The sequence below is a fragment of the Pseudophryne corroboree genome, chromosome 1, assembly GCF_028390025.1.
Source record: "Pseudophryne corroboree isolate aPseCor3 chromosome 1, aPseCor3.hap2, whole genome shotgun sequence".
NCBI lineage: Eukaryota > Metazoa > Chordata > Amphibia > Anura > Myobatrachidae > Pseudophryne > Pseudophryne corroboree.
In genome coordinates, this window is record NC_086444.1 from 621,420,602 (window position 1) to 621,564,780 (window position 144,179).

Genomic DNA, 144,179 nt, shown 5'->3' on the forward strand with positions numbered 1-144,179 from the left:
GCTCATATTCCAGTATTTCATAAGACCCTTTCTCTGTCTACTTTACTATATTTCTCTTCTACTTTCCCTGTTCCATTATTTCTCTTACTATTAGGCATATTTAGGATAATTTGCATTTTAGCTGCGGCTGTGATGAATCTGACTGTATTCACATTGCAATATTACCAAATATCGTAGGAATGTATACATTTTTGGGTGCTGGGCCAGAGCTTATCCAGTGATGTGTCTGCCTCAGGCTTTCGCAAACGTGAAAGGCTTCAGTTGGGGAGATGAATATGCAGCTTGTATCAGATAGGACACTGGTTGCATGTATAAAAAAAAATAGTTTATAACAGAAAATAAATAAAAAATAGCTTACCTGCTCCCAGAGATTGGTGACCAATGGTTTGCTTCAGTAATCTGATCATCTGACGGGGGGGTCAAAGGGGACACCTGTACTGAGCCCCAAGGATATGCTGCTTAGTATGCAAGCCGTGTGCAAGCAGTCATGTCCAAATAGTGCAGCTAGCTGGCCTCAGAGTGGCAGGAAGCTTTCACACAAAGTGACTCCGCTGGCCAGGATTACCGTGCCTTGCGCCGGCCTCTTCTGAGGGGTTGTGAGGGCCGTATGGTACCTGCTGTGCGGTGTTCGGGTCTGGGGAGTTCAGCACAAGTGAGTCTCTCCCCGGGGTAAGAGTGGATTGGTGAGGGGATACAGGGGGATAGAATGGGGGTGCAGGGAATGCAGCATGGAGTCATTGGAGAGAGACAGACTGTGGGGCGTGTGTAAGGAAGAGAGGGAGATAAATATTTATATATATGTGTATATATATATATATATATATATATATATATATATATAGAAATAAAGACTACAGCGCTTAGGTGCGGCTTTGTGTGTATTTATATGTATTTTTATGTCATTACGTGTATTAAATAATTTTATCTTTTATATATACACTGCCCAGGCTATATATTGAATGCATACTTGGGAATATGCTGTTTCCCTAATTGAGCCTAATGATTCCTAGCCAGTGATATATTTCGATATTTGTTTCCAAAAAAAACAGTACACACTATGTTTGCTTTTCTCTTTTTTTCAACATGTATTAAGCGTCAAAGAAGCATCGCCTGAATTTAGCTTCTCTGGTTTTCAGTTAAGTTTTTTCCAACTGGTTTTAATATACCCTTTCTTGATACCTTCATTTTTATTCACCTTGTTATACAATTTACACTCTTGGGCGCTTATTTTCACCAATTCCTATATATATATATATATATATATATATATATATATATATATATATATACACTGCTCAAAAAAATAAAGGGAACACTAAAATAACACATCCTAGATCTGAATGAATGAAATATTCTTATTAAATACTTTGTTCTTTACATAGTTGAATGTGCTGACAACAAAATCACACAAAAATTATCAATGGAAATCAAATTTATTAACCCATGGAGGTCTGGATTTGGAGTCACACTCAAAATGAAAGTGGAAAAACACACTACAGGCTGATCCAACTTTGATGTAATGTCCTTAAAACAAGTCAAAATGAGGCTCAGTAGTGTGTGTGGCCTCCACGTGCCTGTATGACCTCCCTACAACGCCTGGGCATGCTCCTGATGAGGTGGTGGATGGTATCCCGAGGGATCTCCTCCCAGACGTGGACTAAAGCATCCGCCAACTCCTGGACAGTCTGTGGTGCAACGTGGCATTGGTGGATGGAGCGAGACATGATGTCCCAGATGTGCTCAATTGGATTCAGGTCTGGGGAACGGGCGGGCCAGTCCATAGCATCAATGCCTTCGTCTTGCAGGAACTGCTGACACACTCCAGCCACGATGTCTAGCATTGTCTTGCATTAGGAGGAACCCAGGGCCAACAGCACCAGCATATGGTCTCACAAGGGGTCTGAGGATCTCATCTCGGTACCTAATGGTAGTCAGGCTACCTCTGGCGAGCACGTGGAGGAGGGCTGTCCGGCCCCCCAAAGAAATGCCACTCCACACCATTACTGACCCACTGCCAAACCGGTCATGCTGGAGGATGTTGCAGGCAGCAGAACGTTCTCCTTGGCGTCTCCAGACTCTGTCACGTCTGTCACATGTGCTCAGTGAGAACCTGCTTTCATCTGTGAAGAGCACAGGGCGCCAGTGGTGAATTTGCCAATCTTGGTGTTCTCTGGCAAATGCCAAACGTCCTGCACGGTGTTGGGCTGTACGCACAACCCCCACCTGTGGACGTCGGGCCCTCATACCACCCTCATGGAGTCTGTTTCTGATCGTTTGAGTAGGCACATGCACATTTGTGGCTTGCTGGAGGTCATTTTGCAGGGCTCTGGCAGTGTTCCTCCTTGCACAAAGGCGGAGGTAGCGGTCCTGCTGCTGGGTTGTTGCCCTCCTATGGCCTCCTCCACGTCTCCTGATGTACTGGCTTGTCTCCTGGTAGCGCCTCCATGCTCTGGACACTACGCTGACAGACACCGCAAACCTTCTTGCCACAGCTCGCATTGATGTGCCATCCTGGATGAGCTGCACTACCTGAGCCACTTGTGTGGGTTGTAGACTCCGTCTCATGCTACCACTAGAGTGAAAGCACCGCCTGCTTTCAAAAGTGACCAAAACATCAGCCAGAAAGCATAGGAGCTGAGAAGTGGTCTGTGGTCACCACCTGCAGAACAACTCCTTTATTGGGGGTGTCTTGCTAATTGCCTATAATTTCTACCTGTTGTCTATTCCATTTGCACGACAGCATGTGAAATTGATTGTCAATCAGTGTTGCTTCCTAAGTGGACAGTTTGATTTCACAGAAGTGTGATTAACTTGGAGTTACATTGTGTTGTTTAAGTGTTCCCTTTATTTTTTTGAGCAGTGTGTATATATATATATATATATATATATATATATATACACACACACACATTTATTTAGTAACAGTATCGTATATAGTGCAGCAAATTTCATTGCACTTTTATATATACAGATATTTATATATTTTCAGATTCTGTGGGGGCCCCAGAGATATCACTGTACTGGGCCCCAAGATTTACTTTATACTGCAGAGTAGTGTGGTTTATTTTCTACAGTGCATTGCATACACTAGCAGTATTTACTGTATATAGTTATCAAGGGGCCCAGTCCATGCACTCTCTAATGGTTAGGCACACCAATGTGGTGGATGACCACACCCCCTCTGCAGACTGGCCACACCCCTAAACATGGGCCCCTACCACTGCATTCCCCCGGTGAGCCCTTCATGCCCCAGTCCAACACTGGTGTGAGGAATGGGTGATTTTCTGGACGGATTTCCATGCAGCTCACTCATAACTTACTGTCAATGACATCGCCTTTGCCGTGCCTGTGTTGTCAGCACAACAGAGCAGAATAATGGGGGAGGGATCTCTTGCTCTGCTGGGCACAGCAGACAGCTCGCATCTGCTGAATCAAGGGGAAACTTTATAATGGCATCTGAAGATGGCATTAATTTTCTGAGGTTCCCACTGGTATTATCTTACAATTTGCATATTGTATATCTGAAACTGATCGCATTTACCATTACAAGTATGAGAAATGTTATCTGCATTAGAAAACTATGCAAATTTCAGAGCATGGAGGAATTGGTTTTCCAAGGGAAATCACATTTAATCGGGAAGAGCATGTAAAAACAAAACCCTTAAAATGGACACATGCAATTTCAATTATGGGGTGGGATGTAATACTCGCATCTTCTCGCACTTTAAGAAGGTGCGAGTTGGCGGCGCAACTCGCAAATGTAATGCATTGTGAGTTTTTAGCAAATAACTCTACCTGCATGGGAGGTCTGGCAAAAATACAGACCTGAAACATAGAGGTTAAATTTGCACCTTGTATTCGCACCTTGTATTGTATTGTGAGTTGACAGAAGGATCAGTGAGATCTGTGCATGCTTCTGTCTGTGAAAGTAAAGAAAGTTGTGGGTGACCTCTTTAAAGACCTCTTGTGGGTGACCTCAATTAACCCTGCGGTCTACCGAAGACTGTAGAGTTCCCACCATATACTATACTGGGTATTACAATATTCCATTATAGCCTATGCACTCCGCCTGATTGACAGGCCGGGAACGCATAGCCAATCAGGAGAGCGCTATGCCGTGGAGCTCCCTGACTGGCGGGTCCCCTAGTGACAGGAGTCAGGAGAGGTCCCGGCATTTGGGGAAAGGGGCTCCATGTGTAAACAGGCAATATCTGTATGCAGAAAATAAGATTTTACTCACCGGTAAATCTATTTCTCGTAGTCCGTAGTGGATGCTGGGACTCCGTAAGGACCATGGGGATTAGCAGCTCCGCAGGAGACTGGGCACAACTAAAGAAAGCTTTAGGACTACCTGGTGTGCACTGGCTCCTCCCACCAAGACCCTCCTCCAGACCTCAGTTAGGATACTGTGCCCGGAAGAGCTGACACAATAAGGAAGGATTTTGAATCCCGGGTAAGACTCATACCAGCCACACCAATCACACCGTATAACTCGTGATACTATACCCAGTTAACAGTATGAAATATAACTGAGCCTATCAACAGATGGCTCATAACAATAACCCTTTAGTTAGGCAATAACTATAAACAAGTATTGCAGACAATCCGCACTTGGGATGGGCGCCCAGCATCCACTACGGACTACGAGAAATAGATTTACCGGTGAGTAAAATCTTATTTTCTCTGACGTCCTAAGTGGATGCTGGGACTCCGTAAGGACCATGGGGATTATACCAAAGCTCCCAAACGGGCGGGAGAGGTCCTCCTCAGCCAGGGTATCAAACTTGTAGACTCTTACAAAAATGTTTTAACCCGACCAAGTAACAGCAAAGTTGTAAAGCCGAGACCCCTCGGGCAGCCGCCCAAGAAGAGCCCACTTTTCTCGTGGAATGGGCTTTTACAGAATTAGGGTGCGGCAGTCCAGTCGCAGAATGTGCAAGTTGAATCGTGCTACAGATCCAGCGAGCAATCATCTGCTTAGAAGCAGGAGCACCCAGCTTGTTGGGTGCATACAGGATAAATAGCGAGTCAGTTTTCCTGACTCCAGCTGTCCTAGAAACATATACTTTTCAGGGCCCTGACTACATCCAGTAACTTTGAATCCTCCAAGTCCCAAGTAGCCGCAGGAACCACAATAGGTTGGTTCACATTAAAAAATTATACCACCTTAGGAAGGAATTGGGAACGAGTCCTCAATTCCGCCTTATCCATATAAAATACAGATAAGGGCTTTTGTATGACAAAGCCGCCAATTCTGATACACGCCTGGCCGACGCCAAGGCCCACAGAATGACCACTTTCCACGTGAGGTATTATAGCTCCACGGATTTAAGTGGCTCAACCCAATGTGACTTCAGGAAATCCAACACCACATTGAGATCCCACGGTGCCACTGGAGGCACAAACGGGGGCTGACTATGCAGCACTCCCTTAACAAAAGTCTGAACTTCAGGCAGTGAAGCCAGTTCAATTTTGGAAGAAAATCGATAGAGCCGAAATCTGGACCTTAATGGAACCCAATTTTAGGCCCATAGTCACCTCTGACTGTAGGAAGTGCAGAAATCGACCTAGCTGAAATTTCTCCTTTGGGGCCTTCCTGGCCTCACAGTACGCAACATATTTCCGCCATATGCGGTGATAATGGTTTGCGTTCACTTCTTTCCTAGCTTCAAATAGCGTAAGGATAACTTCCTCCGGAATTCCCTTTTCCTTCAGGATCCGGCATTCAACCGCCATGCCGTCAACGCAGCCGCGGTACGTCTTGGAACAGACAGGCCCCCTGCTGCAGCAGGTCCTGTCTGAGCGGCAGAGGCCATGGGTCCTCTGAGATCATTTCTTGGAGTTCTGGTTACCAAGCTCTTCTTGGCCAACCCGGAACAATGAGTATAGTTCTTATTCCTCTCCTTCTTATTATTCTCATTACCCTGGGTAAGAGAGGCAGAGAAGGGAACACATACCCCGACTGGTACACCCACGGTGTTACCAGAGCGTCCACAGCTATCGCCTGAGGGTCCTTGACCTGGCGCAATATCTTTGTAACTTTTAGTTGAGGCGGGACGCCATCATGTCCACCTGTGGCCTTTCCCAACGGTGTACAATCATTTGGAAGACTTCTGGACGAAGTCCCCACTCTCCTGGGTGGAGGTTTCTTAGTTGTCCACTCCGGGAATGAACACTGCTGACAGTGCTAAAACATGATTTTCCGCCCAGCAGAGAATCCTTGTGGCTTCTGCCATCGCCATCCTGCTTCTTGTGCCGCCCTGTCGGTTTACATGAGCGACCGCCGTGATGTTGTCTGACTGGATCAGCACCGGCCGGTGTTGAAGCAGGGGCTAGCCTGACTTAGGGCATTGTAAATGGCCCTCAGTTCCAGAATATTTATGTGTAGGGAAGTCTCCTGACTTTTCCATAGCCTTGGAAGTTCCTTCCCTGTGTGACTGCCCCCCAGCCTCGAAGGCTGGCATCCGTGGTCACCAGGACCCAGTCCTGTATGCCGAATCTGCGGCCCCCTAGAAGATGAGCACTCTGCAGCCACCACAACAGCGACACCCTGACCCTTGGAGACAGGGTTATCCGCCGATGCATCTGAAGATGCGACCCGGACCACTTGTCCAACAGATCCCACTGGAAAATCCTTGCATGGAACCTGGCGAATGGAATTTCTTCGTAAGAAGCTACCATCTTTCCCAGGGCTCGCGTGCATTGATGCACCGACACCTGTATACGTATTAGGAGGTCTCTGTCTAGAGACAACAACTCCTTGGACTTCTCCTCCGGGAGAAACCCTTTTTATCCTGTTCTGTGTCCAGAACCATACCCAGGAACAGTAGACGCGTCGTAGGAACCAGCTGCGACTTTGGAATATTCAGAATCCAGCCGTGCTGTTGTAGCACTTCCCGTGATAGTGCTACTCCGACGAACAACTGCTCCCTGGACCTCGCCTTTATAAGGAGATCGTCCAAGTACGGGATAATTATTTCGGCCATTACCTTGGTAAATACCTCGGTGCCGGGGACAGACCAACGGCAACGTCAGGAATTGGTAATGACAATCCTGTACCACAATATTGAGGTACTCCTGGTGAAGAGGGTAAATAGGGACATGCAGGTAATCATCCTTGATGTCCAGTGATACCATGAAATTCTCCAGGCTTGCAATAATCGCCCTGAGCGATTCCATTTTGAACTTGAACCTTCGTATATAAGTGTTCAAGGATTTCAATTTTAGAATGGGTCTCACCGAACCGTCTGGTTTCGGTACCACAACATTTTGGAATAGTAACCCCGGCCTTGTTGAAGGAGGGGTACCTTGCTTTCACCTGCTGGAAGTACAGCTTGTGAATTGCCGCCAGTACTACCTTTCTCCGAGGGCAGCCGGCAAGGCTGATGTGAGGTAACGGCGAGGGGGAGTCGCCTCGAACTCCAGCCTGTATCCCTGTGATACTATTTGCAGAACCTAGAGATCCACCTGTGGGCAAGCCCACTGGTCCCTGAAGTTCCCGAGACGCGCCCCTACCGCACCTGTCTCCACCTGTGGAGCCCCAGCGTCATGCGGTGGACTCAGAGGAAGCGGGGGAAGATTTTTGATCCTGGGAACTGGCTGCTGGTGCAGCTTTTTTCCTTCTTCCCTTGTCTTTGTGCAGAAAGGAAGCTTGCTTTTCTGAAGCCGAAAGGACTGTACCTGAAAATACGGTGCTTTCTTAGGCTGTGAGGAAACCTGAGGTAAAAAAATTTCTTCCCAGCTGTTGCTGTGGATACGAGGTCCCAGAGACCATCCCCAAACAATTCCTCACCCTTATAAGGCAGAATCTCCATGTGCCTTTTACAGGCAGCATCACCTGTCCACTGCCGGGTTTCTAATACCCTCCTGGCAGAATGGACATTGCATTAATTCTGGATGCCAGCCGGCAAATATCCCTCTGTGCATCCTTTATATATAAGACAACGTCTTAAATATGCTCAATGTTAGCAAAATATTATCCCTGTCTTAGCGTATTAATATTATCTGACAGGGTATCAGACCACGCTGCAGCAGCCCTATTTATGCTGAGGCAATTGCAGGTCTCAGTATATAACCTGAGTGTGTAAATACAGACTTCAGGATCGCCTCCTGCTTTTTATCAGCAGGTTCCTTCAAGGTGGCCGTATCCTAAGACGGCAGTGCCACCTTTTGACAAACGTGTGAGCGCCTTATCCACCCTAAGGGATATCTCCCAACATGACCTATCCTCTGGCGGGAAAGGGTGCGCCATCAGTAACTTTTTAGAAATTACCAGTTTCTTATCGGGGGAAACCACGCTTCTTTACACACTTCATTCATTCATCTGATGGGGGAACAAAACACTGGCTGCTTTTTCTCTCCAAAAATAAAACCCCTTTTATGTGGTACTTGGGTTCATGTCAGAAAATGCGTAACACATTTTTCATTGCCGAGATCATGTAACGGATGTTCCTAGTGGATTGTGTATATGTCTCAACCTCGTCGCCACTGGAGTCAGACTCCGTGTCGACATCTGTGTCTGCCATCTGAGGTAACGGGCGTTTTTTGAGCCCCTGATGGCCTTTGAGACGCCTGGGCAGGCGCGGGCTGAGAAGCCGGCTGTCCCACAGCTGTTACGTCATCCAGCCTTTTATGTAAGGAGTTGACACTGTCGGTTAATACCTTCCACCTATCCATCCACTCTGGTGTCGGCCCCACAGGGGGCGACATCCCATTTATCGGCCTCTGCTCCGCCTCCACGTAACCTTCCTCATCCAACATGTCGACACAGCCGTACCGACACACCGCACACACACAGGGAATGCTCTGACTGAGGACAGGACCCCACAAAGTCCTTTGGGGAGACAGAGAGAGAGTATGCCAGCACACACCAGAGCGCTATATAATGCAGGGATTAACACTATAACTGAGTGATTTTTCCCCAAATAGCTGCTTGTATACATATATTGCGCCTAAATTTAGTGGCCCCCCCCCCTCTCTTTTTAACCCTTTGAGCCTGAAAACTACAGGGGAGAGCCTGGGGAGCTGTCTTCCAGCTGCACTGTGAAGAGAAAATGGCGCCAGTGTGCTGAGGGAGAAGCCCCGCCCCCTTTTTCAACTGACTTTCTCCCGCTTTTTCTGGAATACTGGCAGGGGTAATTTTACATCTATATAACCTCTAGGACTATATATGATGTAGATTTGCCAGCCAAGGTGTCATATATTGCCCTCAGGGCGCCCCCCCCAGCGCCCTGCACCCATCAGTGACCGGAGTGTGAGGTGTACATGAGGAGCAATGGCGCACAGCTGCAGTGCTGTGCGCTACCTTGGTGAAGACCGAAGTCTTCTGCCGCCGATTTTCCGGACTCTTCATGCTTCTGGCTCTGCAAGGGGGACGGCGGTGCGGCTCCGGGAACGAACAACAAGGTCGGGTCCTGCGGTCGATCCCTCTGGAGCTAATGGTGTCCAGTAGCCTAAGAAGCCCAAACTACCACCTGTTAGGTAGGTTCGCTTCTTCTCCCCTTAGTCCCTCGCTGCAGTGAGTCTGTTGCCAGCAGATCTCACTGAAAATAAAAAACCTAAATATACTTTCTTTCTAGGAGCTCAGGAGAGCCCCTAGTGTGCATCCAGCTCAGCCGGGCACAAGAATCTAACTGAGGTCTGGAGGAGGGTCTTGGTGGGAGGAGCCAGTGCACACCAGGTAGTCCTAAAGCTTTCTTTAGTTGTGCCCAGTCTCTTGCGGAGCCGCTAATCCCCATGGTCCTTACGGAGTCCCAGCATCCACTTAGGACGTCAGAGAAATGGTCTTCCATTCATCATCTCTGCATTGCCCCCATGCACTTTGTCTTGTGAAATGCTACCTTTATGGTCCCTGCTTCCTGAGAGTTTGGTGTTTCCTGCATTATCCTTTCCTTGAATTTTCTGACCCCAGCTTTCATCTATTCCTTCTGCGCTTTCTCTTTTGTGCCCTTGTCCCCATGTCTAATATTTAATTGCAAGGTTCTATTTGATCTTAATTTAGAGAAACTGTGCAAACCAGGTGCAAAACTGATGTAATAAAACTAGAAGGATTAAAAGAATTCCTAATCTGTCTGTCCCTCTCACCTACCCTTGCTTTATTGTGTCATTACCGTCTCATTTACTCATCCTACATCTTTCAGTTGCCGAGATCCATGTTTTGTGCCCTTTGAAATGAAGGCTGGGCGCAGGTGTTGTTATATCTGTACTGTTTGCTGTGTGAGACTGCTTTGCCTGTGTAATCACCTTTTCTCTATATTCCCACATCCGACTGAAGGGGAAAGGAGATGCTAATGTACAGGTGTACCCTTCATCTTGTTGTCACGGTTACCTCCTTAGGGGGGTTGTGAGCCTTTAATAAAAGAGAGGCACTCTTATGTTTCTGTATCTTCATTTGGCATCAGCAATTTTCCAAACCATAAATAAACAATATGATATGTTGCTGTCTCATCTATGACGCTAACAATCTGTTTCATATTGCTGGTATGTACATTTTCGTACAAACAAAGCTGTCAACTAGTAGCAAAACACACAGGCTGTGCAGTGGAAACTTTTACAAACATTAGGGTGCTACTGTACGTATTGAAAGTTAAGAAGCCCAAGAGCAGAGAGATGACGTTTTACAGCTATTTTGTATGTGCAGAGCCTGGGATGGTAGAGCATCCAACAGGGGGCTTTGGGAGGATGGGGGATTCTTATAGCTGGTAAAGAGAGCAGGAGTTTAATGCTAGCTATATCAGGGGTGGGGGTGGCTGGTTCTGTAAATGCAGGGGGGTGCAGGGTGCAAAACTGAAGTGTAAGCTCATTTTTTCCCATGAGCACTCTCTGGGAGTTGGGAGGTTTGATCAGTTTCGAAAATATCCGGGGGTAAGGGCACACTTGCCTACTCTCCCGGAAAGGCCGGGAGACCGCCCAAAAAAGTGTGGCACTCCCGGGTAAGTGGGCAAGCTTCCCGCATCCCGATCCCCCAGCCACACACACCCTCCCCCCACTCCCCCCAACGTCACCGCCACCTGCTCCCTGCCGATATCCAGTTACAGGAGAAGGGTATTGACGCAATTTGTGTTAAATCACAACAGCCATAAAATAGAACAAAATCAACAGAGTTAGCACTTTATCCCCTTTTTGGTATTTCTCTAGCAATATTGGTCCAGCTGGAAAGTATAATTGCCCGTGGCTCTTAATGGAATACTACAACAGTAACTAATGGTCAATATATTGATTGAAGTGAAAGTCATCAATGTGTAAAATTAGTTTTTTTATTTAAGTAAACAAGTTAGAAAAAAACAAAACCTAAACTTCCAGTTTATTTTTGTTTTGTAAACACAAATAAAACAGCTTTCCTTTCTTACAGGATACTTGTAATATTGACTATTTGATCTGCACATGTGTGTCTCAAACAGGACTTTTGCAAGTTAAAGTAATTCTAGTAATGGAAATGAGGGCCTAATTCAGAATGGATCGCAAAAGCAAAATCTTTCTCTAATGGACAAAACCATGGGGGTCATTCAGAGTTGATCGCAGCAGCAAATTTGTTAGCAGTTGGGCAAAACCATTGGGGTCATTCCGAGTTGATCGCTTGCTAGCTAGTTTAGGCAGCCGTGCAAACGCTATGCCACCGCCCACTGGGGAGTGTATTTTAGCTTAGCAGAAGTGCAAACGCATGTGCAGGCGAGCTCTGCAAAAACAGTTTGTGCAGTTTCAGAGTAGCTCTGAACTTACTCAGCGCTTGCGATCACTTCAGCCTATTCGTGTCCGGATTTGACGTTATACACCCGCCCAGCGAACGCCCAGCCACGCCTGCGTTTTTTTAAACACGGCTGCGTTTTTGCAAACACTCCCTGAAAACGGTCAGTTGACACCCAGAAACGCCCCCTTCCTGTCAATCTACTTGCAGCCGTCAGTGCGAATGAAAACTTTGCTGGAACCTGTGCACAACCACAACGGGCTTTGTACCCATACGACGCGTGTGCGCATTGTGGCACATACGCATGCACAGAAATGCAGATTTTAGCCTGATTTCTGCGCTGCGAACAACGGAAGCTAGCGATCAACTCGGAATGACCCCCTATGTGCACTGCAGGTGGGGCAAATATAACATGTGCAGAGAGAGTTAGATTTGGGTGGGTTATATTGTTTCTGTGCAGGGTAAATACTGGCTGCTTTATTTTTACACTGCAATTTATATTTCAGTTTGAACACACCCCACCCAAATCTAACTCTCTCTGCACATGTTATATCTGCCCCCCTGCCCCCTTCTGCAGTGCACATGGTTTTGCCCAATAGAGAAAGATTTTGTTTTTGCGATCCATGCTGAATTAGGTCCAGAGTCCACAACATGAAGGTAAAGAATAAAAAATGTTTACATAGGTATCTTTAGAATTAACAATCATTGGTACAGATCATCCTCAGGAAACACCTTGCACAGGTCCTGGCACCCTGACAGTCTTGGCACAGCACTTCAGTCCACAGATGAGGCTACAGTTATGAGGTGTCAGGCAGCTATATATACAGTATATACAGTATATATCTGTATGTGTGTATATATACATATATATATATAGCAAAATCTTGTAAAAATCACATAAAAGAACTATGTGCATAAGGAAAGATTCTTGGTTATATGCCTTACCCTGTAACAAGTACAGCGCTCTTCTGGTTTAATTGTGATAACACTGTGGAGATTTCCAGCTACTGTATTTATTTTGATTATACATTATTTCAATACATGGTTTTCTACTCTTGAGAATGAAATAAGGTGTATTGTAGTTGCTTATTTGTTTACTAACAAACAAACAATGTACTGAAAAAAACATCTCTGATTTCTTAATTACTTACCAACAGAGGCCCTGGTTCAGATGTGGTTGGAGCTGATATTACTGCTGTTTACATAGAGTGATAGCTCTAATATGGTAATGCAGCAGGAGGCGTCATGGCTCCTGCTGCATTACTGATCCAAGCTGCGTCTTAAGATCATCTGCGACACCATAGGCTCATGCCGCCGTAGTAACAACAAAGAGGCCATGAAATCTCCATCCTCAGGCAGAGGTCCTGCGAATGTCCCTCCTCTGCAACAGAGAAACAGGGGTTGTTGTTGCCCCCTCCCAACCCCCAAATGGCATTAGATCAATCACTGGTTTAGGCTTCGGGTGGAAGGTTAGGTCATACTTGCCTACCTGACCCTCTCCATGAGGGAGAAAATGCTCTGTTTCTGGACTTTCCTGGTAATGTATGATTGCCATCACCTGTGCTGAAACACCTTTCTTATCCATTAACTAGCTCACCACAGGTGATGGCAATCATACATTACCAGGAAAGTCCAGGAACAGAGCATTTTCTCCCTCATGGAGAGGGTCAGGTAGGCAAGTATGGGTTAGGTTTAGGCTGCGGGGGAGGGGAGGTTAGCTTAGAATTAGGTTGTCGGGAGGGAGGGTTAGGTTTCGGCACTTAGGGGGTGATTTAACACCATCTGCATCTGAGGGAAGGATGTGATAAAATCGACCCAATTCGCACTGCGATAATTGATTACATCACATGGATGTATCAATTATTGCATGCAGGGACAGAGCCTGAGATGTGACTCCGCAGCATTATAGGGTTAATTTTTGTAAAAAAAACATACCCGACGTCCTGCTGCGCAATGTGCCGCCATCGCAACTTCCCCCCCTTTGCGCCGTGGAACCCCCCACCTGTGATCATACTCACCAAACCCTGGGAACGGATGGAGTTGAAGCTCCAGCGGTTTATGATGCTAGTCAGGAAATAGAATTTCTGAACATTCCTTTCAGGCAGGAAGCATTTGTCACACTTCCCTTTTCTGTTTACAGAGCTCCCATTATGACATAACAAACTTATTGGGCTTATCAGACCTCAATGTCCAAAGCTTGCCAGTATCTGCTTTGAACGCATGCTTTTGATATAGAAATGCAATCCCCTTTTACAACGTCATGTCAAGGTCCCCAGCCACATACTTTTGACAATACACAACTCTGAGGTCAGCTTACAGGAGAAATTATGAGATTTCCCTGACATCTCCCCCTTACTTATAATAAAAATACACTGCTCAAAAAAATAAAGGGAACACTAAAATAACACATCCTAGATCTGAATGAATGAAATATTCTTATTAAATACTTTGTTCTTTACATAGTTGAATGTGCTGACAACAAAATCACACAAAAATTATCAATAGAAATCAAATTTTTTAACCCATGGAGGTCTGGATTTGGAGTCACCCTCAAAAGTAAAGTGGAAAAACACACTACAGGCTGATCCAACTTTGATGTAATGTCCTTAAAACAAGTCAAAATGAGGCTCAGTAGTGTGTGTGGCCTCCACGTGCCTGTATGACCTCCCTACAACCCACATAAGTGGCTCAGGTAGTGCAGCTCATCCAGGATGGCACATCAATGCGAGCTGTGGCAAGAAGGTTTGCTGTGTCTGTCAGCGTAGTGTCCAGAGCATGGAGGCGCTACCAGGAGACAGGCCAGTACATCAGGAGACGTGGAGGAGGCCGTAGGAGGGCAACAACCCAGCAGCAGGACCGCTACCTCCGCCTTTGTGCAAGGAGGAACAGGAGGAGCACTGCCAGAGCCCTGCAAAATGACCTCCAGCAAGCCAAAAATGTGCATGTGTCTACTCAAACGATCAGAAACAGACTCCATGAGGGTGGTATGAGGGCCCGACGTCCACAGGTGGGGGTTGTGCTTACAGCCTAACACCGTGCAGGACATTTGGCATTTGCCAGAGAACACCAAGATTGGCAAATTTCGCCACTGGCGCCCTGTGCTCTTCACAGATGAAAGCAGGTTCTCACTGAGCACGTGACAGAGTCTAGAGATGCCAAGGAGAATGTTCTGCTGCCTGCAACATCCTCCAGCATAACCGGTTTGGCAGTGGATCAGTAATGGTGTGGGGTGGCATTTCTTTGGGGGGCCGCACAGCCCTCCATGTGCTCGCCAGAGGTAGCCTGACTGCCATTAGGTACGTTCTCCAGACCTGAATCCAATTGAGCACATCTGGGACATCATGTCTCGCTCCATCCACCAACGCCACGTTGCACCACAGACTGTCCAGGAGTTGGCGGATGCTTTAGTACAGGTCTGGGAGGAGATCCTTCAGGAGACCATCCGCCACCTCATCAGGAGCATGCCCAGACATTGTAGGGAGGTCATACAGGCACGAGGAGGCCACACACACACTACTGAGCCTCATTTTGACTTGTTTTAAGGACATTACATCAAAGTTGGATCAGCCTGTAGTGTGTTTTTCCACTTTAATTTTGAGTGTGACTCCAAATCCAGACCTCCATGGGTTAATAAAGTTGATTTCCATTGATAATTTTTGTGTGATTTTGTTGTCAGCACATTCAACTATGTAAAGAACAAAGTATTTAATAAGAATATTTCATTCAATCAGATCTAGGATGTGTTATTTTAGTGTTCCCTTTATTTTTTTGAGCAGTGTATAATTAGTTCTGACTGCTGTGTTCATGAACCCAAGCCAAGTGAAGTACATGTTACCTATTTTTTCATAAGATATTGAGTTTTGTAGTTACAGATACAGCTAAAGACACCTGCAACGTCCGTAATATGTTGAAAAGTCTTTGCTGGTGGCAGCGTTGATTCACACGGCACTCACACAACTCTTGTTGTATCCAGAGAGTGGGGCGGCCGGGGTCTGTGACACTGGAATTATGGCATTTTACCTCATTTTGGAATCTGAAAATGGTGCTAAGATCTGATCCCTGTCTCGGATCTAGTTGTTTTCGGTAAGTTCGGGTGTGTTTGGTTTTTTATAAACCGAACCCGCTCATCTCTACTTTTTACTGGTATTACCAGTTTGTGCTGTTGTAATGCGAGATTTTCCACTTTCTTAGTAAACATATCTAGAGATGTTCACTCATCTGTAGTAGGGGGATTGGTTTTGATAGGCTGGAAAGAGGCCTCAATATCCAAGTGGATGCAGGAAAGGAACTCTCTCTTTGCAATCAGACTCAGTCCCTTGGTTCAATGATAGCTCAGTCAGCACATACTGTAGCATGCTATCAGCATATATACACTGCAGTTATAACTCAGAAATGACATAATACTGCAGTACAGTAAAGGCTGCCTCCCTTAATCAGTTTAATTTATACAGTCTCTACCAGGGGTAGCAAACCCTGGTCCTCGAGAGCTACCAACAGTTCATGTTTTCCAGGCCACCTGTGGACCTGTAGAATATGTCTGTTAGGAATTAATGCACCACGTGTTTGACAGTGTGACAGTAATGACTACACCTGCGGACCAGCTAGGTGGTCTTGAAAACATGAGCTGTTAGTAGTTCTCAAGGACGTGGTTTGCAACTCCTGGTCTCCACAGATCTCTGCTGCGGTTCTAGGCATTGCCATGCCGCCTCTCTGGATCTCTTGCACACAGTGTTGTCACTTTTGCTGCAGTCTTCAGCACTGTATCAGTGGACATTCAGTGGCCCTGGCACTTGGCACCACCTTGGCGTTGTTGCTTGCCCAATCTCAGCTCTCAGACCATGGACCTCACAACTCTGCTCCTCAATATCTCTTTAGCTCATGTGCAACAAACTAATCCTCTTTTTCTTACCAGATTGTGTCTCTTTTTCACACTGTGGTTCCACCTAGTGGCAGCCACCGGAAGGAAAGTGTCCATTTGTTTCAATTGGGCCAGTGGAAGCAGCCTCCCTCCCCAGCTCAAAACACACTGCTGTCTGTGTGCTGAGCTGTGGAGGGTCTAGGGAGGCTGTTGCGCTGAGCAGCAGCAGTCTGCACTTTCTACCTGTATGATGTGCTGCTGCACTGCAATACAGTGGCCACTGGTAGCAGACCAGTATGAAGTGTTACGAGATGGGGTGCTGCAAATTACATAAAAATGTTGCTACTTTTACTTTTAATATAAAGTTGAGAACAGGAGCGCTTAAGAAAAAAAAAAAAAAAATGAATGAAATAAAATAAAATGAAACTAAAAAAAGATTGCAAACACCTGTGAATAAAAGAAAATGGTTAGTTAGTAATGTTTACAGCACTTCTGTGCTGATGTGAAAGTCCTGTGCGTGAGTTCTTTTGTGGACACCGGAGCTATGATTAAGGACAGGCAAGTCCGAAACGCGTTGATGAGGAGTTACGAGTGAAAGCCTTACGTCATCCCGCCTGCGCCACACGGGTGTGGAAACGGCAGTGCAGAAGACGGCATCGAGGACGGGGGAGCAGATCACGATCCACACGTGAGAACTAAGGACGGACGTGACTACAGGTAGGCAGATTAAGGGAAAGACAGTTAGTCAGGTTTCCCCACTGCAGCCGCAGCACGGATCATAGCTCCGGTGTCCACAAAAGAACTCACGCACAGGACTTTCACATCAGCACAGAAGTGCTGTAAACATTACTAACTAACCATTTTCTTTTATTCACAGGTGTTTGCAATCTTTTTTTAGTTTCATTTTATTTTATTTCATTCATTTTTATTTTTTTATTTTTTCTTAAGCGCTCCTGTTCTCAACTTTATATTGTCATCATCAATTTAAAGGAGCAGCTCAACATTATATAGCGCGGGTCATTTATCACATTTATTGTACTTTTACTTTTAATGTCACACATGTTGTATAATGTTTTGAATGACATACATTATCTTTATCACACTGGGGGTAATTCAGAGTTGATCGCAGCAGTAAATATGTTAGCAGTTGGACAAAACCATGTGCACTGCAGGTGGGGCAGATATAACATTTGCAGAGAGAGTTAGGTTTGGGGGGTTATTTTGTTTCTGTGCATTGTAAATACAGGCTGCTTTACTTTTACACTGCAATTTAGATTTCAGTTTGAACACACCCCACCCAACTCTAACTCTCTCTGCACATGTTGTATCTACACCCCCTGAAGTGCACATGGGGGGGTCATTCTAAACCGATCGCACGCTGCAGTTTATTGCAGCGCAGCGATTGGGTCAGAATTGCGCATGCGTCGGCACTGCAATGCGCCGGCGCATGCCAGATGGGCGAAGGCCGTCGCTGAGCTACTATTGACTCACAGGCAGAGGCGGTCGTTGGGCGAGGGGGCGGAACAACGGCGTTTGGCCGCCGTTTAGTGGGCGCGGTCCGGCCAACGCATGCTTGGCCGGACCGTGCGGAGGGCGGCCACAGTGGCTGCGTGATGTCACTCGCAGCCTCTGCTGGCCAGGGAACGACAAGTAGCTCCCGGCCAGTATGCTAAAGCTGCGCTTGCCGGGAGCTACTCCTAAAGTGCAAAAGCATCGCCGCTGTGCGATGTTTTTGCATTTCTTTGGGGGGGGGGGGGGGGGGGGGATGGGCGCTGACATGCGGGGTGGGATAGCCCTGTGCTGGATGTCCCCCCGCATGTCTATTGTCATGATCGTAGCCCTGCAAAATTTTGCAGGGCTGCGATCAACTCGGAATGACCCCCATGGTTTTGCCCAACTGCTAACAAATTTGTTGCTGCGATCAACTCTAAATTAGGCCCCATGTCAATTCTAGGCAAGGCCCACCTGGTGTTTCTCATTTATTAAAGGCCCATACACACTAGACGATTTTGAGCTCAAAGTAGCTAACTTTTGGCGTTTTGAGCTACTTACAGCTCAAACTCGAGCCAAGTGTGTATGGCCGGGTGATGAGCGGTGCTCCTGTAGCATCGCAGGCCACCGCCGTCCGTCGGGCTGTTTTACCAGTCGAGTGAACCACTTTCCACAGTCTCCTACTGTGGAAAGTGGTTCACCGCCCATAAACATTGCTGGGCACAGTGAAAATGCAATGAGCTATTTTCCTGCCAGCGATTTTCACATCATCGCCCAGCATACACACTGGGTATAAACTCCCAGTGTGTATGGATCTTTAGTGATCTTCCATTTTCTTAATTTTCATACTGCCCTGTTATCTCTTTTTGTGTCACGCATGCTGTATCATGTTTGGATGACATATATATGTTATGACAAGTGAAAGAGTGTGATTCCGCACCAGTCCTACTAAATTCAAAAAAATGTTTTTTATACCAGAGTGAAGTTCATATCAAGAGTAAATCTCTTATACTGTAACACACCTGGTGGTGCACCCAGGGTCAGAGAGAAGTGCAGACAACTGAATTTTTACAGAAGACTCTTGTGTGGGTGCACTCTTATTTGTGTTAGATTTGATAGGATAAATTTAAAACGTAACTTTTAATCATTTTCATTAATATAAATATAAACCCCACTAATCCACCGTAGGATTAACTTACAAAGCACAAACGTGCAAACATACATACAAATTTGAATATAAAAATATGTTCTGGTTTATCTATTCAGTGATAGACTGGGTGGGAGATATGAACACTGTGGTTCAGCCTCGAAAACCAAAAAAAGCAAAAGCTTGTATTAATTGGGACCCAATGGGGTCATGACGGACCGGATCTCTTGTATCAGGAGTACACCCATCTACTCGTATTTTAATTAGTTAAGGTATGTATATTTAGGCCTCACTGTGACCAATTTCTTCCTCCGCGGACTGGTCTCAAGATCGTAAGGAAACTTTCATAAGAAATTAAACAGAAGTTGAAAAAGTGGTGATCCTGCTGTTGATGTTTAGTCGGGGTTGGATCAGAAATTACTACACCGAGTATACTCTGAGGGTCCCCCCTTCAGATACTGTCTATATATGTTATGGTAAGAACTTACCGTTGATAACGGTATTTCTCCTAAGTCCACAGGTTCCACAGGATAACAATGGATTATGATGGAGCGTCAGCGGATTGGCACGAAACAATTAAAAGCTTTCTGGCCTCCCAGGATGCAACCGGCCCGTCCATATATACCGCCCACTGGCTCAGGCAAATCAGTTGTATTCCAAAGCATAAGGCAGGAGCATCATGTAGAGCCCTAATCAAGTGAGAAGAACACACATGCACACCCTTCCATACATGAAGGAAGCGGTTAGTGAGTAGAAGGATCCTCAAATCAGGTGTGTCAGGGTAGGATCCCTGTGGAACCTGTGGACTTAGGAGATATACCGTTACCAACGGTAAGTTCTTACCATAACGTATATTTCTCCGGCATGGTCCACAGGTTATCCACAGGATAACAATGGGATTTCCCAAAGCAATGTAGTGGTGGGGATGCTCCTGATTTGAAAGGAGAACACTATGCCCGAATTCAGCGTCATGAGAGGCAAAAGTATCCAAGGCATAATGTCTAATGATTGTGTTCATGGAAGACCATTTGGCTGCCTTACATATCTGTTCTGCTGAAGCACCATGTTGTGCTGCCCATGAAGGACCTACATTACGAGTAGAGTGAGCAGAGACATTAGCCAGAACAGGTAGATCAGCTTGAGAATATGCTTCTGAAATCGTCATTCAAAGCCATCTTGCCAGCGTCTGTTTAGTAGCAGGCCATCCTCTCTTGTGAAATCCGTTGAGAATGAAGAGAGAATCTGTCTTTCTGATGGCACTGGTACGATCCATGTAGATCCTTAATGCCCGGACTACGTCCAGCGATGCATCTCCAGCAGAAAGTCCCGATCCCTGAGAAGCCGGGACTATAATTTCTTCATTAAGGTGGAATTTAGACACCACCTTCGGAAAATACCCAGACCTAGTTCTGAGAACTGCTTTATCTGGATAAAAAATCAGAAATGGGGAACGACATGACAGCGCTCCTAAATCTGATACTCTTCTAGCTGATGCCATAGTCAGTAGAAAGAGTACTTTTGCTGTCAACCATTTAAGATCCACCTTGTTAAGTGGTTCAAATGGGGCAACTTGAAGGGTTTTCAGGACTAAACATAAGTCCCACGGCACTGTAGGCGGAACAAAGGGAGGTTGAATGTGCAGCATTCCCTGGAAAAAAGTACGAACATCCTGTAAATTGGCAATTTTCTTTTGGAACCATACAGTCAATGCCGATACCTGCACGCTCAAGGAAGCCACCATCAAACCTTTATCCTTTCCTGCCTGAAGGAATGCTAGGACCCTGGAAACTCTAAAAGATTTCAGGTCCATATCTCCTTCACTGCACCAATGAATATACGTAGGCCTGCCATATTCGGTGTTAAATCTGAGCTTAGGAGGGTTTCCTTGCTTTGAGCATTGTTTGAATTACCTGCAGAACACATAGCAATTACCTGCAGAAAATATTGCAGAACACATAGCACGTATAAAATACACACACATGCCCACTGCGCGTGCACTTGTTCCGCCGTGCGTGCACATATCCGCAATTTGCGTATGGTCGCTCCCGCGGTCCTGCGTGTGGTATGGGTATTTACGGCGGAGTTTGTGAACGCATGGAGAGCTATCAAAACATCACATATTTAATCCAAGTAGTGCACATTGTACATATAGTCCCCCTGCACCACATCAGAAAGTATCAACAGTTTAAATGATTCCAGAACAAAGGGATTCGCCTTTACAGGATAAGAGGGGACAGACTAAGGTTATAAGGTGGTGTTTGGTATCCAGCTGTAGGGTATTTTAAGTAGTGATGAGCGGATTTGGTTTTACTCGGTTTTACTCGGTTCTCAAAACCGAATCTTATTGACTCACTGATGTCACGTGTTTTGGATAGCCAATAAGATTCTGTTTTGAGAACCGAGTAAAACCGAGTAAAACCGAATCCGCTCATCACTAATTTTAAGGGTAACATTCCGGTGTTGGTTTGCGGAAGATCGCATGTTCCTGCGGATAGTTAGGTGCAGAAGCAGAATATAGATATAAACTGTATTTACTGTATATTATGTATGCGGCGGGAATCCAGAGGAGACCACCCACAAGAACAGTTGAGAAAGACATCGCCCACCTTTTCAAATCAACCTATGACCTCTCCTGTACTGTAAAGATGCATCCCTGTGTCCAATGGACAAAGGGATTACAGTATCCATTGTATTGCTTTTGGAAGTATTGTATAAAAAGCCTGTTGCTGCCTGGCCGGACACACAAGACTCTCAACGCTATCTACCTGATAGCGGAGGACCGGACCGGGAGGCGCATGCGAATATTCTCACGTATGTACATTGACTGTAGCCATTTACTCTGTTGTATTGTATTGTCTTCACTTGTATACCAAACAGAGAAATTCTGCGCTTCTGTATTGGATTAATATCACAGTCACTTTGTATCGCTAGATGTCAGAATCTTCCAAAGAACATTCTCATGTCTATTTCATCAGGATACCTCTGGCCAGTCTGCACTTGTTCAGTGAATACTTCTTCTTTCTCCGTTATATTAAACAGGGGTAATCCCTAGAGAATTCAACAGTGGGTAATTGAGGGGAAACCCCTTGTGAAACGCGAAAGTAAGATCTGGCCTATCGACTGCAGAAGCAGGGAGGCTAATAACAGGCTGCCTGAGGAAATACCCTCCCCATCTGTTACCCTCATGCTGCTGGGTCCCCATATTTCATGGACTCAGTGAAACTGGGCAATTTTAGAATGCTGTCCCAACTACAGATTCAGTTATCAAGCATACTACATTTTCTACCTGAGTTTCTAGAGTGATTTCTGTGCCCCATCAAATATATTCCAGGGTTTCCTTCTACTAAGATGTCCCCAGGGGAGATAATTGTGTTTAAGTCAGAGATTGAGTTCCAAGCATTTCACTCCAGCGCCAGGTATTCACAAATTTCGGATCTTACCATGATCTCAGAAGCAGAACATTGGTACCGTAGGAACACCAAACTCTGCCTGTACTGCGGAGGTCCAGGACATTTCATCCAAGCATGTCCCATACGGAAGCCAAGAGGTGGTGTTGACAAGAGTCTCCGTGGCATTTTCAATCTTGGTGCATTTATTGGAGCCCTTTAATCTGACACATTGCTTATTATAGCTCATATTGGTCACCATCGCCTAATATATAAAAACGGAATATATGGTGTGTGTTTTTTCACTTTATATGTGTACAGCATTTTTACTGATATATATATATGTGTGTGTGTTTATGTGTCATCATTTGTTGTTTTGTGCTTATTAATATATGTGATTGATATTAAACGTTTTAATATTATGATTAAAGACATTTCCTCATGATTGAGGCATCCAGAGGTCTGATTACAGGATCAGGATGCCATATTAATATCTTCTTTCAGTTTTGTGCTGAGATAATGGCTGCAATCTCAATGCATAAATCCTGCAGACCCACAATACCAAGTGTATTTCTAGGTGCATGGACCTTGTAACGGCCCCCGGAAGATCAATCTGCCACTGAGCTGGCAGATAGACAGTGTTGTCCAGGGCGAAGAGGCTGTCAGTCCATGCGAGGTTCCTGGGGTCAGTGTTCCACCATCTGGCAGCAGTATAGGTCACAGGATGACAATTGCTCTACAGATCTGCAGACTAATCAAACCCCAAACTGTATTTCATTTAAATTCAGGGAATGTTTATTAAAAAATATTGCGATATTTGTAAAATCGGCTAACTACTACATCAAAGTCTTCCCATCTGGTTAGCCCTACACTGACTCTCAGGTTACATGAGAACTGTTTTCTCTGAGAGTGAGTGTTGGGCCGACTGTTTATAAGGTTGTCAGGTCAGGCTGGAATGTAGCATCCATATACTTATAACTATAACTGTAAAGACAGGTTACTTGATGGCTGGGACTTGTAGACAATTACTGTGGAGACTGGAGGCTGAGTTGCTGTGGGTCAAACACAAGAATTAAGAGAACTGGATACTTGGAAAAAACAAGAGAAGGCTCCTTTTCACTGCTGAGTTCCTGCTAACTGAGCTCCAATGCCCACACCGGCATCCTCCGGCAGTCTCACAGCAGCCCCTCACACAGAGAAGCAACCATCTGCCCGCCGCAGCACTGCCATGGCCCAGACAGGAAGACCCCGGAACCCGGCCCAGATGGTAAGACCACAGACAAAGGTCTGATAACAACTTTTTTATTTTCTTAGGTGCTCTGGTATATACTGTATGCACAAGTGAAATACATTTTCAATATTGCATCTTCACTTGTGACCAGGGCCGGCAACAAAAATTTGGGGCCCGGTACACTGATATTTCTGGGGCCCCCTCAACCCCCCATGGTCACCCACTCTTAAACCAGAGGGTGTCTTTAAAAAAAAGTGTGTGTATGTATGTATATATATATATATATATATACACACACACACACTGTGTTATATTAATATATATGACACACTATATCTATATGTATATGTATATATATATATATGGCACTTACTTTCCAACATTAACAACCAGGGTGCTTTCCTTGACAGATACAGGAATAAATGGGTTCCCTGGGGTGACTTGCATGTCAATCACTAGCAACATAAGAACCAGATGGCACTGCATGGATTTTTTTAGTGCAAATAAGGTGTATTCCAGAGCATTACATCATAGTGCAGGCACTACATCATCCTGCTGGAGAGCCGAGCATGCTGGCAGTGCACACACTTGACTTACCAGCAACACACAGCCGCCGGCGCTGCTAATCATCCAGGCTCCGAGTGTCAGTGACGTCCATGCAGCAACAAGCTGCCAGCACTCCTGCATTCCCGCTCCTGCTTTGCCGCTCGCGCTCCTCACAGCAGAGACAGGGTGGGCGGGGGGGACTCAGAGAGGAGGGACGGTCCAGATGCAGCGTCCTGTGTGACTAGTGCAACATCATTGCACTGCACAGGGACACTGGCTGAGTGACAGATGACCTGGGGGCTGGGCTGGGGGCACTGAGGGGTGACAACAGGCAGGGCCGAAACTAGGATTTTTGCCACCCGAGGCAAGGCAGTAAGCTGGCGCCCCCCCCCCCCAGGTGTAAATCTGTGTGCGTATATATATATATATATATATATATATATATATATACAAAACTGGTAAAGTCGGCACTCCCTCTAAGAAACAACTGCTCCGGTGCCTTCCTACTATCCAATATGCAAAGGTGACGTTCATCTAGAGAGGGGTACAGATCAGTGCATTTTTGCACTGATTTGAATTTTTTTGCACAATATATTGATCTTTCATTAAGACCCTGGAGTGCCGCCTGTTCTTTGCATATTGAGAGTGGATGGATCTGTACCCCTCTCTAGAAGAACGTCACCTTTGTATGTATATATATATATATATATATATATATATATATACATACACACACAGTATATACTCTATTCCTGTGCCCGGCACTCCTCGTGTATAAATACCGTTCCTTGCTGCGGTGCCTTCCCAAGTGTGTCAACCCTGTGGACATGTGTGGCGCAATGAGGCGGCACTCACCAGATTTGCAAATAATCATAAGCGTCCTTTATTGGAGTCCTACGTTTCGGGCCTCCATCTGTCGTCAGGGACAAGTATCACTACTGATTATTTGCAAGTCTGGTGAGTGCCGCCGCATTGCCACACATATATACAGTATGCATATATGTATGGGATCCCGGTGGACAGCATATTGATGCCAGGATCCTGAAGACTGACAATGCCGCCAGGCAATACCAGTTAACAGGTGCTATTTCCACTCATGGGTGTCCACGACACCCATAGAGCAGGAACAGAACCTGTGGCAAGCGCAGCAAGCCCACAAGGGGCTTTGTTGTGCTCGCCCCCTGCCGGCATTCTGGCGTCGGTATGCTGACCGTGCACTGGCCACGTAACCCCAACCCATATATATATATATAAACTCCATAAGGTCAAAGTGCTGGTAGCTGCTGTAAAGCTTCTTATCTAGACATTTAGCCGGACTTGGTTAGACATTTGGGCTACGGATAAAGTAGAAAAGAAATAATATCCCATACATTGATAGATATTTAAAATCACACACATTCATACTGTCACACATCTTCACACATACACGCATGCATACATTCACTCACATACATACAGTCACACACCTGTATACTGTATATACAGATGGAACCACGCTCATCTGAGACGGCTCCGTCGTAGGTGTGCACTCCCAGAGTGACTAGTCGATCCGTCCACCTTGTCACGCCGGGAGTCCACAGAGAGGCTCCCATTCTGAGCATCTCCGTCTGGGCGCACGCACCTGCCCGGACGGAGATGCTCTTCATTCAAGTGAACATATAGGTATATACATACATACATACATATATATATACAGTGAGTGACACACAAGCACACATGAAGATATATAGTCACACACAGTCACACACATGCACACATTCATACACACATATATAGTAGTTGCACACACATACAGTGCCCCTTCACTATAACACACTCACTATTTAGGCTGTGCTGCTGCTCTTCTCTCCCCTCCTGTCTCCGCTGGTGCTGGCTGGCCTGGCACTGAGTACAGTGCCGTGTAGCTCCGCCCCCTTTTCGGAACTCCGGCTGTCATTCATTTTCCAGCTCAGCAGTGCAATAGTGCACTGCTGCGGGGATCAAAGGCAGCAGAGGGAGGCTGGGGTAACTTATTCCCTGTGCCCCCTCTTAGGGCACAACAGGCAGCCCACGACTGTCCACATAGAAGAAACTGAAAGTAAACTACAGCTCCCGCAGCAAGGACTTCTGGGAGCTGTAGTTTATTTTAAGTTTCATCACAGTAGGCGGCAGCTAGTAGAGTCTGGACTGCCTTGTGCAGCTCCGACGGCTCTAAGGGGCCTGTGCGCATCGGGACTCGGAGGGGGTGTTAGGTGGGTCAAAGTGACCGTTGCGGCGCCCCCTCCTATCCGGCGCCCAGGTCACATGCCCCCCTAGCCCCCCCTTAGTTGCGGCCATGCAACAGGGCCAGGGGGGCGCGCTAGGGGAAAAAAAGGCAGTTACTGATTCCTTTTAAATACACAGCAGGCGGCCTGCGGCTTGTGCGATGCTGCGATTTATATAATTATTTAAATCTGACATGCTGCTGCCGCTGGACCTTGGGGCCCCTCACATCGATGGGGCCCGGGACGGGAGTCCCCTTTGACCCCCCCCTGTCGCCGGGCCTGCTTGTGACCAGAGGGATGTAACTGGGCTGTAACTTAATGTTATGGCTAGTGGACAGAATTGTGGGCTATGCAAAGTGGCTCGAATGCATCACTTGCAGCCAGTATGGGCTAGTGTAAGTGCACAGTCAGAATGTCGACAAGGGAAATGTGGACATTGTCAAAATGTCAACATTAGGCATGCAGGGACGGGTTAGGATTGGGCTGTGGGAGTTGGGGAGGTTAGGGTTAAGCACCTACAGGACTTACTCATGTTAGGTCCAACTAAACTCATATCCTAAAAAATCAGGATATAAGAAACCCCACTCCTCTGCTGAGTATACAACTGTAGAGCAAAATTCCATTTTAAAGGGGGGCACAGCCCATTTCCTAAGCTATGTCAGCAAGAAATCAGGACCATGAAATGACTGTATGAAGCCTCTGTTCATGCTGTCTGCTGAATATTATATGCCATATTAGAAACATTGAATTTGATGGCAAAGAACCACGTGGCCACCTACTCTGCCCTTTTTTTTTTTACCCTTTTGGCAACTTCAATCCCATTAGTTCCTTAGTTCTTTGTAAATATATTCTTATGCCTATCCCAAGCATGTTTAAGTTGCTCTACGATTGAAGGGAAATCGTGAGACGACTCTAATCGGATGCTGGTCATCCTGATGTATGCCCAGTATTAGCCTCCTTCTGTTTGATAAGATACATCTCTTTGTCTTTATTATTTTGAGCCCGCTTATATTTTTTGCATTAACACTAGTCGATACCTCTTTTGTAAACTCCACTGGCTACCTTGCCATGTATTTTTCCTAAACCTTTGAGTTTTGATACAAAGGATTGTTTATTTCAGTATTGCACTTTTTCATTTTTCACAACTCTCCTGCACTCAGGGGGTCATTCCGACCCGTTTGCACGCAGCGGTTTGTAGCTGCGGTGCGAACGGGTCTGGAATGCGCATGCGCGGCGGTCGCACTGCGCATGCACGACATTGCCCGGCGACAGGAGTCACCGGGTTACGTCGCGTCCTATGAAGGAAGAGCTGACCGCAAAGAAGATTGACAGAAAGAAGGCGTACCTGGGCGGATCCGGACTGTTGGAGACCGTTTTCGGGGAGTGGAGAAGAAAATGCAGGCGTGTCCAGCAGAACGGAGGGCGGATGTCTGAAGTCAAAGCCGGCCCCAGCATCGCAGAGATCGTCGCACAGGGTAAATATGTCCAGGCCTAGTCTACTTTTGCTTGAAATTTTTTTAGCTTAGCAGGGCTGCACAAGCGATCGCAGCCCTGCTAAGCTGAAATACACTCCCCCATAGGCGTGGACTAGTTGATCACAGCAGCAGCAAAAAGTTGCTGGCTACGATCAAATCGGAATGATCACCTCAGTCCAAGTTCCTCCAATACACCAAAGAATCAATAACACATCTCCCCATTTGTGCAAAGTCGGCCTTTCTAAAATCCAACACCTTTGTTTTTGTGTGGCACCCTGTCTTTGTACTAAACCATACTGCTTGATGGTCACTGGATCCTAGGTGCTCACTCACATATATGTCTGATATCCTGTTACCATTTGTGAGTAAAAGATAGGAAATTATTTACATTTGCCTCTTTTTAAATATTATTTTTTTACTGTCATTGGATGCCATCTTTTTCTTACTGAAAAATTGTACATAGTATCAGCTATGTGTCAAAGGTAATGTGAAGCACAGCATATTTATATCTCGTCCTAATTGCGCCATATTATACCTGTATTCAAATATTTAGGGCTCCCTCTGTCTGATCTATTGTACTGTCACTAACATGTTCTAATTATTTGTGTTTAGTGTGGGCAGAGATCTCACTTTCATTCAGCTCTGCATAATATACAGATAACTATATTAAAAACAGTAATATGAAACATACAGGACAAGATTTTCTATCCACATAAAAGCATACAAGTTTAGAGTCCTCTGCAGTGCTGTTTCTAGCGGCGGTTGAGCTGTGCGATCACATGGGGTTGCCCGCCGTGGCACTTTGTTGCTCCTATTCTGCTCCCCTCCTCCCTCTTCCATAGTACTCCACTCGGGGGACGGAGTTTTGCATAATGACGCGGTTGCATCGTGACATCACAACGCAAATGCATAATTTTGCAGAGCAGGATATCAGTGCCCGCCAGCGAATATACACCCTTGTCAATGAGCATTACCCATGGCAACGAGCATTACCCTTGGCAATGAGCATGGATCCCAGAGCGTGAAACCCCTGGCAATGAGCATGACACCCAGCGCATGAAACCCCTGGCAACGAGTTTGACACCCAGCGCATGAAACCCCTGGCAACGAGCAGAAATTTAATTAATTAGGAGCTTTACTGTAGGGCATAATGTATCATGGGCATTGCGGTGTATGGCATAATATGGTGCAGGGGGCATTACTGTATGGGGCTTAATATGATGACATTTTTTTTTACTGTTGGTGCAGGGACAAAAACTGGTGTGTAAGGTAGTCTTTTCCTGCGAGGCCATGCCCATTTTATTGAGAACACACCCCTCGTCGGTCACACGCATGCTATGTCTAAGGGTGGGGAACACATTTTTTTAATGGTCGCACTGGTAGCCAAATTGTCTAGAAACAGCCCTGGTCCTCTGCTCAGTGTCAAGTTCGATAACAGAGAAAGGGGCAAATTTATAAAATGCACCCAATCCCAGAAAAGAAAAAATCCTTATTGCTGCATATTGATTTTGTGGCAATATTTTGGGGAAATGTATCAGCCCGGTGAATAAAGTGATCGTATACGCAATATATGCAAACACTTTACTTCTGGGTTTCGGACCTTGCTGCACTACTGCATGTGTAAATAATGCATTTTCTGATGCTCTACCCTGGTAATTTTTATTCTTTTTTTTCCGGATGAGTGTTCATGCCCTAAGAATTTGGTGACACCTCACCCATCATCTGGGCCCATCGTTGTTCTCTTCGGCCTTACACTTCTGATGCTGACTTGCGGAAGACCAACCCCCCCACTTTATTGGCACCAGTGCCATAACAGGGTTCCACTGGACCATTTGCTGGCCACACCCTGTGACCGAATGACTCCATGATGTCACACTGAGGGGATGGGGCTGCTTGTGCTAATAACTACAGCATTGCTCAGGGTCCTCAGCTAGCCCCAGGAGGCTGTACAGGCTACAGTGCGCATAAATTGAGCATTCAAAGGACACTATGGGTTGTGCTGCAGTAGTGATACTGGCTGCAGGTTGCTGTTACAAGCATACTGCTAACCAGAAGCAAGGGTCATGCTCTGGGTGACGTCAACACTCCCATTATGTCCCCTGATTAACACAGTACTACTGAGCCTAAACATAAAGAAGGTGCCCATGTTCCCCCTTTGTGCAGAAAAAAATCATCCCATGAAAGGAGAGTTGCCCTACACCTACCCCTTTTGTTCCCATGCCGGCCAACGACCAATGCTTTGCCCCAAGCTGTGTCTCTTATGCCAGAAAAAATGGTTCCAAAGACAGCAGTAAGAAAACGATGAAAATAAAAACTGTGGAAACATCTGTGAAGGGAGAATGAGGCTCTTCGGTGAAAAGACGCTAAACGCTCTCTAAGAACACTATCTATAGAGTTTAATAAAGCCCTTCACATCTACACTCCCTTAGAATATCATCATATCACCAAACCTGCTACTCACTAAATTCCAACAATTAACCCTATAGCTGCCATTACCATAGTAGACTTTCTCCAACAGTCTAGGGCAGGGGCAGACATACTACTGCCTATAGGACAAATATGGCCTGTCTTCTGCTTAATTGCAGAGGTGGCAGATGATTCACATGGCTTTGCCACTTCTGGAACAGCCTTCTTTACAGCTTCACCTCCAGTCTGCCCTGCTCTCAAGAATAGAAGAGATGAGGGAACACCCCCCCCCCCCCCCCACACACACACACACTCTGCCCGCTCCATCACCTCTGCACTGCCAGCATTGTGCAGGGATCTGTTCCTCGTCGACGGCTCCTGTCATAGTCCTGCTTCATGTCTGCGGGCCAGGACTGTCAGTGTTCCTCAGGTGAGTGGACGTCCAGGGGTCCGGACATAGGGCCTAATTCAGACCTGATCGCAGCAGCAAATTTGTTCTCGAATTGGCAAAACCATGTGTGCTGCAGGGGGAGCAGATATTACATGTGCAGAGAGAGTTAGATTTGGGTGCACATGGTTTTGCCAATTAGCTAACAAATTTGCTGCTGCAATCAGGTGTGAATTAGGGCCCATGTTCCATACACTTTAGCATCAATGTTTTGATGCCTCTGGCGTAGGGTTAGAGAGCAATGGCCGTCCCAATGGCCAGGACCCCACTATTCAGAAGACACTCACTTTAGTCCCCTTTATGTAATCAATGCTCTTGACCTCAAGGGAAGATACTTATAAAGGCATTCATTGTCTAATAATATAGGCTTTCAATGTCTAATGATTTGATATATTGGTTAGTTTATACAGGAGAGCAATCTGAATGCAAGGGGACAGTGCGTCCTTTTTTGTAGGATTTTTCTCTAAATGATGCATTTTGTTTTGCTTTTAATATAAGACCTCTGGCAATTTACAATTCTGAAACCATCTTCCTATTTTCCCTGACACCATTGTAACCAATCGTATTCTGTAATCATTATCGTAAACTTTAGATAATTAAAGCAAATATCAATTATTTTTTCTATGCAACACCATCTTTGCTATATAGTTACTTGTTGAACAGTTTTAATACATGTCCTCCAAGGTGTCAGTAATGCTATAATTCTCAACGTTCCTGTGACAATACAGTGGTAGTGGGGTAGTTATCTTCCAAACAGAAGGATCTGTAGCAACTACAGGTGATCAGGGTCATCTTAACAGAAGTAGGCCCCTGGGCAAAGCAATGCACTGGGACCCCTACCCATCCTCCAGCAGTAGAGGTGGGGGATGCTATCAGCGGCAGCTTTGATGGCCCGCAGGCGGTAGGGGGTGTTCTATTTTCCGCTCAGCATGTAGGACCTGGAGCAGTAATTTCTGCTAATTACTCCTTTACTGCACAGATGGTGGGAGATGCGGCAGGAGGGAGAACACTAAACTGTAGAAGAGGGCATTGGGCTGAATGGAGGGGCCCCGGCTTATGACTTCCAGGGAGTTAGGGGGTGTTTAATATGCAGGGGAGGGGTAGATAGTGGAGTGGGCTTAATATTCATCATTTTCCAGTGGGAGGGCAGCTTGCTTGACTGCAGATATCTCTAGTTCCTAGAAATAGATTTCTTAGCTTGCCATGGGATAATAAACTAGAGAGTCCCACCTTTTAGGAGGTACTGGGGACTTGGGGATTAGAGTGCAGTAGCCAGAGCAATCCACCGACGAAAATATAAAACGACATACCAGGCGTGTGGAGATGGAGCAGGGACCCACTGTTGGAAGGCTGATATCTCTGTTCTGGGCCATACTTGCGGATATTGAAGGAGGCCGCCATCTCGGCAAGGCTGGGGGCAGGGTGCAGCACACTGGGGGCGTGGCCATTGGTGCTGCTGGGTAGGAGCAAATTCCCGGCATCGTGGACACACCTCTGGAACCCATTGCCGAGATTACAGGCATTGTGAGGCAAGGGGGTGGGGCCATGATGATGTAAATCACGTCATCGCCCCCCATCCTCAGCTGCGGGAGGGTGTGAGTGGAAGTGGGAGTTTGCGGGCAGGTGGCGGCGGGCCAGGAGACTTGCCCACCCTTCCACATGATTTTCGGGAGCCTCCCGGCCATTCTGGGAGAGTAGGCAAGTATGTTCTGGGCATAGTAGAGACAATCTATCAGTGTACACTGAAAGGGGAGAGTCCCAGCTTTTGGAGTATACCTTCAGAAGCAGTTTAAGTCAGACAGAACCCGAGATATCTCTCTGGGAAGAATAATTAACAGGGACCACAGCTTTGAAGTCAGATATCTTTGGTTCCCCAGGGCCCATTTTAAATAATCTGGTACCCCTGGGAAAAGGGAACCCTCAGCTATCAGCCTAGGGCCCCTATACAACTGCCCATTGAGCCTATAGCCTGAGACGGCCCTGCAGGTGATGCTGAGTCATATGCAACTCCACTTGCAGTTGAATGGTTATCATCATAACAGAGCAGCAATGCACCCTGTGCCGGCACCAGCCCCTAAACCTGCACCATCATGACATCATGCTTAGGGAGTGAGGCAGCTGGTTATGGTAACTAGATTCTGCCTGGAGCGTCTTTAGGATCCATTGGATGATCCAGTTGGCTGTGCAGTAGCATCACTGATTGCTGGCACTCTGCTAGCCACGTGTAAGTGCCGTGGGGCATCAACAGTGCCACCCCAAGGGCCCACCACCTTGTGCAACACCCCTATTTATGGCCCTGTAAATTATTATTGCCAGTGAATGGGTATAGCTTGGTGGTAACGTGGAATTTTATGTAGGCTTAACTTACTGAGGGTGCATCAACTCTTCTGTAGGTTATGTAGACTTGTGCACAGGGGCATTAGTTCATACAGGTCACCTAGAGATCAAATAGATGGTAGTGCCCCTAGGCAGCCCATCCACTTCTTTCTCAGCATCCCTCCAGTGTCTCCCCAGCCAGATTTTTTCTGTCTCTCTAGCCAGCCACTGCCTCACCAGTCTTCACTCTTCTGTCTAACCAGTCAGCACCCTTCTGTCTCCCCAGCATGATCCTGTCTCCTCTGCCAGCACCCTTCTTTCTCCCCAGCCAGCACACTTCTGTCTCCCCAAACAGCATCCTTCCATCTCTCCAGCCAACCCCTATCTCCCCAGCTAGCGCCCTTCTGTCTCCCCAGTCAGCATGCTTATATCTCCCCTTCCAGTACTCTTCTGTCTCTCCAGCCAGACCCTGTCTCCACCGCCAGCACCCTTCTGCATCTCCACCAAGCACGCTTCTGCCTCCCCTCCCAGCACCCTTCTGTTTCTTCAGTCAGCCCCTATCTCCCCAGCCAGCTCTATAGCCAGTACCCTTCTATCTCTCCAGCCAGACCCTGTCTCCCCCGCCAGCATCCATCTGTCTCCTCAGCCTGTACGCTTCTGTCTTCCCAGCCAGCACCCTTCTGTCTCTCCAGCCAGAACCTGCCTCCCCCGCCAGCATGCTTCTGTCTTCTCAGCCACCACCCTTCTGTCTCTCCAGCCAGCCCCTATCTCCCTAGCCAGCACCCTTCTGTCTCTCCAGCCAGCCCTTGTCTCCCAGCCATCACCCTTCTGTCTCTCCAGCCAACACTCTCTTACCTTGACTTCTGGATGGCTGCTCCTCATTTAGTGGTTCAGCATCGTGACGTCACTCGCCATGACACAATAAAAAAAAAAAGCTTTATTGTACCAGACAGCCGACATCAAGTGACAGCGGCTTCCTGGATCCTGAACCACAGATAAATCCAGCTATAACCATTGCCTTCATCGCTGCCCCCATGACATCTACCCCCCAGAACTACAGAGACTAGCTGTGCAGAAATATAAATATGCATGTTTTCAGACTGATCTCTTGGATGAAGGCTAAAGCTGGTGCGAGTACCCTCTGATAATAATGACACCAACAGGTAGGGGTCGCTTAGATGTAAATAACTCTGCATATAGACTCAACTAAGGTCGACAGTCATTAGGTCGACCACTGAAGGTCAGCATGCATTAGGTCGACAGAGGCAATAGGTCAACATGGCCATTAGGTAGACATGTACTAGGTCAAAAGGTCGACATGGGTTTTTGGACTTTTATTGGTGTCGTTTTCTTCGTAAAGTGACGGGGAACCCCAATTAGTGTCCCCTCGCATCAGGCAAGGTGCCTCGCTCTGCTACTGCTGTGCTCGGCACAGGTTACCATTCCCAATTGTAGTCGACGTGGATCGTAAAGTATGAAAAAGTCCAAAAATTTAATTTTTAAAAAAAACCTCATGTTGACCTTTTGACCTGTCTACCTAGTGCATGTCGACCTAATGACCATGTTGACCTATTGACCATGTCGACCTAAGGCACGTCGATATTCAGTTGTCGACCTAATGACTGTCGACCTAAGCTGTGTCAACCTAACAACCGTATCCCACGCAAACAGACACATTTTTCTCCATTCACGCAATGCTGGTATTATTATGTCTGATTTTATTTTTATTCTACATTGGCCCCCAAACCACTATCTCCATCAAGAGATGACAGATGTCGGTCCGCGTACTGTAGCACCGCTGAGGAGCAAAGCAGGAAGTAAATTACATCTCACCTGACCGCTGGAATGAGTTTCAAAGCCCCTGTTCTGACAACTCAGTAATGTTAAATCTGGGTGAGTGACGATTCCTTATTGCCGCAAATTGCGTTGAAATCTTAATTTCGGGTGCTGGCCATAAAATTAATACTTATGTCCTTATATATAGAATACAGTTGCCGATTCTCAGATTTCTAATATCTTTCTTTTTATCTTATGCTCTGGCACTGCTGTTAAAATTGTCTATATTTAGTCTTGCAATTCTGCCCATTCTCATGATGTTATGCTACAGCTATATCCTTCGTTGATGTGTGAGAAAAATATTGGTCATCCCATGGAGGCTTGTTGTGTAAAAATACATCTGTGCCACAGAAATGAGCGGCAGGAGGTGGGAGGTGAACGAGGCTGGAGGCAGATGGAGAAAGGAGGATGCATATTCAGCGTGAGCAGATATTGTTGGTCATCATCAACCCACATAGTAACTCCGGGTGTCTCCGTTCATGTTCATCCACTCATTAACTCATAAATGCCTTCATCTGCTGGTTTTTGAAATAGAAATATATTAAGTACAGAAATAGTAAAATGGAGAATATTTGCAATTGTTAAGACAGCAAAAAACAATCGGAGACAGAGATCTCTGCGTCTTATGTAGGAAGTATGAACAGGAAATAAAACGCACATAGAATAGAGTTAAACTGATGAAGGTTATATACTGTAGGAAACACTAATCTGAAACACCTACAATAAATTAAATGCAGGACAGCTCTTATTTTAGACAAGGACCACGATTAATACATTCCCTGATTGATGTGTCAGAATAAATCCCATTTAGCATTTTCACGTTTCATGTTTCACATGAACATCAGACATCTGAGTTAACCTCAGATTACTCAGTGTGCCTGGCCAAATTACGCAGCTAGGCAGCAGTGAATGTTCGTTCGAGGCAAACTACGAATGAACCAGAATAGTGTCCATCTCTGAATTTGCCCCATTGTTATCTAGGCTGAATTGATTCACGGGAGAGAGGGCTTTAAATGTCAGTGAATGATTTCACTCTTATTACATTTGAATATTCCATGATGGCTGAGGTTAGTAAAAAGGCCCAACTTTTCCAGATAAATTGCGTGATTTAAAGCTGAATTACCATCTAGTAATAGATTCTGCAAAGGTGTCCCTTCTACTGGCTGGAGTCAAAGGGGCTGCTTAAGGGTTCTCAGTTTCTTTTTTAGCCTGGACGGTGACGTAAACTAGTAATGGAAGGAGGTGAGCAGGGACATCAACTGCTTTCAAGAGATTGCCCCTTTCATTTAGGGGTAAATTTACTAAGGTGGGAGGTTTTTTTAGAACTGGTGATGTTGCTCATAGCAACCAATTAGATTCTACTTAGGATTTATGTAGCTGCTTCTAGAAGATAATAGATAGAATTTGATTGGTTGCTATGGGCAACATCAGTTCTAAAAAAAAACCTCACACCTTAGTAAATTTAACCCTTTTACCTTCACATACCAGGGTTGTAACTAAAGGTGTACGAGTAGTGCTGCCAACCAGAGCACTGGGGGTGGCATTGTCACTGACAAATGGCACCTACATTTGGCATACAGGTTGCCTGGAACAGCACCATCTGTCTATAGAGCAGCTCACTTTTCATTTTGTAGAGCTGCTCAGGGAGCATCCTTTGGAGGCTTCAGGCACTCGTTCTCTTGCTGGTCATGACAACCACACCCCGTTAATGTGACATAATGATGTCACATGTTCAGGAGTAGGATTTATTTTAAGCCTGTCAAGTACCCATTTCCTCTCTGCCACCATTTAAAATTGGTCATCTTAATAGATTTGCTGGTTTTATATTACAGCCGCAGGAAAATGGTTACTTGTACAGTAGCAGCCACTTTGGCTGTGGCTAGGGGTACAGGAACCTTAGCAAATGTTTAACATAGGTGGAACTGCAGCTTTAAAGCTGTCAGCCATTACTTTACTTCTGTGTTTGGACCCATCTAGTCAAATGTGCATGCACAGGCATTGAGCAGCACAAGTGCAAATATAGGGTGACAGGGAGGCATTCACATACCCTCCAACTGTACCTTTTTAGTAGGTACAGTACCTTTTTTTTGTGGCCTGTACCGATTTTTGGCTCTCCTAACTTCCATTGAAAGTATAGGAAAAGGCCCTTTACCCGTGGCCACGCCCGCTTTTCGCATTTGTACCGATTTTTATGTTGCAAATGTTGGAGGGTATGCATTCATAGGTTCCCTCTTGCCAAATAATTTAGAAAAAATTGTGCTCTATAGTCTATGATGGACATCGACATCTAAACAGCTCCAAAAATCAAAGCTTAACAGTAGAATTCTATGGGAACTGCTTTTGTGATCAAAAACAAGTAGACTGCCACAAATACATTAATAATGGGAACCCTTGATATTTACCTTAATAAATAGGCCCCAAAAACCTGAAAAATGGTCATATATATATATATATATATATATATATATATATAAAAGGATATATATGTGTGTGTGTGTGTGTGTGTGTATATGTATTTATATTTGTCCATGTTTACAATGATAATCTCAAGGATTTTCTGTCTCTTTATATATGTGAATATGGTTATCCCCACATGATCCCCACCCAGTTCTTGGTGTATGTGATAAGTCAAATGATAATAATAAAATTCCAATAAAAAGTTTTAAAAATAATGACACTTACTGTAGTTGGAATAAATTGTTATTGCAACTGGTCCCTGTGCGTGCCAGTTCCTTGGTGACAGTCTCTGTTCAGGGTATCTTTCTATAGGAAACCACTCCTTTTCTCTCTCTACCTCTGTCTCCACATCCCCTTCAGTTATTCTACCTGTAGGCACACCAGAAGAGTCTGTTCTCAGCTAATAACATTACCTCCTCTTCTGTCCTCAAATTCTTCTTCCTCAATGTCCTCCCTAACTCCGCTCTTTTCTTCACTCCCCACACTCAGCCATCTCTATATCTTGCTGTTTCCACCTCCAGAAATTCATCCGAATCTGGCTTTTCCTATGCCAGAGATTACCAAAACACTCATTTACACTCATTATTTCCTGGTTTAACTATTATAACCTCTTCCGCTCTGGCCTCCCTCCCTCTCAACTCTCCCCACATCAATATCTTTTCTTTTTTATTAAATTAATTTTATTAGGAAGATCACAATGAACAACAGGGACCAAGACAATTAAATTCTCAGTGACAGAGGTAATGGGGGTAATTCCAAGTTGATCGCAGCAGGAAATGTTTTAGCAGTTGGGCAAAACCATGTGCACTGCAGGGGGGCAGATATAACATGTGCAGAGAGAGTTAGATTTGGGTGGGTTATTTTGTGTCTGTGCAGGGTAAATACTGGCTGCTTTATTTTTACACTGCAAATTAGATTGCAGATTGAACACACCACACCCAAATCTAACTCTCTCTCTGCACATGTTAAGACATATCACAGAAATGAAGGAAAGAAAACTCCATCACAAACTGTGTGGTAGTCCGTAGAGAAAAAGATAAAGATACAGCGAGAAAAGAAAAGAAGAAGAGGAGACATATGATGGCCCGGGACCCCTGGAGTGGGTCCTTAGGCTGGGAATATAAATGAGTGAATATATATCGTGGCCTATTACACGGCAAAAGGAAAAGGGAGCATTTTGGGAGGCTAACCAAGGGTTCCCTATTTTGTCAAACGATTTGCAGGAGTGATTTCTAATGCTAGTCATTTACTCCATTTGATGCAGTAGATGTACCAGATGTTGGAGAAAATAGACTGCATAGATGAAGGAACAAGTTGTTTCCAGTCCACCACTAACTGGCAAGTCGTGGCAGTGACGATATGGTTCATTGATTTATTTTGATGCCTACATAATGTGGGGTGGCCTAGAGGGAGGACAATATACTAAGGGTAATATGTAAAAGAGACATTAAGTATTTTTGGATAGGACCACCATGTGTGGAGAAAAGTGGCACATCCAACCCCGCAATCTGTCTGATCTATCAAGATACATTCTACTCAATCAGGAGGGCACATAATATCATATAATAATTCATATGTATTGTCCTAGATTTTAATACAAATTGAGCTAGAGGCAACATTATCGCAGACGTTGGTCCATTCCTCATCATCTAAAGTGGTACCCAAGTCTACCTCCCACGCCTTTTCATGAGTGGCATGTATAGGAGAAGACTCCTCAACAAGCAGTGTGTACAAGAGAGAAATTAAGCCCTAAGTCGAGGAGCATCTCAGGCATAAAGCCTCGAAGGTGGAAAGAGGTCTACTAGAGAGAAGGTGTCTCACTTTAGAATGATAGAGTGGTAAAAACTGAAAAAAAAACCTTAGAAGCAAGTACTATAACTGCCTAAATTTGAGAAAACGGAGGATAAATTTGTATCCCTTGTAATATCGTTTAAGTAGAGAATGTCTCTTTCTTTCCACTGGGAAAATTAGAACCTGTACTTACCCAAAGGGAAGTCAGGGTTGTGGAGTATTGGAATAACAGGAGAAGGACTAGGGGCCAATCTAAATTTCCTATTAGTGCAATCCCAAATAGACAACAAACGGGAAACTATTCGGTTAGAGGCAACATTCCTACGGTAACAAGACCTCGGGAGCCAGAGAAGTGAGGAAACCATAGACTGACTTCCGACTGAAGAAGCCAAAGTGAAGCATACGCCTCAGACCCGCGGGGTACTCACTTGTGCACCAGCGAGTCCCCGCATCTCACCTAGGCAGTCTTTGGAACCTTCCCTCCACAGCCATCATCACCCTACACCCAGGTAATCTCACATTGGGCTGGACTGCAAGCACTCCGGCCAGTCAGCAATACGTGACCCTGCAATGCATAGCAACAGGGCACGCTGCTGGGATGCGGTCCAGATCCCGCCGAACGGAATCCCGGCGGTTGGAATTCCGACACCGGAATCCTGACTGGCACAATCCCGACATAATCTCCCTCTGTGGGTGTCCACGACACCCATAGAGGGAGAATAACCGCGTTTGCCCTCCACAGCCGACCACTACTCTTTCTTCCACCTGCAATAAGACCCGCCCACCACTGTTCAGTGACTCACGTCACACACAGCTTATCCCTTTTCCACGATTTCCACTAAGCAGTGTTAGTCTATATATGGCATAAAATCGATATGTTTATGAACTACACTTGGATAATATTTATTTGTCTCTTTTCATGATTTATATAAAGCAGTATTGTTGATTTCATATCATAATTTGTCCACCATAACTGCTGCCATACAGAACCAATCGGCCAGGGAAGATATGATCGCCACTAACATTGACACCACCACTGATAATACCAGTAAAGAGACCAAACCAAGTAAAGAGAAACCTGGGGTCACGTTTATCACCAAATATAACAGTCAATATAAAGATCTTGAATCCATCATAAGGAAACATTGGAATGCGCTGTTACAAGATCCTATTCTGCGAGAGTATATTACAGAAAAACCCAGGTTTGTCTATCGAAGAGCCCATAACATACAATCTAAGGTGGTTACTAGTATGTTGGACACAGGGAAGAAGAAGAATCCCATCAAATCCAAAGGCTTCTATCGCTGCGGGTCCTGTCAAATGTGCAGAAGCTGTAAGGGCACCAATTCCGTGACTACAAAATACACTTCCACCACCAATTCTAAAGAATTCCCTATTAATGATTTTATCACCTGCGACAGTAAGAATGTAGTTTATCTACTAGAATGCGCCTGTAAAAAACAATACGTCGGCAGGACAACACGCAAATTGAAGGAAAGAACTAGTGAACATTTGAGGAACATTAAGAAGGGACTCATCACACATGGATTATCAGCCCATTTCAAGAATGAACATCAGTGTAATTCTGCCCATTTAGTCTCCTTCTGTGGAATTCATTCCATCCGAAATAATTGGAGAAAAAATGACTCAGAAGAAAGACTGGCACGAAAAGAAATGGAAACCATTTTCAATCTGAGCACATTGGTCCCTAAAGGTCTCAATTTGGACTTCGAGACGAAATGGTTCTTGTAATCAAATTATTTCCTCCCCCATGTCCCCATCAGAAATATCATCAGTCTGTTCCACTCCCAGGGTCTTATATTTATGTTCTGCACCCTCTTTTAGATCCTATGGGGGATGGGTATCTAAGAGCTGTTTTTCCAGTCCCCCTTTTTCCTTTCCCCTCTGGGAAAACACATATATGCTTTATGTATACAATGTTTCTTAAGTGTTTTTGATTGTTCAATAGTAATTTTTATTGTTTTATTAATGTCCTTGTGCCTGGTATACACCCTTTATTATTGATCTCCCAGCATGGGGGGCCTTCCTGGTCCGTGGAACGCACCCTTAAGTGTCAACCCATTTCCGGGTGCCTGGAACGCAGACAGCTCTCTGCTCCAGAGTGCACCGTACGCAGCACATGCCGGACGCACGCCACGCCCCCCTTTTGACCTCCTCCCATCCCTCCGTCACGTCACAGTGACGAAGGCTCAGTCCCGACTTCCGGGTTTTTGGAACGCACAGCGTTTCCTATCTCGGAGTGGACGGCGGGACGTACAGGACGTCACCCCGTCTATCCGTCCCCCTCTCCCTGTCACTCTGTAGTGACGGAGGCGCAGTGTGTACGGCCCCCGTCTTCATTAAGTGCCCGTTTATAGACTTCCAGGACCTTATAAGGTCCGGACCGGACATCCGCTGGAAGTGGCTTGCGTTCCAAGGGACTGGAACGCAAGCCAGTAATTGAGGTTTTTGTATCGTTATGCTGGAATTTTCCAGCAATATGCTCTGTTAAAGTAATTTCCAAACACCTCTTGCTCTTTCACAATATATATAATTTATTTCCCAGTTCAGTGATGTTTTATAATTAACTTCCGGTCCCCGCCCCCCAGGGGAAGGACTGGGATCCCTGGTTATAAAAGGACAGTGTTTACTTTGCACACCCACCTTGAGAAAGACTGTATGTCGAAACGCGTTGGTTTTATCTGGAAGGCACCTGCTTACTTGGAGGTTAAGTCCCTGGGAGTGTGACGATCCGGACATCATCACTATCCAGGTTCTGTTTTTTTCACCTGCCTCCCAAGTCACATGTGCTTCTGCATTTATAATTGGAGATGCAATTTTAATGGTTCATTATTCTGTGTTTTTCATCTATATTGTGGGCAACCCCTTCATTATAAATATACGTGTAACATAGGGAGTACACCCCCCCCCTCCCATAAATTGTGATACGTGAACTGACCAAATGTAAAGATATGAAACAGAGGGTAAAACTGTATTTATGGCATTTCAATCTTTATAGCGTTTAATGTACTTTTTATTCCTCTGTTTTCCTGTCTCTCTGGCTTGTGTCCCTATTACCCCATGTGTGTGTTCATCCATTAGCCTATATATTCTGTACTATAATCTTACCCAGGTAAATACAGGTGGGCTGTGACCTGGCACCTAGTGCTGTCATGTATGTTATTGTAGGAGGATGCCAGTCTGGTATGAGGTTATTACAGGTTATCAGTGCTATGTCTATTGAGTCCATCCTGTGATCCTTATATGGTCACACAGGAAATACATTTGAGGACCAGGTAATGTCTCTTTGAAGCTTCTCCACCACAGGGGACAATCAGGACTTAAACCAATTTCCCTGTCATTGTTCCTTCTGTTTACTTTCCACTGTTCCATCCTGGTCCCTCACAGACAATAAGGAGCCTGACCCAGCATGTGGTCAGCAGGAGAAGGCCAGCTGTGGGAGGGAGTAGGGAAATACCTGAGGTGGGATACCCCCAATCAGGAACCTGTGTCTCCTCCCCAGGTGAGCGCTGCATGATGGGCATTTGGAAGGTTTTAAAAGAGGTTGCACCGGTCAGCTCCTCATGTTAGTCGCAGGACTCTGGCTAAGGGGTGATTCTCTGCCAGGGTACCTTGTGGAACGCATCAACAGTGCTGTGTGGAGTTATATGTACTTACTACTGCATGGACTAATCTGCTATCACTGCTGTGTGGACTCAGTGATAGTTCTGCTGTATGGACTTGTTTATCTGGAACTTCTGCACGGAATTGCTGTGGACCTAAATCCTCTACTGGGACTTACTATCTGGACTGCTACCTGTATACTGTTTCTGGGCTATATTAACTTCTGCTTCCTGTGAATTATCTACTACTGTGTGCGGTGAGAAATAAACCATCACTTTGGTTTCATCGGCTCTGTGTCTGAGTGATTAGAAGACCCCGTATCTTCACATTTGGCGGCAGCGGTGGGATCATTCAGACACCAACCAATGAGCCCAGAAAGCAGCATTGGAGTGAAAATTAACTATCCGCTAAGAAGGCAAGTCTTGCAAGGAGTATAGAAGTTGCCCAAGTCGGGACATATGTAGCAGAGATCCAGGAAGCAAGGAAGTTGGGTGTGGACCAGGAGCAACCCCGTATATTGGTGCTGAGTGATGGGGGCATGCTATTTGCAAAATCATCTGAGGTGGACTTTATTAAGGAAAGTCAGGAGAACTTCCCAGATGTGGTAGGAGAATGGTCCAAGGAAACTGGGGTGAGTTACTATACCACTTCACTGCCTGAGCAGCAGACATTACAGGAACCCTCAGACCTTGCTATACTGTTCCAGGAGCAGCCAATAGGGCTTCCTGAGACTGCAATGACTGTACGGAACACCCACACCGCAGGCCAGTCAGCAGGGCACAGTGTAAGCTATGACTCTGACCCGCTTTGTCAAGAATTGCAGGAAGTCCTTGGTCGGTGGATCCAAAAGAAAGGGCTAGAGCCAGTAAAAGCAAGGATGCTTGAGATTTTACACAGCCTTCAAGAGTGGGTGTCCAAGTGGAAGCCACCACCGCAGAGAAAGCCAGAAAGTGTGCTGAATCAGGGGCCAAGGAGACCCAGCCATCAAGGATCAGATATACCACACTTCAGACAAATCTGGAAGCGGTGCCACCGATGTGGACAAGGGGGGCATCTCTGTCGGGAGTGTCCCAGAAAGAAAGGTCAATCCGACCATTCATCACCCATGGGGGTTGTTGGCAGGAGCCACCCCCGGGAAAACAAACACTACCACCCTGATGCGCAAGAGGCGAGGAGGGTATGTGCCACTTGCAATGTTGTAGCCAGTGGAAGGGAGAGCAACAGGCAGAGGAAGGACTTCCACCCCTGCACACCAGCGACAACCAGGTACCAGCAGCCTATTTTTTCTATTTCCGGGCCTCTGAGGGTGAGTAACCAAAACCATCCTGAGGGTGGGTTAGTCCTGGTGGGGGAGGAAAAGTTTAGACTTCAGGAAGCTCAGTTGCAAGATCCAGAACTAGAAGGCATGCAGCGTTTAGCAGATATGTCAGTTGAGAGAGGGGTGGTAGAGGATTGTGCGTGGGTGGATGGATTACTGTATACAGTGTCCAGCACAAATCATAAGTACAGGCTGGTAGTCCCACCTGAATATCGGGGTCGGTTCCTAGCTCAAGCCCATGGGTCAGGTGGTACCAATCACCGGGGAAAAGGGAGAACACTAGCCCTGCTCAGGCAGCATTTCATGTGGTTAGGATTAGCAAGGGATGTAGACCGCTACATAGCCAACTGTGCAGACTGCCAGAATAAGCTAGGACAGGGATACATCAGCAACAGTCAGACACAAGTAGAAGGTAGGCAGCATAGACAGCAGGACTGGGAAGACTGCGCACTGGTACTGTCAGTAGCCCCAGTAGTGGATAGGGAGCTGCAGGATTCCCGCAAGAAGCCGATCCATAAGTGGATGCAGACCAGGAAAATGGTCAACTCCAGAGCAGAAAGGAACTGGGGGAGATGGAGGCAGAGGCAGGTAGGACCCCAGGTAACCATGGAAAAGCAGTGGGGAGGTCACTCAGGCAGTAGGGCTCAGAGTAGCTGCTGGAGAAAGAAACCAGGACTTCCCACAGAGGTTCAGGGAATTGACCGGTGCTGGAGGCTGCGAGAATATAACACAGTGCCACAAGTGAATGCTGGAGGCTGCACACAGCCCGGCAGGAAATCGGTTCAACTTGCGGGGGACTACATAATACCTACCACAGTGTCTGCAGAAAGTACTGAGGCTCAGGTTTTAAAAGGTGATCGATGGGCAGCCTTGTACACAGGTGTTCTGGGCCCAAAGACAATTGCTACCAGGGACCCCTAACTGGGAATCTGGTGGAGTACTCAAAAACTGTGAACTGCTACTCATAATTCCACTAGATCCAAATGGCTGCACTAAACTCTTCCGGTAGCATGGCCCTCAGCACTTGTGATCCAGGTGAGATACTGGCTTTTGAGGGGGGAGCGCTGGCACAGGACCAGCCTGTGCTGGTGACTCCCCTGCAGCCACCAGCTGAATTGTTTCTGATGAAGGGTCCATCCTCAGCACTGGGTATTGAGACCACGTGCTGTACGGAGATTTGCCTGCCCCCTAGTTGGGGTTTGAGGAAGGAAGGACTGGACAGAGTTGCAGAAGTGCTGGGGGCAGAACCCCAACATTGGCCTGCCTTTAGGCAGCTGTTCCTTGTGCAAGGGGGGGAGGTGGAAGGTACACCCTGCCCCGTTGTGCCAGAGGCACAGGTTTTAGTACACCCACTAGGTGTGCCGGGTGTAAAAGTTTGCAATGTTGCCGAGTGGGGATACCCAACACCTGAATTGCTAAATCCCCTGCTGGTGAAAATGAATGTGTCATATTGTAATATTGTCCTTGCTGGTTGTTTAACACTACTGCCTCTTACCACATGGGTCTGGTGTGACATCACCCTGTGGGACTCAGGGTACACACATGCATGATATTCTCTCCCCTGCACCCACCGCTCCTGGGTGGTAATGTTTCCTCAACACTTCAGAACAGGAATAAAAAAGTAGAGGAAGGAATGTAAAGATATGAAACAGAGGGTAAAACTGTATTTATGGCATTTCAATCTTTATAGCGTTTAATGTACTTTTTATTCCTCTGTTTTCCTGTCTCTCTGGCTTGTGTCCCTATTACCCCATGTGTGTGTTCATCCATTAGCCTATATATTCTGTACTATAATCTTACCCAGGTAAATACAGGTGGGCTGTGACCTGGCACCTAGTGCTGTCATGTATGTTATTGTAGGAGGATGCCAGTCTGGTATGAGGTTATTACAGGTTATCAGTGCTATGTCTATTGAGTCCATCCTGTGATCCTTATATGGTCACACAGGAAATACATTTGAGGACCAGGTAATGTCTCTTTGAAGCTTCTCCACCACAGGGGACAATCAGGACTTAAACCAATTTCCCTGTCATTGTTCCTTCTGTTTACTTTCCACTGTTCCATCCTGGTCCCTCACAGACAATAAGGAGCCTGACCCAGCATGTGGTCAGCAGGAGAAGGCCAGCTGTGGGAGGGAGTAGGGAAATACCTGAAGTGGGATACCCCCAATCAGGAACCTGCGTCTCCTCCCCAGGTGAGCGCTGCATGATGGGCATTTGGAAGGTTTTAAAAGAGGTTGCACAGGTCAGCTCCTCATGTTAGTCGCAGGACTCTGGCTAAGGGGTGATTCTCTGCCAGGGTACCTTGTGGAACGCATCAACAGTGCTGTGTGGAGTTATATGTACTTACTACTGCATGGACTAATCTGCTATCACTGCTGTGTGGACTCAGTGATAGTTCTGCTGTATGGACTTGTTTATCTGGAACTTCTGCACGGAATTGCTGTGGACCTAAATCCTCTACTGGGACTTACTATCTGGACTGCTACCTGTATACTGTTTCTGGGCTATATTAACTTCTGCTTCCTGTGAATTATCTACTACTGTGTGCGGTGAGAAATAAACCATCACTTTGGTTTCATCGGCTCTGTGTCTGAGTGATTAGAAGAACCCCGTATCTTCACACCAGTGATTACCAACGACTGCTTCCCTGTTCCTGCTTGTTTTCCGTGGTGCCACAAGAGAAAGCAGAAAGAAGGAGGCCGTTGGAATAACTTTTCCTGCTGGAAAGCGCGTATTGTCCCCATGAAGATAGAATGCCTGTAGGAGACATCATTTAAAGATACCTTTATGAGCTTCGTCCTCCATTTCTCCTATGCGAGTTCGGTACGCACCATTTTTGGACCTCCCCTCACTTTCTTGTCCACTTGTTAAAGATACCTTTATATGAGGATCCCTACTTATGTCTATGTGAGTTTGGTACATCCCCCCTGTCTGCATCATTTCCATTATACCCTTTTTATACGGGTGAGATATACCATACCATTGGTTTCTTTACTGCTTATATTTCCGGTCCGCCTGGGAGATTATCCATTACTACGAAAAAAGTACCATTAAGAGGACATCAACCAGATGAATCACTGACCGGAAAAAGAAACCTTTATGAGCTTCAATCATCCAGAATCCACGTGAGTACGGTGTGTACCAAGAAAAAAACATATACTCCTGTACCTTAGGACATCCCTTCTTGTGAATTATCCACTAAAGATACCTTTATATGAGGATTTACATACGTACCAACGTAAGTTCGGTACGCTAAATCTTCCCTTAATATTCAGAATCCATCCAGTTTCCCCCATCATCAGCATCCGTAAATTGGTTAAAAACATACTACACCATCAGTTTTTCCACCTTTGTATTTCCAAGGGAATCGTATATCTGTGTTTGAAGAACCTCCCCTCCTTGTACACCCCACCAGTGAATCCTTGATGGGAAAAGAAACCCTTATGAACATTGATTTTCCCTTGTCCACGTGAGTACGGTGTGTACCCCGTGGAATTATCCCCCGCTTTCAAGAACTCCCTTCCGTGAACTTCTCTTTTCAGGACTAGAGACTCCTTTATCATTTGGGACATTTTTTACTAACCACTTATTGTTGGGATACTCCCCATTTATGTTTATGCATTTACGTAACATTGTGATTGGATAGCGCGTTAAGGTGGTAGTACTTCTCTTTTTGTCCATTTGCTCCCTAGGAGATTGTGTGACATCTCCCACGACCTACCTTTCGCAGCAGTCCAGACAGCGCGGCAGGATTTCTTCCAATCTCAAATCTTTAAGAATCCTTAGTCACCCTAGGATCAAATCCACTGTCGCCCCATCATGTTTGCTCATAGAGATGTCAGGAAAGAGAGGTTTGATGAAATCTTCTCTGAGAGATGCACCTATACAGACGTTGTAGATGAAGATTTAGAGGAGATCATGTTTAAACTAGAAAATGCCCTGCTTAAAGAGGGCAGAATATGGTGGGAGATTCTATCTTTGGAAAGATATATTGCGGAAGACATCATCCCACAAGGTCTAAGAATAGATAAATTGCCATCTTTTACCAACAAATCCCCAACCTTTGAAAAAGAATGGCTACGTATCATCGACTCCTGCTCCATTTCTCTCATGAAGCTCATCGTAAGGGAAAGAGGGAAGGAGCTTAAGGATCTAGAAACAGAAATAGATTCTCTGAAAATTACAGTAGAACCCTTTCAGGACTCACAGGATTTTAAAGAAATAGAAAGGGAGATCATTGAGAAGGTAGCCCTCAATGAAAAAGAACTGATGCAAAAAAAAGAAGAAAAAATACACACGTGATCTGATAGATTTTAAGGAAGGGAAAGAGCATCTTATTAAAAGAAAGGAAAGGAATTTCTTCAAACCCAGAGCCCAGGGTTTGGATATTCCTTACACAAAACCTCCAGACTTAGGGAGGAGAACTTACAACCAAAGGGCGGAATATTCATGGAAAAGCCCACCCAGAAGAGAAAGATATGATTATGAAACCCACAGAGAATGAAAACTCCCTCACTGGAGGAATTCTTGGAGACAGAATATCGGGAGAAATAGGTATCCTCGGAGGGACTACTCCACCATCCGGAGGAGAGACTCACATGATAGACGAATACTCAGAACAACCGCGCCGGATAAAGAATCAAATCCTGGACCATCTAGTAGGAGGACCCCCACCCGGAAACCAAGAAGTTCAGTATCATGGAAAGAACAACATGAAAATGAGGAGGTTTTTTTAGACCAGGACAGGCCACGAAGGGGAAGAAGGTAAAAGGAAACAACGGACATCACAAACAAGGGACACGGGGACTCAATACACGTAAGGCTCACCGTAAAACTTACCAGACCAAAAAAGAAGAGAAAAACGCAATAGAATAGCTCTCCAGAAAGAGAATACCGATTTTAGGACCCCAGTGGAAGGGGAACATATGGAGTACATCAAAATCTTCAATTTGAGTCATCATACACTAACTAAAGATGAAGAGAATGTACTCAAAAAAGGATTGAAATATGCACCGTCAAGCCAGATGGACCGCTTTGGGGCATATGTGGACCTCCAGAAATTCATTAGGAAGCTCACTCTGAAAAAGTTCTTCCATGAACAACAACCAATTTCAGATTCAGAGAACATCATTCCCACCCAATTCAGACCGAAGTCAATATTCTTTCCCACGCATAAGAAAGGGTGTTTCATTGAAACCTTCGAAAAAATCGTTAAGGATGAAATTGAGAACAGACCTTTTAAAGATATACAGAAACAGAATCTTAACTATAGGGAAAGGAAAGCCCTTAAGGATTTACGTTATAATAAACTTATCGTTATAAAACCAGCCGATAAGGGTGGATCTGTGGTCATACAAAACGTAGAGGAATACAAAATAAAAATTGAGAGACAGCTTAATGATGGGAAAACATACAAGAAACTACGGGGGAATCCCACGGAGGGAATAAAAAAGAAACTTAATCTCTTATTGGAGAAATACGAACGGAAGAAGGTTATAACGGAAAATGAACGGAAATATATGGACATCACACATCCATCAATCCCAGTGATGTACACTCTCCCAAAAATCACAAAAGTGAGGAACATCCACCAGGGAGACCCATAATTGCCGGTACGGATTCTATCACCTCCAACCTCTCCTAATATATTGACCATCTGTTGCAAATCCTCGTTCAGAAAACCCCCTCCCACTTAAAGGATTCCACTTCAGTGATCCAACAAATTAGTAAGGTACCATGGAATACAGATTTTATTTTAGCCACTGCAGATGTGACCTCCCTGTATACGGTCATTGACCACAAACATGGTATTGAAGCCACATCTTTCTTCCTGAATCGAGAAAATCTCAATGAAGATCTAAAAACCTTCATCACGGATGGTATTGAATTAATACTTACGAACAATTTTTTTCAGTTTTGATGACACATTTTATTTACAACAACACGGGACTGCCATGGGTACCAGGTTTGCCCCCAGTTACGCCAACTTGTTCATGGCCCATTGGGAAGAAGAGTCCGTCTTCAGGGGCCATAACATGGGGCAAACCTGGTACTATGGGTCAGATATATTGATGACATCCTCTTTATCTGGAGAGGAGAACACAATTCGTTGGATGATTTCTGTCAACACCTCAATTCTAACAAGAAAAACATTAAACTTACCTTTGTCCACAGTCAAGAACAAATCAATTTTTTAGATCTAACCATCTTTATTCAGGATGGAAAAATGGAGACTAAGACATATGTGAAACCCACGGATTGCAATTCTTTTATACCCTTCTCCAGCAATCACCATCCCAATTGGTTGGCATCGGTCCCAAAAAGTCAGTTCTACAGAGTCAGAAAGAACTGTTCCAGGATGGAGGACTATCTCCTACAAGGATCCTCCCTTAAGAGACAATTTCTGAATAAGGGGTACAAAGAGAACAAGGTGGTAGAGCCCTTTCTACAATATGAAAACAAGAATAGGGAAGATATGATCGCCACTAACATTGACACCACCACTGATAATACCAGTAAAGAGACCAAACCAAGTAAAGAGAAACCTGGGGTCACGTTTATCACCAAATATAACAGTCAATATAAAGATCTTGAATCCATCATAAGGAAACATTGGAATGTGCTGTTACAAGATCCTATTCTGCGAGAGTATATTACAGAAAAACCCAGGTTTGTCTATCGAAGAGCCCATAACATACGATCTAAGGTGGTTACTAGTATGTTGGACACAGGGAAGAAGAAGAATCCCATCAAATCCAAAGGCTTCTATCGCTGCGGTTCCTGTCAAATGTGCAGAAGCTGTAAGGGCACCAATTCCGCGACTACAAAATACATTTCCACCACCAATTCTAAAGAATTCCCTATTAATGATTTTATCACCTGCGACAGTAAGAATGTAGTTTATCTATTAGAATGCGCCTGTAAAAAACAATACGTCGGCAGGACGACACGCAAATTGAAGGAAAGAACTAGTGAACATTTGAGGAACATTAAGAAGGGACTCATCACACATGGATTATCAGCCCATTTCAAGAACGAACATCAGTGTAATTCTGCTCATTTAGTCTCCTTCTGTGGAATTCATTCCATCCGAAATAATTGGAGAAAAAATGACTCAGAAGAAAGACTGGCACGAAAAGAAATGGAAACCATTTTCAATCTGAGCACATTGGTCCCTAAAGGTCTCAATTTGGACTTCGAGACGAAATGGTTCTTGTAATCAAATTATTTCCTCCCCTCCCCCATGTCCCCATCAGAAATACCATCAGTCTGTTCCACTCCCAGGGTCTTATATTTATGTTCTGCACCCTCTTTTAGATCCTATGTGTTAGGCGCCGCGGTCCGGACTTCCTCCCGGCCCGGCGCCTAGCAACTAGGGACGCCGAGCGCGCTGAGCCGCCGGGTCCCTAGCAACGCTAGGACGCCGTGCGCGCTGAGCCGACAGCTCCCTAGCAATGCTAGGACGCCGGGCGCGCCGAGCCGCCGGGACCCTAGCAACGGGGACGCCACGGACGGACCGCGTTCCCCATTGCTGGGTTGATTATTTAACTGTGCACACATGTTTTCTGGTCGTGCAGCAAGGCAGCTGCACGACATTCATTGTAATCAGGCTCTGGACTCTGATTGGAGGATTCCCTGCTAAATACCTTCTCAGTGCCTCACACAGACGCCGGTGATAGTTTCCTGCATGCTGCTCATGTTGGTGAACGTCTGTTCCTGGTCTGCTGTGCCCGGTCATTCCAGTCCTCTGAGTTCCTGAGTCTTGGTGTTTGTCATCTCATCCCAAGGAGTTCTCCTGGTCCTCATTTACCTGTGACAGTCTTTAGAGGATCTCGTTTGGTTTCGTGAGTGGCGGCTCTGCCGCGTGCTGCGGCTTAGGCCGCTTTATATTGTGTTCTGGTTTTGGAGCATTTGCGGAGGTATCCGCTTCCACAGTCCTCTCCGGAACTCGGCAGTGCAGTGTAGGAGAGTGGACAAGTGGAGTATTTTGGTTGTTCTTTTCCCTGGCGGTAATCCGCGCATACTTTAGTTTTAGGTTTGTTAGTAGCCCCTGGCCTTGTTGTTTAGTTAGAGGGCCCCTTGTTATCACCCTGTCTCAGTTCACTCTTTGTCTCTCATTAAGACCTGAGGGGGCATCGGAGTTGGGCAGACGTAATCCGCCCTTCAAACGCAGCTGCCATGGGCCCAAGCAACCATAGTCTCGCAAGAGTGTACTGACAGCACGGGCGAGACAACGGAGATAGGGCGCCAGGGGCTATTCGCATTCCTTTCCCCTTTCCCAGCATTACGTTCTGGTATTCAGGTCCTTTCATATAAGATCACCCCAGACCCGAGTATTAGAATCATAACACTATGGGGGATGGGTATCTAAGAGCTGTTTTTCCAGTCCCCCTTTTTCCTTTCCCCTCTGGGAAAACACATATATGCTTTATGTATACAATGTTTCTTAAGTGTTTTTGATTGTTCAATAGTAATTTTTATTGTTTTATTAATGTCCTTGTGCCTGGTATACACCCTTTATTATTGATCTCCCAGCATGGGGGGGCTTCCTGGTCCGTGGAACGCACCCTTAAGTGTCAACCCATTTCCGGGTGCCTGGAACGCAGACAGCTCTCTGCTCCAGAGTGCACCGTACGCAGTACATGCCGGACACACGCCACGCCCCCCTTTTGACCTCCTCCCATCCTCTCCGTCACGTCACAGTGACGAAGGCTCAGTCCCGACTTCCGGGTTTTTGGAACGCACAGCGTTTCCTATCTCGGCGTGGATGGCGGGACGTACAGGACGTCACCCCGTCTATCCGTCCCCCTCTCCCTGTCACTCTGTAGTGACGGAGGCGCAGTGTGTACGGCCCCCGTCTTCATTAAGTGCCCGTTTATAGACTTCCAGGACCCTATAAGGTCCGGACCGGACATCCGCCGGAAGTGGCTTGCGTTCCAAGGGACTGGAACGCAAGCCAGTAATTGAGGTTTTTGTATCGTTATGCTGGAATTTTCCAGCAATATGCTCTGTTAAAGTAATTTCCAAACACCTCTTGCTCTTTCACAATATATATCATTTATTTCCCAGTTCAGTGATGTTTTATAATTAATTTCCGGTCCCCGCCCCCCAGGGGAAGGACTGGGATCCCTGGTTATAAAAGGACAGTGTTTACTTTGCACACCCACCTTGAGAAAGACTGTATGTCGAAACGCGTTGGTTTTATCTGGAAGGCACCTGCTTACTTGGGGGTTAAGTCCCTGGGAGTGTGACGATCCGGACATCATCACTATCCAGGTTCTGTTTTTTTCACCTGCCTCCCAAGTCACATGTGCTTCTGCATTTATCATTGGAGATGCAATTTTAATGGTTCATTATTCTGTGTTTTTCATCTATATTGTGGGCAACCCCTTCATTATAAATATATGTGTAACATAGGGAGTACACACGCCCCTCCCATAAATTGTGATACGTGAACTGACCAGTGATTACCAACGACTGGTTTCCTGTTTCTGCTTGTTTTCCGTGGTGCCACGAGAGAAAGCAGAAAGAAGGAGACCGTTGGAATAACTTTTCCTGCTGGAAAGCGAGTATTGTCCCCACGAAGATAGAATACCTGTAGGAGACATCATTTAAAGATACCTTTATGAGCTTCGTCCTCCATTTCTCCTATGTGAGTTCGGTACGCACCATTTTAGGACCTCCCCTCACTTTCTTGTCCACTTGTTAAAGATACCTTTATATGATGATCCCTACTTATGTCTATGTGAGTTTGGTACGTCCCCCCTGTCTGCATCATTTCCATTATACCCTTTTTATACGAGTGAGATATACCATACCATTGGTTTCTTTACTGCTTATATTTCCGGTCCTCCTGGGAGATTATCCATTACTACGAAAAAAGTACCATTAAGAGGACATCAACCCGACGAATCACTGACCGGAAAAAGAAACCTTTATGAGCTTCAATCACCCAGAATCCACGTGAGTATGGTGTGTACCAAGACAAAAACATATACTCCTGTACCTTAGGACATCCCTTCTTGTGAATTATCCACTAAAGATACCTTTATATGAGGATTTACATACGTACCAACGTAAGTTCGGTACGCTAAATCTTCCCTTAATATTCAGAATCCATCCTGTTTCCCCCATCATCAGTATCCGTAAATTGGTTAAAAACATACTACACCATCAGTTTTTCCACCTTTGTATTTCCAAGGGAATCGTATATCCGTGTTTGAAGAACCTCTCCTCCTCGGACACCCCGCCAGTGAATCCTTGAAGGGAAAAGAAACCCTTATGAACATTGATTTTCCCTTGTCCACGTGAGTACGGTGTGAAGCCCGTGGAATTCTCCCCCGCTTTCAAGAACTCCCTTCTGTGAACTTCTCTTTTCAGGACTAGAGACTCCTTTATCATTTGGGACATTTTTTACTAACCACTCATTGTTGGGATACTCCCCATTTATGTTTATGCATTTACGTAACATTGTGATTGGATAGCGCGTTAAGGTGGTAGTACTTCTCTTTTTGTCCATTTGCCCCCTTGGAGATTGTGTGACATCTACCACGACCTACCTTTCGCAGCAGTCCAGAGGGCGCGGCAGGATTTCTTCCAATCTCAAATCTTTAATTAAGTCAGGGCTGTGGAGTATTGGAATAACAGGAGAAGGACTAGGGGCCAATCTAAATTTCCTATTAGTGCAATCCCAAATAGATAACAAACGGGAAACTATTCGGTTAGAGGCAACATTCCTACGGTAACAAGACCTCGGGAGCCAGAGAACTGAGGAAACGATAGACTGACTTCCGACTGAAGAAGCCAAGGTAAAGCATACGCCTCAGACCCGTGGGGTACTCACTTGTGCACCAGCGAGTCCCCGCATCTCACCTAGGCAGTCTTCGGAACCTTCCCTCCACAGCCATCATCACCCTACACCCAGGTGTCACAACTGAGGGCTGATGACCGTGACTGGGAGCCTCAGTTGTAGGAACTGACGGGTATTTGAATTTAGGAGGAGCTCTGGGACTCCTGGACATGCGTATTGACAGTAGCAATGAATGCCCGAGGGCGTGACCACGACAACTGGAACTGCCTTAAGTGCTTTTATTAAATAAAAAGTCAAATAACGTGCAAAAGAATAATAGAAAGTCACAAGTGATAATTAGGTGCACAACTGGTTAAGACCAGGAACCTGGAATATGGAGGAAAGTTCTGTAAACAATAAATGAAGCTAGGGTTCGCTGGAAGATGATAAACGAAACTGGGGTTTGTAGGTAAATGAGGAAAGAAGCTGGAGTGCGCTGGTAACTGAGGAATGAAGGATGGTTACTGAAAAGCCAAAGTTCAAACGCAGGAATCAGAGTAGACTGTAGAGGGTTAATCACTGGAGAGTCGGGTTACACTGCAGAGTGTAATCACCAGGGAAGTCAGGCTGAACTGCAGAATGGAATCGCAGGAGAGAGTCTGTAGTGAAGCTTGCAGGCTGGAAACACTGAAGACAATTGAAGCACTGACAATCTTTTGGGAGCTGGGACAGGATATTTATACCTGCTGCATAGCAGGGATTGGTCTGGCAATTATGACAAGGCTCCAGCATTGTCAGCACTGTGGATAGGAGGAATAATGTCATGTGACTGGAGTCTAACATGACTGCGCCCATGAACACACACAGAAGGGGAATTAAGTACTGTGAAACATGTATTAGGGTCTCCTGCTCTGTGCTGCCACGTCGTCATGGCAACCGGGAGACAAGTGCTAGCGGAGTAACCTGAGCGTAGCTGATACTCCGGTTCGGGTCTTTTGCTGTGCAGAGGTTACAGGCTCTGTGCATAGCAGGGGATCCGGTGCTGGTTTTTGTGCTCACAGTCTGTGAGGTCTGAGTGGGGCGTGGACAGCACCTGCTATATAAACCCTCTTCTCAGGTTAGGCAGATGCTGCTGAATCTTTGTTGGTTAGTCAGTTCCTGAAAGCTAGCTAGTACTGTGTAAACTTTGTATTTGTTTGTTGCTTACTGCAAATAGGCCTTGGGATTTGGTATTACACTCTGCCAATCCACACCTAGCAGTAAGACTGGAGTCAGTCATTTAACCTGCTGGGGTTCTTTTGCTACTCTGTGAACCTAGCAAGTTTGCAGCTGTATTCTCAGACTTGCCTGCCAAAATCCTTTCTCACTGTGCAAGGTGTTCAGGTGTAAGTTTAGTGGCAGTAAACTGAACCAGTGCACTGCAAATGAGGACTAGGATTGTGGAGACTCTCCTTGTGTCTATTATTCCATCTCTGACCAAGGAGTTTACTGCCACACCCATTGGTAACCCTTTAGGGTTTTGCTGTTGCCCTTAGCAACAGCATTTCGGGTTCTCTACGTATTAAATCACTACATCTCTCTTCTTTCCATCTGAGCATTCCTAATACTAGGGAGACACCCAGTTTCTTAGCCTTTGGCTTCTCTGTTCACTTTGTGTTTATTTTGTTACCCTATCACCTTCTGTGTATGTAATGTCATATTCCCCAGTCTGTCTGTGAGTTCAAGAACTCCCTTCTGTGAACTTCTCTTTTCAGGACTAGAGACTCCTTTATCATTTGGGACATTTTTTACTAACCACTCATTGTTGGGATACTCCCCATTTATGTTTATGCATTTACGTAACATTGTGATTGGATAGCGCGTTAAGGTGGTAGTACTTCTCTTTTTGTCCATTTGCCCCCTTGGAGATTGTGTGACATCTACCACGACCTACCTTTCGCAGCAGTCCAGAGGGCGCGGCAGGATTTCTTCCAATCTCAAATCTTTAATTAAGTCAGGGCTGTGGAGTATTGGAATAACAGGAGAAGGACTAGGGGCCAATCTAAATTTCCTATTAGTGCAATCCCAAATAGATAAAAAACGGGAAACTATTCGGTTAGAGGCAACATTCCTACGGTAACAAGACCTCGGGAGCCAGAGAACTGAGGAAACCATAGACTGACTTCCGACTGAAGGAGCCAAGGTAAAGCATACGCCTCAGACCCGTGGGGTACTCACTTGTGCACCAGCGAGTCCCCGCATCTCACCTAGGCAGTCTTCGGAACCTTCCCTCCACAGCCATCATCACCCTACACCCAGGTGTCACAACTGAGGGCTGATGACCGTGACTGGGAGCCTCAGTTGTAGGAACTGACGGGTATTTGAATTTAGGAGGAGCTATGGGACTCCTGGACATGCGTATTGACAGTAGCAATGAATGCCCGAGGGCGTGACCACGACAACTGGAACTGCCTTAAGTGCTTTTATTAAATAAAAAGTCAAATAACGTGCAAAAGAATAATAGAAAGTCACAAGTGATAATTAGGTGCACAACTGGTTAAGACCAGGAACCTGGAATATGGAGGAAAGTTCTGTAAACAATAAATGAAGCTAGGGTTCGCTGGAAGATGATAAACGAAACTGGGGTTTGTAGGTAAATGAGGAAAGAAGCTGGAGTGCGCTGGTAACTGAGGAATGAAGGATGGTTACTGAAAAGCCAAAGTTCAAACGCAGGAATCAGAGTAGACTGTAGAGGGTTAATCACTGGAGAGTCGGGTTACACTGCAGAGTGTAATCACCAGGGAAGTCAGGCTGAACTGCAGAATGGAATCGCAGGAGAGAGTCTGTAGTGAAGCTTGCAGGCTGGAAACACTGAAGACAATTGAAGCACTGACAATCTTTTGGGAGCTGGGACAGGATATTTATACCTGCTGCATAGCAGGGATTGGTCTGGCAATTATGACAAGGCTCCAGCATTGTCAGCACTGTGGATAGGAGGAATAATGTCATGTGACTGGAGTCTAACATGACTGCGCCCATGAACACACACAGAAGGGGAATTAAGTACTGTGAAACATGTGTTAGGGTCTCCTGCTCTGTGCTGCCACGTCGTCATGGCAACCGGGAGACAAGTGCTAGCGGAGTAACCTGAGCGTAGCTGATACTCCGGTTCGGGTCTTTTGCTGTGCAGTGGTTACAGGCTCTGTGCATGGCAGGGGATCCGGTGCTGGTTTTTGTGCTCACAGTCTGTGAGGTCTGAGTGGGGCATGGACAGCACCTGCTATATAAACCCTCTTCTCAGGTTAGGCAGATGCTGCTGAATCTTTGTTGGTTAGTCAGTTCCTGAAAGCTAGCTAGTACTGTGTAAACTTTGTATTTGTTTGTTGCTTACTGCAAATAGGCCTTGGGATTTGGTATTACACTCTGCCAATCCACACCTAGCAGTAAGACTGGAGTCAGTCATTTAACCTGCTGGGGTTCTTTTGCTACTCTGTGAACCTAGCAAGTTTGCGGCTGTATTCTCAGACTTGCCTGCCAAAATCCTTTCTCACTGTGCAAGGTGTTCAGGTGTCAGTTTAGTGGCAGTAAGCTGAACCAGTGCACTGCAAGTGAGGACTAGGATTGTGGAGACTCTCCTTGTGTCTATTATTCCATCTCTGACCAAGGAGTTTACTGCCACACCCATTGGTAACCCTTTAGGGTTTTGCTGTTGGCCTTAGCAACAGCATTTCGGGTTCTCTACGTATTAAATCACTACATCTCGCTTCTTTCCATCTGAGCATTCCTAATACTAGGGAGACACCCAGGTTCTTAGCCTTTGGGCTTCTCTGTTCACTTTGTGTTTATTTTGTTACCCTATCACCTTCTGTGTATGTAATGTCATATTCCCCAGTCTGTCTGTGAGTTCATTTGTTTTGCATCCCTCACCGTTCAGACACCAGTACATTCCTGCTGGCACTGGTGTGCATAACAACATGTAATGGCGGCGGAGGCCGCAACAGCAGAACTTCATGCGCCCAGACGTGCACAGTGGCCACAGGGACAGGAGTGACAGAGGCACATGGATGACGTGCATCCAGAAGGGAAAATGGAGTCTCAGTACCCAGATCGTGACAGTACCCCCTCCTTCAGGAGTGGCCCCAGGACACTTCTTAAGTTTACCTGGCCATCTGGAATGGAACTTCTGGATGAAGACTTGTGCCCACTTGGAAGTGGGAGATCCGTGACAGAATCCATCAAGGGATGAGCCCACGGACGATGAGGAACAGACAAGGAAACCAGTTGCCTAGTGGGTGATTGGCGGGGTACTTTGTGCTGGGCACATTTTGGGCAGGAGGCCACAAATTCAGCAATGTCCTTTTTTAGGGTCGGCCACCAGTTTGATCAGGAAACAAATTTTAAGGTCTTGCGTATACCCGCGTGTCCGGCAAAGCGCGAGGAATGTGCCCAATGCAAGAGCTTCCTTCTGAAAGCCGGCTTCACAAAACTTTTCCCTGGCGGGGGCATAGAGTCCATCCTCACTGCGGAGAACACCACTGGATCAACAATATAATGCTTGTCAGTAGACTCAGACTCATTTTCTTGCTCCCAGGAGCGGGAAAGGGCATCAGCCTTGTGATTCGGTGACCCTGGACAAAACTGTAGTTTCAAGTCTTGGCATGGAGGAGACGGAACATCTGAAGACTTGGAGGAGGATATGCAAACTGGAAGCTCTTTTTGGTGACAAGTCTCTGAGCAGGAAGGATCCCATGCCAGGATACGGGTCGACTTCCAAACAACTTGAGGATTATGCAGACGTAGCCATGGGAGGCCTAGGACCACAGGATGGGTGGCCCTGGGGATAACCTGGAAGGAAATCAACTCTGTATGCTGAGCCCCTACCTTCAGACGGATAGGTAGGGTCTTGGAGGTAATCACCGCATCAGGAATCCTACTGCCGTCCACGGCAGTTAGAGATATAGGAGACGACAGTCTCTCAGTGGGTAGAGACCACTGCTTAACGAACCTCTCTGTAATAAAGTTTCCGGCTGCTCCAGAATCCAATAAGGCAGTGAGATTCTTTGTATGCTGAGCCACCTGCAGAGAAACTGAGAGATTGCAGTTACTTGAAGATGGAGAGAAATTCGTCACTCCTAGCTGGTCTTCCCCTTGGTAGGCGAGGACTTGGGGTTGTCCCGGACGCTTGGGACAGGACTTGATAACGTGAGAAGATTCGGCACAGTACAGACAGAGACGCTCAGCGAGACGTCTACTACGCTCTGCCGGAGATAAACGGGAGCGACCTATCTGCATAGGTTCCTCCCTAGACGGAGATGGCTGACGAGGAATGGAAGCAGTAGGAATCTTGGGAAATGTGGATCTTCCTCGTTCAACTGCTCTTTCACGGAACCGTAAATCGACCTTAGTGCAGAGGGAAATAAGCTCGTTTAATGTTAAAGGCAAGTCTCTAGCAGCGAGCTCATCTTTGATACGCTCGGATAGCCCTCCCCAGAAAGCTGCGTAAAGAGCGTCATCATTCCAGGAGACTTCAGATGCCAACGTCTGAAATTGCACCAAATACTGCCCGACAGTTGGCGTCCCCTGACGCAGCCGAAGGATCTCTGAAGAAGCTGATGTCACTCGACCTGGCTCATCGAAAATTCGTCTGAACGTTGCCACGAAGTTAGCATAGGATGACAACAGGGCATCAGACCTTTCCCATATAGGTGAGGCCCAGTCTAGAGCGGCACCACTGAGTAGAGAAATTAGGTATGCCACCTTAATGCGGTCTGTAGGGAAACTGCTGGGTTGCAATTCAAAGTGGATCTCGCACTGGTTTAGGAAACCCCTGCAGGCTTTTGGGGATCCATCATATTTAGCAGGAGATGGCTTTTGGGGATCCATCATATTTAGCAGGAGTGAAGGTAAAGAGCAGGAACGGGTATGGTGGGTGGGGACACCACCGGAGAAGCTGGAGTCTGCGCACTGGACGCTCCTGAGCCACGGAGGGCCGCTTGAATTTCATCTAGCCGGGAGGAGAGGTCCTGGAGACAGCGAACAACATGGCCTTGAGCAGCCTCCTGACGTTCAAGGCGGATTGCCAGTTCTTGTATTAGCCTAATCGCTTGGGCCTGGTCTCCGGCTGGATCCATTAGGTTAGTGCTTACTGTCACAACTGAGGGCTGATGACCGTGACTGGGAGCCTCAGTTGTAGGAACTGACGGGTATTTGAATTTAGGAGGAGCTATGGGACTCCTGGACATGCGTATTGACAGTAGCAATGAATGCCCGAGGGCGTGACCACGACAACTGGAATTGCCTTAAGTGCTTTTATTAAATAAAAAGTCAAATAATGTGCAAAAGAATAATAGAAAGTCACAAGTGATAATTAGGTGCACAACTGGTTAAGACCAGGAACCTGGAATATGGAGGAAAGTTCTGTAAACAATAAATGAAGCTAGGGTTCGCTGGAAGATGATAAACGAAACTGGGGTTTGTAGGTAAATGAGGAAAGAAGCTGGAGTGCGCTGGTAACTGAGGAATGAAGGATGGTTACTGAAAAGCCAAAGTTCAAACGCAGGAATCAGAGTAGACTGTAGAGGGTTAATCACTGGAGAGTCGGGTTACACTTAGTGATGAGCGGGTTCGGTTCCTCGGAATCCGAACCCCCACGAACTTCAGCCTTTTTACACGGATCCGAGGAAGACTCGGATCTTCCCGCCTTGCTCGGCTAACCCGAGCGCGCCCGAACGTCATCATCCCGCTGTCGGATTCTCGCGAGGCTCGGATTCTATCGCGAGACTCGGATTCTATATAAGGAGCCGCGCGTCGCCGCTATTTTCACACGTGCATTGAGATTGATAGGGAGAGGACGTGGCTGGCGTCCTCTCCGTTTAGACTAGAGTACTAGAGAGAGACACAAATTTTGGGGAGCATATTATTAGGAGGAGTACTACTTGCTGCTGATAGTGTGACCAGTGACCACCAGTTTAATTAATCCGTTCTCTGCCTGATAAAAAACGATACACAGTGTGACACAGTCACATACCATATCTGTGCTCAGCCCAGTGTGCTGCATCATATGTAATACTGTATATCATTATCTGACTGTGCTGAGTGCTCACTGCTCACACAGCTTAATTGTGGGGGAGACTGGGGAGCAGTTATAGCAGGAGTACATATTTTAAGTACAGTGCACACTTTTGCTGCCAGAGTGCCACTGCCAGTGTGACTGACCAGTGACCACTGACCACCAGTATTGTGATTGTCTGCTGACCACCAGTATATTGTGATTGTCTGCCTGAAAAAGTTAAACACTCGTCGTGTGGTGTTTTTATAAACGCATTCTGCAGACAGTGTCCAGCAGGTCCGTCATTACATAATATATACCTGTCCGGCTGCAGTACTAGTGTGATATATATATATATATTTTAATTTTATCTCATTATCATCCAGTCTATATTAGCAGCAGACACAGTACGGTAGTCCACGGCTGTAGCTACCTCTGTGTCGGCAGTCGCTCGTCCATCCATAATTGTATACCACCTACCCGTGGTTTTTTTTTTTACTATCTTCTTGATACTAGTAGCTTACTTTAGGAGTCTGCAGTGCTGAGTCTGACAGACAGTGTCCAGCAGGTCCGTCATTACATAATATATACCTGTCCGGCTGCAGTACTAGTGTGATATATATATATATTTTAATTTTATCTCATTATCATCCAGTCTATATTAGCAGCAGACACAGTACGGTAGTCCACGGCTGTAGCTACCTCTGTGTCGACAGTCGCTCGTCCATCCATAATTGTATACCACCTACCCGTGTTTTTTTTTTTCTTTCTATCTTCTTGATACTAGTAGCTTACTTTAGGAGTCTGCAGTGCTGACAGACAGTGTCCAGCAGGTCCGTCATTACATAATATATACCTGTCCGGCTGCAGTACTAGTGTGATATATATATATTTTAATTTTATCTCATTATCATCCAGTCTATATTAGCAGCAGACACAGTACGGTAGTCCACGGCTGTAGCTACCTCTGTGTCGGCAGTCGCTCGTCATCCATAAGTATACTAGTATCCATTCATCTCCATTGTTTACCTGAGGTGCCTTTTAGTTGTGCCTATTAAAATATGGAGAACAAAAATGTTGAGGTTCCAAAAATAGGGAAAGATCAAGATCGACTTCCACCTCGTGCTGAAGCTGCTGCCACTAGTCATGGCCGAGACGATGAAATGCCAGCAACGTCGTCTGCCAAGGCCGATGCCCAATGTCATAGTACAGAGCATGTAAAATCCAAAACACCAAATATCAGTAAAAAAAGGACTCAAAAATCTAAAATAAAATTGTCGGAGGAGAAGCGTAAACTTGCCAATATGCCATTTACCACACGGAGTGGCAAGGAACGGCTGAGGCCCTGGCCTATGTTCATGGCTAGTGGTTCAGCTTCACATGAGGATGGAAGCACCCAGCCTCTCGCTAGAAAAATTAAAAGACTCAAGCTGGCAAAAGCACAGCAAAGAACTGTGCGTTCTTCGAAATCCCAAATCCACAAGGAGAGTCCAATTGTGTCGGTTGCGATGCCTGACCTTCCCAACACTGGACGTGAAGAGCATGCGCCTTCCACCATTTGCACGCCCCCTGCAAGTGCTGGAAGGAGCACCCGCAGTCCAGTTCCTGATAGTCAGATTGAAGATGTCAGTGTTGAAGTACACCAGGATGAGGAGGATATGGGTGTTGCTGGCGCTGGGGAGGAAATTGACAAGGAGGATTCTGATGGTGAGGTGGTTTGTTTAAGTCAGGCACCCGGGGAGACACCTGTTGTCCATGGGAGGAATATGGCCATTGACATGCCTGGTGAAAATACAAAAAAAATCAGCTCTTCGGTGTGGAAGTATTTCAACAGAAATGCGGACAACATTTGTCAAGCCATGTGTTGCCTTTGTCAAGCTGTAATAAGTAGGGGTAAGGACGTTAACCACCTCGGAACATCCTCCCTTATACGTCACCTGCAGCGCATTCATAATAAGTCAGTGACAAGTTCAAAAACTTTGGGCGACAGCGGAAGCAGTCCACTGACCAGTAAATCCCTTCCTCTTGTAACCAAGCTCACGCAAACCACCCCACCAACTCCCTCAGTGTCAATTTCCTCCTTCCCCAGGAATGCCAATAGTCCTGCAGGCCATGTCACTGGCAATTCTGACGAGTCCTCTCCTGCCTGGGATTCCTCCGATGCATCCTTGCGTGTAACGCCTACTGCTGCTGGCGCTGCTGTTGTAGCTGCTGGGAGTCGATGGTCATCCCAGAGGGGAAGTCGGAAGACCACTTGTACTACTTCCAGTAAGCAATTGACTGTCCAACAGTCCTTTGCGAGGAAGATGAAATATCACAGCAGTCATCCTGTTGCAAAGCGGATAACTGAGGCCTTGACAACTATGTTGGTGTTAGACGTGCGTCCGGTATCCGCCGTTAGTTCACAGGGAACTAGACAATTTCTTGAGGTAGTGTGCCCCCGTTACCAAATACCATCTAGGTTCCACTTCTGTAGGCAGGCGATACCGAGAATGTACACGGACGTCAGAAAAAGACTCACCAGTGTCCTAAAAAATGCAGTTGTACCCAATGTCCACTTAACCACGGACATGTGGACAAGTGGAGCAGGGCAGGGTCAGGACTATATGACTGTGACAGCCCACTGGGTAGATGTATGGACTCCCGCCGCAAGAACAGCAGCGGCGGCACCAGTAGCAGCATCTCGCAAACGCCAACTCTTTCCTAGGCAGGCTACGCTTTGTATCACCGGTTTCCAGAATACGCACACAGCTGAAAACCTCTTACGGCAACTGAGGAAGATCATCGCGGAATGGCTTACCCCAATTGGACTCTCCTGTGGATTTGTGGCATCGGACAACGCCAGCAATATTGTGTGTGCATTAAATATGGGCAAATTCCAGCACGTCCCATGTTTTGCACATACCTTGAATTTGGTGGTGCAGAATTATTTAAAAAACGATAGGGGCGTGCAAGAGATGCTGTCGGTGGCCAGAAGAATTGTGGGACACTTTCGGCGTACAGGCACCACGTACAGAAGACTGGAGCACCACCAAAAACGCCTGAACCTGCCCTGCCATCATCTGAAGCAAGAAGTGGTAACGAGGTGGAATTCAACCCTATATATGCTTCAGGGGTTGGAGGAGCAGCAAAAGGCCATTCAAGCCTATACAATTGAGCACGATATAGGAGGTGGAATGCACCTGTCTCAAGCGCAGTGGAGAATGATTTCAACGTTGTGCAAGGTTCTGCTGCCCTTTGAACTTGCCACACGTGAAGTCAGTTCAGACACTGCCAGCCTGAGTCAGGTCATTCCCCTCATCAGGCTTTTGCAGAAGAAGCTGGAGACATTGAAGGAGGAGCTAACACAGAGCGATTCCGCTAGGCATGTGGGACTTGTGGATGGAGCCCTTAATTCCCTTAACAAGGATTCACGGGTGGTCAATCTGTTGAAATCAGAGCACTACATTTTGGCCACCGTGCTCGATCCTAGATTTAAAACCTACCTTGGATCTCTCTTTCCGGCACACACAAGTCTGCTGGGGTTCAAAGACCTGCTGGTGAGAAAATTGTCAAGTCAAGCGGAACGCGACCTGTCAACATCTCCTCCTTCACATTCTCCCGCAACTGGGGGTGCGAGGAAAAGGCTCAGAATTCCGAGCCCACCCGCTGGCGGTGATGCAGGGCAGTCTGGAGCGACTGCTGATGCTGACATCTGGTCCGGACTGAAGGACCTGCCAACGATTATGGATACGGACATGTCGTCTACTGGCACTGCATATGATTCTCTCCCCATTGAAAGAATGGTGGAGGATTATATGAGTGACCGCATCCAAGTAGGCACGTCAGACAGTCCGTACTTATACTGGCAGGAAAAAGAGGCAATTTGGAGGCCCTTGCACAAACTGGCTTTATTCTACCTAAGTTGCCCTCCCACAAGTGTGTACTCCGAAAGAGTGTTTAGTGCCGCCGCTCACCTTGTCAGCAATCGGCGTACGAGGTTACTTCCAGAAAATGTGGAGAAGATGATGTTCATTAAAATGAATTATAATCAATTCCTCCGTGGAGACATTGACCAGCAGCAATTGCCTCCACAAAGTACACAGGGAGCTGAGATGGTGGATTCCAGTGGGGACGAATTGATAATCTGTGAGGAGGGGGATGTACACGGTGATATATCGGAGGATGATGATGAGGTGGACATCTTGCCTCTGTAGAGCCAGTTTGTGCAAGGAGAGATTAATTGCTTCTTTTTTGGTGGGGGTCCAAACCAACCCGTCATTTCAGTCACAGTCGTGTGGCAGACCCTGTCACTGAAATGATGGGTTGGTTAAAGTGTGCATGTCCTGTTTATACAACATAAGGGTGGGTGGGAGGGCCCAAGGACAATTCCATCTTGCACCTCTTTTTTCTTTCATTTTTCTTTGCGTCATGTGCTGTTTGGGGAGTATTTTTTTGAAGGGCCATCCTGCGTGACACTGCAATGCCACTCCTAGATGGGCCAGGTGTTTGTGTCGGCCACTAGGGTCGCTTATCTTACTCACACAGCTACCTCATTGCGCATCTTTTTTTCTTTGCGTCATATGCTGTTTGGGGAGTGTTTTTTGGAAGGGCCATCCTGCGTGACACTGCAGTGCCACTCCTAGATGGGCCAGGTGTTTGTGTCGGCCACTAGGGTCGCTTATCTTACTCACACAGCTACCTCATTGCGCCTCTTTTTTTCTTTGCGTCATGTGCTGTTTGGGGAGTGTTTTTTGGAAGGGCCATCCTGCGTGACACTGCAGTGCCACTCCTAGATGGGCCAGGTGTTTGTGTCGGCCACTAGGGTCGCTTAGCTTACTCACACAGCTACCTCATTGCGCCTCTTTTTTTCTTTGCGTCATGTGCTGTTTGGGGAGTGTTTTTTGGAAGGGCCATCCTGCGTGACACTGCAGTGCCACTCCTAGATGGGCCAGGTGTTTGTGTCGGCCACTAGGGTCGCTTAGCTTAGTCATCCAGCGACCTCGGTGCAAATTTTAGGACTAAAAATAATATTGTGAGGTGTGAGGTGTTCAGAATAGACTGAAAATGAGTGGAAATTATGGTTTTTGAGGTTAATAATACTTTGGGATCAAAATGACCCCCAAATTCTATGATTTAAGCTGTTTTTTAGTGTTTTTTTTAAAAAACACCCGAATCCAAAACACACCCGAATCCGACAAAAAAAATTCGGTGAGGTTTTGCCAAAACGCGGTCGAACCCAAAACACGGCCGCGGAACCGAACCCAAAACCAAAACACAAAACCCGAAAAATTTCAAGTGCACATCTCTAGTTACACTGCAGAGTGTAATCACCGGGGAAGTCAGGCTGAACTGCAGAATGGAATCGCAGGAGAGAGTCTGTAGTGAAGCTTGCAGGCTGGAAACACTGAAGACAATTGAAGCACTGACAATCTTTTGGGAGCTGGGACAGGATATTTATACCTGCTGCATAGCCAGGGACGGATCTAGACTTTTCTTTTAGGGGGGGGGGGGGGGGGGGGCGGTTTACTGTTTAATCTTGACTCCTCCCCTCTCTAGTCCCATCTCCTCCCATCTGCAATCCTAACTCCTCCTCTCTCAATTCCTGAAAAACTGAACTTTTTGAGTGAGACTGAGATAGTGCTTTGTGATTGTTCTATGTACATGTTACTGTGCTGTGGGGTAATTGTATTTATTAGCCCTAGTACCCACACACCTGCAAGTGAGGGGCATATGCTCTATAACCCTTGCTCTCCTGGCTCCTCTGTGCTGCTGTGGTATAGGCTGCAGGACAGCGTTCTGCCTCAGGCTCTCCCTGGAGAGCTCTCTTCAGCTCAAAAGTGGGTGTGGCTATGACTGGTTAGGGGGGCGGTCGCCCCCTTCGCCCCCCCCCCCCCCCCCCCCTAAATCCGTCCCTGTGCATAGCAGGGATTGGTCTGGCAATTATGACAAGGCTCCAGCATTGTCAGCACTGTGGATAGGAGGAATAATGTCATGTGACTGGAGTCTAACATGGCTGCGCCCATGAACACACACAGAAGTTAAGTACTGTGAAACATGTAGTAATGGCGGCGGAGGCCGCAACAGCAGAACTTCATGCGCCCAGACGCGCACAGTGGCCACAGGGACAGGAGTGACAGCAGAGGCACATGGAGGACAAGCATCCAGAAGGGAAAATTGAGTCTCAGTACCCGGATCGTGACACCAGGTAATCTCACATTGGGCTGGACTGCAAGCACTCCGGCCAGTCAGCAATACGTGACCCTGCAATGCATAGCAACAGGGCACGCTGCTGGGATGCGGTCAAGATCCCGCCGAACGGAATCCCAGCATTTGGAATATCAACACCGGAATCCCGACTGGCACAATCCCGACATATTCTCCCTCTGTGGGTGTCCACGACACCCATAGAGGGAGAATAACCGCGTTTGCGCTCCACAGCCGACCACTACTCTTTCTTCCACCTGCAATAAGACCCGCCCACCGCTGTTCAGTGACTCACGTCACACACAGCTTATCCCTTTTCAACGATTTCCACTAAGCAGTGTTAGTCTATATATGGCATAAAATCGATGTTTATGAACTACACTTGGATAATATTTATTTGTCTCTTTTCATGATTTATATAAAGCAGCGTTGTTGATTTCATATCATAATTTGTCCACCATAACTGCTGCCATACAGAACCAATCTGCCAACCACTACAGTTCTTCTGAGTCGGACTAATATTGTTACTCTTGTGTTTTTTGTGGCTGACCGCAAATGTCAATTTATCTACTGTGTCTCTAGAACTGCTTCAATCTAAATTATTGTCTATTTGACCAGATTGAAGCACACTTCATATTGTCATTGATAGTCCAGGTTCCAGACATTCTGTAACAGAATTGTATTTGATTTTTTTTGCATAGGACTGTCTATATGCTTGAATTGAGTCTTTTAAATCTAACCCCTTATTATTAGCTCTGATATTTTCGCCATATTAGAATTTTATTCAAATGTTTTACCTTATGTGAAATTTATCTCATAGGTGACCCTATATATACTATTTCTAAGTATACTTAATAAAAGTTAGGTTTTAACTAAATCCTATCATTTCGAAGATAGAGTACCCCAAACAAGGGAGTTTATTTTCTTCTTCATATCTGATGAAACCATGGATTGACCCAGTTAATCAGCCTCAATAGCTGCCCAGACCTTCTGTGCACCACGGTTACACCATTGTACAGTATACAGTGTGCCAGTTGTGCGGGTGGCTAAATTATACCTTTTGAAGTCTGGAATACCCAACTCACCATTATGCGTAGGTTTTTGTAATAACTGCAAACATAGTAAAAACTTTAAACATACTGTGTTTATTTGCCCAGATAAATCGTGAGCTATGAAATTTAAATACACAGGGAGGAATGAATTTCAGAAGGGTCTGGAAAAGATAGAGGAGCCGATGGGAGCACATTCATCTTCGAGTTTAACCTGCCTAACCATGAAAGGAAAAGGCTAGACCAACAATTTCAGTTAGATTTAATTTGAGCTATAATATAGGGAGTAATTAGCTTGGAAAAGCTGGTGGTGATGCATTAAGATGATGCCTAAATATTTATTTTTTTGTTTGTACCACTTACACAGGAAATAGGCCTCCAGGGAGAGTATAGTTGGTCCTGGGATATAAAAGTCAAGCACTTCGATTTTACTAGTATTCATTTATAGTCTGAATAAGCAGAATAGATGTCGATCTCGGAAAGGAGAGGACGCTGGGATTGAGCACATCACATCCAGGAGCCCTGGTCCTACTGTACATGGTAGGCTGTATACAGGTTGCACAGTCCAGAAACCAATGGTAGAGAATATCACCCTTTAGGCGCTGGAGCTGCTGTACCCGTAGTACCCACTAAGAAGATCCACCTAGCTTCATACAATAACCAATGACAAATAAAAAAGAGAGTAAGTACTACTACTGTGTAACCTCAAGTTATAAGCGCTTATTAGATAGGATTTCCCTTTTTGGGTGGTGAGGGTGATGTCCTTGAAGACTCACAGTCTTCTCCTAGCAGGATATTCGTGTTCTTTTTTTATTATATATGTCCCCAGAAGCTTGTAGATGTCTATTGTTAGAAGTTAATCCTATCTAATAAGCGCTTATAACTTGAGGTTACACAGTCCCAATACTTCTGCAGTCAGTCTGGGCTTCAGGGTTAAGACTCCAGGCTTCTGCATTTCTCAAATATTTATAGGTCTCTTGAATAAGACTGGATGCTATATGCCTTGTAAGGTTATAAACATAAAATAAGTAAAACTATTGGTTACACATGATTACAGAAAATGCATTCTTGCTCATGCTGTAAATCTATCCAGGCAACGCCGCCATACATATATGGACATAGCCTAAATACAAATTAAATTAATAGCTATTTAGATTATTTATGAAATTCTGCATTTTAAATATGTTCCTACTGCTTTAAATAATTGACTTGGTAGAATTTAGCTATCATTCTTTTGCAGACATAAGATCTTTTGTTACTCTGAGGTTCCAGCACCATTGACACATTTTTCTATAATTGAACCAGTGAGAGGTTAAGATTTCACAGGCAATAGACATGGATCTTGAAAGTAGATAAGAAACGACAGATGTTTTTCAATTCCTCAGAACCACTCTTGAACCAGTACTGTATAATGTGATAGCAAAAAGCTATGTCTAGATGAAGGATTCTCTTTAGCTGTTCTCAGTACATTGTACTCCTTGTTCCTGTTATATACTTTTCCTATGTATCTGAGAAAAAGACTTGCAAAGGATAATTTTTTTTTTTTTTTACCAAATAAGAGAGGTCAGCAAAAAATTGCAGCAAATGTTCATTCAAAGGGAAACACAGGGCCTAATTCAGACCTGATCGCAGCAGCAAATTCTCTCTCTAATGGGCAAAACCATGTGCACTGCACAGAGCCGGCCCTAGGCATAGGCAAACTAGGCAAATGCGTGTGTAGCATTTCATATGCAGATACAGCCACAGTCACAAACAGAATATAGGCATGCTGCACATCATTTTAATCAGCAGAAGCTGCTTGTGCGTCCTAGCCACATAGCAATGCAAATAAGATGCATTTAAAAAAAAAAAAAAAAGGCGCCCGACATTATCATTGACGCAAGATTTATGAGGACACATCTGTATCTAAGCAGAAGCAGAGGTCACAGTGTTAGTGGCCGTATGAGTGCTGTGTGTGAGTGGATTGGTTGTGCAGTAGTGTTTTACATATGTGTAAGGGGCATTAAGTGTGTCGTGTAAAAATGCATTAATAATGTACGGCAAATGTGTAAGAGGCACTATGTGTGTCATTACGTGTATAAGGACATTAATAATGTGTGGCATACAGTGCCGTAACTAGGCATTTTAGCGCTGTGTGCAAGAAACGACATTGGCGCCCCCCCCCCTATGTAAGATAGGGGCAGTGCGCTCCTTAGGTGCACGAAAAATATATAGGGACGTGGCTTTATGGGGAAGGGGCGTGGCCACCAAATTCATACTACGGTGCACAGTAGTCTCCATTATTCAAATTACGCTGCACAGTAGCGCCACTACACCAGGTAGAGACCCTTTTATACATTACAGCAGACAGCGTCCCCCTTTTTACACATTACAACAGACAGTCCCCCTTTTTACACATTACGGCAGACAGCGTCCCCTTTTTTACACATTACGGCAGATCGTGTCCCCCCTTTATACACATTGCAGCAGCCAGCGTCCCCCTTTTTACACATTGTGGCAGCCAGTCCCCCTTTTTACACATTGCGGCAGCCAGTCCCCCTTTTTACACATTGCGGCAGCCAGTCCCCTTTTTACACATTGCGGCAGCCAGGCCCTCTTTTTACATATTACGGCAGCTGGAGTACCCCTTTTTACACATTGCGGCAGCCGGTCCTCCTTTTTACACATTACAGCAGCCAGGCCCCCTTTTTACACATTGCGGCAGCCAGTCCCCCTTTTTACACATTGCGGCAGCCAGTCCCCCTTTTTACACATTGCGGCAGCCAGGCCCCCTTTTTACACATTGCGGCAGCCTGGCCCCCTTTTTACACATTATGGCAGACGGTGTCCGAGAGAAAGAGAGCGAGAGAGAGAGATATTTACCATCTCCCCACTGACAGGCTCCTCGTGCAGCTTCCTCGGTGCAGCCAGGTGAGAAGGAGGAGGAGGGAGGGGGACTGGAGCCGCAGCAGTGCTATGTAATTGGTAGTAAGCGCCCCTGCAGCAGTCCCCTCTTCTTCCGTATTGGCTGCCTGGCGCTGCTGTGGATGCTGGGATGGAGGAACCACATCCCAGCATCCACAGCAGCGCCAGGCAGCCAATACGGAAGTAGAGGGGGCTGCTGCAGCAGCGCTTACTACCAATGAAATAGCGCTGCTGCGGCTCCAGCCCCCCTCTCTCCTCTTCCTTCTCTCTCCTCCAGTGCGGCGCACAGCACAGAACAGGCGGCATGTAATGAGTCAATTTGACTCATTACATGCCGCTGGCCGTGCGCCCTCAAGGCAACTGCGCTGTGTGCCAAGCCCACTTGGCACACATATAGTTACGGCCCTGGTGGCATATGTGTAAGGGACATTATGTGTGTCATTATGTGTATAAGGGTCTTAATAATGTGCGGCATATGTGTAAGGGACATTATGTGTATAAGGGCATTAATAAATGTTGTCATTATGTGTAAGCCACATTATGTTTATAAGGACATTAATAATGTGTGTCATATGTGCAAGGGGCATAACTGTGTGGTATTATGTGTATACATGCATTACTAATGTGTGGCATTATGTGTATAAGTTGTTCTACTGTGTGGCATAATGTATAGAAAGGGCACTACTGTGTGGTCTAATGTGAATAAAGAGCAATATGGGGTGGTGTAATGTGAATAAGGGCACTACTGTGAGGAGTAATGTATATAAGGTATAGTGGTAGTACTGTATGATGTAACGTGAATTAGGGACACTATTGCATGATAAAATGTGAATAAAGTTGCAGTACTGTGTGGCATAATTTGAATTGGGGGTACTATTGTGTGGACATGCCCCTTGCCAGCAAAAACACGCCCCTTTTTTCTGCTGTGCGCCGAATCTGCACACTGTTCCTATTTAAAATATAGGGGGTAGGAAAACTTAAAATAGGGACTGCTATGGGTGAGGGGTGATGGTGCTGGGAAAGGGGTGCACTGTCAGAGGCAGAACTAGTGGCGGTGCTTGGGGGCATCAACCAAAATCTTGCCTAGGGCATCATATTGGTTAGGGCCGGCTCTGGCACTGCAGGTGGGGCAGATATAACATGTGCAGAGAGGGCTATGGTGCATACACACAGAGCGATTTTGACTGAGTGATTTACCTTGAACTGGCAGTAGGCGATTTTAACTATCTGTACCAGCGATTTTAACTAACTGTGCAAGCGATTTTGGCTATGGGTGATTTTGACTAACTCATTTAAATAGGGGGGTGCTTTTACTTTTCCAGCGACCTAGTCAAAATTGACTTGCCTGCACAGTCTTTTTTTCCCAGCGATAGTGACCTGGCGGGGACACGCATCGCTATCGCTCGCTGAGTACACAAGGAGCGATATGCACTAACTTTCTTAGCGATTTTGAGTATGATTTGGTTGGGTTATTTTGTTTCTGTGCAGGGTAAATACTGGCTGCTTTATTTTTACAGATTTCAATTTAGATTTCAGTCAGAACACACCCCACCCAAATAACTTTCTCTGCACATGTTATATCTGCCCTGAACTGCACATGGTTTTACCCATCAGAGAACAATTTTGCTGCTGTGATCAGGTCTGAATTAGGCCCACAGATATAAAAATGTTACCTTTCTTCATATGGAACAGATTTAAATGGCTTTTTTTATAATACAAACTTACATGATACACATTTATCCCTGACGTAGATGCAAAGCAAACATGAACAATATTGAGGAAAGCCACCAAGGCTCAAGAACAATGGATGCTCAAACCAACTAACGCATTGGCAAAAAATAGAGAGCAATATTAGAGAATACCTATGCCTGGCACAGTATAAGCCTCTAGAGCACAGACCCTCTTCTTTTACAAGACAACACTTATTTTAAGGCTATGTTTCTCTCTGTTGAACCTAGTAATGGTAGATTAGATACACCTGTGAAGTGAACCCATGACTTCTTTACCAAATACAGCAATAGTTTGTCAGTCTGTTAATCTGTATATTGTAGCATATATTATTATTCGTAGGCAGGGTTGGACTGGCCCACAGGGGTACAGGGGAAACCACCAGTGGGCCCTACTGCCTGGGGGCCCACCCCCTCCTCTAGGGATCATGTTTTAGACTGTACTGTTACTAATCTTATACATTATCATGCATGCACTACAGTATTTACTGTATCTATTTATCTAGGGGACCAACACTTGCAAAATGGTTAGGCAAACCAATGTGGTGGCTGGGCACACCCCTCTAGAGACTGGCCACACCCCTAAACATGGGCCCCTACCACTGTATTCCCATAGGCGTGCGCACGGGGGGTGCCTGGTGCGCACAGGCACCCCCTAATGCCCGGCACCCCCCGCACTCCACGCCTGCTACTACAGCAGCACGCACAACACACGAGGATCGGATTGCCTGCTGCGCTGTAACACCCCCTCCCGTTGCGCCAGACAACCAGTCAGACCCACAGGCCGCCTAGCGATGTGACGCGCTGACGTCACACCGCGCGCCCACTCTCCCTTTCTCCACGCCCGCCCGCTCCTGTCCTTCCGCCTGCGCTCCTCAGTCTCTCGTCTCTCCACGTGTGCCCTACGCTGCCATTACAAGGACACACGCCAGCAGGACAGTGAGGGGACTGGACACAGCTGAGCCTGCCTGATTCTGACAGAGAGTGAGTAAGTCACCGCTCACTGAGTCCTGCATTGGCCAACCGGGGGGAGGGGGAAACATTTCTGTATATAGAAATCAAGGGTTACCTCATGAGATATATTATATATATATATATATATATAAATATAAAATATTAGCTGTGCCAAGCATTCAGTAGTTTCCTGAGTGCACCTATAAGCTATAGGTGCACTCAGTAAACCACTGATTACTTGACTCAGCTAATAGATATAGATGTAAATAGATATGCATAGATATATAGATATATATGTGTGAGTATGTATGTATGTATGTATGTATATATATATATATATATATATATATATATATATATATAAAATATAAAAATAAATCTGTATAGGGGCACCCGGACACCAATTCTCGCAACAGCAGGAAGTTTGACATCAAAATTGATGTAAAATTTCCTGCTGTTGTGAGAATTGGTGTCTGGGTGCCACCTATACAGATTTCTATTTTGAGGTTTCTTGCTGTGGAGTCATTAGGAGGGCACCGGCAAAGGTATTTCTTACTGGGAGTGCTGCTTCCATCCTCATCTTAGCAGCACACTCCAATCCATATACAGGTGAACGTTTCATTTTACTACATTCAAATGTTGTATGTCCTGACAAAATTTTATGTATTTATTGTGTAAGGGGCACATCTACAGTGGGCATTGTGTAAGGTGCACGACTACTGTGTGGGCATTGTGTAAGGTGCACGACTACTGTGTGGGCATTGTGTAAGGTGCACGACTACTGTGTGGGCATTGTGTAAGGGGCACAACTTCTGTGTGGGCATTGTGTAAGGGGCACTCCTACTATGAGCATTGTGTAAGGGGCACAACTACAGTGGGCATTGAGTAAGGGGCATGACTACTGTGTGGGCATTGTGTAAGGAGCACTACTACTATGGGGATTGTGTAAGGGGCACAACTGCTGTGGGTATTATGTGTAAGTGGCAGTAGACACAGAATGAAGGGAGGCTGAGGCACAGAACGAAGGTGGACAGGCTAAGAGACAGAGTGAAGGGTGGGAGGCTGAAAGATACAGATTGAAGGGGGGCAGGCTGAGAGACAGAGTAAAGGGTGGGAGGCAGAGAGGCACAGAGTGAAGGGGGGAGACTGATAGACACAAAGTTAGGTGTATTGTGCGAGATGCGTGGCAGGGAGACACAGGCGGAAGGTGATGATGTGGATGAGAGACGACACAGGAAGGGGATAATGGTGTGGCTGAAAGACAATGCAGGGAGGGGAGGAGATGGTGTGGTAGTGAGACGCAGGCGGAAGATGAGGGTGTGGCTGAGAGACACGGAGGAGATGATGGTGTGGCTGAGAGACGATGCAGGGAGGGGAGGAGATGGTGTAGTAGAGAGACGCAGGCAGAAGATGAATGTGGCTGAGAGACACAGGGAGGAGATGATGGTGTGGCTGAGAAATGCAGAGGACAGTAGGTGATACAAGTCTGGTTGAATCTCTGTTGCATGATGATGATCTTGGTTATATTCCTGCACAAACAGGCATCTTCTGGACCATGTAATCTCATACATGAATAGTGATCGCCAACTGAAGACACTGTCTGCACGGGGAGGACATTTCTTCAGAGATTCCCCATTGAGAGAAACCACCATATAGGTAAGGTGCATATGGAATGGAAAGGAATGCTCCCAGAGTAATGAGAAACAGGTATCGTGTCATATTGACACTCCCCCATTTGCAGTGGCCAGGCCTAGTGGCGTCGAGACAGGGGGGGAGAGGGTAGAAATTACCTGGGCCCAGGTCTGATAGAGGGGCTCCTTGGATTAGGCCATGCCCCCTGAAAAGTACCTGGGTCCAGCCAGGCTCTCTACTGCCCTGGCTTGGAGGCATGTCATGCTTCTGTGAGTGGGTGCTTCAGATGTGCTAGACATGCCCCCAATGCCATGCCCTCAGCACGCTGTGGTCACACCTCCTCCAGTGCGGGCACGGGGGCCCAGGAAGTTGTTGTACCAGGGCCCAGAATTTCTCTTGGCTGCCCTGGCCAGGCCTCTTGTGTTATGTATTTTATATTGCTTTGAGTGTCAATATGCGCTGCTAGACATGCCCAGTAGGTGGTGCTAAACATGCCCCTCCGACCGTGCACCCCCTAATAAAATGTTCTGCGCACGCCTATTTGTATTCCCCTGGTGGGCCCTACATGCCCCAGTTCGACACTGTTGGGAGGTGTCACTCAGTAGAATATGTGTGATGGATGTTATTCCACTCAGAGTATGGCTAAAGGCCCCCATACATCAGCAATCACAATAAAACAATTTGCAGATTATGAGATTTTTTTTCTCCAGACTTTAATATATGGGTACAGAATACACCAATCTGCACCCATACATTACAAATATTTTTCAGTGATTTGCAGATTATTTTCAGCAAATACAGATCTGCCAATCTTGATAGGCTCATCAGTTTACTAGAAACAGTCTGCAAATCTGCTGATTATTACCATACACTAGCAATCTACAGCCACAATTGATCTGTGAAATTCAACATGTTGGACAACCTGATTTAACAATCCCAACCTATTTTTGATCTAAATCCGCGATCTATGAACCCCATACATTGCAGATTTATTTGCACAATCGTCTGCAAATTGGCAAATTGCCCCAATCCATTGCTGATATGTGGGGGCCTGTAACCAGGAACAAGCATTTTATTGAATACACTGGACAGTCTCCCACAACAATTCTGTTATTATATTAAGCGTATGCTGGCTGTTGCACAGGTAATGTTTACAACTGACAATGCTGGTCAGTGGATAATGGTTGAGGAGCATGTTAAGGGATATGGAGCAGATACATTCTAGTATCACTGTGGAAATAATTACAGTGCTATTAAGACTGAGCTGAATGAAAATCCTAATTTTGATTCTGCACATGAACCTTCATCTGCACTTAGAAGAGCATCATTATCAATAGTAATTGGATAGTGATCATAGCTTTTAACCAGAAACTGCTGCCATTAAACTGTTACTTCAAACTCCTTAGGCATATGGATTGAAATTAGGTATCGGCCTTATGGTTTTAAATATGTAATATCTCTATAAAGCGAGTGGAGTGTGTTTGTACCTGAGGTTCAGTCGTGTTCGCTGTCAGTTGAATCCACTCTTCAACGATGTCGAGCCCAGCGACTATTCTTCACATCACCTGTATGGCTGAGACAGAAGGACAAGGAGGACCCTGGAAGGACAACCTAGACACAGTATACTCAAAGACTCAGGGAGACGGTGACAACCATTTAATGAACGGAATGTTATCAGTCACCGCTGTAGTTATATCAATATATTACTATTCGATCTAGCAGTATTCCAGTTACGGTAGAATCGGTAACAGTAATCACAGTTTACACATTTGAAAAGCACAACAATGGTTTGGTCAAACAATCATATAAATCACATGCAACATTAATCATTAGGATCTGATTACTTGATTAATCTGATGCTCTCTCTCCTGCTGGGAGGCCACCGGGAAGCTCCCATCCTTCTGTGCTGGGCTGCGGCGGTGACAGACGGCTCTGACCTGGTATGTCTCTTTCTCCCTCCCTCTTCCTGTCAGGCGCTTCCCACGCGACAGACCTCCGGGCACACACGTGGTGGCTCTTCTCGCGCCCGCACTACGGCTCACTGTCCAGCGGCGGCTGGCGGCTCTCCTCCCGCTCTTAGCACACAGTATGAGCCGAAATTCACATTATAGCACACAGAATGTGCCAAAATTCACATTATAGCACACGGTATGAGCCAAAATTCACATTATAGCACACGGTATGAGCCGAAATTCACATTATAGCACATGAAATGAGACAAAATTCAGGGAGACCGACAGCAGGGACATAGGTACAGGGAGAGTAACAGAGGGACAGGGAAAGTCACAGCAGGGACATAGGTACAGGGAGAGTGACAGAGGGACAGGAAAAGTGACAGCAGGGACTTTGGGACAGGGAGAGTAACAGAGCGAAGGACAGCAAGGACATACAGTAGGGACTAAAGAGAGAGAAAGGCAGCAGGGTAAGATTACCTATTTATCAGCGGCGGTGCTGAGGATGCTGTGGTCTGCGGTACGGTGGATGAGGAGGCTGTGGTCGGCATGGTGTTGTCCAAGTAAAAAATATTACATAGAGAGAACATACAGACTCCACACATTATGAGTTGCTAAGCTTGCAAATATGCTCAACAAGCACAGCAATATATGCATTTACACGGACATGCCACAGAGATGGATTCGACACATATTTCATACAGCACATAATTATGACGTATCAAGCGCTAGACATCATAATGATTTAAAATTATATAATAGAGTAACGTCATGTATGTGCATTATTGGAGCAGAGCAAGCTAGACATGTCGTGCTTGGTATTACAGTAACCAGATTAATGTGTAGATTCATTTGATACTTGTTATTAAGTTGTAGGACATTGCTATGAGTAGTTATGATTAAATGTATGAAAGCTAAAGTCACTCTTATTAGGACAATGGACATTCCAAGCAGGTAGTGGACAGGAAACTCAGGCCAGCCCTTTTGATGTCTTCAAGGCTGAACCTGGTTAGCATACGAATAGACCATTGACTCATCATGAATGAGAAAGTTCCCTCCCTTAGACTAGATGTGTGCACTCCCCCAAACTAGATAGCACATTGCTGATTAGACACACAGGAGTTTCTGCCCTTTTTCCCTGGGTGCTGTTCGAGATGCTGTCTGCCCAGTTCCTGTATTTATTTGCTGAGTGAGAGAGATATATAGAGCAGAGGATGCATTGAGGGAATGGTATTGTATGCTGGCCTGTAACCGTGTCTGTATTTGAATTAGATTGTAATAACTGCTTACTGTGTAAATTGTAACTATATGTATACTGTACATTGTGATATATTGAATACATATCCTTTTAATAACAAATATATACATCAATGAGCTTTAGAACTCAGATAATGTGTGGGTGTATTGTTTTCTCATATGGAATGCAGTGTTTTGCGATGTATAGCTCACATTCATGGCACATGGTAATAAGATGTGCAGGCGTCTACAGTATATATTAGAGCGGGCATTTTAAATATTTGTTAGAAAGCAATTTGGTATTTACATATGGGGGCTCGTCCGGGATATCACGGTCTTAATGATGCACTGTACATTACAAACGGGACGCTGTGGTCGATCAGCTTATGGTGGACGCATTGTGATGCTGAGAAATCATATCCGTGTGTTCTGTTGTGTTATCAGTAAGCCGCTGATATGAAATTCAAGGGACAATGTGTTTCTCATAATATTTAAGATGCTAAAGCATATTTTTATTGTTGCAAAACAAAGTTCAAATAAGTCATATTGTGTTTGATTCAGATTGGATTGTTTATCTGTTAAGTAGATTTAAAAGTACATTTAAAAGTTGCTGCATAGCCTTGATATAGCTTTTTTTTTTTTTTTTTAAACTCAGGCCTAAAGTAACTTCTGGTGCTTGTATAATTTGTGATTTCTTTGTGACAAAGGAGCCGCATGGTTTGTCCTCCATTTTGGCCTAACCACATGGCCTGTCCACCATCTTGTGTAAACCTCATGGATGTGGAAGGGGGAGGAGCAGTGGCCATTTTAGGAAGGTCACTTTCTAAATAGCTGATTTTCAGTGTGCTCAGAACAATCAGTTTCCTTTGTCACATCCAGCACCATTTATGAGTTACCAATGAATTTATTTAACTCATGCCATAGTCAATTACAAATAGTTTCAATTGGGCCTAGTGAGAGTAAATGGTGAGATAAGTGTTTTTTTTCCTTCTTGTCTGTGCGTAATTACCTTACATCAAGTGGGGCGTTGCACACAGATAGAAAAAGGAAAAAGAAGTTTTGGGTTTTTTTTTTCCTTTTCTTCCAAGACTTGTAGAGTCTGCTTACTAAGGAGTATAGCCATTGAAATGCAAATTAACCTGTGTAACTACTTTTTTTAGTAGTGAAAAGCAAATATCTTTGATATGAAAATTAGAGGCAGTGAAGAGGTAGAGTGTCTCATAGAAGGCCAGTGAAAGATACATATATATAATATTATTATAATTATGTGTATATTTGTATCAGTGTATGTTCTGCAAGATAGCTATCCAATCTGAATCATATCATTAAAATTATAGATTATTGCAGTCATTATAAATCTGTGTGAAATCAGATACATTTGTTTGCTATACAGATAAATTTGAAATAAATGTATTTAAGGGAGTAATTATAGACATGAAACACAGTTCTGGCCTGGTTGTTAAGGTTTATACAGAAAAAAAATGGGTGTTGTCTTAAGTAAGCGATTATAGTTAGTATTGCTCACATTTATAGAGACTGTGTGGTTTGTTGAATTGCGGACGTACGTTGTACACGTGGTACGGACAAAGTACAGGGTCACACACGCAGTGTAAAAGGCACGCTGGTCGCGTGGTTACGCAAGGTTGCGTAGGAATACGGACGCTAAGTACAAAGCACACAATATTTGTTCAATTAAGGTGGGATAGTAGACATTTAATACAATAGCACTTAACTATCCGATTTCAAAAGCAGGTTACTCTAAGTTTAGTTTAAAAACTGTAAAAACTTCTGGAATAAAGCTGCTGACTTAGGGGAGTAAAACAATTTTTTGCAAAGAAAAACCAGGTGTATTTGAGTGAGTGAAAGCAGAGTGAGTGGAGCTGAACCCGGGAATTCGGGATCCCATCGTGGAACACTGGGTTAGTAGAGGCCCGGTGGCGTAGGGTTCTCTACCTTGCGTGATCAAAACTAGGTGGTCTGAAGTGGTCTAGGTGTCCCATACAACTATGTGGTCTAGAGTGGTCTAGGTGTTCTAGGTGGTCTACAGCAATCATAGGGCATATAGATAACTAGTATCTATAGGCTGTGCGATTGAATCGCACGTCCGTGTGTTCTACACAGCACAACGTGATACCATTGTGTCATAGGCGCTGTGGAAAAGCATACGCAGACGTGATTGTATAGTCAAAGGGGTTTTTCTTTGATAATGTCGGGAAATCTCCCTGGTGGGCTTCCACTGGAAAGGGCGAACAATAGTTATCTAATTTCTCTGTTTTTCACCCTACAAAAATTCCAGTGGAAAGATACTGAAAAGGAATTTTTCGCTGCCTCACTCAGGAAAATATTCCAACAGAACCTCCACCGAAAGAAGTTACGGTGCTGTAAGGTCTTATAGGAGCCCTAAGTTGGGTACATTGGGGGTAATTCCAAGTTGATCGCAGCAGGAAATGTTTTAGCAATTGGGCAAAACCATGTGCACTGCAGGGGGGGGCAGATATAACATTTGCAGAGAGAGTTAGATTTGGGCGGGTTATTTTGTTTCTGTGCAGGGTAAATACTGGCTGCTTTATTTTTACACTGCAATTTAGATAGCGGATTGAACTCACCACACCCAAATCTATCTCTCTCTACACATGTTATATCTGCCCCCCTTGCAGTGCACATGGTTTTGCCCAACTGCTAAAAAATTTCCTGCTGAGATCAACTTGGAATTACCCCCATTGTGATCCACTATCGACAGTGTATCGTAGTACTGGCCAACATGGGCGAGAGCGAGTGGAAGGCGCTCGGAGAGACTTCCACCGTCTGCTTGCATTGAGTATTTTGGTATTTGTGGGAATAGCCGAGAAGGCAAGACCCACAAATATGGGAGCCAGTTGCTCAAGTGAGAGACGTTTAGGCAGGGTTCAGGCTGAAGTTATTATGCTGAAGTTATTATGTGTGGGAAATATGGTCCACACGCAGAGACTTTCTGGTTCTGAATGGTTACGTATGACTGTGGAAGATAAAACCCCATTTCCAAGGATGGGCAGCTTTGATCCAGAGGTACTGCAGAACGTAAAGATTAAAATATGTCGAATTAAATCCAGAAAACAAAGGGTCAGACATACAAATTGTTTAAATCTGTGGCAGCAAGAGGGGTTGGTGAGTTTGATCCTAAGGTATTGCAGGTGATATGTTTAACCAAAGTCATATAAGACAAGAATGGAAATATAAGAACTGTTTGAACTTGTAGCAACAATAAACAAGTAGGAAGAAAAAGAGAAAGCAAGTACACCGCCATATGTAGATGTGGAAGCAGTTACGGCCAGCATACAAAATATTGAAAATAATAAAAATATGAAAAATATGACTGTAACCTATATATGTACTAATTAATTTTGAAGTTTTATTTAGGAAGTGGCTGAGACCAGTGGAACTGGTAAGTATGGCATCATTTGTGTACATATATAGTAAAACCCAAAAATAAAATAAAAATCAAGAAATTAACGTCAGAAATGGAGAAAAACCTGTCCGCACATTAGTATTTGCCAGTAGGAAAGCGGACAGAGACAGGGTAACCCCCGGATATTTCTTTTAGTTACCATATAAGAAGTATTAATTCCTAGTAATGCCGCTAGTCAAGATGAGCTCGGAAATGTTTGTTGGACCATGTACAGACCCTTAATACGGGATGAGAAGGATTAAATGAATACTTCGAATGACCTAGAAGCTTGTTAAACTTTTTTTTTTGTCTTTTGCAGTAATAGAAAACTCTCCGTCTGGATAAGATCACTGGTAAACACTAATTCGGCAAATGGGAGGTAGCTGTCTCTGTGCTAATGGACGGGCTCAATAAGGCATTGATGGTCAGGGTGCAGACTTCTTTGCAAAATTGGAAAGGGGTCACAGTAGCTAATCTTAGAGAGTGTGCTATTGAACATCACAAGAATAGTGCTAGGCGCAGAGAAGAACAGGTGGAGAGGTTGAGGACGGTAAGTATACAGGCACATACAGGAAAGACCCATCAGTCCAAACCCCAGATCCCTAATGGTAAGTCAAGGTCAATAATATGTTACACTTGTAGGAAGAAAGGGCATTTTGCCAGAGATTGTAGGAGTAGTAGGGCACATAGTCAATATAGACCCCCTAGACAGAAAACACAAGCCACATTATTAAACACATAGACGGTACCAAGTGACATATAGTAAGGAATCACGAGCCATATAGAAAACACAGATTCGGCTAATGGGAAGAACAAAATAAATGCAACATTACCCTTTGACAAAACTTGCTGGGGTAACGACGGGGCCTCTAAACTTTTGCTTCTTTCTCTAGCAGAAATGGCCCCTGATTAACTTAACAGGAGCTTTGTTAGATATGGAATACATATAATGTGCTCCCGCTCAGGAAGTACAAAGTATGTTAGTCACCCACGAAGACTAATGTTACATTTCACTGTTCTAGATGCATGTCCATCACAGGTAGAGGAAATTATCTCACAGATACCGGGTTCCCTATGAACTTAGGATGGACAGGACACTGGATTGATGGCTGGGATAGTCCCAATAGCGATACGATAAACACAGAATTTTTTTTAAGGGGAGTAGACCAAGTAGAGAATCACTTCCCCGTAGTGCCCAATCCAGTTGTCAGATTTTTATAAAATCTTCTCCACCTCTACAAACTCATCTGTCACCAACCTCTATTCTGTTTCTCCACAGTTTCCTCTTCATCTTTTGCGTTCACACAGGGTGGTACAATACATGGACCCAAGTACAGTTCAAACTCCACATGCCTAGGTCCTTCAGAGTTCTGCCCAAACCCAGTATATCTCAACAGCACGATAACACCAGTATTACTGCAGTGTGCCTTGTCATGCACAAAGGGTGGAGGAAGGATGAGAATACTGGTGAAGGCACATTTTTATGTGATAACAAAACAGTGCTTTAGGGTTGTTTTGTATTGACTCCACCTTCATCTTTTTACATTAAAGTATTCTACAGATAAATATCAGTTCATCTGTCTGACAACTGAAGCCTGACAGATACTGGAACACCAGGATAATACTCCTATGCTCATAAACAAGCCTACAACTGACTTGCTAAAAAGAAAAAGTCAGGAAAAGAAGGAAGAAACTGCTATACTCATATAGGAATTACTTCAATATTCTGCGAGCTACAGAACAATAGAGTGGAGTTCAAATCTTATCACACCCCCGCGTAAAGAGGCCCAAACGGGTCTCTTTACGCGCATTTCAGCTTGCTAACCCCCGAGGCAGTTACTTATATGAGCAGCACTGCACAGTGACAGCTCGACTTGCCTCGCTTCTGGAACTGTAGAATGCACTCTGTACCAGACCTCCAGGAGAGAGGCAAGTCACGCTATCAGTGTGCTGCACTGCTCCTATAAATAGCTTGCGCACAGACTGGAGCAAGGCATCGGGCCCCTTCTCAACATTAGCAGCACCCTCCAGCTCATTAAAACCAGCTGTGTCCAGCGTACACCAGCAGCAGCCACTCTGTCAGGGATTTGGTGATTACACAAGATAATATAGAAAAGTCACAGGCAGATGAGCAAGGAACATTCAGGACACAGTATCTGGAAAACAGATGACATACAACATATGAGCAAAGAAATGTGCACATAGAGTAAACAAAGGGAATACGTGGGTACCATACAATTGAGAACAGGGGCCCCAGCATAATCAGTCAGCTGCAAAAGTCTGAAATTAACACATTGAACAAACTGCACATGGATAAAAAAATTACCTGGTTGTATTTTATTTAAAGTAATAAAATTCGAACACTGCATATCAGAGTTGCCTACCCTCCCTCATTCTGCAGGAGACTCCCTGAAATAGCAGCAATCTCCCTGACTCCCTGAATAGATCAGCAATCTCCCTGATTGCACCTTACCCCCATTATACAGCCGTTACATTCTTGGGGAAAAGATTAATTAGAGATACAGTATATACATTCAAATGGGATCATCAGCGCCATTTCCCTGTATTGGTTCTAAAGCACTATGATCCCTATGGCTACATTCATTTTAAATAAGGTTTCTCATGGCCACTTACAGTATATGTGTATACAGTATACTAACTTTGGGACTCATTTGCCTTTTGATGTAAGTCATTTTCATGACACGCCTCTCAGATGTAGCAGTACACGTCCGCGCTTATAGGTGTTAATTTCACAATCTCCCTGAAATGCTTTTTCAAAAGCAAGCAAGTATGCTGTATATTCATGTACAAAATTGAAACATCTATAGTAACACAGTCCTGTAGCTACTGAAGTCAGATTGCTTATAAGATATGCAACTATGTTGCAAAATAACAGCCTAGCATTGTGCATATCCAGGAGAGCAGGTGTTAGTTAATTAGTCACAGTCCCATACTCGGTATCCGTTCAGATGGTCGACCATGTTATGGTCCACAGTCATTAGGTCGACCACTATTGGTCGACATTGACATGGTCGACATGGACACATGGTCGACACATGAAAATGGTCGACACATGAAAGGTCGACACATGAAAAGGTCGACATGAGTTTTTTAACTTTTTTTTCTTTTGGGGAACTTTTCCATACTTTACGATCCACGTGGACTACGATTGGAACGGTAATCTGTGCCGAGCGAAGCGAAGGCACCATGCCCGAAGCATGGTGAGCGAAGCGAGCCATGCGAGGGGACGCGGTGCACTAATTGGGGTTCCCACTCACTTTACGCAAAAAACGACACCAAAAAAAGCTAAAAAAATCATGTCGACCTTTTCATGTGTCGACCTTTCATGTGTTGACCATTTTTATGTGTCGACCATGTGTCCATGTCGTCCATGTCAATGTCGACCAATAGTGGTCGACCTAATGACTGTCGACCATAACATGGTCGACCATTCATACCGGAACCCCCATACTCACAGCGGGCCGGCAGCAATACCGTATTCATGGTGGGTCTGATGACACTATTCTTGAGTGTGTATAAAGGCTTTGTAGGTCTATTCATGAAGCAGTGAAAAGAGTGGAGAAGTGAGTCAGTGGAGTAGTTGCCCATGGCAACCAATCAGCTTTTAAGTAATAGTTGTCTAGTGCATTCTATAAAATTATACGCAGCGGCTGACTGGTTACCATGGGCAACTTCTCCAGTGGCTTACTTCTCCACTCTTTTCACTGCTTCGTGAATAAACCCCTTAATCACCTGGCAGCAAGTCACTGAACATAGATGCAAGATGCTATAATATGTCAGCTCCGTATGCAGGCCACCCGAGCGCCCTCGGGTCCCGCTGCAGTTGCCACTCTGGGCAGTGATGTAAGAACATGGAAAGGTGAACAGTCCCAGTTAGGAAGGAAGTCTGTAACGTGTTTTGTCACGTTCTCGTGACTTTCTCAAAAAGTATGACTTCCATTATCTGGTTTTCCTATTTAAGCTCCCCGGCTCAATCAGTTGGACATCTCTACGCCATTATTATTATTATTTGCACACAGTTTATACGTCTCATAGATATATATACAGATTCATTTTAGTTGTGTTAATAGTGCAAACATAAATACATGAAGATAATAATTATAATAATAATAAAAAATAACAATAGTTGTATATAATTAATGGCAAATAAAAGTAACTGCAGCAGTGGTTCTGAATATTGTGAATTATTTGCATAAGCACGCTATCAGCGCAGTCAGTATTCGTTATATTTCTAGCTGCAAAAGTCTGCCACATGAAGGGTGACCCCATGGAAGCTGCAATCTCTCAACTTGCAGCTTCCTATTGCTCAGCTGCCTCTAACGCCCCAAGCCCCAGCTCATAGCTTATTTCCCAGGGCCAGCTAATAGAAAAGCACATCAGTTGATTTGTTTGTGACTTGTGGGTTCTCTCACAATAATCCCAATGGGCTGGATTTAACATACAAATCTGTTCATTTATGCAATCTCTATAGTACATTCTGGATCTTTTCTTAATGAAATGTGTAATTTGCAATATGTCACTCTTAATGTAAAGCACTACATAACATGATGATGCTTCAGAAACAATGCTAATACATAAGGCACATACTGATAGGTTGATTGACTTTTGATAGAATTAACCATAGTGTGTTTCCTTGGAGAAGCAGTTAGTTTCCTGGCTGGAGCCCGGAATCCCCACTCGGGGGGTGGTCCACAACACCCCCACGAGAGGGAAAAAATTAGTGTGGCAAGCAAAGCTAGCCACCGGGCCTGAAGCGTGGCGAGTGCAGCGAGCCTGCGAGGGGACACGCTGCGCTCGCCGTTGAGACCCTACCTGTCGGGATTCCGGTGTCGGTCTTATGACTGCCGGATCCCATACTGAATCTGTTTCCGTGTGGTAAGATAATTAAGGGGTATATTTATTATAGAGACTTTTTATTTTTTAGTAAATCTGCGACTGTAAGCCCAAAATGAAGCTTTCAGTGCAGCGCACATCTGTGATCTGTGATGCATGCCTATAGAGGACCGGTACTGATCGTCGGGTGCTGCTGGGGTCCTCATGGTGAAAGCACAGGAAGTTATATGAACTTACGCTCCTGACTACAGCTGACTAAATTATAATGGCTAATAGAGAAGACTCCTGTGACCTGTATAAAATCACTTGGCCACAAGCATTTTATATATTCACTGGTCATTCCCAGTGACATGTATGCTTATAATTTACTGTAAGTGGTGCATTATCCCATATATACAGCACTGATCACCACACAAAGTTACAAGCACCATAACATACTTAAATTAGCGATGTGCGCCGACTCCCGTATTTTAGTTTTGGATGTGTATTAATTTTCGTGTGTTGGTTCTAATTTTGCAAAACCACCCTATTTTGGATCTTTAAAAAAAAATCTTAAAACAGACAAAATCATGTATTTGAGGTTCTTGTGTTTCTACAGTATTATTAACCTCAATGGGATCCGGATTATAGGTCGACAGTTAATAGGTCGACATACATATAGTCAACATGGTCAGAAGGTTAACAGGTTCAAATGAACAACGTGGCAATGGTCAACACAGCATATGGTCGACATGAATTTTGGGGAATTTTTTACATTTTTAGAACTTCTTCATGCTTTACCATCCATGTGGACTACAATTCAGAACGGTAACCTGTGCCGAGCACAGAAGAGCGAGGCACCTTCGCCGATGCATGGTGAGTGAAGCGAGCCATGCGAGGGGACTTGGTACACTAATTGAGGTCCATGTGCTCAAATCTACAAATTGACACCAAAAAATCCTAAAAAATGTATGTTGACCTTTTCATGTGTCGACCATTTCCATGTTGACCTTTTACTTGTGTCAACCTTTTTCATATGTCGACTTAGACACTGTGACCTTCTGTCGACCTACTATAACACACCCAACCTCAATAGCATTCATGGCTCGTATTCCCTCAGAAACCAGAAGTTCGGCTGGGCTCGGTGTCAAAGTCAGAAAAATATCTCTATACACACTGCCATATTTGCACCTCATTCTGGTCCGCGCTGCGCGCGCTCTCCCGTGCGTGCGCATACTCACAGTCGCGGGCACCCGCAGGCGCACGGTATGCGTATTTACGGTAGAGTTTATGTGATCGTAGCGTGCGACTCAATCGTTACATATTTTCAGTAATAATGTATTTTGTAGATCATGGTCCCTTTGATAGATTCTGAAAGTTTAGTTAATATAGCATGTTCCTGAACAGAGAGATCCCTCTTTGTATTGTACGAAGGGTCTAACAGGGGTCATACAGTGGTGTTTGGTACCCATCGGAAGAGTATTTAAATAGCAATATTCCGGTGTTGGTTTGGAGCGGATTAATCGCTCATGCGAATAGTTATGGACATAAGAAGTTTATGTCCATTTACTATTATTTGTTCTTATTTAGTCATGCGGCGGGAAACTCAGTATCCCACCCACCTGAACAGTTGGAAGCAGTCACAGCCCACCTGTATGAATCAACCTATGACCTTTTGTTATAATGCGAAGCCGAATTCCTGTGTCCAATCAACAATGAGATTGTAGGGACCATTGAATTGTATTGTGTGTGGGGCATAAATAGGCAGGCCGACCATATCCAGTTCACTCTCTTCAACGGTTCTCATTGCTGATAATCGGGAGCTGGATATCGAGGCGCATGCGATCGTTTCCCCTTGTGCGTAAGTGTTTCTCCGCAATCATATTGATCTTCTTGTTATTCCGAGCCAATCTCTCTCAATTTCTCTCTCTCTCTCTCTCTCTCTCTCTCTCCTTCTCTTTCTCTCTCATTTTCCCTTAAATTGTATTGTATTGTATTTCCTGTGTAGTTATCTGGTTAGGTAGTCTATGTTATATTGTAGTGTATGACTTGTATTGTGTTTAACTCTTTTGCAAGTATAGCATTCATAATATATATTTTAGGCGTTGGACCCTGAGCACGGTATCTGTGTGTTTCTTATAGTATTAAGTATTCTTAGAGCGTCGGTGATGCTCAAACTGCTTTTAAGGTAATAAGGTTATACTGTGTTGCATTTACTCTCTAACATTACACTAAGGTTTTACTGCACATTACACTGTTTATGGTTTAGATACAAAGGTTTAATATAGTGAGCGTCAGCGCCGCTGGTGATCTCCTCGTGGTCCCGAGCGTTCGCTACGCTATAGCGAATCATTACGTTTGTTAACAGCCAATAACGTGCCTGCCTGTGATCTCTTGGCCGTGAGCGAACGTGACGCTTGAGCGTCTCGATCACGGAACAGCGATTGTTACGCAACTAGCGTACCCTTACGGTACTTCATACGTAAATAGCGTACAGTGTTCTTAGACCTCATAAAGGGTATTATATATGATAAATATTTAGCTTTATCAATTGCGGGCTCGCCCTGTCCTTCACATATCTGCACTAGGTAATTTCAGCAGACATTATCCAGCAGCAAAGGGCGGGAGATCATATTCCTCGTAGTGCTGTTTGGATAAGCGTCTGCTTCTCTTAGTGAAGGGTGCTGAAGGAATCCGGGAACCGGAGGTAAGAACAAAACAATAGTGTCTTTTTAAAACTGTTTATTTTTCTGTCTTGCGTACACACGCACGCACACATATATATCTGCATTTCCTTTTCATTTGTGTATTTTCGTATATCACTCTTCTGTTTGCCAGTTTTATAGTTGATAAACGTGCTTAGAGAGATTTGTCACTATTTCATAGTTTAAGAGTAAAGGTAACATAGTTAAAGTATAGACAAACACACAGCTGTGCCTGAGAGACAAGGCGAAGTCAGTGTGGTGCGCGGTAGATGATAAAGGATCATCTACATTGATAAACGTATAAATTGTGTTACGGTGGATCTTTGCTTTGCGTACACGTGTCTCTAACAAAAGACTGAGACTTGCGTACGCAATCCAAGGGCCGACGCACGCAGCGTATATTACGCAACGGAGCGTACGGGTACGCCCACGTAACTCAAATCACAAGTTTTTTTTCTCTCCTCTCAACGCGATAAGTAGCGCCACGCGGTAAATAACGCCAGCCGATAAATCGCGCAAATTTTTTTTACATTCCAAATTTAAATTAACAGATCCTTCTCCTAATTTGTAACACATCTGGTCTAAAGAAAAATTTCTGCGCAGAAATAGAAATAGAAACAAAAGTGTACAGGTGGTGAGTGAGTGTGTTGTATACAATTTTACAGGTTGAACCACAAGAAAAGTCGAGTTCTCGTGAGGTACATGCGTGTAAGTGACGTACATGGTGGCTAGGGAGGCATCCCTGGTTAAAATATACAATTTGAGCATTAGAGTGTAGCAGACCAGGAGGTCATACTGTAACAGACCAGGAGGTCATAGCAGACCAACAGGTTCAGGTACAGCAGACAAGGAAGTCCGCTACACAGTCCACAGGCACAACACCAAGAAAGGGTTGGTGCAACACCCATATAGGCCATATAAGCTCTGGCTGAAGGAATTCGCAGCCGCAATTTTCGATTCCACTGGTCGCTCAGTACATAAGATTAGTTGCTTGTGTACTAAACGATTGTACCGCACGTAATTGTGTGCATTAGTAAACCTGACCGGTACTATTTGTGTACGAAGGTCATAAACGCTATTTGTACATTCTAACGTGATTTGTGTAATTTTTTTTTATTTTAAGGGAAGTTCGCTGCTCACTCAGGAACTATCCAGCAACCAATAGTTACTGGAAAGAGTAAGTGTTCTTCGGATCACCCTCACAGGTTCCAGTGAATAGGGGTTCAGGTCGCAGGGGCCCTAGGTCGAGTACGCCAGCACCATATCGGTGTGATCAGGTCGTATTGGTCGGCGTGGGCGAGTGAGTGGGGTACTCGGTAAACCGCCACCGTCAGCCTATTTTGGACATTTGGTTTGCGTAAGGGTTGGTTAAATAAAGCAACACCTTCGAACTATGGGGGCCACTTGTTCAGGTAGGGGGCGATCAACCTCGGTTCGGGTTGATTCAGTGAACCGACCAATTGGGTCGGCAAGGTATGTAATGTGTGAGAAATACGGAAGTCACACAGAAGCTTTATGTGATGAATGGGAGAGAATGACAGTACATGACGGGGAGAAATTCCCAAGAGTAGGTAGCTTCAGCACAGAAGTGTTAACGAATTTAAGGAGAAGGATATGTCTCATTAAATCAGCAAAGAGACGAATCAAGCATTATGATTATTTGCAGTTGTGGCAGCAGGAAGGTGACATACAGAGAGGATTGGCTCAGGCGGCGGGATCTGGCTCAATCAGAAAACTGATAGCCACGGCCCCACCGCCACCATACATATCAGGAGAGAAATTGGTTGCGGAGAATGACGCACTAAGGTGTAACACACAAACACTTAGCAACTGTATAAATGTTAAAGATAATGTTAACCAATTAACCAACGCAAGTATTAACCCGTGCAAGTTGTACCCTGTTTTGAACTTTCCTCAGGAGTGTGATCAAGAAGACGAATCGGCAACAATTTCAGCGCTCTCTCTAGCAGCCACCATAGCAGAGACCACAGTAGGCACAGCTCCACCCACGAGATTAGTAACAAAGGCCCCTAGCGGAGGGATAGGTGAGGTCGTATCTACAGGTAAGTACGGCACCATACACTATGCTGAAGCCATTTCACCACAGGCTGTAGAACCCACACAGAGTGATGTTGTTAGAGTTACTCCTGTTAGGGTAATAGCTGTTCCAAATGGGAAAACTGACACATCAGGGGTCACCCCTGTGAGGAACATTGCCATGTATAGCCCATTTTCCAGAATGGAATTAAGGACCATAGTGTCTGAATTCCCTGACCCTAGAAAAGATTTAGTTGCCAGTCAAAAATACATCAGAGACTTAGGTAACACTGTAGAGCCCAACAATAAAGACTGGCAGATATTGCTGAGAGCATGTTTACCCTCCAATGTTGACGCAACTCAATTTTTAGCTGATTGCGGATTAGATCAGGATGTACCTCTTACAGATGTGTACAACAAAGATAATGTAAAAAGAATAAACTTACAGTTAAAAGAGTATTTCCCAGCGGTAGTCAGATGGAACAAGATATTCTCCATTAAACAGAAGGAGTCAGAGACAGCTGCAGAGTATTTTCACAGAGCATTATCAGAAATGGCAAAATACACAGGCATAGAGGACATTAAAACAAACATAAACCATCGAGAAGTAGCAGTATCGGTACTGATGGATGGTTTAAAAGAGTCATTGAAGACTAGGGTACAGACCACACAACCATGTTGGCGAGGTCTGTCTGTGGCTACTTTGAGAGAGGCTGCTATTGATCACGATAGGAACATCACCAGACACAGGGAACAACAAAGTGATAAGTTAATGGCCGTAAGTATACAGGCCCTGACCACAAGGCAGCCTTTGTTTGTATCACCAAACCCTGTGGGTAAGTCAAGTGTGGTTACTTGTTATTCTTGTCATAAACAGGGACACATGGCACGAGATTGTAGAGTAAAGAATGTACGAAACTCATACCAACCCCCTAGACAACGACACGACACACGACATTGGGAGCAAGGTCCGCAGAAACGGAGTTATGAGCCACATGCAGGGGAAACAAAAAGATACCCCCCAAACAGAGATTGGAAAACCTCTGGTAGTTCCCAGCTAACTCCCTCACAAGTAGTTGCTGCCAGCGGGATTCAGGGAGGTCACCATACCCAATAGGGGTGTGGCCATACCTGTAATCTGCAGCCAGTAAAATTGATTGCAAGTCTTGGAAGTGAACCAGAAATTGCAATCAATGTAGCTGGTAAATCATTAAACTTTCTTGTAGACACAGGGGCGGCCAAATCAGTGATAAATTCGACAGTGGGCATGAGGACCACTGGTAGGACAATTCCAGCCGTGGGAGTAACAGGAGTAGTCCAGCATTACCCTGTTAGCAAACCAGCAGAGATTACAATAGGGCCTTTACATACCAAGCATTCCTTTTTGCTGGCTGCATCGGCACCGACCAATCTCCTGGGAAGAGACTTACTGTGTAAAATGGGGTGCGTCATTTAATGTACTCCTGAAGGTGTATTCTTGGACATACCTGAGAATCACGCTCAGGAAGTACGAGACATGTTAGACTCCCCGTCAAAATTAATGTCACATACCACTACGACAAATAGGACTCCCTCCCAAGTAGAAGAAATGACATCTCAGATACCAGAGTCACTTTGGACTAAAGATGGACAGGACACTGGATTAATGGCAAACGTAGCTCCGGTAGTTGTACAAGTAAAAGATGGTAGGATAGCTCCAAAAATCCCACAGTACCCTCTGAAGCCAGAGGTGGAGTTAGGAGTTTACCCAGTAATAGAGCGCTTGCTACAACAGGGCATTCTTGTAAGAACGTCCAGCACTGCTAATAGTCCCATCTTCCCTGTGAAAAAGAGTGGGGGGAGGGGTTACCGGCTAGTGCAGGATCTAAGGGGGATTAACAAAATAGTTGAGAGTCAGTTCCCCGTAGTGCCAAATCCAGCTGTCATCCTAATGCAAATCCCTCCCACTGCGAAATTTTTCACTGTTATTGACCTCTGCTCCGCTTTCTTTTCGGTACCTCTGCACCCTGACAGTCAATATTTGTTTGCATTTACATACAGAGGAGTCCAATACACATGGACTCGATTACCACAAGGATTCATAGATAGCCCAAGTATATTTTCTCAGGCTTTGCATGATTGTTTACAGTCTTTCCAACCAGTGAGTGGATCAGTATTAATACAGTACGTGGATGATCTACTACTGTGTTCTGATTCATTGGAGGCATCCCTGAAGGATACGAAACAGCTCCTGTTTCATCTTTCAGACACAGGACACAAGGTTTCCAAAGACAAGTTGCAATTATGCCAAACTAGGGTAAAATATTTGGGACACTGTTTAACACAAGGACTGAGACACCTGACCGCTGATAGAATTCAAGCAATTAGAGACATGACTCTGCCACAAACCCAGCAACAAATCAGAACATTTTTAGGAATGTGTGGGTATTGCCGTAATTGGATCCCAGGGTTTTCCATTTTAGCGTTACCTTTGCAGGAAATGGTCTCCTCAAACAAACCTGATCGGATTTCGCATACAGACGAGTCTGAGGCAGCATTTGAGAGACTTAAACAGTGCCTAACGCAGGCACCAGCATTAGGTATGCCGGACTATGGGAAACCCTTTGAACTATACGGAACAGAAAGTGCTGGTTGCGCGGCAGGCGTACTAACCCAAAAGCACGGTGATGCCAGCAGGCCAGTAGCATATTACAGCGCTCAGCTAGACACGGTAGCACGATCCCTCCCCACATGCTTGCGAAGCGTTGCTGCGATAGCATTGCTAGTAACGAAAAGCGAAGACGTCGTGCTAGGTCACAACCTCACAATTCATACACCGCATGCAGTGTCAGCCTTGTTAAATTCTGCCCAAACCAGGCACGTCTCATCAGCGCGGTTTACAAGATGGGAATTGGCACTAATGGCCCCCGTAAACATCACCATAAGGAGATGCAGTGCATTAAATCCTGCAACATATCTCCCAAGTGTGTCTGGACAGACCCAAAGGGTGGAGGATGAGAGTACTGGGGAAGGAGGATTTAATACAAAAGGAAGACACTCATGATTGTATAGAATATTTGACCCAAAATTTTACCGCAAGGCCTGACATCAGTGACAACCCACTGGAAGATGCAGAACTTACGTTCTACACGGACGGTAGTTGCCATAGACAGTCAGACTCGGGAGACTTGTGTACTGGATACGCAGTCGTAGATGACCAAGGCACCATAGAAGCGGAACCGCTAGGCCCACCTCACTCAGCCCAGGTTGCTGAACTGGTCGCCCTAACCAGAGCATGTGAATTGGCTAATGGCAAATCAGCCAATATCTACACCGATTCTAGATACGCATTCGGGGTAGTCCATGATTTCGGAGCCCTATGGCGCCTCCGAAATTTCATGACGGCAGCTGGTACACCGGTAGCGCATGCAGCTCACATAAAAAGGCTTCTAACAGCGATACAGGAACCCGACAGAGTGGCTGTTATCAAATGTAAAGCACATACATATAGCCAAGACCCAGTATCGCTTGGTAACAGCCGAGCAGACGAAGCAGCTAAGTTAGCAGCTGCTACCCCCAGACAGACAGACACCACACAACTGATGGTATTTAATACCATCAACACACAGAAGTTATGTGAGATGCAAAATTTGTGTTCCACACAGGAAAAGGCAGTCTGGAGGGCAAAGGGATATGGCCAGGAGTCCTCAGGACTCTGGACGGATGGACATGGTAAACCAGTGGCCCCCAGAGCATATCTTCCGTGTTTGGCTGAAGCAGCTCACGGGCTGACTCATCTAGGCAAGGAAGGGATGTGCAAGTTGGTAAGAGCATATTGGTGCGCCCCAGGATTCTCCTCTCATGCGAGTAAAAGAGCCATGTCGTGCCTTACCTGTTTGAGAAAGAATATTGGAAAGGCAATACCTACAGAACCATCCCATATCCCACCTGCCGGCGGCCCTTTCCAGGTAATACAGATTGACTACATTCAATTACCCCCTTGTCGAAATTTGAAATATGTACTTGTTTGTATAGATGTTTTCTCAAATTGGGTCGAAGCATTTCCGGCGGCCACAAATACCGCTATGTTTACTGCTAAGAAAATTGTGCAGGAATTTGTATGTAGATATGGTATCCCTAGAATTATCGAAAGTGATAGGGGTACCCATTTTACAGGTGATGTCTTTCAAGGAATGTGTAAATTGATGGGAATTGATAGCAAGCTGCATACTCCATACCGTCCACAGGCGAGTGCGAAAGTGGAAAGAGTGAACAGCACTATTAAAAATAAACTGAGTAAAGTGACATGGCCAGAAGCTTTACCCATTGTACAGGACATGGCCAGAAGCTTTACCCATTGTACTGTACAGCATCAGAACCACTCCCAGGTCCCCTCTTAATCTGTCTCCCTTTGAAATCTTGTTTGGTCGACAACCGCATGTTATGATTAACCCTCAGGATGATTTGAAGTGTAACAATGAAGTGACTGTAAAATACTTGATTAACATGAGTAAACAGTTAAGGAATCAAAATGATAATCTGAAGTTAGTGATTCCTGATTTACCAGATAGTAATTGTCATGACATTGAACCTGGGGATTATGTAATGATACGGAATTTTCTACGCTCAGGTTGCCTTATTGACAGATGGGAAGGACCATACCAGGTCTTATTGACTAGCACTACAGCATTGAAGGTTGCCGAGAGAGAGACTTGGGTTCATTTGTCCCACTGTAAAAAGGTCGTTGATCCAGAGAAGTCCTGTGATAAGGAACAGACGGTAGAGGTTGTATCACTAGAGTGTCTGTTCCAGGAGGACTGAGGCGGCACCTAAGCATCGAAAATCACAAGACCAAAAGCAGTTGTCGATCCCCTGTTCCCTTTTATTGTTTTTCTCCAATTTCCCATCCCATCTCCCTCAATTATTTTTTTCCCCCTCTCATTTTTCTTCGTCTCCTCCTATAAGATGGACTTGCCCCAAGAGACTGTGATCCGGATTTTCCTGTTGACCATGATGTTGACCAGAGCAGTCTGTTCCGGCGAGAGTACCATGGAGGTCGAGAGAGGTTCTGGAATGGGTTCTGATGATAAAGATGGAGGCGTAGTTTTCCGAGAACAACATAATCAACAAGCAAAGGCGAGTATCAGAAAACGATCCGATAGCATTGACCATAGAAGGAATTGTGAAGGATTGTTAGCTGAAGAAAACTGTATCTGTAGGCTCTGTAACAATGTCATTGAGGATGGGTGCATTAAGAAATGCCAATCCAGTTTTAATATCCATATGGACCGGCATCCATTGAGTGACTATCACTCCTTAGTGGGTAATGTGTTAAACAAAACGGATTGTTGGGTATGCTCTCAAGTACCTCAGGGTCATAGCAAATCAGGGCTAGTACCATTTCCTTTAACGATAGAGGAGGTACTTGAGTTAAATGGTGGGAGACCGGTGGACCGGAGGTTTAATATCTCCAGCCCTCCTAGTTTGAAGCTCCACCAATACCATGTGGATAGGTCCCTATTATGTTTCAACATCTCCAATCCCCGAAAGCCGGGAAATTGGGAAGTGTCATGGAGTAACCACACCATGACCTTTTCGCATAGAGCAGATAGAATGCCTACAGATACAGAGCTTGTACGCCACATAGCCAGTAGAGGAAAATCTTTCCGGTATAGGTATACCTTAGGAAATAGGATTACTAGAGTTGGAGAGGTATCACCAGGATACTGTGCACATATCATACAACCTGATACGTGTACTAAGCAGATGGAAGAATTAGGGTTAGGAGATTTCACATGGAAGGTGTGTAATATGGTTATGTCCTACTCCGTCCCATATGTTCTCCCCGATGATGCATATTTCATATGCGGGAGAAAGGCGTACAAGTGGCTTGCCCCAAACTCTGAAGGATTGTGTTATATTGGAAAAGTACTGCCCGAAGTAATGACTGTATCACATGACAAAATGAAAGACATACACCGTGGTGCCCAAGCTCCTTATACTCACACCCATTACGAACACGTTGTTAAAAGGCACCTGATAGAGAAGACAGAGCATCCGGCCTCTGATCTGATAAGTGAATCCACCGGGATTCAATTCTTAATCGCGTTAGATTTCACCCGCACCGCTAGAGGAGTGCTGAATTATAAATACATTTCTGCGCTCGCCAATTTGTTAGATAATATCACTGAAATGTATGATGACACGTTTAGGTATACTGGAAGAGAACTTCAGGCTTACAAAACAGAACTGGTACAGCATAGAATGGTTCTCAATTACCTCACAGCAGTGACAGGCGGATATTGTGTCACACTGGCAACACAGTACGGCGTGAAATGTTGCACATATATTACGAATAGCACCGAGGATCCGGTCGAGGTCATAGACCAAAAGATGGACGATATTCTCCAATTGAAGTGGGAATTTCGCAGGAGACACAATCTCACTCTTGCTGCTGTAGGTAATGAGCTGACTGGTTGGGTGTCATGGTTGAACCCGCGAAATTGGTTTTCTGGTTTAGGAGACTGGGCTCAAGGAGTCATAATGGATGTTGGGAAGTTTCTCCTATGTATCTTAGGTGTTGTCATATCGATTGGATTGATATTTAGATGCGGTCAGGCTTTAATGAAGTGCAATCATCGTACAAGGGTAATGAGTTTAAGGAGTGAGGAAACTGTAATTAACCTGGACTTGATTTATGACCCAAATGTAGAAACAATGATGTGATGAAAATGCGATTTCTACGGTCCGTTTCTTTCACCTGTTTTTCCGTTTTCTCCAAGGTAACAAGACCCACTTGGACGAGGAATTTGATGAGCCGATATACAGACAACAGAGGGATTAAAGAAGAAGTTTGACAACCTGATACACAGATTTTTGATGAACTATGCCATGGATCCCCAGTTTCCCTAGAAATTTTAAAATTACGCTAGCCCAACACTTTTGTAAATCTATGGACATTGACAGCTTTTGCTCGCACCTTATGGGCAAAAGCACAAAGAAGACTGCATTCAACAGACACCAAACAAGACCTCAATCGACGACTGTACATTTACCTGACATAGAATACCACCGCATTTACCGTAATTATGTCTTTTCTTCATTTCTACAACCCTCAGGTAATGACACACATAGTCGATAGGGAATACAGGCACAGATATCAGCAATCACATATCTCCCCCATTCATGTATCATCAACTAAAATGTGCTCCCCCATTTTGTTACAACCAAAGCCGAAAAGAGCTCGGTAAAGTTTGACAGCCCATCCACAGACCCGTACCACGGGATAAGAAGGAATTCACATGTATACTTCGCAATACCTCGAAGCTTGAATTAAAACACGTACGGCACGATGATACATGACCCCCAAGCACGGATTCATACACACATGCTTCTGCTATCTCACTAGGTCATACCCTTTTCCTACCTTCTCCTCTCCTACCCTACCCAACCATGTAAATGTATTAACCCCTGACATATATTTTTCTCTTTTGAAATGTTTTAGAAGGTGGCAGTTATTATTGACTGCCAAAGGGTGGACTGTCAAAGTCAGAAAAATATCTCTATACACACTGCCATATTTGCACCTCATTCTGGTCCGCGCTGCGCATGCGTGCGCTCTCCCGTGCGTGCGCATACTCACAGTCGCGGGCACCCGCAGGCGCACGGTATGCGTATTTACGGTAGAGTTTATGTGATCGTAGCGTGCGACTCAATCGTTACATATTTTCAGTAATAATGTATTTTGTAGATCATGGTCCCTTTGATAGATTCTGAAAGTTTAGTTAATATAGCATGTTCCTGAACAGAGAGATCCCTCTTTGTATTGTACGAAGGGTCTAACAGGGGTCATACAGTGGTGTTTGGTACCCATCGGAAGAGTATTTAAATAGCAATATTCCGGTGTTGGTTTGGAGCGGATTAATCGCTCATGCGAATAGTTATGGACATAAGAAGTTTATGTCCATTTACTATTATTTGTTCTTATTTAGTCATGCGGCGGGAAACTCAGTGTTAAGCACACCAGTGCCTGCAGGAAAGTACTAGTGTCAGAACTGTTATGCACTCCAGTGTCTGCAGGAATGTACTGGTGTTTGAACTGTTATGCAAAACAAATGGACTCACAGACAAACTGGGGAATATGACATAACGTACACAGAAGGTGATAGGGTAACAAAATACACACACAGTGAACAGAGAAGCCCAGAGGCTAAGGAACTGGGTATCTCCCTTGTATTAGAACTGCTCAGATGTAAAAAGCAAGATGTTGTGTTTTAATACGTAGAGAACCCGAAATGCTGTTGCTAAGGGCAACAGCAAAACCCTAAAGGGTTACCAACGGGTGTGGCAGTAAACTCCTTGGTCAGAGATGGAATGATAGACACAAGGAGAGCCTCCACAATCCTGATTCTCACTTGCAGTGCACAGGTTTAAGCTTACTGCCACTAAACTGACCCCTGACACCTAGCACAGTGAGACAGGATTAGACAGGCAAGTGTTAGAATACAGCCGCAAACTTGCTAAGTTCACAGAGTAATAACAGAACCCCAGCAAGCTAAACGACTGACTCCAGTCTTACTGCTAGGTCTGGATTGGCAGAGTGTAATACCAAATCCCCAGGCCTATTTGCAGTAAGCAACAAACAAATACAAAGCTACACAGTACTGGCTAACTTTCATGAACTGACTAACCAACAGAGATTCAGCAGCATCTGCTTACCCTGAAAAGAGGCCTTATAAAGCAGGTGCTGTCCACGCCCCACTCAGACCTCACAGACTGTGAGCACAAAAACCAGCACCGGATCCCCTGCCGTGCACAGAGCCTATAACCACTGCACAGCAAAAGACCCGAACCGGAGTATCAGCTGCGCTCAGGTTACTCCACTAGCACTTGTCTCCCGGTTGCCATGACGACGTGGCAGCACAGGGCAGGAGACCCTAACAGTACCCCCCCTCTGACGAGGGGTCAAAGAACCCCTACCACCGGGTTTATCGGGGAACTCCGAGAAGAAAGAGCGTATCAGTCTGGGGGCATGAAGATCACAACTGCGCACCCACGACCGCTCCTCCGGGCCATACCCCTTCCAGTGCACCAAAAATGACAGCCGACCCCGAACCACCTTGGAGTCAAGAATCCTTTCAACAACAAACTCCCTCTGGCCACGTATCAGAAGAGGGGAAGGTCTTCCACTGGAAGAAGGATTACTAATCGCCCGTTTTAAAAGGGAACAATGAAATGTTTTATTGATACCCAAAGAACGGGGCAGATCTAACTGAAATGCCACCGGATTGATAACCCTGGTGATCTTATAAGGGCCGATGAACCGGGGCCCTAACTTATGAGATGGCTGTCTCAACTTCAAATTCTTGGTAGACAACCAGACGAAGTCTCCTAATTTGAAGCTGCAGGGTCTTTTCCGCTTATCAAAAACCCTTTTGGTCACTAATGACACAGACACAAGGGCTTTCTTCACTTTCCGCCAAATACCTCTAAGGACCGAAACCACAGAGGAACCACCAGGCGTGGAGTCCAGGGGGTCAAAAGAATTGGCCTTAGGATGATGCCCATACACACAAAGGAAGGGAGAGATCCCTGTAGCAGAGTGAGCCGCGTTGTTATAGGCAAACTCCGCCATGGACAGATGAGCAACCCAGTCAGTCTGACACTTGGAGACATAACACCTGAGGAACTGCTCCAAGGACTGGTTCACCCTTTCAGTCTGCCCATTAGACTGCGGATGGTAGCCTGACGACAAGCTGACAGAAATCTGGAGATCGGAACAAAATGCCCTCCAGAATTTGGCCACAAACTGGGATCCGCGGTCAGAGACCACATCAAGTGGCAACCCGTGGAGACGCACAACATGCAGCATAAATAATTCAGACAGGCGTCTGGCTGATGGCAGCCCAACCAGTGGAACGAAGTGCGCCATCTTCGAAAACCTGTCAACGACAACCCAGATGGCTGTCATCCCCGAGGATTTGGGCAAGTCCACCACAAAATCCATTGAAATGTGGGTCCATGGCTTAGATGGGATAGAGAGTGGATGTAATGGGCCAACAGGAACCCCTCTAGGAGTCTTATTTCGGGCACAGATGTCACATGCCCGAACCCACTGATCCACATCCTTAGCCACCGAGGGCCACCACACCGCCCTAGATAGCAACTCCCGAGTTCTGGCAATACCCGGGTGACCTGCCGACTTCTTGGCATGGAATTCCAGGAACACTCGCTGTCTTAACCTAGGAGGCACAAACAAAAGACCTACCGGAAGGTCTGGAGGAGCCTGCTCCTGTGCTCTAAGGACTAATGATAAGAGGTCCTGGGTAATGCCCACTTTAATACATGATGGGGAAACAATGGGCAACGGCTCCTCGGTGGTCTCCTGGATTGGAGCAAAACTCCGCGAGAGCGCATCAGCCTTGATGTTTTTTGACCCAGGGCGATATGTTATCAAAAAATTAAAGCGAGCAAAAAACAAAGCCCATCGTGCCTGCCTGGCATTGAGACGCTTCGCTGACTCTAAATATGCCAGATTCTTATGGTCAGTGAGAATTGAGACCACAAACTTAGCCCCCTCAAGCCAGTGTCTCCACTCCTCGAGTGCATCCTTAATAGCCAACAATTCCCGGTTACCCACGTCATAATTCATCTCGGCAGGCGAAAATTTACGGGAAAAGTAAGCACAGGGATGAAGGCGATTATCAGACACTCCCATCTGAGAAAGCACTGCCCCAATACCCATCTCAGAGGCATCCACCTCCACCACAAAAGGACGCTCTGGATCTGGGTGTCGCAGCACCTTGGCCGAAACAAATGCCCTTTTGAGACGGGCAAAAGCCGCTTTAGCCTCACAAGACCAGTGAGCAACATCCGCCCCTTTCTTAGTGAGTGCCACCAAGGGCGCCACTATAGACGAAAATCCAGCGATAAATCGTCTATAAAAATTCGCAAAGCCCAGGAAACGCTGAAGCGCCTTCAAACTAGTGGGCTGCACCCAATCCAGGACTGCCTGTACCTTGGAACCCTCCATTTGGAAACCTTCTGGGGAGATAATATATCCTAGAAATGCGATTTGCTGAACTTCAAATTCGCACTTCTCCAGCTTCGCCCCAAGCCGGTGGTCTCTGAGTTTCTGGAGGACTAAGCGTACATGCTTCCGATGTTCCTCCAGGGAATGGGAGAAGATTAGGATGTCATCTAAGTATACAACTAAGAATCTATCCAAATATTCCCTGAGCACATCATTCATGAAATCCTGGAAGACTGCCGGGGCATTACAGAGCCCAAAAGGCATCACCAAATATTCATAATGCCCTGAGTGGGTATTAAAGGCAGTCTTCCATTCATCCCCCTCTCTTATTCGGATTAGATTGTACGCACCGCGTAGGTCAATCTTAGAAAAAATGGTGGCAGTACGAAGCTGGTCAAACAAGACCGAAATGAGAGGCAGTGGGTATGAGTTTTTAATCGTGATACGGTTCAATTCCCTGAAGTCGATGCAGGGTCGCAACGAACCGTCCTTTTTACCCACGAAGAAGAACCCCGACCCAACTGGAGACTGTGAAGGTCTGATAAATCCCTTAGCCAAGTTCTCCTGAATGTACTCTGCCATAGCCTGAGTCTCAGGACGTGACAGGGAGTACAACCTGCTCTTGGGAAGCTTAGCATTTGGCAACAAATCAATGGCACAGTCATAGGGGCGATGGGGAGGTAGTACCTCTGCAACTTTTTTGGAGAACACGTCCGCAAAATCTGCATAACACCCTGGCAATCCTGGCAAACTTAGCTGCGAGAGCCTGACTGGAAGGCTCAAGCAACTCCTGAAACAATCAGTACCCCAACTAAGAATCTCCCCAGAGACCCAGTCAAATTGAGGATTGTGGTCCCTTAACCAGGGTAACCCCAACACCAATGGGGCAAAAGTACAGACAGTCACATAAAAGGACAATTTTTCAGAGTGTGTGGCTCCAATAAACAAAGAAATCTGGCTAGTGCAAGAGGTAATTTTACCTTGGGATAATGGTTCCCCGTTTAACCCACAAATCTCAATTTCCGATGCCAAGGGTACTAAGGGAACAGAGTGTTTTAGGGCGAATTGGCGGTCCATAAAAACCCCGTCGGCCCCACTGTCCACAAAGGCCTCAGTCTTGACAGTTTGACCGAGGATCTTCAAGGTCACCGGAATGATAAAAGTCTTCTTGGGAAATTCTGACTTCTGGCCTGACAGGATATTTCCCATCACCCTCAGGCCCTGAAGTTTTCCAGCTTTTCTGGGCATGATACTACCACATGACCTTTATTCCCACAGTACAAACACAACCCCTGCTGTCTCCTCCGCGTCTTCTCACGCGAGGAGAGGCGGGTAGCCCCAATCTGCATAGGCTCCTCAGAAAATTCCTCAGAGTCTGAGGTTCCCTTGGGAAGGAAGGAAATCTCAGTCTCCCTTTCAAGCCTACGCTCTCTCAGCCGTCTATCCACCCGGATGGATAACTGCATGAGCTGATCCAAGCTATCAGGCAAGGGATATTGTACCAGTTGGTCCTTTATCTGGTTAGAAAGACCTCTTCGGTACTGGTGTCTCAGGGCTGGGTCATTCCACTGGGTATCATGGGCCAACCTCCGAAACTCCGTACAGTAAACCTCAACTGGCCTTCGCCCTTGCTTAAGGATCGAAATCTGAGCCTCGGCTGAGGCCGTCTTGTCAGGGTCATCATACAACATGCCCAGTGCCGTAAAAAAAGCATCAACACTTTTAAGCGACGGACAGTCAGGCTGCAACCCATATGCCCAGACCTGTGGGTCTCCTTGTAGCAAGGAAATCACTATGCCCACCCGCTGAATCTCCGACCCAGAAGACTGAGGCCTAAGCCGGAAGTATAGCTTGCAGCTCTCCTTGAAACAAAAGAACTGCGAGCGATCTCCAGAAAAACGATCCGGGAGATTTACTTTCGGCTCCTTAACCCCTGCAGGTGCTGCTGCTGCGGGAGCTCCGCCAGCAGCCTGGGAGGTGTGCATTTTAATGGACAAATCATTAAATTGCCGAGTCAGGACCTGCACCTGATCGACCACCTGTTGCAACGTATTTTGAGGGGTATGCTCCATATTCCCACAAAATTTCAACAGGAGTATTAGGCTGCTGAATATGTTAAGCACACCAGTGCCTGCAGGAAAGTACTAGTGTCAGAACTGTTATGCACTCCAGTGTCTGCAGGAATGTACTGGTGTTTGAACTGTTATGCAAAACAAATGGACTCACAGACAAACTGGGGAATATGACATAACGTACACAGAAGGTGATAGGGTAACAAAATACACACACAGTGAACAGAGAAGCCCAGAGGCTAAGGAACTGGGTATCTCCCTTGTATTAGAACTGCTCAGATGTAAAAAGCAAGATGTTGTGTTTTAATACGTAGAGAACCCGAAATGCTGTTGCTAAGGGCAACAGCAAAACCCTAAAGGGTTACCAACGGGTGTGGCAGTAAACTCCTTGGTCAGAGATGGAATGATAGACACAAGGAGAGCCTCCACAATCCTGATTCTCACTTGCAGTGCACAGGTTTAAGCTTACTGCCACTAAACTGACCCCTGACACCTAGCACAGTGAGACAGGATTAGACAGGCAAGTGTTAGAATACAGCCGCAAACTTGCTAAGTTCACAGAGTAATAACAGAACCCCAGCAAGCTAAACGACTGACTCCAGTCTTACTGCTAGGTCTGGATTGGCAGAGTGTAATACCAAATCCCCAGGCCTATTTGCAGTAAGCAACAAACAAATACAAAGCTACACAGTACTGGCTAACTTTCATGAACTGACTAACCAACAGAGATTCAGCAGCATCTGCTTACCCTGAAAAGAGGCCTTATAAAGCAGGTGCTGTCCACGCCCCACTCAGACCTCACAGACTGTGAGCACAAAAACCAGCACCGGATCCCCTGCCGTGCACAGAGCCTATAACCACTGCACAGCAAAAGACCCGAACCGGAGTATCAGCTGCGCTCAGGTTACTCCACTAGCACTTGTCTCCCGGTTGCCATGACGACGTGGCAGCACAGGGCAGGAGACCCTAACACTCAGTATCCCACCCACCTGAACAGTTGGAAGCAGTCACAGCCCACCTGTATGAATCAACCTATGACCTTTTGTTATAATGCGAAGCCGAATTCCTGTGTCCAATCAACAATGAGATTGTAGGGACCATTGAATTGTATTGTGTGTGGGGCATAAATAGGCAGGCCGACCATATCCAGTTCACTCTCTTCAACGGTTCTCATTGCTGATAATCGGGAGCTGGATATCGAGGCGCATGCGATCGTTTCCCCTTGTGCGTAAGTGTTTCTCCGCAATCATATTGATCTTCTTGTTATTCCGAGCCAATCTCTCTCAATTTCTCTCTCTCTCTCTCTCCTTCTCTTTCTCTCTCATTTTCCCTTAAATTGTATTGTATTGTATTTCCTGTGTAGTTATCTGGTTAGGTAGTCTATGTTATATTGTAGTGTATGACTTGTATTGTGTTTAACTCTTTTGCAAGTATAGCATTCATAATATATATTTTAGGCGTTGGACCCTGAGCACGGTATCTGTGTGTTTCTTATAGTATTAAGTATTCTTAGAGCGTCGGTGACGCTCAAACAGCTTTTAAGGTAATAAGGTTATACTGTGTTGCATTTACTCTCTAACATTACACTAAGGTTTTACTGCACATTACACTGTTTATGGTTTAGATACAAAGGTTTAATATAGTGAGCGTCAGCGCCGCTGGTGATCTCCTCGTGGTCCCGAGCGTTCGCTACGCTATAGCGAATTATTACGTTTGTTAACAGCCAATAACGTGCCTGCCTGTGATCTCTTGGCCATGAGCGAACGTGACGCTTGAGCGTCTCGATCACGGAACAGCGATTGTTACGCAACTAGCGTACCCTTACGGTACTTCATACATAAATAGCGTACAGTGTTCTTAGACCTCATAAAGGGTATTATATATGATAAATATTTAGCTTCATCATCGGTTTCTAGTGAACCGATCCGTCACATCCTTAACTTAAACCAGTCAAAACATTATAAGGGTGAGTGCTATTATTAAAGTAGGGACTAATTAGATGATATTGAAAACAATAAAAGTTTATATTTATACAGATGTATACATTAGGCCTAAAAGAAGGACAATCTTAAAGGAAGAAGGAACAGCAGCGTTTGAGTATGCCTATTCCCACCATTTATGAGCATCTGGCTGTATGTATACAATGTACTGGATTCAGGAACTAATATCAGTTTACCAGTCATGAAAAAAACACATGCATGCACCCTCTTCATGAACCATCATCACCTCTATTGCTGAGGACAGTGGTGATAATAAAGTACAGAAACAGAAGTAAGAACTAGATACATGAGACATTCATAGGCCAGAGTCTCTCCAAGACTGCATACAGTAGTATAGTGCAAATATTCTCATCTGCGGTACAGGCTGCCACTCAACTCAGTTGCCGGAGGGGTGGGGACGAAGTGAATGGACTCACGGCAGAGCTTCGGGTGACCCATGGTCAGTACTTTTAGTGGCTTGGGGGTGGAGCTTTGGGTGGCCATCGTGTATGCATGAGGTTTATGCTGGTCGGGAGAGTGAATGGATGAAGCTTCCATCAGCCAGATGGTTAATAGCAGGGGGCTTCAATACGACGTTAGTGGGTTAACACTGACAGAACTGCGGTACAGATTGTTGGGGCCTATTTTCAGCTCCACACATCCCATTGTTAATCTGGTCCTTTTGCTGCCAAAGGTGCATCAACAAAGTATTGAGCAAAGGCTGTGAATACTTATGTACATGTGATTTCTTAGTTTTTTATTTTTAATAAATTAGCAAAAATCTCAAAAAATACTTTTTTCATGTTGTCATTATGTAGTATTGTGTGAAGAATTTTGAAGGAAAAAATGGATTTATTCCATTTTGGAGTAAGGCTGTAACATAACAAAATGTGGAAAAAGTGAAGTGCTGTGAATACTTTCCGGATGCACTGTATGTCATACCAGGATTGACCAAACTAACATGACTGCTCCATTTTTTAGCATCATGTCATGGGTCAGTAGCTGTAGTAGGTGAATTTTAATAGTCAGCAATCAGTCATTTTTTATCAAGTTCTAAACACACTTTTGAATCATGTTCATACTTTTATTTGTTTGCCTACTGACTGAAGACAGTGGCTGGAGGTTAAAAAGATTGCAATAGATTTCCTGCATACAGCATTCGCCCCTAAACAAGATATGGAAATATTTCCATTCAATAAACATTCAAGTTGCATCGGATGCTAAATGTAGAATTATGAATATTCATGGCTCATTTCCTGGTTCTTTACATGAAGCATATATACTGCATAATTCTATCATCTTTGAACTGTTTGAGCAGTCCACACCACATGATGAATGACTTGTAGGTATTCAAAGCTCTGAAGTCAAGTTAATTTGACTTCAGTAATGTATTGGAGCAACTGTATTACCACAGTAATGTATTGGAGCAACTGTATTACCACAGTAATGAATTGGAGCAACTGTATTACCACAGTAATGTATTGGAGCAACTGTATTACCACAGTAATGTATAGGAGCAACTGTATTACCACAGTAATGTATTGGAGCAACTGTATTACCACAGTAATGAATTGGAGCAACTGTATTACCACAGTAATGTATTGGAGCAACTGTATTACCACAGTAATGAATTGGAGCAACTGTATTACCACAGTAATGTATTGGAGCAACTGTATTACCACAGTAATGTATAGGAGCAACTGTATTACCACAGTAATGAATTGGAGCAACTGTATTACCACAGTAATGAATTGGAGCAACTGTATTACCACAGTAATGTATTGGAGCAACTGTATTACCACAGTAATGTATTGGAGAAACTGTATTACCACAGTAATGAATTGGAGCAACTGTATTACCACAGTAATGTATTGGAGCAACTGTATTACCACAGTAATGTATTGGAGCAACTGTATTACCACAGTAATGTATTGGAGCAACTGTATTACCACAGTAATGTATTGGAGCAACTGTATTACCACAGTAATGAATTGGTTTCTCTCCAACCATTATGCCTTGAGACTTTATTCTTTCAACACATGCTGTTAATACTGTATGATTCTAGAAACATGCAGAGAGCATCCTTTGCTGCTAAAAGAGATCAGAGCAAATTAGTTTTTTCCTTGTGATCACTTGATATAACTCTAATGTCATTTCATTAAAATTGGTGTTTGAACTTTGAAGTGGAATATACATGGCCACGTATGTGCTTTTTTAAAGCTCTGTTTGGTGTTGCTGACTGCACTGTCCTGTGATGGGTTGGGTATGAGATAGCAGCAGTGAGCATGCCAGCAGACAGAATACCAACACCGGCATCCTGACCCTTCCGCAACCTAACCCTCCCCCTGTAGCCTAACCATAACAATACCCTTAAACCTAACCCTCCCCCTGTAGCCTAACCATAACCCTACCCCTAAACCTAACCCTCCCCCTGTAGCCTAACCATAACCCTAAACCTAACCCTCCCCCCTGTAGCCTAACCATAACTCTACCCCTAAACCTAACCCTCCCCCCTGTACCCTAACCATAACCCTACTCCTAAACCTAACCCTCCCCCTGTAGCCTGACCATAACCCTACCCCTAAACCTAACCCTCCCCTCTGTAGCCTAACCATAACCCTACCCCTAAACCTAAACCTCCCCCCTGTAGCCTAACCATAACCCTACCCATAAACCTAACCCATAAACCTAACCCTCCCCCCTGTAGCCTACCCCTAAACCTAACCCTCCCCCTATAGCCTAACCATAACCCTACCCCTAAACCTAACCCTCCCCCTGTAGCCTAGCCATAACCATACCCCTAAACCTAACCCTCCCCCTGTAGCCTAACCATAACCCTCCCCCTGTAGCCTAACCATAACCCTACCCCTAAACCTAAACCTCCCCCTGTAGCCTAACCATAACCCTACCCATAAACCTAACCCATAAATCTAACCCTCCCCCTGTAGCCTACCCCTAAACCTAACCCTCCCCCCTATAGCCTGTCAAAGTCAGAAAAATATCCCCATACACACTGCCATATTTGCACCGCACACTGGTCCGCGCTGCGCATGCGTACGCTCTCCCGTGAAGGCGCATACCCGCAATAGCGTGCACCCGCGGGCGCACGGTATGCGTATTTACGGTAGAGTTTATGTAATCGTAGCGTGCGACTCATTCGTTACATATTTTCAGTAATAATGTAGTTTGTAGATCATGGTCCCTTTGATAGATTCTGAAAGTTTGGTTAACATAGAATGTCCCTGAGCTGAGGAATCCCTCTTTGTATCGTAGGAAGGGTCTAACAGGAGTCATGCAGTAGTGTTTGGTACCCATCGGAAGAGTATTTAAATAGCAATATTCCGGTGTTGGTTTGGAGCGTATTAATCGCTCGTGCGAATAGTTATGGACATAAGAAGTTTATGTCCATTTCTACTATTTACTCATACTCAGGTATGCGGCGGGAAACCTAGTTCCCCACCCACCTGAGCTGTTTGAAATCGTCACAGCCCACCTGTATGAATCAACCTATGACCTTTTGTTACGATGCAGGGCCGAATTCCGACGTCCAATGGACAATGGGATTGTAGGGACTATGAGATTGCATTGTGTGTGGGGCATAAATAGGCAGGCCGACCACATCCAGCTCTCACTCTTCAACGGTTCTCATTGCTGAAAATCGGGTGCTGGATGTCCAGGCGCATGCGATCGTTTCCCCTTGTGCGTAAGTTTCTCTCCGTAATCATTGTCTTACTGTGAGCCAATTTCTCTCATCTCTCTCCATTTCTCTCTCTCTCTCTCCTTTCTCTTTTCTCTCACATCTCCCCTAGACTAGTATTGTATTGTATTAGATAGAATTGTATTTTGGTTAGGAAGTATCTGTTATATTGTAGTGTATCATTTGTACTGTTATCCCCTTTTACAAGTATATTAGATATAATACAGTTAATAGGCTTTGGACCCTAAACCAGTATCTGTGTATTTTCTATAGTGTTAAGTGTTCACTTGAGCGTCGGTGACGCTCAAGCAGCTTTGTAGTTAGTCAGGTTACACAAGGTTGCACTTACACCCTGTATTCACATTAAGGTATTCTGTGTATTTCATTGGTATAAGGTTTAGACATAAAGGTATAGCGTTGTGAGCGTCTGCGCCGCTGGTGATCTCCTCGTGGTCTCGAGCGTCCGCTACGCCATAGCTAATCATTACTCTAGTCATAGCCCTTAACGTGCTGTCCTGTGATCGCTGGGCCGTGAGCGAACGTGACGCTTGAGCGTCTCGCCTACGGCGGAGCGATCGTTACGCAACCAGCGTACCCGTACGGTACTTCTTAAGTAAACAGCGTACAGTGTTCTTAGACTTCATAAAGGGTTGTTTATACGACAAAGGAATTTAGCATTGTCAATTGGGGGACTCGTCCTGTCCTTCTCATATCTGCACTAGGTAGATCAACAGACATTATCCCCCAGCAAAGGGTGGGAGGTTGTCTCGCAGTGCTGACGGGATAAGCGTCTGCTTCGCTTAGATAAAGAGTGCTGAAGGAATCCGGGAACCGGAAGTAAGAACAAAACGCTTGTGTCTTTTAAAACTGTTTTATTTCTCTTCTGTCTTGCGTATACACGCACGCATACATATATATCTGCATTTCTTTTTCAATTTCGTATATCACTATTCCTGTTTGCCAATTTTTATAGTTGATAGAAAGTGCTAAAAGAGATTTGCTGTTATTTCATAGTAGAGGTGATAGTTAAAATATAGACCAACACACGGCTTGTCTGGGAGATAAGGCAGTCAGTGTGGTGTGCGGTAGATGATCAGGGATCATCTACATTGATAAAGGTAGAAATTGTGTTACGGTGGATCTTTGTTTTGCGTACACGTGTCTCTAACAAAGACTAGCGTACGCAATCCAGAGGCAGACGCACGCAGCGTACATTACGCAACGTAGCGTCTGGTTACGCCCACGTAGCTCAAGTCACGAAAAGTTGGATTTTAGCGCAAAGCGATAATTGACGCAAAGGCGATAAATAACGCACAGCGGTAGATAACGCGACGCGGTAAATAACGCAAATCTATTTTTGGAAAAATCTGAAATTTAGTTTAACAGATCCTGCTCCAAATTGGTAACACTGCTGGGCTGAAGAAAAATTTCTGCGCAGAAATAGATATAGAAACAAAGTGTACATGTGTTGAGTGAGTGTGTTTTTATCACATAAGTTTATATAACTTAGAGGTTGAACCAAAAGGAAAGTCGGGTACTCGTCAAGGGACATACGTGTAAGTGACATATACGGTGGCTAGGGAGGCATCCCTGGTTAAATAATATTTGAGCATTAGAGTATAGCGGACCATAAGGTAACAGACCAGGAGGTCATAAGGTTAACAGGTACAAAGAGGTCCGCTATAAAGGTACAAGAGGCACAACGCCTGGGGTGTTGGTGCAGAACCCATATAGGCCATAAGCTCATGCTGAAGGAATCGCGGCCGGAAACATCGATTCCATTAATCTCTCAGTACATAACAGGTAGTGCTTATGTACTGAACGATTGGACCGCACGTAATTGTGTGCAGTAGTTAGTAATCTGACCTAATACCATTAGAGTAAAGTGGTCACAAACGCTATTTGTACATTCTGACGTGATTTGTGTAATTTTTTATTTTTAAAGGGAAGTTCGCTGGTCACTCAGGAACTATCTAACAACCCCACCTTTACTGGAAAGAGTAAGTGTCCTGCGGGTAACCCTCATATGTTCCAGTAAACACAGGTTCACAGGGGCCCTGAGTTGGGTACAGCAGCTCTGGTTACAGTGATTGCAGTACTGGCCAACGTGGGCGAGAAGAGAGTGGGGTACTTGGTAAACCGCCACCGCCAGCCTGCCCAGGACATCTTGGTTTGTTTGTAAGGGTTCGCTGAAAACCTTGATATAAAGATCAAAGGAGTAGTAAGCAACACCTGCAGATTATGGGGGCCAGTTGTTCAGGTAGGGGGCGATCAACCTCGGTTCGGGTTGATTTAGGGAACCGGCCAGTCGGGTCGGCACGATATGTGATGTGTGAGAAATATGGAAATCACGCTGAAGTTTTATGTGATGAATGGGAGAGAATGACTGTACATGATGGGGAGAAGTTCCCAAATATAGGTAGCTTCAGTCCAAAAGTGTTACAAAATTTAAGGAGGAGGATATGTCTCATTGAACCAACAAAGAGACGAAGTAAACATTATGATTATTTGCAGTTATGGCAACAGGAAGGTGAATTACAAAGAGATTCAATTGACTTTTCTGACTCTTATCTTGAGGGGAGAGATATGGCAGCAGGGAGGATTGTGGTTGCGGAGAAAAGCACAAGGTGGAACAATAAAAACGCTCTTAGCAACTGTAATATAGATTATAAGAATAAGTGTAATAAATGTAACAATGATTATTGTAATACTGTTGAATGTACAACTATTAACCTATGCAAGTTGCACCCCATGTCAAACTTCCCTCAGGAATACAAACAAGAAAGTGAGCCCAGAACGATGTCAGCACCTCTTCCAGCAACCATCACAAAAGCCATCCAGGTGGACGCGACCAAATTGGTAAAGGCAATAATCAAACCCCCTAACGAAGGGTCAGGTGAGGTCGTGTCCACAGGTACGTACAATGTTTCATATCACGCACAAACAGATGTACCCCAAAATGTAAGACCAACACAAGATGATGTAACTGAGTTCGATCTGGCCAGGGTGATCTCAGTCCCCAATGGGAAGACTGACGATCAGGGAATCATTCCCGTCAAGGACAGTGCAATGCACTGTCTCTGGTCCCGGACCGAATTGAGATCAATTATGTCTGAATTTCCTGATCCTAGGAAAAATCTAGCCAAATGTCAAAGGTTTATTAAAGAACTAGGAAACGCCACAGGACCCACCAACCAAGAGTGGCGGACAGTGCTGAGGGCATGTTTGCCCTCCAGTGTTGACCCTGCAAAATTCATTGCTGATTGTAAATTAGACACGGAGGTACCTTGTATGGAGGAACACAATCAGGAATGTATTAGGCAGATTAACCGACAGTTAGGAATATATTTCCCAGCCGCTGTCAAGTGGAATGACATTTTCTCCATAAGGCAAAACGAAAGGGAAAATGTTTCTAATTATTTCAATCGAGCACTGCAAATAATGGCTAGAAACACTGGGATCGCAGACATCAAGACAAATGCACAACATAAAGGAATAGCGGTTAAGGTATTAATGAATGGTTTAAAGGATGAATTAAAAACAAAGGTACAGACCACCAACCCAAACTGGAGAGATATCTCGGTGACCGCACTAAGAGAGGCCGTCATTAATCATGATCAGAATATCACCAGATACAGAGAGTCACTAAGAGATAAGTTAATGGCAGCAAATATACAGGCCCTAACCACAAGACCACCCCAACAAAAGCCCCACACCCCTGCGAGAAATCCAGATATGGAAGTCTGTTACAATTGTCATAAAAAGGGACACTTTGCAAGAGATTGTAGATCAAGAGAAAGACAACACCATAATCATGAAATCCAAGGAATCAGGGAAGAACAGGGGAAACGGTTGATGATGATGAGCATCCGAGCGTTAGAGGAGGCATCAAATCAGCCAAGACCCCAGTTCACTGACACTTGGAGAAAGCCAAGGATCTGCTACCATTGTAGAAGAGAAGGGCATTATGCCAACAAGTGTAAAAACCCACATAAAGTTAGACCCCCTAGACCAAGAAATGAGCAAAATTACAACACACACCATTATAATCAGGGATCATATAGGAAGAATTTTGGGCCACACCCATAATATATAGTCAAGAAAGGTGATCATACGACGGATGGTAAGCCTGAGGTAACGGTTAACAAAGTGGGAGGTCATTCACTGAAGACACAGGAATGACCAGGTAAAAAGTTGTAAATGTATTTGTGAAAAATGTTTTTTTTTTCTCTCTCTCTCTCTATCCCCATCTCTGACTAGTAGTGGTAAGAATTCACACATTGCATACCCACTTGGTCCTTGCAGAAGTCTACCAAACCCCAGCATGACCTCCGCCACAATGTATTTCTGGCCAGATACAGACAGTGGAGTAATGCAGGTGCTGGTGGGGAGGGACTGCTCAAGGAGACCAGTAGACACATAGATATAACAGCCTAATAAGTCTGACAATGTTTTTTCTAATGCTAACAACGTTTTCTTAATGTTGACAATGTTTAAAAAAAATGTTTTGTTTCTCTTTTCTTATTGATGGTTATTGTCGAGTTATGTAATGTATATATACACATGAATTGTTCTCTATCTCTTTTGTTTTTTTTGTGCTTTCTCTCTCTTCTCACTCATGTTTCCATGGTTTAAAGATGCTATGTCACCCCTCAGTTGGACCAATGGTAATGCCAGATTTTTGCTCCTTACAGAAAGATCGTCGGTTGGGAAGGAATATTGCATCACCAGAATGTTCGTTTGGAAGACTGAGAGACAGCACCTTTGAAAGGACAGCAGAACAAGAAGAACAACAAGACGAGAGAACTTATTATCGTAACAAGTTCTCTCCCCCTCAAACTGTTTTCTTATGCCCCCTTTACAAATTTCTTCTTTTCTCCTCCTGTAAGAAGGACTTGCCCCAAGAGACTGTGATATGGATTTTCCCGTTAACCATGATGTTGACCAGAGCAGTCTGTTTCGGTGAGAGTACCAGTGAGGTCGAGAAAGGATCCAGAAAGGTCCTGATGACTGAGACGGAGGTGTAAATTTCCAATAGCAACCCAATCACCAAGCAAAGGCGAGTACCGGGCACGATCTAACAACCATGTTATCTGTAAACATTTTCTTTGAAGGATTGTTAGTTCAAAAAGAAAATTGTATCTGTAGGCTCTGTGACAATCTGGTAGAGGATGGATGCATAAAGAAATGCCAATCCAGTTTTAATATCCATATGGACCGGCATCCATTGAGTGACTATCACTCTTTAGTGGGTAATGTGTTAAACAAAACAGATTGTTGGGTATGCTCTCAAGTACCTCAGGGTCATAGCAAATCAGGGCTAGTACCATTTCCTTTAACGTTAGGGGAGGTACTTGAGCTAAGTGGTGGGAGACCGGTGGACCGGAGATTTAACATCTCCAGCCCTCCTAGTTTGAAGCTCCACCAATACCATGTGGATAGGTCCCTCTTATGTTTTAATATCTCCAATCCCCGTAAGCCGGGAAATTGGGAAGTGTCATGGAGCAACCTTACCATGACCTTTTCACACAGAGCAGATAGAATGCCTACAGATACAGAGCTTGTACGCCACATAGCCAGTAGAGGAAAATCTTTCCGGTATCGATATACCTTAGGAAATAGGATTACTAGAGTTGGAGAAGTATCACCAGGATACTGTGCACATATCGTACAAACTGATACGTGCCTTAAGCAGATGGAAGAATTAGGGTCAGGAGATTTCACCTGGAAGGTTTGTAACATGGTCATGTCCTTCTCCGTCCCATATGTTCTCCCCGATGACGCATATTTCATATGCGGGAGAAAGGCGTACAAGTGGCTTGCCCCAAACTCTGAAGGATTGTGTTATATTGGAAAAGTATTGCCTGAAGTGATGACTGTTACACATGACAAAATGAAGGACATACACCGTGGTGCCCAAGCTCCTTATACTCACACTCATTACGAGCACCGAGTTAAAAGACAACTGTCAGAAAGGTTAGAGCATCCGGCCTCTGATCTTATCCATGAATCCACCGGGATTCAGGTTCTGGTAGCGTTAGATTTCACTCGCACCGCTCGAGGAGTGATGAACTATAAATACATTTCCGCACTCGCCAATTTGTTAGATAATATCACTGAAATGTATGATGACACGTTTAGATACACTGGAAGAGAACTTCAAGCTTATAAAACAGAACTAGTTCAGCATAGGATGGTTCTTAATTATCTTACAGCAGTAACAGGCGGATATTGTGTTACATTGGCAACACAGTACGGCATAAAGTGTTGCACGTATATCACAAATAGCACCGAGGATCCGGTAGAGGTCATAGACCAAAAGATGGACGATATTCTCCAATTGAAGTGGGAATTTCGTCGAAAACACAATCTCACCCTTGCTGCTGTAGGTAATGAGCTGACTGGTTGGGTGTCATGGTTGAACCCGCGAAATTGGTTCTCCGGTTTGGGAGACTGGGCTCAAGGAGTCATAATGGATGTTGGAAAGTTTCTACTATGTATCTTGGGTGTCGTTATATCGATTGGATTGATATTTAGATGCAGGCAGGCTTTAATGAGGTGCAAACAAAGTACAAAAGTGATGAGCTTGAGGAGTGAGGAAACCGTAATTAACCTGGATTTGATTTATGACCCAATGATAGAAACCAGGATGTGATGAAAATGCGATTATACGGTCCGTTTCTTTCACCTGTTTTTCTGCTTTTCTCCAAGATACAAAGACCCCCCTTGGACGAGGAAGTTGACGAGACGCTATACAGACAACAGACAAGCACCAAAGATGAAGTTTTGACAACCTATGATATGGACACTTGATGAACTTTGCCATGGATCCCCAGTTTCCCTAGTATTTTTAAACTCACGCTAGCCCAACATTTTTGTAAATCTGATGGCACTGACAAAGCTATTTGCTCATGCCCAAGGAGCAATACAGCGCAAAGAAGACGACTCTCAACAGATACCGAACAAAAACTTCGACGACAGATGTACATTTACCTGACATAGAATATCAGTGCATTTTCCATAAGTGTTCTTCATCTTCATCTCTACAACCCTCAGGTAATAACACACATAGTATAGGGAATACAGGCACAGATATCAGCAATCACATATTCCCCCATTCATGTATCATCAACTAAAATGTGCTCCCCATTTTGTTCAAAAAAAAAAATCCGAAAAGAGCTCGGTAAAGTTTGACAGCCCATCCACAGACCTGTACCACAGGATAAGAAGGAATTCAAATGTATACTTCGCAATACCTCGAAGCTTGATTTACCACACGTATGGCACGATGATACATGACCCTCCAAACATGGACTCATACACACATGCTTCTGCTTTCTCACTAGGTCATACCCTCTTCACACCTTCTCCTCTCTCCTCCCTTACCCAACCATGGAAATGAATTAACCCCTGACATATATTTTTCTCCTTTTGAAATGTTTTCAGGAAGTGGCAGTTATTATTGACTGCCAAAGGGTGGACTGTCAAAGTCAGAAAAATATCCCCATACACACTGCCATATTTGCACCGCACACTGGTCCGCGCTGCGCATGCGTACGCTCTCCCGTGAAGGCGCATACCCGCAATAGCGTGCACCCGCGGGGGCACGGTATGCGTATTTACGGTAGAGTTTATGTAATCGTAGCGTGCGACTCATTCGTTACATATTTTCAGTAATAATGTAGTTTGTAGATCATGGTCCCTTTGATAGATTCTGAAAGTTTGGTTAACATAGAATGTCCCTGAGCTGAGGAATCCCTCTTTGTATCGTAGGAAGGGTCTAACAGGAGTCATGCAGTAGTGTTTGGTACCCATCGGAAGAGTATTTAAATAGCAATATTCCGGTGTTGGTTTGGAGCGTATTAATCGCTTGTGCGAATAGTTATGGACATAAGAAGTTTATGTCCATTTCTACTATTTACTCATACTCAGGTATGCGGCGGGAAACCTAGTTCCCCACCCACCTGAGCTGTTTGAAATCGTCACAGCCCACCTGTATGAATCAACCTATGACCTTTTGTTACGATGCAGGGCCGAATTCCGACGTCCAATGGACAATGGGATTGTAGGGACTATGAGATTGCATTGTGTGTGGGGCATAAATAGGCAGGCCGACCACATCCAGCTCTCACTCTTCAACGGTTCTCATTGCTGAAAATCGGGTGCTGGATGTCCAGGCGCATGCGATCGTTTCCCCTTGTGCGTAAGTTTCTCTCCGTAATCATTGTCTTACTGTGAGCCAATTTCTCTCATCTCTCTCCATTTCTCTCTCTCTCTCTCCTTTCTCTTTTCTCTCACATCTCCCCTAGACTAGTATTGTATTGTATTAGATAGAATTGTATTTTGGTTAGGAAGTATCTGTTATATTGTAGTGTATCATTTGTACTGTTATCCCCTTTTACAAGTATATTAGATATAATACAGTTAATAGGCTTTGGACCCTAAACCAGTATCTGTGTATTTTCTATAGTGTTAAGTGTTCACTTGAGCGTCGGTGACGCTCAAGCAGCTTTGTAGTTAGTCAGGTTACACAAGGTTGCACTTACACCCTGTATTCACATTAAGGTATTCTGTGTATTTCATTGGTATAAGGTTTAGACATAAAGGTATAGCGTTGTGAGCGTCTGCGCCGCTGGTGATCTCCTCGTGGTCTCGAGCGTCCGCTACGCCATAGCTAATCATTACTCTAGTCATAGCCCTTAACGTGCTGTCCTGTGATCGCTGGGCCGTGAGCGAACGTGACGCTTGAGCGTCTCGCCTACGGCGGAGCGATCGTTACGCAACCAGCGTACCCGTACGGTACTTCTTAAGTAAACAGCGTACAGTGTTCTTAGACTTCATAAAGGGTTGTTTATACGACAAAGGAATTTAGCATTGTCAAGCCTAACCATAACCCTACCCCTAAACCTAACCATCCCCCTGTAGCCTAAGCATAACCCTCCCCCTAAACCTAACCCTCCTCCCTGTAGCCTAACCATAACCCTACCCCTAAACCTAACCCTCCCCCTGTAGCCTAACCATAACGCTACCCCTGCACCTAACCCTCCCCCTGTAGCCTAACCATAACCCTACCCCTAAACCTAACCCTCCCCCCTGTAGTCTAACCATAACTCTACCCCTAAACCTAACCCTCCCCCTGTACCCTAACCATAACCCTACCCCTAAACCTAACCCTCCCCCCTGTACCCTAACCATAACCCTACCCCTAAACCTAAACCTCCCCCCTGTAGCCTAACCATAACCCTACCCATAAACCTAACCCATAAACCTAACCCTTCCCCCTGTAGCCTACCCCTAAACCTAACCCTCCCCCTGTAGCCTAACCATAACCCTAAACCTAACCCTCCCCCCTGTAGCCTAACCATAACCCTACCCCTAAACCTAACCCTCCCCCCTGTAGCCTAACCCTACTCCTAAACCTAACCCTCCTCCCTGTAGCCTAACCATAACCCTCCCCCTATTGCCTAACACTAAGCCTCTCCCCATAGCCTAACCCTAACCGTCACCAAAGTGCCTAACACTAACAATAAACCTCCCTGGCACACCTACCTTTGGGATTCAGGCTGTCGGGATTCCGATGTCAACATTCTGACAGGTGTCTTCTGACCACCGGCATCACATCCGATGGGGTGCCAACTACCACCCCTCTATGACTGCCAGATCTCACTGTACTAAAGGATCTATACTTACTGATCAGATATTTTGATTAGATTAAGTAGGTATTTATAATTCTTTTAATTAGATTTGGGTAGGAGTAATACCAGTTGTTATTTTATTTCTCTGTTAATTGCATTCAAAAATAATAACATCAGGAAAAGAGGTGCCAGTGAATGCTTCCCCATGTGAACTGAGTAAATCTTGCATTCTGAGGCCTTATAGCTGTAATACACGGAAAAGATCGTAACTCATGTGAAGCAGCCCCAAGGCAGCGATTGTTAGAGTAAATCCTGAATGCATTGGCATATGAGTAAAAGTCTCAGTGTATTTACTACTGTAATAATGGTTAGACAACGTTTGATACAAAAGAAGGACTAAGTTCTGTATATTCTATGTGACAGAAGATATAATATTAGATTGGTTAGGTATTAATCTTTTGTCTGTACAGCCAAGGGCGTAGCTACCATAGGTGCGGGCAGTGCAGCTGCTATGGGACCCGGAGCTGAGAGGGGACCACCTTCCCTGTCAAAGTTAAATGTGTTATATACATTTTTCGCCATTGGGTGGTACGTAGGGTTCCTTTCAAACTGTTTCCTTTGAGTCTGCAATATAGCTCGGTATGCCCCTGGACCTGCTCATTGTAGCGTGTTATAAAATGAACTGGAGGGCATTTTAATGTTATATAATATGAACCGGGGCACTGTAATGATGCACAGTATGAACGGGGAACACTATATATCATAATGTGACTTGGGGGTACTGTGCGGCATAATGTGTACTGGCAGCTCTGAAAAAGGGTGAACTTTAGCACTAGTACGATTCATAAAAGAAACTAGGACACTACATTAAATAAGGCTCTACTATGGTTCAGAAAATGAACTAGGGCACTATTATAGGGCGTAAAATTAACAACTGCTGCAGTGAAGTGTCTCTCTATAAGCATTGGGATGGGGGCCCCTTCAAAATGTTTCTATGGGGCCCACAAAGTTCTGGCTACGCCCCTGTGTACAGCTGTTGAATCCTCAAAGGACTAGCAATATCTTTCCTCTTCCATCTGGAAACTGAGACATGAGTTCTAGAATCACGCGATGTCTCAGGTTAATGAGTTATTCCCTTTTCTTGAAAACCACTCTCAGAAATATTCACCTATGTGTGTTTTTTTTTATGAACTAAATGAAATTTAAATGGCCAATGGACAGAATAAGGTTGTACCTTGCTAACCACCAGGCTCAGCCACATCATATATGTATAAGCAGGGCCGTAACTAGGGGTGTGCAAATGGCACCTACTGGAGTGTCTATCAGATGCTCCAGACAGGCATCTTGCAGTGCCTGCACCCACCTGGAAAGGTCTGAGGACTATCCAGGGTATGCTGCAGTTCCCAGGGCAGTGGCCCCACCCCCTCTATGACATCACCTGTCCCGGCGGTGATGACCCCGCCTACTTATCGGCGCTATTGGTCAGGGTGTGTGGCACTGTGTATATGTATATACTATATATAAATAGCAGCTGTAGGAATTTTAAACAGTGGAATTGCATTACTAAACAGAATACTAGGGGGCCCAATCATTCTCTTATTTGAGTGATAACTCTTGTTGCATATGATAAATGGTGCTCCAGCCAATCAGCTCCCAACTGTCATTTTTCAAACCCATGACAGTTGGGAGCTGATTAGCAGGAGAACCATTTATCATACACAAGTTGTATCAGTCACGAGTTTTATCACCCATTGATAAATGAGCCCCTAAAATACAGTTTGCTTAACAAGAAACATATAGACAGAGGTGGAACGGAGCATCACCAGGTGAAGTAGGGACCCGTTATACAGGTGTGGTTTATGAGATTGACATTCATAATGTCGACATGGTGAATATTGATATTGAGAATGTTGACAGGGTTTCAAAGTCAACGGTTGACATTGCATCATTCGCTATGTTGACACTGGCATAATGTTGATATGTTCAACATGTTGACATTGGGCCTAATTCTGAGTTGATCGCAGCAGCAATTTTGTTAGCAGTTGGGCAAAACCATGTGCACTGCAGGTGGGGCAGATATAACATGTGCAGAGAGAGTTAGATTTGGGTGTGGTGTGATCAAACTGAAATCTAAATTGCAGTGTAAAAATAAAGCAGCCAGTATTTACCCTGCGCAGAAACAATATAACCCACCCAAATCTAACTCTCTCAGCAAATGTTACATCTGTCCCCCCTCCAGTGCACATGGTTTTGCCCAATTGCTAACAAACTTGCTGCTGCGATCAACTCAGAATTACCCCCATTATAAATATCGACACTACTATGTAACCCGACTCTTATCGCAGCATAACCTTAACCTAAACCTGATCTCTTCATAATGTTTACATTTTGCACATACTGAAACTTTCATCATTTCATTTCAACATTATTATTATTATTATCATCTTTTATTTATAATAAAAGAGGTCTGCGGCATCTTACAGAGTACGTAAACAGAAACAGTATGAATGAAAAAAAAAAGTGGCTTACATTACATAACTTAGCAGGACACAGACAAAGTTTATAAACTTTGCTGCAGTAGGAGCCATAATACCCAAAAGAGTAGCGGGACAGCCAAACCCATACTTGTAGCGCTGTTGTTGGCAGTGTGATGGAGTAGACGGTGTAAGTGAGGGAAGGAAAAGCACATGAAGGGAGAGGGCAGGGGCAGATTGGCCATAGGGCTCACCAGGAAGATTCCTAGTAGGCAGACGTGTCTGTGTGGCCTGTTTCGTGTGTTGTTATGTGGCCCCACTGCCCACATGACAGACCGCCCACCGCACTCAGTACACTGCATTGTCCTCATTCATTCTATTATTCCATCTCTGCAGTACAGCAACTCTGCCATCCATTGATGCTGCCATGGCTACATGGTATGTTATTCCTCTTGTGCTGCCCATGTCGGGACACTTCTACAAATTTTTACAGGGCCACTTTTATTTTCCAATCTACCCCTGGTTTGCAGCAAATGATGCAAGAAAGGCCACAACTGCATACAATCAGGCGCTATGAGGAGGGATCCCGCTTCCAATAACAGACCCCACACCCCCATCAGACCGCACCCTCATTAGGGCTGCTTATATAAATTTCCCGGGCTGGTTTTCCATCCCAATCCGTCCCTGGAAGAGGGCACTTCTCATGAGAGCTCGTTAAAATGATGAACATTTTGACACAGCGGTTAGGATGTTAGGCGATACATGACTGATCATAAGCATAACATATGCATATGCTTGTACAATTGCACATAAAATCACAAAGGACAGCTCTCCTGACACTTATGCTGCTGCTGCTCTGTCTGAATAAAGCTGGTGTGTGCCCCCACTGCATATAGGCTTCTCAGAAAAAGATTCTGCTCTACTCTTTCCACCAGTGGTGTAACTAGAAATTTTTCTCCCCCAAGCCAAAAAATTCCCCATAATTGGCACCAGTAAAGGGACAAACAAGGGTGTGTGGCTTCATTGAAATGGGCATGGCTTCGCATAAAGGGGCGTGGCATTGCAGGAAAAGACTACCTTATACCCTAGTTTTGCAACCTGCACGCCCAGACGTTGGCCACCACAGGAAAGAGAAATAATCCTGATTCATGCCCCTTACATTATTTGTCATTTTTCCTCCTTATAGTAATGCCCAGTATACATTATGCCACATACTGCAAAGGGCCTTAGACATTATGCCACACACAATAATGCACATGACACAATATGCACACACCGTAATGCCCCCGACACATTATGCCACACACCGTAATGCCTGTGACACATTATGACAGGAATCGCAATGCCCGTTATACATTATGCTACACACTGCAATGCCCCTGATACATTATAGCACATACAATGTCTGTGACACATTATGACACACACCGCAATGATCCTGAGACATTATACCACATACCACAATGCCCGTGATATAGTATACAACACACCGTAATGCCTGACACATTATGACACACACCGCAATGTCCGTGATACATTATGCCACACACTGCAATGACCCTGAGACATTATACCACATATCACAATGCCCGTGATATAGTATACCATACACCGTAATGTCTGTGACACATACCGCAATGCCCGTTATACCCTATGCCACACACCGCAATGCCCGTTATACATTATGCCACACTGCAATGCCCCTGAGACATTATACCACATACCACAATGCCCGTGATATAGTATGCCACACACCGTAATGCCTGTGACACATTATGACACACACCGCAATGTCCGTGATACATTATGCCACACACCGTAATGCCCATTACACATTAAGTTCTACAGTAAGGCTTCTAATTACTTTTAAATTACCTGCTCGTTGCCAGGGGTTTCATGCTCTTGGTTCCATGCTCGTTGCCAGGGGTATCATGCACTGGGTGTCATGCTCGTTGCTAGGGGGTAGTGCTTGTTGCTAGGGCCATGCTCCTAGTGCCACATATGCCCCCAGTGCCAGGTATTCCCCCACAGTGCCAGGTACTCACGTGCCCCCAGTGCCACATATGCCCCCTCAGTGCCTGCCACATATGCCCCCAGTGCCAAATATACCCCCCAGTGCCACATATGCCCCCAGTGCCAGATATTCCCCCACAGTGCCAGGTACTCACGTGCCCCCAGTGCCACATATGCCTCCTCAGTGCCTGCCACATATGCCCCCAGTGCTAAATATACCCCCCCAGTGCCACATATGCCCCCAGTGCCAGATATTCCCCCACAGTGCCAGGTACTCACGTGCCCCCAGTGCCACATATGCCCCCTCAGTGCCTGCCACATATGCTCCCAGTGCCAAATATACCCCCCCCAGTGCCACATATGCCCCCAGTGCCAGAAATTCCCCCACAGAGCCAGGTACTCACGTGCCCCCAGTGCCACATATGCCCCCTCAGTGACTGCCACTTATGCTCCCCCAGTGTCGCGCTCCCCCGCTCCCCCCCCGCTCCTTTGTGATGGAGGGACACGGAGGGCACAGCGCACGCCTCTCCTGTGTCCCTCTTGGGTCTCCGGTGGGTCTGTTAAAGGAAGTGCCGGTTCGTGAGCCAATCAGAGCTAACGAACGGCACTTCCTTTAGTAGACCCGCCGGAGACCCAGGAGGGACACGGGAGAGGCGCGCGCTGTGCACTCCGTGTCCCTCCTTACAGCAGCGGAGGGAAGGAGACCGCAAATTGACATGCGGACGCTCGTCCGCATGTCAATCTGCGCTAAATCAGTGGCTCCCCCGCAGCCCCTCGCCCCCAAGCCACCGCGAGGGCTGCGGGGGCAGTAGTTACGCCACTGCTTTCCGCCCATTGTACCAGTGACGTGTGGTGGGGTGGGGCAGGTGAGACAGAGCCTTTCCTGTCATAATAACGTATAAGTCAGAGTTGTGAATATATAAAATATATGAAAAATACAAATAATATACTAGAAATATCTTCTTTGTTTTCTTTGTATTCTAATCATTCCTATAGTCAAAACTCTGGAGTAAAAAGTCTATGGCAGGTGCCTTTCTTTTCCGCACATCTCTGATCAAAGCTCACCAGTTTCCAGCAGTATATACTGCTGCACCTGTGTATAATGCCCACATGTACCCTTGTGCTCATTTATTATGTGTAAGTCTTGCTCTGGTTCTAGCATGTACCTTCCCATCCATTACCTCACCGCATGTCCCTGCATTGTACAGTAGTTCCACCATTGGACGAAGGCAATGTAGAAATCTGGTAAGGAATAATTATTGATTGGAGTTGCGAATCAGATAAAATTACATCACCATTTGTTTATAGAAGTTTAAAGCTATTCATGATGATCAATAAAATACATTTGAGACAGAAATAGAGATTCTAAAGGGTGTGACTGGCATTTGGTGTGAGAAATATGCTCTTGACAGAAGTAATTTCTGAGGATGGAACTGGACACTATTTATGTACCAGGTCAGCTTCCCACAGATTTAATTTATAAGGTCAAATATACCATTAAATTAACATGAGTGAAAAACCTAGAGCATTTCAGGAAGAGACAACCACTACATTTACTTGCTACAACCAAAACTGGGCTGTGCTATACATTGCGTTTTTACTAAAAATGGAAAGATTTGTGTACACGTAGCACTACAAAAGTGTCAGAATGCAGCACACGACATAAAGCATGGATTCCTGGGATGAGTTATATTCAACAGCGACTCCTACCTAAGGATGGGGGCTGCCACTGGCTATGCTGCCTGGACTGGAGTAGGAGAAGAGTAGAGAGCCCCTGCCGCCGGCCGGATCCCAGTACCTGCACAGTGGAGCTGACAGGCACTGGGACCGGCACATGCGCAACCACCCGGCTTCTCTGGACTGCTTCGGCTGCAGGCCATAGAAACCGGCTAGGACTGGTGATCAGGCTGCAAATCGCAACCCGGTCTGAAAGTCCCAAAGGGAGGAAACATCTCCCAATGGGACTGCCTGTCCTGCGGGTGGCTGGCTGGTAGTCACTGTCAGTCATAATGTACCCAGTGCAGTCATGGACTGGAACCGGCTCACTTACAGTGGCAAATTTACAGGGGGGGGGGGGGGGGGTTCCTTTTTGCAGCCCATAGGTAAAAACTGCTACTGCTATTGCTACTCCCTGGAGTGCTTGTATAAGTGTAGTGGAGATATAGATATAGATATATATATATATATATATATAGATAGATAGATAGATAGATAGATAGATAGATATATCTTTACTACGGTGTTTTAAATAATATAAGCCCTGTTCTGAACACCTTTTAAACATGTTACAGACCAGCCAAATGTAATATATCTACAAAACATCTATAATTTAAGGCATAAACAGGGATAATAGGCACAATGTGATGTGGTTGGGATGTCGGTGGTCATATGACCGATGCCGGAATCCTGACACCACTCAGGAGACCGGCACCAGAACACTGACAGTCAACATCCCATAGGTGAGTATCAGGGAACAGGTAAGGGTTAGGGCTCGGGGGAGGGTTAGGGTTAGGCACTATGGAGGGTTAGGTTAGGCATAATATACCCAACCTGGGATAACATACCCAACGTGACACAATATATAAAGAAATTGTTGATTGGATGCTGTTTTCATTAATATTCTCAGCACTGTCTTTTCTATTTGCACAATTATTTTTCCATCAGTTTTTGTTATTGTGTATGGTCACTATTGTAATGCGAAGCATGGCAGGGCCAACTCTCTGGAAAGCACTGGTACGTCAGGGCTGTGGCGACAACAATGATGTCATCATGCTTCTCATGGGGATGGTAAAATGCCCAGCTGCGGCTCTGTAATCATGTGTCATACACTTTTGGTTCCAGAAATGCTTCTTTTTCGGACAGAATAATGTTGCAATATCTTCATTTTTTGCACGCAATGCATTTTTCCCAATTCTTTTTCCCAATGTTTTTATAAGTTCATATGTATTGAATAAAATAAAGTGCTACATGATGACATTATAGCATACCTCCCAACATCTAGAGGATGCAAAGAGGGACTTTCTCACGTGGCAAAGACGTGTGTGGCAGAAAAGGGGAGTGGTCTATGAAAAAGGGGGTGTGGCTTTGCAGAGTCCCACGATCACAAGCCATGCTTCTCATTTTCGTCACTATGGGGGCATGCCCAGCACTCTGTGAGATGCTGGCACGCCCCCAGTCCATCTGTCTCCCATGAAGAGACGCTGTGCGCATGCATATATTCATTGCTGCTCTGCTAAGCAGAGCAGCGAGTAACAGGGGCCTCCCAACTGTCCACCACCACCACCGCGGGGCATTGTGGCCCACAGGTGAGATACTGGGACAGTCTCCAAGAAACAGGACTGTCAAGTGAAAATCGGGAGAGTTGGGAGGTATGTTATAGTGAAGGTAGTTAATAATATTATAATGGGGATTATAACACAAATTCCAACAGTACCATACTAGGGGGGTACATTTAGCAACAAATGATATTCTTGTTATCACTCGTTATGAATGTTAAATGGTGCTTCAGCCAATCAGCTCTTAACTGTCATTTTTCAAACACATGACAGGAGCTGATTGGCTAGAGCACAATTTATAATTTGTAAGTGATAACAAGAATTGGTAAATCTGCCACTTGATGTACTATTTTTTGTCAGTATATAGCCCCAGGAAATTATTTAAAATTGTTGGCAAGTATGGGTTCTGTCAGGCGTAGCTACTGAAATCAAATAGTACAGTATATTCATGCATAATTCCAAGTGAGCGCCCTGGAAGAAAACTGACATTTGTTACCAGCTCTATATGTTTCTGCCACAGAGTTTCCTGTTCTCTTACTATTATCTGTCTCTCTTCGTCAACTTGCTTTAATAAAATTTTAATTGTAACAACTCTGTTACTTCACATATGTCAGGTCAGGCTGTAGCGAGGTATCTGACGAATGGATTTGAGCAGAAGTGGCAGAGACCACTGATGGGAGAAGACGTGGAGGCCGGATATAGTTTCTTCTCATGGACTCTTATAGTTTCTTCTCAGGGCAGAAAGAATCACAAACTGTGACAACTGGATACTTGATAACTGTGGCGTGAAGACAGTAACTGTGAAGACTGGATACTTGATAACTGTGGCTGAAAGTCTAAGATTGTAAAAACTGGATACTTGGAAATTGTGGCCAGAAGACTTAGACTGTGAACACTGGATATCTGGAAATCATGGCTGAAAGACTTAGACTGCGAATACTGAGACCTGAGTAACCAAGCAAGAACCTGAGGGAACCACCAACAGCTCTGCGTTACCCGCAGACTCCACCTGGCAAGCAAGCCACCGCAGGAGGCGGCGCCGGCACCAGACTTGGAACCAGAGCACAATAAGAAGCAGAGTAAGTTTAGGGGGACTTAGAACATGCCTGCAGGAGCACAGAGCTGAAGCACCTTATAGGAAGAGCAACATAAAGCACTGGCAGCATTTGATTCAGATCAAAACCCTTTTAAAAGGGAAGGCAAACTGGAAACAACAGAGAACATTGCTATTGGCTACACTGCATGCATTGATCTCCAACATGGTGGCTCCTATAACTGAAGACACACAATGAAGCGCCACTTTTCCTGCTGAGTCCCCGACCACTGAACTCCAGTGCCCACACCAGCCGCTTCCGCCAGTGCCACCCAGCCCTTCACCCCAAGCAGGGACCGGCTACCCGCCGCCGCAGCACTGCCATAACCCAAACAGGGAGACCATGGGATTCGGCGCTGATGGTAAGACCGTGGACCCTGACAGTACACCCCTTTTGAGGGTGGAGTCCAGACACCCTTTGACTCTGGAAGAGTGCTTGGCACCATAAGCCCGAACCAATTTAGGAGCATGCACATCCTCAACGAAAATCCATAACCCTTTCTGTCGTTGAGATACTGAAGTTGTCCAGAACATTTGCGAGAATCAAGAACCTTCTCTACCTCAAACTCCTCTCCTCAGTGAGATAGAACCTTGGGAGGTTTAGGAAGAGCAGCACGAAAATGATTAGGCTCCAAGGGTTTCAAAAGAGAAAAATGGAAGGCATTTGGAATCTTTAAATAGGATGGCAGTTTCAATTTATAAACCACAGGTTTTATCACTTTCTCATTGGTAAAGGGGCCAATATATCTGGTTGTGAACTTTTTAGAAGGAACTCTAAGCCTCAAGTTCAGAGTTGAGACCCATACCTGATCATCAGTCCTGATACGGGATAGCATTGCGCTTTTTATCTGCGTAAGTCTTGTAGCACTTGGAAGATCTTGTTAAAGCTATGTGAACCTGTTTCCAAATTCTAGTGAATTGCAGCAAGAACTTCCATAGCAGGCAGTAATTGGAATTATGGGACTCATGGATGGAAGTCAAAAATGAGGAAGAACAGAGAAGAACCAGAGGAAGTATGAAAATGGTTGCTGTGGGCAATCTCTGCCCATGGAAGATACTCCCCCCAATCATCCTGGGAGGAAGACATAAACATTTGTAAAAAGGTTTCCAAACACTGATTTACTCTTTCTGTCTGCCCATTGGATTGAGGGTGGTAAGCTGAAGACAAGTTCAATTTAATGCCCAAGGAGAAGCATAGCGCTTTCCAGAACCTGGCAATGAATTGGAACCACGATCAGAGACAATTTCTACAGGTAACCCATGCAATCTGAAAATCTTTGTTATGAAAAACTTGTGGCACTGAAGGAATACCAATCAGAGGGCTGAAATTGGCCATTTTAGAAAAATGATCTACCACAACCCAGATGGTGTTCCGACCTTTTGTCGGAGGTAAATCGATGATAAAATCCATTTAAATATGGGTCCATGGGTGACTGGGTATAGGTAGGGGATGTAGTTGTCCCAACGGAGGACTCCTGGGGATTTTGTGTTGAGCATACTTTGGATAAGAGACTATGAAGTCCTGAACATCTCCTTTGAGATTTGTCCACCAATAGGCACGTTGGGCAAACCTGAGGGTTTTAAAAGTACCTGCATGACCCAAAAAGGAGATTTGTGAGCCCAGGTGAGGAGCTTCTTATGGAGATCTGGAGCTACACAAGTCATTCCTGGAGGAGGAGTTATAGAAACTTGGGTTGCTAGAAATTACACTGGATCCACTATGGTCTGCTTCTTACAATCAGAGGTAGATTCATCAGAACTCCAACAGCAGGATAGGGCATCAGCCTTACAGTCGAGTGGGCCTGAACGATAAATAAGTGGGCCCGATGAGGTCCGCACCTCCGGCGACCAGGGAACTCCATTACATCCCATCGTATATGTATTTACATATCTGTACTTATATGTACCGTGGGTACAATGTATCATAGCTTGGAGAGGTATAAAGTGGAGAGAGATACCACACAAACCAATCAGCTCCTAATTGTCAATGTTCAAATACAGCCAGTAACAAGGAAGTTAGGAGCTGATTGGCTGGTGCATTATCTCTGTCCACTTTATTTTTCTCTATGGCAGGCAAAAAAAACCTCAAAATCCCAACTGGCCCGAATAATCAAGGTCTAAGTCTTGTGTGGGCCATAAGAAAAATAGTCTTATAAGCATTTTCAGTGGTTTATTAGAAAAACTAACAATAAAGTATATGCAAAGAGATGTCAAGTATCGGGAAGAAAACAGCTTTAATTGTGTGAGCTGGGAGCTGTGTTATTCCCCCTCATATATCACTGTGCGGTCCCCCCTCCCTTGTATAATTATAATACCATATATCAGTGTGCAACAGGAGCTGTGATATTCCCCCTCCTATATCACTGTGCGCCCCCCCTCTCCCCTATGTAATAATAATAATACCACATATCAGTGTGAGTAGAGAGCAGTGGTATTCCCCCTCATATATCATTGTACGGACCCCTCTCCTCTTACTTTAATATATATAACAATAGCTGTAAAGGTCTCTGATGGTGAGACTCACACTCACAGTCTTCAGCGTCCGCATGGGCACTCTTTCCTCTCAGGGCAGCTTCCCTCCTCCCTCCTCACAGGAGATATGTGATCTGACATCATCTCTGAAGGCAAGACGGGCTGGTGGGTAAACCTGCCCAGAACCAAGCCTCCTCTCCTCCTGCAGCAGCCATGACTGGGTGCAGTGGGTGGTGCTGGTAGTGGTAAGCCCACCCAGAACCCAGCCTCCTAACCTCCTGCAGCAGCCATGACTGGGTGAGGTGGGTGGTGTAGACAAGTGGGGCAGACGAGGATGCAGTGTGGGTGGACGGCAGCGGACTCAGTTAACTCATTCCAGCCAGAGTTAACCTGTCCCTGCCAGCGGGCATCATAATGACCCCTGCCTGCACCCCAGGATGCGGTAGGGGCCACATGCAGCCCGCGGGCAGCGAGTTTGATACCCCTGCTCTACGGCTTGATACATCTCCCCTAAATGTGTTAAGAGTAACATAAAAGAACCTGTTGCACAGGTTGATTTTTCACATTAGCATTTATTAAGAGAACAAAACACTTATAAATGCTAAATAAAATATCATTGTTTTTAATTGAGTAATTTTTAAGAAATGTACAAATATAGCACACCCTATGCATATTACACTTATTACACAGTACGTGGCTAAACCATGGTGCATTCACTCTTTCCGCTCCTATTGCTTTCCTAATTAATTCTTCTCTGCAATATAGCCAACTGCCAACAACCTGGAAATCTGCCAGACATCCGTGTTAACAAAAGTGTTCATAAAGAAATGGTTTCTAAATGCAATCCAATTTCCATATTCCATTCTTTTAAAGGAAAATGTGCCCTTACACAATTATACAATTACCTTAAGAAATTCTTTTTTGTCTTTATATGTCTCTTATCAGCCAAACCATTTCACAATTTCAACTCTTTTAAGTAATTGTATAATACAAATATGTTCCACATATATCCCGATGTATTCAGCCAGTCCACATGCTGTCTAGGCTAGGTACTGTAGATTTCATCACAATGAGATGTGTTATACAATTACAACCTACAGAGCTATGAGCTAGTATAGCAGTGTACTGGGCACAGTGCCAAAGAGAGATGAAAATTGGTGTTGTGGATTAACAAAAGATCTAGAGGCTTCTGTATTGGGTTAGTTCCAAGCAGTCCATACAAAATGCCCTTGTGACATCTATTGTTGGAACCTATAGATGCTGATATAGGTGGGAGCAGTGTATGATGGAGATCCACACAATGAATAACTTAACCAGGTTGCTGTTTATTAACCAGGCACACACAGGATGCAGGGTAACACAGGGTTAATGCAGTAAGTACACAATGCAAGCCTATATAACGGGTTCAACAGATCCAACAGAGTGGGGGTTAATGCAGGTGTTGTGCTGTATAGTGAGGCACACACCTGTACTTGTACACAGTGGTGGCAGTGGAGTATACAGTGTACACAGTGGTGATAATACAGCATGCCTCCCAACTTTTCAATCCCGAAGATCAGAACTTTTGAGCGGCAAATATGACCCATACCAGAAAAGGGGCGTGGCCCTGGGTGGGGGCGTGGCCTCGGGTAGGAGGGGGCATGGCCTCACGGCTTTGCTGAATATTCTGATTTTGGAGGCGTGCCCAGCGCATCCAGAGCAGCTGGGCAGCCCCTGGCTCACCTCCCTGCACTGTATAGATGCCGTGCGCTCACACACACAGCATCTATTTAGGGATCACCCGCTGCTTTACAGAGTAAGTCAGAAGGTGTAAGACCTATTTGTAGCATCTGCATGCAGTAAAATATTTTCGGGAATATTACACTTTTAAGAACAGCTGCTCTGCCTAATAGAGAGAGAGAGAGAGAGAAATATTTCCAGCTGTCCAACAGAGAGGTTATTTATGTGATAAGTGAGGCATAGTTAGCCGAATATATGTTTGAGATAGAGGGGGTGAGTTGTATATTTGACACTTGTAGTATTGAATTTAAAGTCTTTGAGCTCTGGCAATGCCGTCAAAACTGGGACATTCCCTTTTAGTGGTAATACTTTCGATTTGTCTATATTATACCCTGAGACAATGCCAAAAGAGTATATTGTGTCCATAATAGCTGGTGCAGAGGAATTCGAGTTCAAAATAAAAACGAGCATACCATTCGCAAAGAGTGCAATCTTCAGCTCTGGACCTTTAATTAAGATACATTGGCGTTACTATTATAGGTGCAATGTCTGGATCTAGGGGGGCCCACACCGCACACACTGCACACATATTGTTTTAATACTTAACCTTCCAGTGTCCCGCGATGGGCGCTTAGGGTACTGCAGCCCTGACAAAAATCCCACCAAAAATGGACATCACACATGCGCAGTTCAAAACTTGTCTCCGGACCATGGCAGGCGCAATGTTTATGGAGGCCTGCGCATGCGCAGTAGACTCTAGCACAATGCCGGGGCCTACGGTGCCATGGAGAGAAGGGGGCCCACCCGGATTCTGCACACCGGCCCCCTCCTCTTTTAAAACGCCCCTGTTAAGATATCACTAAATGAGGAATTAGCTCTCAGGGCGATGGCCAGAGGTTCAATGGCAATTGCAAATAGTAATGTGGATAGACTAAAATGTTTGCATATAAGAGGGGAACTGAATAAATGTGACCAGTGGACCAATGCTTTTTTAGCATCTAGTGCAGTGCTCAAAGTGGGCCGGTATACACCGGTATGGCATATCGGCACTTCGAGTACTGATAGTATCTTTTCCAATTTGGCGCTATTCACGCACCAGTTGGAGCTTTCAGACCGGCAGCTAATCAGGAGCGGCTGCGTGGCTGCTCTTGATTGGCTGCCGGTCCACAGAAGATTTGAAAATAGTGGCGGTCATAGGAGCCGTACTAAAGGCCGCGACTACAGCCTCCTCACCCGTGCCACCACCCACAGCCTCCTCCGTGCCGCAGATGCCCACAGCTGCCTCCTCTGCACCGCCGCGGCCCAGGGCCTCCTCATCCACCGCACCGCCGACCACAGCCTCCGCCGTGCCGTAGATGCCCACAGCTGCCTCCTCTGCACAGCCGCGGCCCAGGGCCTCCTCACACACTGCACCGCCGCCCACAGCCTCCGCCCACACCGTCGCTGCTCATTAGGTAATCTCTTACCCTTGCTACCTTTCTCTCTCTCTAGTCACTACTGTATGTCCTTGCTGTCCCTCTCTCTGTCACTCTCCCTGTCCCTGCTGTCACTCTTCCTGTCCCTATGTCCCTGCTGTCACTCGCCCTGTCCCTATGTCCCTCTGTCACTCTCCATGTCCCTGCTGTCACTTTCCCTGTAACCTCTCCCTGTCCCTGTTGTCACTCTCCCTGCTTCTATGTCCCTCTGTCACTCTCCCTGTCCCTGCTGTCACTCTCCCTGTCCCTATGTCCCTGCTGTCACTCTCCCTGTCCCTGCTGTCACTCTCCCTGTCCCTGCAGTCACTTTCCCTGTCCCTATGTCCCTGCTGTCACTTTCCCTGTCCCTATGCCCCTGCTGTCACTCTCCCTGTCCCTGCTGTCACTGTCCCTACAGTCACTCTCCCTGTCCCTGCTGTCACTCTCCCTGTCCCTATGTCCCTGCTGTCACTCACTCTGCCCCTGATGTCACTCTCGCTGACCCTGCTGTCACTTTCCCTGCCTCTATGTCCCTGTTGTCACTCTCCCTGTCCCTGCTGACACTCTCCCTGTCCCTATGTCCCTGCTGTCACTCTCCCTGTCCCTATGTACCTGCTGTCACTCTCCATGTCCCTGCTGTCACTTTCCCTGTCCCTCTGTCACTCTCCCTGTCCCTGCTGTCACTCTCCCTGCTGCTATGTCCCTCTGTTACTCTCCCTGTCCCTGCTGTCACTCTCCCTGTCCCTGCTGTCACTCTCCCTGTCCCTGCTGTCAGTCTCCCTGTCCCTGCTGTCAGTCTCCCTGTCCTTATGTCCCTGCTGTCACTTTCCCTGTCCCTATGTCCCTGCTGTCACTCTCCCTGTCCCTGCTGTCACTCTACGTGTCCTTGCTGTCACTGTCCCTATGTCCCTGCTGTCACTGTCCTTATGTCCCTGCTGTCACTCTCCCTGTCCCTGCTGGTACTGTCCCTATGTCCCTGCTGTCACTCTCCCTGTCCCTGCTGTCACTCTCCCTGTCCCTGCTGTCACTCTCCCTGTCCCTGCTGTCACTTTCCCTGTTTCTATGTCCCTGCTGTCACTTTCCCTGTCCTTGCTATCACTTTTCCTGTCTCTATGTCCCCGCTGTCACTCTCCCTGTCCCTGAATTTTGTCTCAATCAGTGTGGCATAATGTGAATTTTGTCTCATTCAGTGTGACTTGTGGCTCATACTGTGTGGCATAATGTGAATTTTGCCTCATTCCATGTGGCATAATGTGAATTTTGTCTCATTAGGAATGAATTTAGGCTTATTCTGTGTGGCTTAATGTGAATTTTGGCTCAGACCGTGTGGCATATGTGAATTTCAGCTCATACTGTGTGATATAATGTGAATTTCAGCTCATACCGTATGGCATATGTGAATTTCAGCTCATAGTGTGTCGCATATTGTGAATTTTGGCTCATTCCATGTGGCATAATATGAAAGTTGCACCAGTACTAGATAGTATAAGGGGTCCTACTATTGTGGTGCATAATGTGTATAAGGGACATGACGCCTTTTCAATGGCCATGCCCCCCTTTCCGGAGCGCATGCGCCAAAGTTACAGCCTTCACTTTTCCATACCCCCACTTCAAAATGTCCACTTCGATCACTGATCTAGTGACAAAATCACACTGCGCTGAGTAGTCTCCTAACATTGTGTACTGAGTGGCTTTCCCCAGGGGCGGATTGGGATGGAAAAACAGCCCAGGTAATTTAGGAAAGCAGCCCTAATGGGGGTGGGATCTGTTCAGATGGTGGGGTCTGCAGGGCCGGCTCTACCATTAGGCAGCTTTAGGTGGCTGCCTAGGGGCGTCGGCTCCTGGAGGGCGCCACTAAATTCATCTAGCAAAAAACTGAAGGATGACTGTGTGCGGCCTCCTCCTTACACTGCGCTGGCTGCTCCTGCAGGTCTAATCAGGTGCAGCCGTCACTATCAGGCTGTACCACAGAGTGCCTCAGCGCTTCCTCTGTGCTAACAAGTGTAACATCATGTCATATAAAGGCACATAGGAGGCGGCTATAACTATGGCTCCCCAAGGGGCACCCCCACGGCCGCTCCTCATAGTACTGATGCAGGCCCCTGGATCCCGACTCTCCAGCAGCAAGCAGCACCTGACTACATGTCTGCACCTGCAGCGTCGCTGTAATGCTGCTGTCGCTTATAAGATTAGCCATACCAATTATGAGGGAAACCAAGGAAACAACTATTAGGTAAGTAACCCATGGGGGTTTCTGCAGCACCCATCTTACTGCCTGGCGGGTGGTTTGCACTTGTAAACAGCATAATAGGGAAACACAGGCACTGGGGTACAATACAGTCAGTGGTGTATCTATAATGGGTGCAGTGTGTGCACACACTGTACCCATTTCTTCTATATACTTACCTTTCTGGTGTCCGGGTGTGGATCCCCTCCACTCCCGAGTCCCGTAGCCGGCAGCCGCGCTGCTAGCGCTCTGTCTGAGCACTAGAGACTCTGGCACAGTGCCAGAGTCTACAGCGCATGTGCAGGTCTCCGAAAACATGGCCGTCGCGCCTTTTCAGATGGATCGTCTGTAAAGAAAAACCCTTCTCCCGAAAACACACAGGTTTAGTGAAACCTGTGTGTTTTTGTGTGAAACAGACCCGTTTTCAGATGAAAATGGGGCTGTTTCCGGGGATTCTGCTTCCCCTGATAAGACGGCGCGTGCCGCGGCTTATCGGGCTAATTAGCTAGCCCTCGGCGGGACAATTAGCCCCGGTAAACTACCGGGGCTAATTGGATATCCCCTAGCGTGCTAACAGCGCTACTGCCGGCTACGGGACGGGAGAGGAGGGGGCCCACAACCGGAGACTGCACACGGGTCCCCTTCTCTCTAGATACGCCCCTGAATACAGTACATATGGAGGAGGAGGGGGTCAGTAATTTACTTACAGATGGGAGGATGGAACATGATAAGGAGCATACAAATATATGTATATAATACTGTATGTATGTATGTATGTATACTAGAGATGAGCGGGTTCGGTTTCTCTGAAACCGAACCCGCACGAACTTCATGTTTTTTTCACGGGTCCGAGCAGACTCGGATCCTCCCGCCTTGCTCGGTTAACCCGAGCGCGCCCGAACGTCATCATGACGCTGTCGGATTCTCGCGAGACTCGGATTCTATATAAGGAGCCGCGCGTCGCCGCCATTTTCACACGTGCATTGAGATTGATAGGGAGAGGACGTGGCTGGCGTCCTCTCCATTAGAAATTAGATTAGAAGAGAGAGAGAGATTGTGCAGAGTCAGACAGAGTTTACCACAGTGACCAGTGCAGTTGTTGTTAGTTAACTTTTATTTATTTTAATATATATCCGTTCTCTGCTATATCCGTTCTCTGCCTGAAAAAAAACGATACACAGCAGCAGCCAGTCACACAGTGTGACTCAGTCTGTGTGCACTCAGCTCAGCCCAGTGTGCTGCACATCAATGTATAAAAGGCAAAGCTTATAATAATTGTGGGGGAGACTGGGGAGCACTGCAGGTTGTTATAGCAGGAGCCCCCAGGAGTACATAATATTATATTAATTTAAAATTAAACAGTGCACACTTTTGCTGCAGGAGTGCCACTGCCAGTGTGACTAGTGGTGACCAGTGCCTGACCACCAGTATAGTAGTATTGTATGTATTGTATACTATCTCTTTATCAACCAGTCTATATTAGCAGCAGACACAGTACAGTGCGGTAGTTCACGGCTGTGGCTACCTCTGTGTCGGCAGTCGGAACTCGGCAGGCAGTCCGTCCATCCATAATTGTATTACAATATATACCACCTAACCGTGGTATTTTTTTTTCTTTCTTTCTTTATACCGTCGTCATAGTGTCATACTAGTTGTTACGAGTATACTACTATCTCTTTATCAACCAGTGTACAGTGCGGTAGTTCACGGCTGTGGCTACCTCTGTGTCGGCAGTCGGCAGGCAGTCCGTCCATCCATAATTGTATTATTATTATAATATATACCACCTAACCGTGGTTTTTTTTTCATTCTTTATACCGTCATAGTGTCATACTAGTTGTTACGAGTATACTACTATCTCTTTATCAACCAGTGTACAGTGCGGTAGTTCACGGCTGTGGCTACCTCTGTGTCGGCAGTTGGCAGGCAGTCCGTCCATCCATAATTGTATTATTATTATAATATATACCACCTAACCGTGGTTTTTTTTTCATTCTTTATACCGTCGTCATAGTGTCATACTAGTTGTTACGAGTATACTACTATCTCTTTATCAACCAGTGTACAGTGCGGTAGTTCACGGCTGTGGCTACCTCTGTGTCGGCAGTCGGCAGGCAGTCCGTCCATCCATAATTGTATTATTATTATAATATATACCACCTAACCGTGGTTTTTTTTTCATTCTTTATACCGTCGTCATAGTGTCATACTAGTTGTTACGAGTATACTACTATCTCTTTATCAACCAGTGTACAGTGCGGTAGTTCACGGCTGTGGCTACCTCTGTGTCGGCAGTCGGCAGGCAGTCCGTCCATCCATAATTGTATTATTATTATAATATATACCACCTAACCGTGGTTTTTTTTTCATTCTTTATACCGTCGTCATAGTGTCATACTAGTTGTTACGAGTATACTACTATCTCTTTATCAACCAGTGTACAGTGCGGTAGTTCACGGCTGTGGCTACCTCTGTGTCGGCAGTCGGCAGGCAGTCCGTCCATCCATAATTGTATTATTATTATAATATATACCACCTAACCGTGGTTTTTTTTTCATTCTTTATACCGTCGTCATAGTGTCATACTAGTTGTTACGAGTATACTACTATCTCTTTATCAACCAGTGTACAGTGCGGTAGTTCACGGCTGTGGCTACCTCTGTGTCGGCAGTCGGCAGGCAGTCCGTCCATCCATAATTGTATTATTATTATAATATATACCACCTAACCGTGGTTTTTTTTTCATTCTTTATACCGTCGTCATAGTGTCATACTAGTTGTTACGAGTATACTACTATCTCTTTATCAACCAGTGTACAGTGCGGTAGTTCACGGCTGTGGCTACCTCTGTGTCGGCAGTCGGCAGGCAGTCCGTCCATCCATAATTGTATTATTATTATAATATATACCACCTAACCGTGGTTTTTTTTTTCATTCTTTATACCGTCGTCATAGTGTCATACTAGTTGTTACGAGTATACTACTATCTCTTTATCAACCAGTGTACAGTGCGGTAGTTCACGGCTGTGGCTACCTCTGTGTCGGCAGTCGGCAGGCAGTCCGTCCATCCATAATTGTATTATTATTATAATATATACCACCTAACCGTGGTTTTTTTTTCATTCTTTATACCGTCGTCATAGTGTCATACTAGTTGTTACGAGTATACTACTATCTCTTTATCAACCAGTGTACAGTGCGGTAGTTCACGGCTGTGGCATCCTCTGTGTCGGCAGTCGGCAGGTATCCAATACTAGTATCCAATCCATCCATCTCCATTGTTTACCTGAGGTGCCTTTTAGTTCTGCCTATAAAATATGGAGAACAAAAAAGTTGAGGTTCCAAAATTAGGGAAAGATCAAGATCCACTTCCACCTCGTGCTGAAGCTGCTGCCACTAGTCATGGCCGAGACGATGAAATGCCAGCAACGTCGTCTGCCAAGGCCGATGCCCAATGTCATAGTACAGAGCATGTCAAATCCAAAACACCAAATATCAGAAAAAAAAGGACTCCAAAACCTAAAATAAAATTGTCGGAGGAGAAGCGTAAACTTGCCAATATGCCATTTACCACACGGAGTGGCAAGGAACGGCTGAGGCCCTGGCCTATGTTCATGGCTAGTGGTTCAGCTTCACATGAGGATGGAAGCACTCAGCCTCTCGCTAGAAAACTGAAAAGACTCAAGCTGGCAAAAGCACCGCAAAGAACTGTGCGTTCTTCGAAATCCCAAATCCACAAGGAGAGTCCAATTGTGTCGGTTGCGATGCCTGACCTTCCCAACACTGGAGGTGAAGAGCATGCGCCTTCCACCATTTGCACGCCCCCTGCAAGTGCTGGAAGGAGCACCCGCAGTCCAGTTCCTGATAGTCAGATTGAAGATGTCAGTGTTGAAGTACACCAGGATGAGGAGGATATGGGTGTTGCTGGCGCTGGGGAGGAAATTGACCAGGAGGATTCTGATGGTGAGGTGGTTTGTTTAAGTCAGGCACCCGGGGAGACACCTGTTGTCCGTGGGAGGAATATGGCCGTTGACATGCCAGGTGAAAATACCAAAAAAATCAGCTCTTCGGTGTGGAGGTATTTCACCAGAAATGCGGACAACAGGTGTCAAGCCGTGTGTTCCCTTTGTCAAGCTGTAATAAGTAGGGGTAAGGACGTTAACCACCTCGGAACATCCTCCCTTATACGTCACCTGCAGCGCATTCATAATAAGTCAGTGACAAGTTCAAAAACTTTGGGTGACAGCGGAAGCAGTCCACTGACCAGTAAATCCCTTCCTCTTGTAACCAAGCTCACGCAAACCACCCCACCAACTCCCTCAGTGTCAATTTCCTCCTTCCCCAGGAATGCCAATAGTCCTGCAGGCCATGTCACTGGCAAGTCTGACGAGTCCTCTCCTGCCTGGGATTCCTCCGATGCATCCTTGCGTGTAACGCCTACTGCTGCTGGCGCTGCTGTTGTTGCCGCTGGGAGTCGATGGTCATCCCAGAGGGGAAGTCGTAAGCCCACTTGTACTACTTCCAGTAAGCAATTGACTGTTCAACAGTCCTTTGCGAGGAAGATGAAATATCACAGCAGTCATCCTACTGCAAAGCGGATAACTGAGGCCTTGGCATCCTGGGTGGTGAGAAACGTGGTTCCGGTATCCATCATTACTGCAGAGCCAACTAGAGACTTGTTGGAGGTACTGTGTCCCCGGTACCAAATACCATCTAGGTTCCATTTCTCTAGGCAGGCGATACCGAAAATGTACACAGACCTCAGAAAAAGAGTCACCAGTGTCCTAAAAAATGCAGCTGTACCCAATGTCCACTTAACCACGGACATGTGGACAAGTGGAGCAGGGCAGGGTCAGGACTATATGACTGTGACAGCCCACTGGGTAGATGTATGGACTCCCGCCGCAAGAACAGCAGCGGCGGCACCAGTAGCAGCATCTCGCAAACGCCAACTCTTTCCTAGGCAGGCTACGCTTTGTATCACCGCTTTCCAGAATACGCACACAGCTGAAAACCTCTTACGGCAACTGAGGAAGATCATCGCGGAATGGCTTACCCCAATTGGACTCTCCTGTGGATTTGTGGCATCGGACAACGCCAGCAATATTGTGTGTGCATTAAATCTGGGCCAATTCCAGCACGTCCCATGTTTTGCACATACCTTGAATTTGGTGGTGCAGAATTTTTTAAAAAACGACAGGGGCGTGCAAGAGATGCTGTCGGTGGCCAGAAGAATTGCGGGACACTTTCGGCGTACAGGCACCACGTACAGAAAACTGGAGCACCACCAAAAACTACTGAACCTGCCCTGCCATCATCTGAAGCAAGAAGTGGTAACGAGGTGGAATTCAACCCTCTATATGCTTCAGAGGTTGGAGGAGCAGCAAAAGGCCATTCAAGCCTATACAATTGAGCACGATATAGTAGGTGGAATGCACCTGTCTCAAGTGCAGTGGAGAATGATTTCAACGTTGTGCAAGGTTCTGATGCCCTTTGAACTTGCCACACGTGAAGTCAGTTCAGACACTGCCAGCCTGAGTCAGGTCATTCCCCTCATCAGGCTTTTGCAGAAGAAGCTGGAGGCATTGAAGAAGGAGCTAACACGGAGCGATTCCGCTAGGCATGTGGGACTTGTGGATGCAGCCCTTAATTCGCTTAACAAGGATTCACGGGTGGTCAATCTGTTGAAATCAGAGCACTACATTTTGGCCACCGTGCTCGATCCTAGATTTAAAGCCTACCTTGGATCTCTCTTTCCGGCAGACACAGGTCTGCTGGGGTTGAAAGACCTGCTGGTGACAAAATTGTCAAGTCAAGCGGAACGCGACCTGTCAACATCTCCTCCTTCACATTCTCCCGCAACTGGGGGTGCGAGGAAAAGGCTCAGAATTCCGAGCCCACCCGCTGGCGGTGATGCAGGGCAGTCTGGAGCGACTGCTGATGCTGACATCTGGTCCGGACTGAAGGACCTGACAACGATTACGGACATGTCGTCTACTGTCACTGCATATGATTCTCTCAACATTGATAGAATGGTGGAGGATTATATGAGTGACCGCATCCAAGTAGGCACGTCACACAGTCCGTACTTATACTGGCAGGAAAAAGAGGCAATTTGGAGGCCCTTGCACAAACTGGCTTTATTCTACCTAAGTTGCCCTCCCACAAGTGTGTACTCCGAAAGAGTGTTTAGTGCCGCCGCTCACCTTGTCAGCAATCGGCGTACGAGGTTACATCCAGAAAATGTGGAGAAGATGATGTTCATTAAAATGAATTATAATCAATTCCTCCGCGGAGACATTGACCAGCAGCAATTGCCTCCACAAAGTACACAGGGAGCTGAGA